At 41.7% G+C, this 139,015-nt stretch overlaps 4 protein-coding genes across 5 annotated transcripts; 1 reads left to right on the forward strand and 3 right to left on the reverse strand.

Moving 5' to 3' along the window:
• Window positions 1-2,376: 2,376 nt before the first annotated feature.
• On the forward strand, window positions 2,377-11,565 carry SLC67A2 (solute carrier family 67 member 2). Its single transcript, XM_086482141.1, has 6 exons — window positions 2,377-2,493; window positions 5,671-5,758; window positions 7,104-7,147; window positions 8,426-8,555; window positions 9,843-10,052; window positions 10,603-11,565. The coding sequence occupies exons 1-6, from the start codon at window positions 2,392-2,394 to the stop codon at window positions 11,391-11,393; spliced, it is 1,365 nt and encodes a 454-aa protein (XP_086338267.1). The 5' UTR covers window positions 2,377-2,391; the 3' UTR covers window positions 11,394-11,565.
• Window positions 11,566-20,585: 9,020 nt separating this feature from the next.
• On the reverse strand, window positions 20,586-53,484 carry SLC9A2 (solute carrier family 9 member A2). The gene is made up of 12 exons (XM_086482142.1): window positions 53,202-53,484; window positions 47,173-47,636; window positions 41,158-41,408; window positions 34,229-34,446; window positions 32,719-32,921; window positions 29,803-29,892; window positions 28,401-28,471; window positions 26,779-26,940; window positions 26,093-26,189; window positions 25,068-25,199; window positions 23,095-23,185; window positions 20,586-20,956 (listed from the first exon to the last, which is right to left on the reverse strand). Exons 1-12 carry the CDS (start codon window positions 53,482-53,484, stop codon window positions 20,586-20,588), a joined length of 2,433 nt encoding a protein of 810 aa, XP_086338268.1.
• A 22,347-nt stretch (window positions 53,485-75,831) lies between these two features.
• On the reverse strand, window positions 75,832-112,724 carry SLC9A4 (solute carrier family 9 member A4). 2 transcript variants are annotated; one of them, XM_086482144.1, is made up of 12 exons: window positions 112,451-112,724; window positions 108,888-109,351; window positions 102,450-102,709; window positions 98,967-99,184; window positions 94,256-94,458; window positions 93,017-93,103; window positions 91,623-91,693; window positions 89,135-89,296; window positions 83,229-83,325; window positions 81,057-81,194; window positions 80,229-80,316; window positions 75,832-76,133 (listed from the first exon to the last, which is right to left on the reverse strand). In XM_086482144.1, the coding sequence occupies exons 1-12, from the start codon at window positions 112,710-112,712 to the stop codon at window positions 75,832-75,834; spliced, it is 2,352 nt and encodes a 783-aa protein (XP_086338270.1). In that variant the 5' UTR covers window positions 112,713-112,724. The 2 variants fall into 2 exon arrangements, with proteins under 2 accessions (XP_086338270.1, XP_086338269.1); XM_086482143.1 differs by having other exon boundaries at window positions 81,063-81,194; window positions 112,451-112,712.
• Window positions 112,725-115,259: 2,535 nt separating this feature from the next.
• IL18RAP (interleukin 18 receptor accessory protein) lies at window positions 115,260-128,306 on the reverse strand. Its single transcript, XM_009952633.2, has 10 exons — window positions 128,183-128,306; window positions 126,818-127,085; window positions 126,540-126,714; window positions 125,056-125,230; window positions 122,725-122,793; window positions 122,346-122,466; window positions 120,453-120,607; window positions 119,465-119,602; window positions 116,014-116,184; window positions 115,260-115,633 (listed from the first exon to the last, which is right to left on the reverse strand). The coding sequence occupies exons 1-10, from the start codon at window positions 128,304-128,306 to the stop codon at window positions 115,260-115,262; spliced, it is 1,770 nt and encodes a 589-aa protein (XP_009950935.2).
• Window positions 128,307-139,015: the final 10,709 nt, after the last annotated feature.

Below are 139,015 nucleotides of genomic sequence, written 5' to 3' on the forward strand. Positions count from 1 at the left end.
AAGGCTTTACTAAAATTCACGTAGACAACATCCACAGCCTCTCCCTCATCCACCAAGTGGGTCACATGGTCATAAAAGGAGATCAGGTTAGTCAAGCAGGACGTGCTTTTCATAAACCCATGCTGACTGGGCATGATTATCTGGTTGTCCTGTAAGCACCATGTGACTGCACTCAAGACAATCTGCTCCATAACCTTCTGTGGTCCTGAGGTCAGACTGACAGGCCTGTAGTTTCCTGAATCCTCCTTCTGGCCCTTCATTGGAGATGGGCATCACATTTACTAACTTCCAGGCCACTGGGACCTCCCTGGTTAGCCAGGACTGGTGGTAAATGATGGAAAGCAGCTTGGTGAGCACCTCTGCCAGCTCCCTCAGTACCCTTGGGTGGATCCCATCTGACCCCACGGACTTGTGCGTGTCTAAGTGTTGTAGCAGGCCACTAATCATTTCCCCTTGGATTATGAGGGCTTCATACCACTCCCTGTCTTCCAGCTCAAGGGGCTGGGCACCTGGAGAACAACTGGTCTTACTATGAAGGACTGAGGCAAAGAAGGTATTAAGTACCTCCTTAGTCACTGTGTTTGCCCCTGCATCCAATAAAGGACGGAGATTCTCCTTAGTCCTCCTTTGGTTGCTAATGTATTTATAGAAATATTTTTTACTGTCTTTAATGGTAGTAGCCAGATTAAGTCCTAGCTGAGCTTTGGCCCTTCTAATTTTCTCCCTGCATAACCTAATGACATCCCTGTAGTCCTCTTGAGTGGCCTGCCCCTTCTTACAAAGGTTGTAAACTCTCCTTTTTTGCCTGAGTTCCAGCCAAAGCTCTCTGCTCAGCCAGGCCGGTCTTCTTCCCCACCGGCTTATCTTTTGGTACACGGGGATGGCCTGCTCCTATGCCTATAAGATTTCCTTCTTGAAGCATGTCCAGCCTTCCTGGACTCCCTTGCCCTTCAGGACCATCTCCCGAGGGACTCTGTGAGCCAGTCCCCTAAACGGGCCAAAGTCTGCCCTCCAGAAGTCCAAGGTGGCAGTTCTGCTGACCCCTCTCCTTACTTCTCCAAGAACCAAAAACCTCCATCATCTCACAATTGCTGTGCCCAAGACAAACTCCAGCCATCACATCACCCACAAGTCCTTCTCTGCTCACAAACAACAGGTCCAGCGGGGCACCTTCCCTAGTTGGCTCACCCAGCAGCTGGGTCAGGAAGTTCTCTTCCACACACTCCAGGATCCTCCTGCACTGTTCCCTCTCTGCTGTCTGGTATTTCCAGCAGACATCTGGTGAGTTGAAGCCCCCCTTGAGAACAAGGGCTAGTGATTGTAAGCCTTCTCCCAGCTGCTTATAGAATATTTTGTCTTCCTTTTCATCCTGGTCGGGTGGTCTGTAACAGACTCCCACCACGACATCTGCCTTGTTGGCCTTCCCCCTCATTCTCAGCCATAATCACTCAACCCTATCATCACCATCATTAAGCTCTAGACAATCAAAACACTCCCTAAGTTACAGGGCTACCCCACTGCCTCTCCTTCCTTGCCTGTCCCTCCTGGAGAGTTAATAGCCATCCATTGCAGCACTCCAGTTGTACGAGTCATCCCACCACGTTTCCATGATGGTGACTATGTCATAGCTTTCCTGCTGCGCCATGGCTTCCAGCTCCTCCTGTTTGTTGCCCATGCTGCATGCATTGGTGTAGATGCACTTCAGTTGGGCTGCTGAACCTGTCACCTTTTTGGGGGGAGAAGAAGGGATGCCCTCCTTCCCTGGCTCAGTACCACAACCACTTCACATGGCAGGAAAACACTTCTCCACCAGAAACACTTGATGAAGGCACCGGGCTGAGCCCCGTGAGAGGGCCAAGCACAGCAGCAGCGGTGGGACACTGCCACCTTTCCCCGTGAAGGAGGCAGGCCCGGAGGTGCTCAGGTTGAAAAATCCCATCTTCCTACAACAACCGAGCGTGCTGTGCGGGGCACCCATTACCACGCCCCTAGGGGGCGTATTTCTGTCTCCAAAGCCCCTCCACCCTACCTAGCTCTTCCTGCTTTCCTTAGAGCCTCAGGCCCTGAGGTGGCGGGTTGCAAAAGTCGCTTTCCACCTACAAACACGCAAGAACAGGTACGAAGGGCAAACTCCTACGGGTGTGGAGGGGAGGGGGGAGGCAGGGATCCCGATGGCCTCCGAAACCCGCAGGGATCCTTAGTCGCTATCCTCCTCCTCCTCCTCCTCCTCCCCCGAAAAGGAGGAAACACGAAGAAGACACTCATTAACATAAACAAAACACCCGGGTTCGCCACCCCTCCCCGCCCCGCCGCCTCCACGCTGCCGCCGCGCCGCCGGCAGTGCGCATGCGCATGCGCAGCGCCGCCGGGCCGGCGGCCGCCGCTGGCCGGATGGAGGAGGAGGAGGAGGGTGATGGAGGCCGGGGAGCTGCGGGGAGCCCGGCGGTGGCGTCCGGCCGCTTCGTGCGGTGCCTTTACGCGGTGGGCTTCCTGGTAAGCGGGGAGGCGGGGTGCGGCGGTGACGGCGCCCTTCCGGCGCGGCCTGGGACGGGCGGCCGTGCCTGAGGGAAGGGAAAGCTTTCCCGCCCCGTGCGGCGCGCTGGCCGGCCCCGCGGCTCCCCCTGGAGCGGCCGTGCTGGGGGCAGAAGAGGCGGGGGACGGCCCCGCAGCCGGCTCCGGAGCCGTGAGGTCCCCTCAGGGTTGTCAGGAGATGCCCCGCAAAGCCCGAAGTCGGACAGACGCCCCACCACTCTCTCCACACGCCGACAGCCTCCCCACCACCCCCCTCCCCGTGCCCTTTGCCGCTGCCTGTGGGCGGCCCGGCGGCCCGGCTCGTAGCGGGCTGCCCCGTTACGCTGCAGGTGTAACTGCTGGGTTTTGAGGTACATCATTTCGAGGGCTGTTTTGGAGCGTGAGTGTCGGTAGCGGTGGGGGTTTGTGGCAGCCGTAGCGTTTTATCTATGCAAACAGTCGTGCAGCCTGATACAGAGGTATGTTTTGTATCCGGTGAATGAAATGGAATAGCTTAGCGCCCTTAAAGCGAAGGGTTGCCTTCTGCCGATCAGAGAGCTGTGCCTTGTGTCCTTGAAATACCAGTGCTTAGTGTAAACTAAAAAAACCCAAGAACCTACGAATTAAAAAAACAAACAAACAAAAAAACCCAAACCACCCCCTCACAAAAAACCTCTGTGCTTTTTCTAAAGAAAAACTAAACCACCCCAAAACCCTAAAACCTTACCAGAAGAACGAAGGAACATATTGTATAAACTTTAAGGAAGGTTTGTATTCTGCAGCGATTCATGAGCCTCAGGAAAATGTCATTTAATTAATTTAAAATTAAAAGGCATAACTTGGAAAATGAATGCAAAATTAGTACAAATTTGCACTGTGAAATGTAGATCTATTCTCTTACCTGCCTTTAGGCTGGGCAGTAGAAACAATCTGTTGGTTTGTGTCCTGAAGCAAATATTCCAGGAAAAGGTGTGTTAGAACAAACTTTGTTTCTTAGCTTTTAAACACTGCGTTTTGCCAACTCTGCAATACCTTGCTGACCTGGCGCATGGAGTACAGACTGAAGTCAAACAAGAAGTGAGTGTCCTTTTAGAGGGCGTAAAGTGTGGTGAAATATGGTCACAAAGGGCTGTTGCCTGTGATGCAAGCTTCCTGTAAAAAGCAAATACTGTCTAGCTGTAATCTGACGTATGAAATTATAGGTGAAATGAGAAATAACTGCCCATCAGAGGACAGGGGTTAATGGGTATTGCTCTACCTGCTCGCCTATGACAAGTCCAGTACTGCCAGGGTATATTCTGAGACTTGTCCTTTTTAATGTCTATACCAATGAACTGGATGGGGTCATTGAACCTCTCTTCAGGTTTTTAGATGACACTTAAGTAGGGGGTGCAGTTTAGGAGGACCTAGCCAGGCTGGATGGCTGAGCAGACAGGGGCCTTATGAAACTTGGCAAGGACTACTTGCCGAGTCCTGCACCAAGGAAGGAAGAACCCCTTCCAAATAAACGGGCTGAGGAGCAGCTCTGCTGGTAAGGCCCTGGCGGGGACCAAGCTGAACATTAGCCAGCAGCATGCCTGGGGGGAGAGGCAGCCAGCAGCATCCTGGGCTATGTGAGCGGGGAAGCAAGCAATCCTTCACTCAGCGCTCATGGGGCTGCATCTAAAATACCATGTCTAGGTCAGATTGAGTTCCCAGCAGGGCCACCAGGATGCTTGTCAGGGTGGAACACCCTCTGAGAAGAAGCTGACGGGAGCCCAGCAGCTGCCTTTCCGTTCCCTGCAAGGACGTTGACAGGAAGCTGGAGAACAGGCTCGTCAGTACTGTGCATGGCGAGAGAGAGGGAGAGAGAAAAGGTCCTATTTCCAGTCAGAACCTGTTGTTTCAATTTAAGAAAAACCTTTTTCACTGTGAGGACAGTCAAGCAGCGGGACAGGTTGCCAGAGAGGTTGTGCAGTCTCCATCCATGGAGGTTTTCAAGACGTGACTGGATAAAGCCTTGAGTGAGTAGGTCTGACCTCAGAGCTGGCCCTACGGTGAGTGGAAAACTGGACTAGAGACCTCCTGAGGTCCCTTCCAAGTGGTTTATGCTGTTATTCCATGATTGTGCATGTGAGTGCTTGGAATAGCTTATTGAGCCATAAGATGGTGTTGTTGAAGGTGTTTGTAAGTCATGTGGTCTATTTGCTCCTGCTAATATGTTTAATAAAGGTTCTAACTTTGTAAATCTCAATTTCAACCATCAAAAGATACTTAATGACAGACTATGAGAATTTACTTAGTGATACACATTGTTACAGTTATTCTGGGTTTGGGCATGCTGTGAAGTAGTCCATAAGTCTAGTTCAGCTCACACAGTCAATGATAAAAGGTGATCTTATTCCAACAGATCTCTTCTGTAAGGTTCTGCTCTGATGTAGGACACTATATGCTGTGCCAGGAGCATACAGCAGAAGAACTACTGGGTCACTGTAGTTGGCTTAACAAAAGCTAAAAAGTCAGAAGGATCAAGTAGGAGATCCTTGTACTGTTCGGGATGGGCAGCATCCTTTGCCCTCCTCTTACAAAAAGTTTTTCACTTATGCTTTGCTTTTTTTCTTTCTTCTTCGTTTTTTCATGTTTTTGTGTTTTCATGACATTTCTTAAGTTACTCAGAAAGGCAGTCTGTAGGTAAGTTTAGAACTACCATGGCTTCTTCCCGATTATAGTTGAAAGTTAAAATACTCTAGATTTTCCAAATATACTCTCTTACTAGGAAGCATTTTAGGTGATTAAAATTACAGACCACTTTGAATTTAAAATACAAGTACTTTTCCTTTAAACAGATAAAGTTTGATGTATGTTAAAGGAATATTTAATGTTTAAATATATATCTTCAGAATGATTGTATGTGGAGGGGGGAAAGAGAATTGCTGTTTTCGTAGTTCAAACTGCTCAGTGAGGCAATCCTTTATCTTTCAGTTTACATTTTTTTGTAATTTTGTACAAGCATTGTAGAGCTTACAACATACCACATTGGCCATGAAAAATTTTCTTTTAATTATGTATCGATATGGAAATAATGTAACATTTTAAAAAATGTTGACTGTTACTAAGCCAGGTTGCTACAATCTTTGCAGAAGTGATCTGTTATTAAAACTTTTCCTGCCTTCTTTCCAGGATTTATTTGGTGTGAGCATGGTTGTTCCTTTAATGAACCTGCATATCAAATCTCTAGGAGCAAGTCATACAGTTGCTGGAATAATAGGTGAGTTGCAGTACTTGACTGATTTACCAAAGAATAAGATAATGTGGACTGGAGTGTGCCTTACTGCACATTGGACGTTGTAACATAATTCTTGCTTGCTAGAAACATAATAAAAAGTAGTGCCAAATTCCCTGTAAAACTGTAAGGGCAGCCATACTGTGTTAGAGCCAAAGACCTGTCTGACCTTGCACATCAACAGCAGCTTAAAGCAAGTGCTTGGGAAAGAGCATTCTTGTAAAGAACAAGGAAGTCTTGCAGTAATACTTGTGCAGATGCTTTGCCAGCATCCAAGAATTCACAGCTCGGCAACTTTGTGAGCCAGAGATGTTGCTTTTATTTTTATTGTTACTCACAGGCTTTGCACACAGTGATTCTGCAGGTGGTTCTCCTGAGTTTTCCAGTGCCTATAATTGCTCCCAGTTTGATTAAATTCCTTGCAGCTGTCTTTTGGAAAAATATTTGTTGTCTTTTAAGGAGTGTTTACAAGTAAATTCTGAAGGTTTGGAATTTTATCTTAAAAAATGAAGTGGTAAGACAAGTTCTGTGGTTCTAAAGCTCTTATTTATATCTTATGGTACTGTTTATGGTTTGTGATGTTACAACTATGATATTCTTCATAGCTATGTGTGTTTGATATGAGCTCTGTTACTCAGTTTTTTATTACTTTTTTATTTTGGATGAAATTTAGCAATTTTCATGAAATAATTCTGGTTCTGCTCTGAGTTTACAGAGTAGTATTTTAAGCAGGAATTCACCAAGAACACGTTTTCATCTCAACAGCCTGCTTTGATTTTTAACTTTAAAAGAAACTGCGTTTTGAGGTGTGTTCTTACAAATGAAGGAGGCTGGCAGATGTTTCTCTCTGCTTTTCCTTGCTTTTTCTCTTCTGTCACTAACTGCTGCTAAACTCTTAGCCTCCAAAATGAAAGAGTAGGGTCTCTGGCTTCTTCGGGGCTTCTGTGGTGCCTTGTAATAGGTTGAAGTGCCAAGTGGAAAGTAATTAGTGCCTCCCAGTAACGGAATTCTCTCCTGATTCTGAGAAAGCAGTTATAAATGCCAAGGTCTGTTTTGTTTAATAAACCATACAAAGCAACATTCTTCTACATTATATAGTTTTATGAGTTTTCAGCATTTGATTATTTTTTTTTTGTTATTCCTGAACTGTTTCCTTGGATTTCCATGTGCTAAACTCCACCCTTGATTTGTCCTGGTCCCTCTTCCTGGTCTTCTAGTAAATTATTCCCAGAATTTCTCTCATGTTTCCTCATTTAAAATTTTGTGCAGTTTTCATTTTTAAAAAATTAAGTTTAATTTTTAACATTGGTGTTTTAATTGTTTGTTTTAGGATCTCTCTATGGTATAATGCAACTGTTTTCCAGCACATTTGTGGTGAGTTCTAACACTGTGTTCCTGAGTACGTAGGTATTTCTATGGATATTAGGGGGGAAAAAGATGAGGTTAATAATAATGGTATTTCCTGACATTTTGAAAATGTTTATAGTGTTTGTAAAAGAATTTTAGGTTGGAGAAGCCAGTTTTTAGTTTGCATGGAAAATGTTTGTTTCATTTGAATTGCCAGATTTTTCAGAACTAAACAGAACACAGGGTCTTTAGACAAAAACTAGAATCCAGATTTGGGCTCAGATACAGTACTGAGCACGTCGTAGTCACGCAGGGTTGTCTTCAGTCTTGATGCCAGTACAGCAGTTTCCTTCAGTGCAGTAGCCTGTCCAAAAAGCAGCCTCAGGGGTCAGCGCTTCGCAAGCCTGTTATCTGGAGTTTGCTTTCCCTGCTTAAAGAGCAGTGCCTTGTAATTTGCCATATGGCCTAAAGTCATGCATTACATCTTTGAGCTTTGTTTGATTTTGTTTTCTATTAGCTTTTGACTTTTTGCATCCTAATCTAAGCACGAGTGCAAGGACTAAACTTCTTGAATGCGTGCTTTACCTATCAATACCTTAGATCCCTATATTTAGCCAGGAGCACTTTTAATATTACCCTGGTACCTCCTAGCTTTCAAGAGAGCAGATTTTATCCGTCTCTTGGAAAAAAAAAGGCTGCAGGGTTTGTCATGTAGGCCACCTGGGACAATTTGCTTCTGTAATCCGGTGGCGTTTTCTTTGAACTGCAAGATCATTGCCTACTTTCTTAAAAAACTACTTCCTCTTAGGAATCAAGCTGATTTATAAGCATGCTGAATGCAAGTTTGCTGTTTGCCCTGCTCCTAACTGCTTCCTGCCTGTCTGCACTCAGATGACAAACTTCTCATAGCTAGGATCGTTCCTTTTAGGATGCTCCACAACTGTCTAGTACGTACCAACCATTGATGCAAACAAATATTTGTGGTTGGTTGCGAGAACATTTTCAGAGACCCCCTACTACTAATATTTCGTGGTGTTTATCGCAGGACTGTATTTTTAAAAGAGATGCATTAAATTTTAAAAAGTTCTATGCGTGACATTAAATGGAATCATAGTTTCAGCAAAGCAGAACTCTGCTCATGACTTCCAGATTTTGAGCACTTAGGAATGTTGTGTAATAAGCTTATTAAGCTTTCATTGACAGTCCTTTGATCTCTTTTTCTCAATTTAATTTAGAAGTACTGATTGTTCACTGTACCTAGCTAGATGTTATAAAAAACTAATCTTAATTTCCTGCTTTGGAAAGGGCTGCTGGAGCGATATAGTAGGAAGACGGTATTCCCTGCTTGCTTGTATTCTTCTCAGTGCACTGGGTTACTTCCTTCTTGGAACATCCACCACTGTGTTCCTGTTTGCCATTTCTAGAGTCCCTGTAGGTGAGTAAACACTTGGCCTTTTGCAATTTAAATTCTCTGTAATCTCAGCTTGAGAATTACTGCTAGAGAAATGATGGTATGTGGATGGCTACATGGCATCATCGCCCAGCAGCACCAGCTGAACCTCTGTAATGAGAAAATCTCTAAAAAGCAAACATTCTTATGACTTTTTTCTGAAAATAATTTTAAATGTATACTCAACAAGTGTCACAACTTTTGTGCCACCTCGAATGGCTGAATTTTGTGAGAACAGGAGTGCAGGAACTTTTTGAAAGAAGCTGTTGTAAGGTACACAGGTACACAATACACCAGATTACTGCTGGAAATACTGGCCTGCACCTGCAGTGGAGAATGGGACGATATGTGCGTTACTGTTTTTTCTCATGCTGAAAATGTACCTCAAAGTGATACTATGAAATTTGACTGAAACTTTAGGTCACTGCTTCAAGAGAATATTTATGTTGTGCAAAAGCACGTATATTTGCAGCACTTGAAGCTATGTTTGTGACAGGGTTTGTATCAGGGTTCTTAAAATAGCTGAACACCTATTGCATATATTTTGATATAATAAGCATTGCTATTACTATGAGCACATCTACTAAAGGACACTTTTATGGCCCATAGTTTTTATTTAGGAACTGTCAATATTGTTTCTTAATTTAAAGGCAATTTGCTAATGCATTATTTGGTTGATAATTGATCACTTTAGTAGAGGTAATATTTTTTAATGCTAACAGCACTCTGTGACAGCGTTGCCCTGGTCAAAGGGAAGGAACATAAAAGGTTGCATTATTTGTATTCTGGCAGTATGCTTACCCTTCCTTGCTCTTATTTTGCCACCCACTAGTTTCCCATATGAATCTGGTGTGTTATGATCCTGGAAATCTTCATGCTCAGTGAAGTTGGTACAGAGCTCTGTTCACAAACAGACAAGCCCATTCCTACTCCACCATTACCCACCCACAAGTTCCTATTTTAGCTGCTATTTTCTTCTAGTGTGCTTCAGCACTCAGCTCAGTAACTTCTTTCAGCGGGGCTGCAGGAGCACTCCTTCGGCACAGACACCTGAATAATTTTGATTCCTGAGTCCAAATCCTTGAACAGCCAGGATGATGGCCATGGCCTAATGTGCTGCATGACTGTAGCACTGAAAAATTTGTGATTAAAGGAGTCTTAAAAATATCAGTCATACAGATTTTGACCACTGATATTTCAAATAGCTTCTGTCATTTTAATCTTGTGGACTGAGCAATTCGTGTTTATTATTTTGTTTCTATTATGTTGCAGGTATTTTCAAACACACGCTCTCCATCTCTAAAGCCCTGCTTTCTGACTTGGTTTCTGAGAGAGACCGCCCTTTAGTAATGGGACGCTTCAATGCAGCCTCTAGTGTGGGCTTCATTCTGGGGCCTGTTGTTGGTGGCTACCTTGCAGAGTTGGAAGATGGCTTCTATCAAACGTCCTTCATCTGCGCCTCTATCTTCCTTCTGAATGCTGGTAAGTTGTATGTCGTATTTTGCATCTTGGGTCCCTTCGTTCCTCACTCTTGTGTTTTTATGCCATTTGTAATACCTTGAGTTTGTGGTGTGTTTATCACCTATGGCAGACATGTTCTGTATACTGATACTACCCTTTGAATTTGAACCTGTGTGGAAGGGCAGGAATTTTGAAACAGTTGACCTCCAGATGCTTCTCCTTTGCATTGTATATGTCACTTTTATGTTCAGACACAGGAATGGGAATTTTTAATATGCCCAAAGGTGAAGACTAGAAATCAAAATTTTGGCTTTAGCCCTTAGATTTGTTCGTATGTTGCAAATGCATCACCTCAGTGTTTTCCTTCCTTGCTTTCACTGCATTTAGAATTGAAGCGATACTGTGAATAATACTAGACTTAATCTTTGTAATTTTTTAAAGTTAAGAGATTGTCAAAGTCCTTTTTAGAATTTTGATCTTTACGCTAAGTAAACTGTTACAATCAGACTAACATCTTCCACGTAGAGTTAATGCAATTGAATGAAATCATCCAATTTCTTGATCTATATAGGTCTTGTCTGGATGTTACCCTGGAGCGAAGAAAACACTGGCAATAGGGAATGTCAGCAAGGCAGCAAAGGAACAGAGAGTTTCTCAGCAAAAGCAAATCGTGACCAGCGCTTGAAATCGGCAGCTAACGGAGCTGTGGGAAGCGACCGTCTTTTCGAGTCTCCGTGGATGCAAGTTGCGACGGTGCTGAAGAGGATTAAAGGAATTGCGTGCTCTGATCTGTGGGATATATTTTTAGTGCGGTTGCTGATGTCTGTTGCTATACTGCTGTACTACAGTAATTTTAGTCTGTCCTTGGAGGAGAGATTTGGGGTGAAACCCTTGTTCTCTGGATACCTAATGAGCTATAGCAGTGCGCTTGGAGTCCTGGCCGGTTGTCTGCTGGGACCAATAACAAGACTCTATCAGCACAACACTTACAGACTTCTGTTGCACTCCAGCGCTCTTACCTGCCTCTTGATTCTCCTGTATGCGTCAGCGCTGAGCATATGGATGGTCGTTTTGTCTTCCACGTTCCTAGCCTTTTCAACCACTATAGGTCGTACTTGTCTCCTTGATCTCGAATTGACCATTGGTGGGAATGAGGCCAGCGGGACACTTCTAGGTGTTGGACAGTCTGTGACATCAGTGGGACGTATAGTTGCCCCGCTCCTTGCTGGGATTGCTCAAGAGTTCAGTCCTTGTGGCCCTCCAAGTCTAGGGGTTGGACTAGCTTTAGCAGCTATTCTGATAATGAACACGAACAAACAAAAATACTGTAGCCATGGAAACGTTAAGTTAAAAAAGCAATAGCTGCGATTTTGGATTGCATGTTACAGGCGAGGCAAAGTGAACCAGCCTGGGGTGACGCTTACCCCTGCCAGACTTGTACATCAGTAACGGGATCTTTTAAGAGGGCACATTATGTTCGCATGGAGGCAAGTACATATAAATATTTCTGCTGCAGGGAGTAGGCAAATGTTATTCTAACTGGTACCACTAGAACACTTGTGTGTTGCTCTGTTGTACTGGCTGGGATTTTTTTAACAGATTTTTAACATTTTTGGAGGGAAAAAAAGAATGATAAGAAATACACAAATCCTGCTTGGAGCTCACGTTTGAAACGGTGTTTAGATTGATAGATTGTTAAAACACAGAAATTCTTATTATTTAATCAGGGTGAATTTTTATTTAATCAGAAGGACAATTTGCAATATAGCTCGTTACCCTTAATTTCTTATGCTATGGTCTACTGACATTTGTCTGCTGGGACAGTAGCTTAATTAATAGAGTATTTTCTTATGTGATTTTATTAAGCATACTTTGTCTACAAAACTTGCTGCACAGCATGATTAGGCACCTTGGGGTAGCCTCCGACCTGCCAATTCCTGGTCTTTCCCAGGTAACAGAATTGGATATATGCTAACTTCATGTATTAGAAGGCCTAAAATGGACAGTTTTAGAATAATACGGGGTCATTCAGACTGAAACTGAATCTAACCTTTATTGAAACTTGACCTAGTGGTTTCTGTTTAGTAATAGCTTCTACTGAGCAACTTTTGTTATAAATTGGTAACATTTCCTGTGCAATTTTTCTGCCTTCATTTTAAGAATAAATTTGCTTCTTCTTCCAAATGAATGTCAAGGTGTGCTGGAGCAACCTGCAGTAATTCATGGATCTGGATTAATGCATTCTGTCGCACCTCTGGAGGCATAAGTGACATTTCAGTGCCAAGAGAAAAACTGTTTATTTGTTAGTATTTTATTCTTCATTTATCTGTGCTGCTTAACTAGTGAGAGGTTACTCTCCGTGCTATACTGAGAGTTGTAGCACTCTCCTGTGCTATTTACTTTTCAAGCTCATATTACTTGTGTCACCACTGTTTGCATTTCATTTGAAACACATCAAAAGTGTATTTTGCATTGATAACATTCCATATGCTTTTTCCAGTACTACTTAATGAAGGTAATGAGGTCAACGTGTATAATTGTTAGGTTTTGGGGCGTTTTGTGTGTGTTTGTGTTTTGGGGTTTTTTTTTAAATTAAAACTAATTTAGTTATCTCCTTGAACACATCTGTGCAAATAGTGTTGCTGCTTCAGGACAGTCATAGACAGTGTTTTGCAGCTTTTATTTTATATTCTTCTTCACCTTTTCCAGTGCCTGCTATCATTTAAATCCTTGTTGAAACCTCAGTGATTCTGGTAGCAGCACCATGGGAATGTGTATAGAACTCAGAAGTGTTTAAATTTTATCTATTGACATAATGAGTGTGTGTCTTATTTCTGCTATGACTTCAGTACATATCCTCAGAGTTTCCTTATTGTAATAATCTGTGTTTCATTTCTCCCTAGGAAATTGAGGCATTTTCAAGTGTTTTATCTCCTCTTGTCCTGCTTGGTAGATGCCCCAAAACATTCTTGCTCTAAATTTCATGTTTTCTTTATGTCCATCTGTTCTGGGGTTTTTTTTGTTTACCTAAACCCACCCTTCTGTAAGTCAGGGACTTCTGTTTTGCAGCTATAGCAAGGGGTGAAGGAAAGGGGTAGGAAAAAGCCCAGAAAAATTAATATATATGAAAGATTTAGTAATTTTTCCTATACTTTGTTATATGAGGTAACATAATGTTTACCCTTCTAAGTTGCTGCACTGATTAAAGCTGAATTCTGTAAACACCATAAAATTCAGATTATACATATACAGCTGCCCAAATATTGCTTATAAAAACTTCAAAACTTCATTGTTGTTGTTTATACATAAGTGAAAAATGTGCTTTCCCCAATCAGCAAATAGTTCTGTTTTATTTTGAAAAATAGTTCTCCATATAAGCTAAATAAAAATTAAATTAAATAACTGAATTGAGAAATCTGTGGAAGGCTGTGATCTCAGGGACATGTTGCAACTGATGTTACAGAAGAAAAGTTTTTTACTTGTAGGCCAAAACAACTTCTGAAGGTGCTGCGGAAACATTTCTTCCTTGTAAAGCCTCAGTTACAGAAAAGGAGCGCTATTTTTTAATTATTTTTTTTTTAAGGACTAGAAATACGATGAGGTGGCATTCCACGTCTATCATTTTGTCGCTGTGTATTTCCCCTCTCCCTCTGCTGAAACGACAGCACAAAGTAGAGGTGTTCAAGTCAATATGAAGTGCAGGTATTTTGGATTTTTTTTCTTCAAGCTCTTCTTTAAAATGGTCATGTGAATCTGCCTGTTCTTCGCATAAAAGGCACAGGAGCCAAGGATTCAGCCGAGAAGCAGCTTGACAGTGAATGAAAAAGAAGAAATAAAAGAACAGAGAGAACTGACCAGTTTTGAGATGGAGTGTTTAAAGCTACTGTTCCCGGTGCCCGGAGACCACGTGTGGATCTCTTGCGTTGTCTCTTAGTTGCCATAACCGTGCAAGTTCACAGAGCGATGAGTAAATGACATCCCCGGAGGTGAGGAGGTGTGACTCCCCCTTTGAAGCTGAGGGAGGAGCAGTTGCAGCTGGTTTTGGGCAGAGTCTAGTGGGCTGTACTGAATAACTCAGCCATTTCTTGGATCCAGTTGTGCTATCTGGAGACTAACAAAACAGACCTGAATATGAACTGAAGAAAAAAGTTTCTACCTGCGTATCACTGCAAACTAAGATTTTTCTCTTGCTTGATGTTACTTTAGTTTTGGGTTGGTGTTCTTGGGCTTGTAAGCAGGGTTGGGAGTATTTTTTTGCTTTTTACGTTTTGAAATTTTTAACAGTGACTGCTTTTCTGACCTTTATGATCAGCTGACATTGACGAGGCTGTGTATACGATGTGGTAATTTATTTCTGTAAAGCAGCTGGTAGCATATGGTATGTGCTGATTTTGTTGCTTTTAAATGATGAAGCAAATGTAAGATTTATTCCATGTTGGTGTATGCTGCATAGATTTGAAAGGATCCTTTATAAACAAAGCAGTTCTGTACATTTCAGTTTCTTGTCCTGTTTTCTCTGAATTTACTCACCGCAGCACCATCACAGAGGTCAGTACTGTCCTCATTTTCTGAGAACAGGCTGATTGTTGAGCAGATAATGCAGCAACAGAACAGGACAAGCGGTGTTTACTAACTGTCTAGCTTGTTGCTTCAAGCACTCTGTAATGCCATCGCGTTCTAGCTGATGGGAACCTCTCGGGGTATGTGGAAGTGCTGCCAGCCCCCATTCGGTTATGGGTGCTGGGGAATACCCCAGGGCAAGGGATTTGAAAACGCAAGACTTGACTGTGCTGTTATTGCTGTAATTTTGGAGACTCATTCACAAAGAGCTGATGATGAATCTTGTAAAGGAGTATATTGGAGCCCGAACTTTAAGAATCAAATGATTGTGAATGGAGCTTCAAGTTCTTTCTCATAAAAATGGAAGTTTGTTGAGCTTGTTTTAAAGGGAAGCCTTGAAAAACTTCTATGTTAACTTACGAGGAGAAATGAAACCAAATTTCTAGTTATTTTAAATCCTAAATTATAAAACTATTTTTGAGATGTTTGACAGGATAGGAACCGCTCTTCCATTCTGTCAAATTTGTAATAAATAGGCAGTCTTAGATACGAAAAATAAACTAAGTAAACTGGGGTATTTAAAGTGCCTTTTCCTTTTTGTGGCAAAAAACACCCCACTTTTTGAAACAGAACTTGTGGCAGTTAGGGTGCTGTTGTAACTCAGAAATCACAAATTTAAACCTCACATTTCAGATGATGAACTAGTGACTCACCAGAGCAGCCAGTGTAACTAATGCTTTCGCTTCTGCAATCTCGGTCCCTCATATTCTGTCAAATCTCGCAGGATAAAAAGGCTTCCAAGGCACGTCAGTGCTGTGCTAGAACTGCACTGCTGTTTGCCAACTTGGGAGAGGAATGATGCTAACCTGATCTCCCATCGTGCTGTCCTATTAGAAGATCTTGTCTACTACCTTCAAGGAGAATTCTTCTGATGGATAAGATTCTCAAGTGGCTCAGTACAGTATCCAAGAGGGACAATTTTCAGCTCCAACTTTGATTAACTCTCAAATACTAAGGTTACTCCAACTGGGCAGAGGAGAATTAAGCTGCCACACATTTTTTCAAGTAGCTCCCCATTTAGCTGGCCATCTAATAAATAGGCCAAGAGGAGATGAAACTCTTTGACTTGAAAATTGTAAGTCAGCTTCCTCACAGTCGTTCACACAACCAAGTGTCAAGCACAGCTGCAGGTTTATCTAGCAAGCACAAGTTATACCATGATCTGCTAAAATGAGGGATTCAAAAAGGACTGTTATTCTTCCTTTCTGTCCGGGGTTTAAATAGTACTGAGACCTGGATGGGCTAGAGAGTTGGCCGGAGAGGAACCTAATGAAGTTGAACCAGGGCAAGTGTAGGGTCCTGTACCAGTACGGGTTGGGGGTTGACCTGCTGGAGAGCAGCTCTGCAGAGAAGACACAGTTCTGGTGGACAGCAAGTTACCCATGAGCCAGCAATGTGCCCTTGTGGCCAAGAAGGCCAATGGCGTCCTGGGGTACAGTAAGAAGAGTGTGGCCAGCACGTCGAGGGAGGTTCTCCTCCCCCTCTACTCTGCCCTGATGAGGCCACACCTGGAGTGCTGTGTCCAGTTCTGGGCTCCTCAGCTCCAGAGAGACAGGGAACTACTGGGGAGAGTCCAGCGGAGGGCTGTGAAGATGATGAGGGGACTGCGGCATCTCTCTTATGAGGAAAGGCTGAGAGATCTGGAGCTCTTTAGCCTGGAGAAGAGAAGGTTGAGAGGGGACCTTATCAATGATTACAAATATCTAAAAGGCGGGTATCAAGAGGATGGAGCCAGGCTCTTTTCAGTGGTGCCCAGCGACAGGACAAGGGGCAACAGGCACAGACTGGAGCACAGAAAGTTCCATTTGAACATGAAGAAAATCTTCTTTACTCTGAGGGTGGCAAAGCACTGGAACAGGCTGCCCGGGGAGGTTGTGGGGTCTCCCTCCCTGGAGATATTCAAAACCTGCCTGGACGCATTCCTGTGTGACCTGCTCTAGGCTAACCTGCTTAACAGGGGTCCCTTCCAACCCCGACCGTTCTATGATTCTGTGTGATTCTGTGAATCAGGCAGTCCATGACTTCTCTCTCTACTGTGTCCTAAAGCGGTTCCTCCTCCTAATGGTTGGACTTGATACCCTCTCCATGATGTTTTCTGGCCTGACCCTCCAATCTATTGTTAGCCTGCCTGGGGCTGTGTATTGTAGATGCCATGTTTTAAGCATATTTTTATAGGATCAGAGCTCTTGCAGTACAAAAAGCATTCCTACAGCCAATTTCAAAATCCTTCACATTTGTCTCAGGAGCTGGGGGATATTGGCAGAACTTAGACAATTTTGGAAATGTTGACCAGCTGAAGCATTTCTTGCAATGTCAGCCTTAAAATGTTGCTGGTGGACTGGACTTGGCATCTCTTGACAAAGGTGGTGCAGGGTGCAGGGTGTTTGCTCCCAGAGACCCCAAGATACTCTTCATAACAGCATGCATGTTATCTTGGCCAAATTTTTAACTTTTTTTCTCCATGTGATTTCTATGTGGCTTCAGTGGAGAAGGATATTCTCAAGTTTCTAAATTACTATGCAGCATGGTTTTCTTTTGTTGAATACCTGTAGTTTCAGTGGAGCTTGCGTTATACTTTAGTACCAAGCAGGACGGCCCTTCAAATGTTGCCTCTTGTGATAAATTACTCTCGTCTTCTCTTTCAAATATCTGCTTAAAACAGATAACTGGATGTCTATCCACTCTCTAGCCCTTGCTATACCTACCTTCTTATCCTATTTACTTTCAATTTATGGGCCTCTCAGCAGCTGAAGGGGGGAAACAAATTCTCAGAAAACGCTAATTCAGAGTGCAACATACATATTTAGGGACATATACATGTCTCTAAAACTGGACAACTGGGCATTGTGCTTCCTCATCAAGGCAGTAAAATATCAGTACCACAGAGTGTACTGGGGAGTCCATCTGGAAAGAAAAACCGTATGCGGATTTGGCGAGTTTCCCAGCCACTGCTGAAGATGTGGTTTCTTGATACTGTGAAAAACACGTCCCTGGTCAATACATGACTTTCCCCATCAGATGGTGCTCGAGGACAGATTTATTGGGCATTTAATTCTCCAGCAAACTCTGCTAGAACACGAAGGAAAATTCTCCTCTGCAAGATAAAGTTAGACAGGCCTTTTAGAAAGATCAAACTGCTATTGAACTCGTTTTTTCTTTGCAGGAAAAGGAAAAAAAAAAAAAAAAAAAAAGATAGGAAAAGGCAAACTCTGACCCAAACCAGAGCACAAGTTGAATGAGAAGGGCTACCTGACAGACTGTGTCACCTGCTTGCTGTCATTGCTACTGAAAAGGAGAACACCCAGGAAAGAGTTCCCAGAGGTGATGAGGGTCTGACCTAGCAGTAGTGGAAAAGAGCCTGAAAAGGGTGGGAGGTGCAGGCGCGAGGAAAGGAGAGCATACTTGCAAGGAGACAGAGTCCCAGGAGATTTGTGATTCTGCTTCATGGTGTAACCACGCTGGAGATCTGCCTTGATGCTTGTATTCTGTGGATCTCAGAGTGCTTTGGAAAGGTAACAACATGCTAGCATGTTCTCAAGCACCAAGAGTTTAAGACCATATTTCACAGAAACAACCCCCGATTTGATGTGCTTGTACTACGGGGCACCCACTTTAAGCACTAATGATCTGAGCATGCACTGTCCTAATGGACAACCAGCAAAGCAGTAAGATTCCTGAAACCTGCAATCATTATTTAAAATTGTGCCATAAAAAATGGCAACCATTTGGAAAAAAGGCAGCTTTCCCCACATACAAGCCAATTGCTTGGTTATTACCAGCCCATGAATGAGAAAGCTCCACAGGGAGTAAACTAAATGTTGATGCGCCACATTTCAGGTTTGTTTATTTGGTCAGATTTCAGATGGGCCTGATACAAAACACCTAATCTAAACAGTACGATCTGCAAGGAGGACGTGGTTTCAAAACTGAAATTGAAACTCAGGGCTTCTTTCTTATTCAGACATGATCCCGGTAATGAAGTGACAGCGTACTCACTGACAATTTTACTGATGAAACATATTTTCCTGTTGAAAGGCAAATTCAAATTTGTTTTTAAAGCTTGCTGGATTTGTTTGAACCCAATTCTATTTCCAAACAGGATAGCTAAGTGTTGCCTTCCACAAAAATCGTTTGTTGAGAATAGCCATGAACATTTGATTGAGACTTCTAGGGTGCACATAGCCATCCCTCTGCAGCTTAGACTTTGAGTTTGACACACAGCAGAAACTTCCACAGCTGGAACAGAGGAAAATGACTAAAAGACCTGTGCCAATAAAAGAGTTTAGGAAGGTTTGATATTTCAAATACATACATGAAATAAATATTTTGGAAAGGCTGTTAGAAGAAGGAAAGTCTTAATTCCCCATTTATAAAACTATTTCATCAACCTTGCCCACAAACCTTTGAAAGAAATCTACCCTGTGATTTTAAAAGGAAATTCTGATTTTTAATAGTTCTTTCAAAACAAGCTTAAATAAAAAAAAAATTAAATCTTATTGCCCACAGATTTAGAAATGTGCTAATGAAAAAGAAAAGTTATGATTTCACAGTGTACATTCTTCAATGAACGTTATCAGTCTTGTAACAAGTAGAATAAAAATTGTTTCTGCATTGTGCTGAAATGTGTATCTGTGCTAAAGCAAGCTCAAAACTTAAGACAGATTAAGTGGGACAGAAAGTGCAAATTCCTGAGAGCTACAGTTAAGCATTATTTATTTTAATGCACCCTCCCTTCCCATATGCACTCAAATGGCAGCCATTTACGCTAGGATGAAGAAGTCTGCACTTCTTATGGGTGTTGAGGTGCACAGTGACTTCAACTGACTCCAGGGCCCCGCTATGCTACTTTTCTGTACAAACAAATCAGATGGAACATTTTTGTTCCTTGGAGTGCATAGCTCAGACAAAGAAAAGATTATCTTTCCCCTTTTACAGATGAGGGAACACAAAGTAAAACAATTTGACCAGGGTCACAGGCATGAGTGAACGAGCGTTCTTGAGTCTCAGTGGTCCCTGACTCAAACAGGAGGCTGCTCGCTTTGTCTACTTGCAGTGCTCTGCAACTATTCTACTGCTGTGTTTGCACTGCAGCCAAAAAACTAAGGTGCAAAAAGCAATTTTGAATAAGAACATTATTTATCTGCTTGAAGTTTTCTCTTTTTAGGGCTTCTGGTGTCCTGCTAGGTGCTCTCAGCTCTTGTTGACATTAGTGAAAGTCAAGGTAATTCAGATTTCCTTTGGTGATCCTCAGTACCTTTCAAATGTAACATCTTGCCAAAAATTCAGGCAGCAAAAATTCAAGCTATTCAGGTCTTGTCTCTGTTACAACTCCTCTCTATTTGCAGTTCCGCTCCTACAGCTCGTTCTTTCTCTTCTTCCTCCTTTTCTGCATCACAGCTCTTCGAACAAACTGGGCTTCAGGAATATATTTTTTCTTCTTACAAAGTCTATATGATAGGTGCATTGTGCAATTTTCAGTGTTACTCATATTAAGCTCTAGTTAAAACAAGTATTATTTGATTATAAATAAAATCTGAAATGATATAAAAATTTTTTACGAACCTGTTCATCACTGGACTTTCAACAATGATTTTCAGTGGGGGATTGAACTGCATGACTTGGTTCCACAAGAGATGATGCGATAAGGCACATTTCCATCCTATCTTAATCGTGGAAATAATGTAATTAAAGCATTGCTGTAAGTTATTTATAAAATAGATTTTTTTTTTTTTTTAATGCCTTCAGCTTTGCAATTGCTCCAGTATTCCTTTCACTTAGTTAACGGCATTGACTTTACCCAAATGGAAGTGGTTAGATTACACTGAAGCTTGGTTTGGTTTTTTTTTCAACGGATCCCATAGTCTGATCAGATAGCTTAGAATCCTAATCTGATACGTCCATGGTTTATTACCGATAGTTCTCTTTTTGCTGTGTTCAGTACGGCTGGTTCTCAGGCTTATTTCTCTGCCTTTCCCCTTGCGACGCCTGCCTAACTAACCGTGGTGGTGGCATAGGTCTTGTTGACCCATGGTCCACAGTCAGATCTTCCCTGCTCAAAGTGCCAAATCTTGGTCTCGTCAGCAGCGGCTGCCTGAACCCGATGGATGGCTGAGGCAAGGTGCTTGGCTCCTGCTGCTCTCCTCGTCCGTCCTGGCTCCCGTCAACTTCGTTCTTCCACTCCACCCTAAACTCAGGCGGCGGCCTCTGCTGTCTCAGTCTCTGGTCTCTCAAGATTTTCCCTGCTCTGGGTCTTAGATTTAGCACTGTGGTAGTGGCATCAATCTCAGAGTCGCTGTGGTCACCCACTGTTAATTGAAAACAAAATTAAAATGTTAGGTGCAGAATGTTACTGTTTCAGGGATATTCGAATAACAGCACGCTGAGCACTAGCAGCCGTAGAAGAGTCTCCTACATTCGGTGCTTTCTGATTAGACCCAGTAAACAGATACTTAACTCTGCCAGAATAGAGGATAGATTTGACTTACAAACATCCCTCCCCTCAAAACTGTGATTCTTTGAAAGCCGTCACTCAGCCGCTCCTTAATCGCCAAGTGCTGCCCTGTTTGAGATGACATTTCCCCAATTCTGGCTCCGGACACAGAAAAACCTCTCTCTCTCTCTCTCTCTCTGAGCTACTTGGGGTCTAGTCCCCGCCTATGTCCAAGCAGGATACAAAAATGAGACATCTCACCCTCATATCCCATGAAATCTAATCTGAGAGGCATTTCCAGAGCACAACATGTACAGGGGCTCTAGAAACCTGACTTTGGAAAAGGAGCATCAATACTCCACCGAGGAAAGGATCTCCCAAGGTCAATGTACAGATGGGGGTAAACATCCCATCCTTAATATGCCTGAATGTAAGATATCAAAGAAAATCCACAGGGCAAATCTCACAGGCTGAAAGTGCTGCTGACTCCTTCACCCCCTCGCAGGAGGGTAGAAAATGGTCAATGGAAAGCTGGCATAATCATTCAGGGAATGCTCTTAAATGACCGCTATCAGGTAAATCAAGCTGGAAACTCTGGATGTACATGTGCATATATTTTCCCTAGCAGACTTCTTTTAAATTGCTTAACATCATCATCAAAACTTGCACACTTCAGTCATTTAATAACCATTTTAACAATCATTTATTGTTAAATTTTTGTTCTCAGATTTGTTCTTAGACTTCAGTCAGATACAATGTTTTAAATATATCAAAGCAAAGAATTGTGTATTGTGCAACTGTCATAAGAACAACTTCCATTGGTAGCCTACATGTTATTTCTTTTAAAAAGGTGAGGAAGGGGTCAACAAAATATATCTCCACATAATTGTCCATTCATTCAGATAATTATATATCAAGGAAGGTCTTCATCAGACTGTGTTTGCAGGCTTCCCCACCCACCCCCCCCCCCATATGTCAAATAATATATTTTTTGACAACTGAATAATCTGGAGGCACACTTCCTCTTTAATTCTAGGTGACAGTAGGTGACCTCTGCAGACATAACTACAGTATAAAAGGCATCCTACATTCAGGAGAGCAAAGACTGTTAACTATTAACAGACAAAAACATGGTCTATTGCTAAATTAATTTGGAAGAGTCGGAAACTAATTGGGGTGGGGATCAGGACATTTTAGTGACTGGGCAGAGTTTTAATCTTCCCAGCAAGAGATCTTGATGGTTGCTTGTCAAAGGAAATGCTCCTGAATATGGTATAAGCATGATAAAAGAACTGGTAATAATCAAAAGTAATATAATAGAATTGGGTAAAGTTTCCACATCAAATGGTTTTCTCCCTCCAGATTCTTTAAATTGTTAGAATTCAAGAACTCCAATAAAAAACATTTGTGAATTTAGGCAGAAAAAAAATTTGACATTTTGCTTGTAATGCACAGCATTTTGAGAAGTTCTTCACGAGAACTATAAACCAGACCTCAGGTCCTCATTTTCCTCTCTGGTTTGGTTCTCAGACTAGGGTCCACTACCCTGACCCCAATGAGAAAAGAAACCAAATAGGTTCATAATCCAAGAGGGAGATCTGGACGTTATGGAACAAAGACAAGGAGAATGAGCCATGGCAGCATTTCTGGTGCAGAAGTGTTTCAGGCTGCTGCTTGCACACATGAGGTGATGTTCCAGGAGGACTACACCACTACGACATTTGAACTGAGAAAGCCCCACAAGACTCTGCTTGCTGGGGCATTCCTCTGCACTCAAACACCTGCTTTAGGACCCGACACTTTTAATTCTTTAAAACCCCTGCTAAATATCCAACACCTAAAAATATGCTGTGAAGGTATTAAGTCTAGAATGAAAGCATGCGCATGCAAAATATTTAATATTTATTTGAAAATTAATATGCTGATTTCTCTAGTAAGCCTTGGAAAAACTTTCCTTCTACGTAGGCAAAATGACCATAGCACAGTAAGAGACAGCAGAAATTTTTTCATTACCTCTGGAAGATGTTTTATTTCTCACTCGTAGTTTTTCTGGGAGTTTAGTGTTTTTAGGAAGTGAAAGGAATCTTTTTGTATTGGCAGCAGCCTGGATGCAAAGAAATATAAGAAATGTTAAGTTACTGCAGACTGAAGTACTTGTATAATGCATGTTAAGATACATGACCGAGGCTTGAACAGGTCTATGTAGCTAAAGGGCTGGAGAGTAGTTTGGGATTAGCTAATAGGTGATCCTTCACTACACACTCAAGTTAACGCTGATTGCTGGTGGAGGTCTGTGCTAACTAAGGTAAAGACTGAATAATCTCAAGCAGCTTAATCAAAGGAACACCTAGTGATACACTCTCTGAGATGAAAGTTAATAAATGTATGCTCTCTAACCTCAACCTTACTTGTGCAGGTTTTCCTTAAGGAAGGTAAACGCTGCAAGCATGACACCACTTTGTGCAACTCCAGTTTGAAACTTTTTATTAGTCAGCTGCAAAAGTTGAGACTGAAGCTTGGGCACAAGAACTAATCTGTATTCTGATCCTGCAAGAGCTTTATACATATAAATGACTTTACACAGTTGACTAGTCACACTGAAGTTGATGGGGAAGTTAGGCACCAGCGTGATCATTTACCAGTTCAGGGCATAAAATCCTTCTTTTCCCAAGACTAAGCTTTAAAGGCCCTGGGAGCAAAGCACACCTCATACTTCCTGGAACATGAGAGGTACTTTCCAGGACAGGTTGCTTGGTTTTTTAAATTCAAAAGTTTCTCAAGGGCATCCTTTCCTACATTTAATACAAAGATTTTCTAAAACCTTTACAGCCTACCAGCTCTCCACTGCTTGTACCATTCATTGTTGCAAACTCAAACAGAACCTGAAAGAAAATTCATTTTCCATGACAGATTTTTCCTCTTTGGATATTGTTGTGCTGCTCAGGACCACTATGCTGCATTCTGTGGTGGATTTATCCAAGGTCAATTATTTTTTAAATTACAGCCTGTGCATTTTAAAAAGCTGCCAGACACCCTGTTTCTCTCCCTGCCCCAAAAATGTCTCAATCCTGCTGAGTGTCTTCATTATTCCACCTAGTAAATCATTTATTCATATGACAAAGACAACGTATGTAACTGTGGTTGAGAGGGAAAAATCATTCAGGAACAGACTTATTGTCACAATTAACACCACAGTAGCCCTGGTAATGATCACAAGTGAGATACAGCACTTATTGGAGACATCATTCCAGCCTCAGCTGCTGAAGGACAACTGTATCAATGAAGACAACGGTCACTAAGTATTCCTGTAACATGAAAATACATATTGATAGGATGGTTAATTTCCCTGATATCTAAAATGGGAAGATTATTTGGGGGATCAGCTTCCCTGCTGAATCAGTGTGCTCCATTCAAATATGGTCTGAAGTTTACAGTGAAGGTACTGCAGGATTGCCTCAGAGAGCCAAATATTACGTCATAGCATTTTTTGTAGGCAGAGGAGGTTTCCCTATTCTGTGTCAAAACCTGACATATTGACTATATTTTATGAATACTGAAGAGCCCACAACATTTTTCAAATGAACAGCTCCCTCTGACTGACTTAATTGAAAGTTCTCTTTCCCATATTTTGGAGCATAGTGTAAATAGTTTGTCTATCTCAAAGTCATTTTTGACCTCAATCATCCACGCTTCATCAGAATACTGACCATCCCTTAGAAGTATGCTGTGTACAGAGCCTGTTCAGCTCCTCTGAGATGCAGCAGATCCCACTCCAGTATCACATTCTACAAGACTGAAGCTTTGCTGAAGGGGTCAACACAAATTAAGGGGCCCACGTGTGCAACTCGAGGTGTAAGTGTGACATTATACGTGCAGTTATCTTCCAAATTCACGATTTAGTTTTTTTTTCATTTCAGAAGACTTATTTCTTCATGACATTTAGCTACACAGAACTGCTTTCTACAAAACAACCAAAATGCAAGTACCGGTCTCTCTCTTGACAGGCTGTTCGTTTTCCTCAGGCTCTCCCTAAGGCTGTGCCGGCGACGGATCAGAATTTCTTTGGCCTGCTTTTCGTTAGCATCTGCAGCCAAGCTATGTCGGTTATATGACATTGTCTGAAATATAAAAGCAGCGGTCACATTCTGAAAAGCATAACATCAAATGTGTTGCACTATATGTACAGGCTTTTTGCTTTAATGTTTTAATAAGCATCATAAATGCTTGCGAACAAAATCATATCGCAGATGATTAAGAACAAGAACAGTAATTATGCCAGCATTTTTTTAAGTCATCTGCTTCACAAGAACCAGTTTAGTTTGATTTTTAAATTTGTTTTAACCTGCTGATATTTATAATGAAAGAGAAATTGGAAAAAGCTGGCTTAATACAGTGTTTACCCTCACATTGCACTAGCTCAGTCAATATGTCAATAAAGGATGCAAATTTGAAAGCAATGAGTCACCTAGAGGGAAGTCATTTTTACCTCCAGCAAGCTAAAGCTTGCTCCACTTTTGAATGTTTTCCAAGGGCTCAGGCATTCAAACTGCTTAGCCACAGGAGAGTCAATGTGAAATGTCCTTTTGCTTTTTTTTCACTATTTTTCCAGCTCATCAGCTCTGCTTTTAACACAAACAACCTCACAACTGGAGGCAAATGGGAAATCGAATCCCACATCATGAAGTGACCAAAATACTGATACAAGTTGACAATGTTAGGTGAATTCACACCTATGATCCTTTTTAAATAATGTAAGTATATTGCAGGAAATATGACAGAAACATCAAGCTTTATTAATAGTACAAGATCAAGTAAGCTGTTTACATAAAGGAGTATGAATGTGTTGCTGTACATATGATAGGACGTGGATTCATAGGCAACAGAAGTAAATAACAGCATTAATTATTATGCTATGGCACAGCAGATGTACTAGCCCAAAGATATGTTAGGAAGGTAATCAGTATATTCAAAGAGCAGTGGGATATTTAAGTATGCAAAACTTCATCCTTACTCGATGTCGTATTTGGTAGAGATTCTTTGTAAGTATTTCCCGCATGTTTTCCATTTCAGTGGGAGAAAGCGGCTTTATCTTTCCTTCATGATATTCACTGTGGCAGGATAAAAAAAGGAAAATATAGGAAAGAGAGAGAGGGGAAGAATGTTTTTATTTTATGATTGGGAATTACATTGGGACTATTTCCTTTGTTAAGAGTTGGAAACAACATTTCAAAACAACCAAGGAACAGGTGAAAACATAACATGTAGAAACGAAATCTTGATCTCATTTCAGTCAGTAGTAATGTTCAAAACTCAGACTCCAAAATTTGATATAAATTACACTATATCGTAAATTTGATTAAGGTCCTTCTCAAAATGCCCCTCAGGCTTCCCCCGTAGCTATTTGCAGCAGATGGGCAGGCCCTGGTTCAAATCCAGTTCCCTTCTACATGCCAAATCAACGTCCCCATGAGCAGCTGCCCTTGTAAAACTACACGCTCCGGACAAGCACAGCTCACTGAGCGCTTCGTGTGTGAGCTGCAGGCAAAACGCTCTTGTTTCATATCCGCTTACTGTTCAAGTGACATTTGGACACAAAGTGTCCTAAGTCAAAGTGATTATCCTGCCTACAGACCGCACTGTGAAATAAATTATGTGACCCAGGTGACATGGTTGGCCATGCTGGCATTGCTTGCTTACCTCAGAGACACCGACGATGGGACCTTGCTTATCATTCCACTCTCTGCCATCTCAATGGCATGTTTGATTTCCAGCTTCTTGTATAAAGAGACAATGCTGGATTTGGGCTGGTTCTCCCGGATTAGAAGTCTTCGCAGGTATTTATTGTCAAACTTTTTAAACCTGTACGTGAGGCAATCCAATCCAACCAGTTAATTTTTACTGTGCACAGTTAAGGAAAGCCAATATGCTAATGCAATTGTGAAGGAGGTTATTCCCCGGGAATGTGTCTGTTCATATTAACAACCCACTTCTGAGTAACACAAAAAAGGATCAAGATCATCTTTGCTTCAGATAGATAGTCTTAACCTGTTTTGATTAATACGTTAATGGACAGTCTCCCTAGCAGCACCTTTTAACTTTTCGCTGTTCTGTGTTATTAGACAATATTATTTTTAATTCTCCATTTTCATCGACTCAAAGAGAACATTAAATATTTACTGTAATAACAAATAACAGGTCTAAATTTGCATCGACTGCTTTTTCTTTGAAATTTTAGCCTGCTTTTGTAAAACTTTGGAAGTTCTCCATTCTTCTAAAGCAACTGTAAACCTCTTGGATGCTTGGTGAGAAAATATTGATTACAGCTGGGGTGATTTTGTTTGTCAGAAAATATTTTGCCCTCTAGCCATTCTGAAACTATTCCTGAATTTGGGTCTGAAGGTCATGAAGAGGTAGGACCCTTCTTTGCTCCATAATCTGTTAATTATAGATCTCATACAGACTGGAGGAGAACCAGGCTGAGTAAAGGAACATGTCATGCATCTGTCAGGAGAGTGTCCTCACTGTGTTGCTCTCAAGTCATTTGGAGAGGGCTCTTCTCAGCCCTTCCTGCTGGTGCTATTCCTCTTCTTATAAAACACTTAAATTCTTGTTGCAGAAGCAACTAGAAGGTGAGTGAGTAATGCCCACACTTTGGGTCTAAAGGATTTTTGTGTAAAAGAGTGTGCTTCTGAGAAAAGGGAGTTAGATCCAAACCAATTATGATGATGATGATTCAGCAGCTAAAATGAAAACATGAATTATTCAGGTATCGCCAGCGGTAATCTTCTTAACTGACACTAAGTCTTAAATAATACCATCAAGAACTGCGAGGCTGCCTGCCATTAGGATCTCTCATGCACCTCATGCCAGCTAGTACCTTGATCTTTCTGGAGAAAGTCCCAAAGCTTTTGTATGTTTCCCATCAAATAGGGAACCAACCCCTCACTTAACACTGCAGAGACATACAATTTGCAAGAGGAAAGCCGGATGGGATGAAAGGCTCAGCAGACATACAGGATGTTCTGAAACAGTCAGAAACAGGGAGAGGACATGCACCCTCAGAAGGTACCGTACTTTACCCTGGGATCAGAGGGCTGCCTTTCTTCCCAGCTGGAGATTTTGTTGTACTTGCTTGTGGTTTAGTAAAAAGACATTGTTTTGCTCCTTTCCCTTTGTAACCCACACGTTCTAAAAACAACCATCAGCTTTCAAGATTAAAATGCTGAAAATGAAATATGATGCCAAACAGCCTTCATTTGATGCTGCTGAGCCAGTTCAGCCTCTCCTGTATAACAAAGACTTTTAAATGCCGTTCTTACTTATCTCTCCAAAAGTTGTGACCCCAGTGTCCACATACATCTTCAATTCCAGTCTTCACATGGTCAAAGAACTAAAGGGGAAATATTGGTTCATTACATAAACTTACAAACATCAGTTGGCTTGTTCTTAGACATCATTAGTTTCTAACTTACTTCAAAACAGAAACATCTAGTCAGAATTCAGGATGATGCTACAGTTTAACTAAGTGCAGTCTAACCGAACTCAGAGATGGACTCTGTTTTGTTCCCCTGGAGCTTCCTCCTTAGCTCACAGCCCCAAAAGGACAGAAGTTAGTTGCTGATTTCTTCAACGTCAATATTGCTCAGCTCCTGCACGAAACTGAAGGTTTTTCCCATATTTTCACTTCTTTTAAGTTCCCTAACCACTTAGGGCTATGCCAGGGACTTCTCCAGGAACCTCCCCAGGTCTGACAGTGAACCAGGTAGGACTTTGTGGAGGAGACAGCCTGAGTGGGCAGCAGATCCCCACAACAGCACTGGCCCCTCAGGATGCACAGGACAGAGCTGAAATACCCACATCAGGTCCTGAGCTCCTTTTTTAGGGAACTGCAGTCTAGCCTCACCTCAAAGTGTCCTGATCACCTAATAGTAGAAACACACTCTTCCTCAGGCTATTATGAATTACAAATGAGTGAATCAGTTCAGCTATTCAGTTCAGATCACTTGCTCCCCAGACGCAGCTTGTTTGCTCTTAACTCAAGTACCATATTAGGGGTCTCTCAAACTCAGGGGGAAATCCTGGTAGATAATGCCCAAAGGATAAGCTCTAAAAGGATGGACTTTTAGATGCCTAGATTGACTTCTCTGCTGAACGTGGCCCTTATTCCTCATTTTTGGAATTTCAAGCCACCTGCCACAGGTATGCTGCAAGGAGAAATACATTCAAGAATATGCATGGCTAATAAACTGTAATAATTGGAGACATACACGTACCAAATACAAATCCATAAAGAGGCTGATGATGCACAAGTTAAGTAAGTTTAAGAGTGTGTTTAGGAGGAGTTTGCATTTGTTTAATTAGACTAACTCAAATGCAACATAACATAATTAAATGGGCAAAGGTTTCCTAATGCAGCCAAGTTCTGAAGTAACACGTATCTCATGTGTGAAATGAACTACAGAAAGTTAATTTACCTTAAGAGTTGAACACCTAAGAAAGTGAAAATTCCAAAATAATGTATATAATAATGCAAATTTTGGTAATTGCCAAAGGTTAAATAAAAGATTTACAGTTATTGTGCTTATAACAGCTATCAAAAAGAAACCTAGAAGAGATTGTGCCTCTCTGTAATACTGTATGCTGAATCCTTGTTTCAGTGAAAGCCACTAGGAATTTCATCTATGTGAGGGTTTTATCTATGACACTGAAGCTGCAACATACCCTGTTATAAATTTCTTCGCTGACAGCAGGCTGCTTTTTATTTGACCTTTTGACATCAAGAAACTCCACCAGTGGGCGAATTGTTATTCCCTGTAAAAAAACAAAAAAAACAACAAAAAAAAGGCAAATGGTTCTGGGTTTTTTTTTCCATAAACACAAAGAAAAAACAAAGCCTTTAGTCTTTTCCATCTCTGTCAGAGCATTGAAAATGGCCACGGATAACTTTTTAGCTCTGGATACACTTTCACCTTCCTAACCCCAAAATCCAGCCTGACACAATAATTGTAACAGTGAATTCACTCTTGTCATTAGCAGTTGTTGGACTTAGCTATGAAGTCCTTGTCAGCCAACAGACTCCACTAATTCAACAGAAGGAAAGAAGGGGCTCCCTAGAGCTAAGAGGTCCAAGAGGGGCAACCTGACAAACCCTGTCAGGAACACTTCACTTACCTCACCCATAGTATTTTTAAACTTCTTTTTCAGTTCTGGTATGTATTAGAAAAACTCTCACTTTATTTCCGAATTAATAAACAAATCTCACATCATTACAAAGCAAACACATAAAGATGTCTTTTTTAGCGATTACTTCCAAAACAGGTACTCAACAATGCGTCAACAACAGCACTGAAATTGCTGTTCAAGACCGTGACACTAAGACTTTTTGTAAATATGTGTCCTTGACTGACTATTCTCAGAGAAAGAACAAAAAGTTTTGGCTATCCCAGAGTGATATAATGGTTTTGACCAATTATTTGTGGAAGAATTGACATAATTTGTTTATTTGTACAGGCGCACTGGCACAGGGTAGAGGAATGAGTCTCTCATGATGTTAAGAGCAGTCCCTACTATCCCAGACAACCAGGTCACATATTTCTTTTCGTAACTGAATCGAGCTTTATCTTAAAAGTAGTTAGGTTTCTTTGCCCCATTGCTCATACTGGAACACTCATCCTGAACCTCATTGTTCTGATAATTAGAAAGCTGCTTCTTAATTGCATCATGGTCACTTTGTACCACTTTGTTCTTGTGCCAACATTTGCCCTTTTAGTTTAAACAGTGTTCCTCCTTCTCTGGTATTCACTCCCTCATATAAACAGTAATTATATTCCCTCTTCTGCTTCATTTTACTAAGGCCAAGGCATCTCTCCTTTCATAGGGCAGGCTTACCAGTCCTGTGATCACTCTAGAACATGACACTATTCTCTGATGGAAATACCTGTCCCAGTATGTCTTAAGTTCAGATTTGCCCTTCTTCCATCCTCACTGCATTGATGGCTTAAACTCTACCCAGTTACCAACTAATACACCTGTGTCTTTTTCCCTTACTGTTTCCAAAGGAAAGGCTCCCATTTCATAATAGAAATACCTAGTAAGCAAGTCCTAGCAAGAACATGGTTGCACTTATTACCACTAAATTTAACTCTGTTTCTGTCATATTGGTCCTCAGTTATTCTCTTCTTTCTACATGATAGCCCATCTCTCTGTCACGCTGAGAACACCTTCCAAAGCCTGTCATTAAGAAGCATCAGCAACAAAAAACTCCTACATTTATATGCCATGGTCAGGTCAATAACAAGAATATTAACCAAAACCATCCCCAGGAACCATCCTTGAGGTTCAATTAATATCATCTCATCAGCCTATTATCTGACCAGGGTGGTTGAACACTGGAGCAGGTGCCCAGAGAGGCTGGGGAATCTCCATATGGAGATATTCAGAACCCAACTTGACACGGCCCTGAGTAAAATGATATAGCTTTGAAGGTGGTTTTGCTTTGGGCACAGGGTTGGACTAGAGACCCCAGAGGTCCTTTCTGACCCAAAGAACCATATGCTTCTATTTCCCTTTATAGAAGAAACTGTCAGCTCCTTCCCCATTCACTTTACAATCATCCTAATGTCAATTAGGTTGTCAATCAAACCTCAGTTTAATGACTAGTTAAGCTAATAATCTCCTATGTAGCCCCCCTCCTCCAAAGATTTTACCATAGTCCAGTTAGATGAGATTACTCTAGAAAATAAATTGACTTATCAAAGAATGATACCAGGTTTCTCTTTGGTAAACCATTGCATTTCATAACAAATTCCACTTACCTCCATATTTTAAATTATTTTTTTTTAAGCAGTTTTCACAGCTTACATGCTAAGGCCAACTAACTGGCCTCCAGCTGCCCCAGCCATCTTTTCCCCTTTCCCAAGCATAGATACTTGCTACTTCCCACGGCACATTTATTCATGCAAAAGGCAAGCTAAAAAATACATTTTTTCCCACAGACCTGAAATTCCATGTACTAGCCTCTCACGTCTCTCTTACACCCTGGATAATGACTAGTCTGACATGATTATTTGAGAAGCTTAGCCTCCTCTACATTTTGCTGGTTTCAGTCATTTCCTTCTCTCTTGGTCACTCTTGACCAGGACTCCATGGCCAGGCTGGCACCAGAGAAAAGTTCTTCATGTTATTCCACACGCCCAGTGCTTTTGGATGGAAGCCCAACCAGTTTGCAGCATCTCTGCCTATCACCCAGACTCAAACACTCCAGTTCACCTCTCAGCGCCCACAGTGTCTTCCAGCCCCTGCTCACTGTGCACTGTATCCAACACCAAACTCCTGACTAAATGCACAACTTCAAATATTCTAACAAGGAATTAGTGCTGGGGCTGTACCCAGATTATCTTTTATCTCTACTCCAACCTCACTAGGTCTTTAATGCTTAATACTGCTTATATGTTAGCATAAGTACTTAATATCTAGCATACATTTGCTACCTGTCTTCAATCTGCATAGCATTTTTCCTTAAACTATGAAGGAGAGCACCTTCAAGTATGTTCCTTCCAGTAGGACATTTGTTTTTCTACCCACTGCTTATTTACAACCTGTCCGAGAAAGAACTGTCCAGAAGAGGAAAGGCATTACCTGAATGAAAACAGTAAAGAATATAACCACAATAACAGCAGTGATGAATAATTTCTTCCTGGGAAACACAGCAGGAGGAAGCAGAAATACAAGTGAAAAACAAATAGCTCCTCGAAGGCCTCCATAGGCAATAATAAATTGGTCCTTAAAAGTGAGAGGAATTGTCCGGAACACATTAATGATCTGAGTCAGAACAAAAACACCTGAAGGAAAAAACCAAACAACCAGAAATAAAGGGGGGTCATGGAGTGGAGAAATTAAATTACACATAAATTCCACACAATGCTAATACTTGTCTTAAAACACTTTCATTTCCTTCTTACCTTTGTATTACTGAAGAAATTAAATGTTGCTGCTTGAAATGCCTAAGGAGCATCATCTCAAACACATTTAGTGAGCTAAACACCTCTGGTCAGCTGGAGCAGCTAAGTGATCTCAAGACAGCTATATCTGCTAGACTCTGCACCTCTAGAACAGCAATAATTCTCTGTGTCACTATAGACCAAGACTCCTATTTTTTTTTAAATAAGACTGAGGTGTTTTGAACACTTTGACTCGTCACCTCCATCAATCTGTGCTTTGAAACTCGCAAACTCCTATTCATTCAATTAATTTTACTTGCACAGACAGGAAGGATGCAGGACTGGGGATGGAGAGAGAAGATGCCAGTGCATGCTGATGTACCAAAGGCATATGGCGGACTGGAGTAAAGGTATAAAGGCAGATGAAGGGAGCAAGCATGGGGGCCAGGAACTGGGAGGCAGTCAGGCTGCTTGCCTGCTTTTCAGCATAAGGTACTAATTGTAGTGTTGCAGGTGCAGGAGGGAAAATAGTCTGGATTTCTGCACTGGAGGGAGACTTTGGAGGTAAAAGAACGGGTGTAAAGGCAGGTCAGAGCATGAGCCACCTTTACACATGGAGGGATCAAATCATTACAGATGAAACTGGGGTGAGTGGCACGTTTAAGACCTATGAGCCTGACCTGCACTTAGGTCTCAAGGTAAAAGAAAAAGAGCTAGTACTGCAAACTCAGGAGGGATGGAAGAGTTTCTTCTAGGATTTTTTTCTTCACAATATATACCTGAACAGCACCTAAACTACAGCATTTCCAATTTTGATGCTATTTATGCCAATGACTGGGAAAATTCCAAACCTAGTAAACAGAAATTAGAAAAAAAAAACACCACCCCACAACCTGTTTAATTGTTGTACAACTGTTAATTCTTTTAAGCAAAATGTGCTTATTTGTAAATAAATGTTTACTTAAATACATGCACTCTGATTAACAAGCAGACTGCCTCTGACTTCAGATGGGCAGGATCAGGACCAAACTGATTTTTGGGTTCCATTTTGGGAGAAGGTGGAAGCTGACCCTGTGATCTAGGACACTTTACAAACAAGAAGACTGTTCTACAAGCTGACAGGACTCTGTCTAAATTTTAGCATTTTCTACTTGAGAAGAAGTAAAAAGTTTCACCTGCAAAGAATACATAGTCTGAGATTTGCTTACCGAGCGCCCTCCAGATTAAACAGAAAAGGAGGGTGAAGCTAACAAAGGCCCAGTTCCACTCGTGGTTCTTCCCAACTGTAGACACTCCCATGAAGATGAAGATTAAGGTCTCACTGACACTGCTCAGCATCTTCATGAAATACTTTATTGTCGTATAGGATTTTTGAGAAACATTTTCCTCCACGTATTTATTCATGGTCATGGCACAAGCTGTAATCCTGAAAGGCAAATACTATCCTGTATTTCATTGGCTGGATTTTTGGGTTTTTTGCCCCTCTCATTTCTACAGAACATTATTCACTTTTCCATAGTCCTCTTTAAAATACAAAGCATAACTTACTCCAATCTCAAATTTATAGACTTGGTGAACCTACTGTTTTGGGCACGAGATTTTTTTCCCACAGTGGGGAGTTTTCTGAAAAGACATCAGTGTATGGAGAGTTCTGTTACATACTAAATACACATGAACTGTACAGGGGTCACTCAGACTCTGTGCTTTGAAAGAGGCAGGCTGAGGAGAGCCAGGGGCAGCCCTGGAAGGCAGGGATTGCTGCTTCTATAGCTGCTGAGGGACATCAGACAGGGTGGCATCTGCATGTCCTGGGGCAGGGCTTCCCTCCCTTCCCACCAGTAGCTGTCCCACCAAACCATTCCCCTCCTCAATAGCAGTGACAGTAGTCAGCTCCTCTTTCCAGGCAAAGTAAGCAGCAAGGCTACAGACAATTTGCCATCGTTCACCACTTTAGGCCACTGCTTACTTTGGCTGTGAGTAGGGCTGAATAGGAGAAAACCACACCAGAAATCACACAGGTGCTGTCGCACATTTAAAGCACCTACAAATGAATGAAATGGGCATCTCAGCTGATACAAGAGAGAACAGACAGGGCTTACTTTACGTACAACTACGTGTCTGTGCTCTGAGCCAGTGCTAGTAAATGGAGTTTCTTCATCAGCAGGAAGAGCAAAGAATAACATTAGAAGCTGTACATCACTTGCTCAGTACCGTCGCCCACGGTGCACAGATGGCTGAGCACCACTTGGCTACAAAGTCTACAGGTTGAAGGATAGTTATCAGAGCTGGCTGGAGGGTAACCTCAAGGTGGTGCTTCAGTGTAGGGAAGCATAGTCTGAATTGCCTAATAATTATCAGGGTGGGCAACTAAGGTGAGAAGCGTTATGAAACAGCTGTAGCTCCTGGTTCTATTATCTAGGGTAAAAACATGCCTTCTCTGATTTCCCAGTTAAATATGTGATACACACCCATGTATGGGTTCTCAGTCAAACCATGTACACTAAACCCAAACAGAGACGTATTCATGTTGTCTTTGTGAACACAGCCCATGACAACTTGTCCTACAGTTATTTATCCAAGTTCCACCAGGTTTTCAGTTTATAATTATTTGCCAACATAGGGAGTATTTCTTTCTACTGAAATCTCCACACTTCTCTCTCTCACAGAGGAGGACGGTAGGTTTGCCAGCACCTGTTTGGAAAAAGCTGAAGAAGACTTTCCCACATCTCATGGAGATCCCATTGCAGAAAGTCTTCTGCTGAGCAGGTCCTGCCTCTAAGCCAAGAGCCCAATCTCTGAACAACTCAGACGTCCCTGAATGTGTGTGTAAATGGAAAGCCAGATTAAGGCTTTGCATTTTCCACTCAGAAAAAGCTCACTGACATTACAAACACACATGTCTAGGTTCTTTCTTCTAAATGAAGGGATTAAAAAAAAATATTTGTGAAGCAGAAAGAGGAATCCCAGAAGCAGCAGTAACTTTTAAAGGACCTTCACATAGTAAACTTTGTTAGCATTTTGCAGAAGGGTGTCCATAGCAGCAGCTGAGGCTGTAGTCACTGGCAGACTCTGAACATGTTTCTCCTAATTAATTAAAGTTAGTTTTGTCCAGAAGTTTCCTTCTCTTATGTGGAGCCAGCATGGCCTGCTTTGTAGGACAATGGCCAAGATTTGAAACACAGTTTAGATCTCTGACCCCACAAACACATCCACATTCCCGAAGAGACTAGGCAGCATTACTTCTGAGGGACGAATCTGGAAGGACACATGGACACTGGGAGAGGACACAGTGTACTTCACTGATCTCTGTCGAGCAGCACAGCCCTTGCAGGAACACTAGGGTGAATAAAACCCAAGGAAGAGGGTCTGATGTGGGGACTAATGCAGTCCAATGGAGTAGGTAGAGGCTTACAAATACAGGTGGAAAGCGTTTGCTAACAGAACAGTGCATCTAACCAGGCCTTCACCCTGCATTTTTGTCCACCTACATTTGGTGATAAGAGAGGCAGATCTAGTCAGCACAAAATAAAATGGCCATTGCCATGCAAAAACTAGCTCCAACCCCAACCAAACTCCAAGACTAAGGAGAAGGAAAGCTTGACTAAAACTATCCCAGACCCCCACCTGCATTTAGTACTGGCAGAATTGTCAGGTCTCTCCTCATTATCAGCTGTTTTCACCATGCTCTTGAACAGAAAGATCCTCTGTGGCCCAAGAGTAGCATGCTGTCTGGAAAGCAGAGCTCAGCATGGTTACATGGGATTCACATGGAAGAAACAATGCAGATTTCATAAGCATGCAAGCTGCCTCCCTGCAACACTCAGTGGTTTAGGTAACAAAGGGACAACATGGTTGGGACAACAAAGGTCCTGCATTTTTTGCCAATACTGACAGATGGCTGATGCTCTTCACAACTCTCTTCCCTGTCTTGATCCTACAGTTGCCCAGACTGGGGACTTGTCATAGACCCCATCACAGATCCCACAAACATATATGCCTGCATATCTCAGGAAGAAAGTGGGAGAGGACCTGGGCCACACACAGATTTTGTCCTGACAAGGAGTGATGACTTGTCCAGGACATACACCCAAGCCTGGAAGCTGTCAAATATTCCTAGGTTCTTCAGTTTACCCATAGTTCTGGTGAACAACCTCAAAAGTATAAGTAAAGAAGGGTCTCAAATCTACTTAAGACTTTCACCCTCCAGAACTCTCATATTCAGTGACAAAACAGCTGTTCACAAGCCACAGGCTGCACTGACAGACCTACAAATATCTCAGGTTATGTCATGGGGGTGACAGCTTTCCTCTGTGTGTGCTGCTTATCTGCACAAGTATAATAAATTCGATGCATGCTGGCTACCTGCAGCCGATTACACACACAGTGGAGCTGGTAAGTGTGAGGGCAATAAATGCAATATAGCAAGAACATAGTGGGTGGGCTGCACAACAGCCATTTCCAGACGCACAGCCGTTTCAGGGTCTCAAAGCTGCAGCTTACCGCCCGAAGCATGAGGGCTGTCAGGTCTGCATCAAAGACAACAAAACGCTCAGTATTATTTATTGCCTTCTTAAAAGAAATACTTTTCATGATTACAGTCATTTAGGAAAGCCCTGCAGCTTGCGGTGTGGGGAAGCATGCTCTGGACACGGTCTGTTTTTGGATTCTGAGGTAATGGAGAACACTGTAAATAGATGTCTGATAAGAATCTGTCACCAGATTAATCAGGATCTTTGCAAGCTGTAACTTAAAACTCCTACCATGCTTGACCACTAGAATTTAAAGGGACGGCACTCTTAGTATTTTCAGTCACATTTTGCATTCATTCAATTTGTGTCAACTAATTGATTAGTTGGCTCACCAGTATAACACCCAGTGCTGTACATTATTTGTAACTCTTCAGGTAAGTAATATTCCACAGCTAATGATTGTTCACTTTATCAAGCTGGTATCTCTTCAGAGTACTTATTTACATTAGAAAATTATAAGGCAATATAGTGTTAGAATTTAATATAAAATTAGTTTCTTTAAATAGGCAAGATTTTATGTACGTTATTATAGTCTGTTCTTCACAAACTAATTTTTTACTGTCACCATAATCAAAGCAAAATCTTCAGTGTGTTTTATTTTACATTTCTTATCCACACACATTAATTCTGGCTTCCGCTTCTGTGACCTGAGGTAGTTGCCTTGGTCAAGAATGGGAGAGAAAAAACAGTTAATTGCAATTAACCTGCAACCTTCTGTGCTTCTGAAGAATAAAAGCCTTCCTGTACAAACAGCACAGTTTCTGTCATGACTGCAATAAACTAGGCCACTGGGTTCAATCCTCAAGTTTCCTTGACCTACTAAATTTACAGTAGTTTCAATGTTTGCTCCTTTCAGCCTGATAATTCACCACTGGGGGGGGGGTGGGGGAAACAACAAAAAAACATATATTAACCGTTCTGCTGCTTCACAGCCTTTATGAGAAATTAGTAAGCAGAATATGCAGCATTGTAATTAGAAATGGAACCAAGCAAATAAAGTTCAGATTCACATCTGTATGTTCCAGACCTGTAATCCTGATTCAAGCCTGGCTCTAATTACAGTAGAAGCTCTTTCCTCTCCTTCTGAAGAAGACTTTCTCACTGCAGCTCACAGGGACATGGTTTAGTCCCTTTGCTATTTCAACCAGGTAATCTGGTGCAGGCACTATAGACGGATGGTTCAAGAATCGTTTGTCCTCAGAACAAGTACAGAGACTTATCAGAAGAGGGACAAGCATCTTTCATTCCCCTCTATTCCTCTGCCAGTGAATTCCTGCTTGTATAGAAATCAGGTACTCTGTGTATGTATCTTATTTATTTGACAACACTGTATGTTCCCTCTCATGTCCTTCCCCTAAAGTATGGTACAGCACGTAACCACAAGGTCTCATTGAGTACCTTAATGAACCTGGTTACGAAGGAGGTGGGAATCAGTAGTTTAACAGACTCATATGGATATGGGTGAAAAAGGTGAGATCAGGCAATCATTCCCTATAGGCTGAACTGTAAGTGGTCACAGAAGCATATAACGAATAAACAATCCAGGTTGTAAGGGACAGTCGAAGGTCATTTGGTCCAGCTACAGGCTCAAAGGAGGGCTGACTTCAAAGTCAGACCCAAGCAATCCTGCCATGAGTCATTCTCTGCAGAAAACAACAGGGAACTCAATACCAGTGCATGTTGCAGAGCAACATACTCTCTGCAGTTCAAAGCCCAACGAAATGTGAAAAGCTTGGGGTAGATTTACTCCAAGGGGATGCGGAGCCTACACGAGCTCTAAGGGCCGCAGCAGCACTCCTGGGAGGGGGCACACTTTACATCTCATGAGAGCTACACGGCTGCAGAAAGCCCTTCCTGCTCCCCCTGGGTGTTACTGATGTATCCAGCTGTTAGCTATTACAAGATACATTTAGAGTCAAAAAGCATACAGAGCATTTTAAAGATAACTTATTCTCTATTGTGCTATTGGAAAAAAAAATACTTTGTGTTTCCTCTTTTGTTTTGCACCCACTCAGGGGCCATGGTTACAAATTAAAAGGAAGGGGTTGTTCGTGCCACGGGAAGCACTAGCGTGCTCGTTGCAGGCACTGGCGTACGGTGGGTCCAATGACCCACCAGCAGACCCACCATGCCCTTTCCATTGTATCCTAGATGCAGCATGTTCAAATCAGTATTTTCATGCACACTGCCACAGTTTTTTTCCATGTACAGTTTAGCCACACATTTCTGGTTTAGAAGCCCTTTAAGTATTTGATCATAGGATGTCAAGGACATTTGACTTAAGAAGTGGAGGAAACTAGAAACCACACAAATGCTATGAATAGAAGCTAGGGAAATAGATGTCACATTTATGAGCTTGGACAAAGTGGATGCATATGTTACTTTATTTAGGCTCATATCAGAGAAAGAAACCCATACAATCTTTAGCACTTTACTTATATTAAAGTACTAACTCCTCCCGTTTCATGGCATATTTCTATTTTTATACTACTGAAATCACCAGCTGTAATTTTCTATGTAAATTGCTTCCCAGCCCCAGAAAAACCTTATACTGGCATGACTATGATATCAAACCTATCTTCATTTTCCTAAAAGAAAATCATCAGATGGGGTATTATTAAGTACTAGTGACACTCAGAAATAACATCTGAGCTTTCATAAAAAGCTATGCTCCTAATGCCTGAATGATTCATATTTGCCACTACAACAATACAAAGTCATTAAAGAAGGCTGGCCTTTAAAAATACTACTTGGAATGAGAGCAAACCGTTTAAGTATACCAAATATCACAAAGGCTCTTTCTAAAGTTGAGGTCGTTACAGTATAAACAGCATCAAGTGAGAGGCTGTGCTCCCTCTTTACTGAAGCCCAGGAGTGAAAAAACAGAAGTGAAAATATTTTTATCTGTTGGAAGTGGGAAGAATAATATTATTTTATACATAAAGTCGTACACAGAGAGCCTTGCAACACACAGACATACGTATCAAGATACAAACTGAAGGGTTATATCACCATCGGACTAGATTCTGCAAATCTTACATTCACCCAATCCTTATTGTGCTTGTAATCCAGCAGGAGTTTACCTTAATGATATATACATTGTCTTCATTGAATGGTACTTACTGGCTGCTCACATAACTAAGGGTAAAATGTAGTTTCACAATATATTGGCATCAGAAGTGAAGCCAGTTCATGAAGTTCCCAGCTACCACTCCCACTCCCTCCCAGCCACCGCTGCCCCTTCATCACTGCGGGCCACCCCTCAGCCATGCCCTTATGACTAGTTGTAGGGTCACATGAGGACACATGTCACCAAACTGTTAAAAATAACCCCACGGAAAACACAAGAGATTATTTTTAACTTGGAACATTTCAAAGATATGGTTTATGGTGTGATGCCCTGAACAGTTTTAGTGACACAGCTGGTGCGGTGGCAAGCTGAGAGAATGGAAGTGGGAGGAGAGAGGCCGGAAATCCTCAAGCCAGCATCACCGCCATGCACGGTGGAATGATGCCATATGGCAAAGTTTGCAAAATCTGGACCTCTCTGCAATTTCCTTTGGCATTCTTACTTGGGTGCTATTATTACTGAAGTTTGGGGTACTTACGCCATGATGCCCGAGAGATGAAACATTTCAGCTGTTATGTATGACAAGTAACTGTACAGGAAGACAAAGAGTGGCTCAATCACTCGGATTTTATGGGTGAAACGGGTGGTAAAGGCTGCTACAAATCCCAAAAGGATTCCAATCAATACTCCACCGATCCCCACTATAAAGAAGTTAGCAATCCCAGCGAATATGTCAATAACCTTAATTGTGCGCATCTGGCAGAAAGACTTGAACAAATTGTACAGGACCTATGAGAAAAAGAAAGCACATTATGTTTCTGAACTCTTCTTGATTTCCCTTCATGTCATTATGTTCCTCTGCTTCAATGTTGAACTTTGAATTTTTCTATCTACCTTGAACTCACTTTTGAGATATGCTGTTGTTTACCTCTGGCATATTAATTGTCATCCATAAATATCAGGGAGATATACAACGAAAGGTAAACATCGCTACTCCCATTGTTGCAAATGGGACAGGTTTATTAACCCATGCAGGCCAGAAGCATAGATCTACCTAATCTTTCTTTAAATTCATTCTGAGCTTCTAATTTCTCCACAAATGGCCATTTCAGATTTTCCCCACAAGTAAAGAAAAACAAAAAAAAAAAAGGAGGAAAAAATACAGCTTCATAATCAGTGAAAAATCAGGTTATTTTCAGATGTGTTTGATTTATGTAAGACACCAAAAGGTGCAGTACTGAACTAGATCATAGATTCATCCAGCATGTGGTGGGGTGGGGTGGGGGTGCATGTGGGCATTCACCACCCCAAGGAGTACAAGAAACATGGAATCCATTGAATGCTCTTTCTCTGACTTATTAATCATTATAAATCCAAAGGTTTACAGACTTTTCAAACTTCAGATTATTTCTAGAGATTTGGAATTAATATCCATTAAAAGACCTTATGTGTTTGCCCAATTCAATTTGCAAAGTGTTTATAACCATCCTCCAAAACAAAACGGGTCAATGGGGTTATCACATTTTCTTCACCAGAGAGGCTTTTTATCTTACACAGGAAACAGAATGATGTAACATCCACATTTCTCTAACATCCAGTATTTTAGTTACCACAAAACAGACAACAATGGAATCAGTTACTCTTAAAGAAGCCTTAAAGGATCTCCCCATTTGCAGACTTACTTGGGAGATTTAAGCATTGCCTGGTGCTGCATGTATGCTCCCAGCCATGCAACACCATGATGGCTACATCGCTCCCTTGTACAGATCTAAGCTTGGACATAGGCACCTATTCCTATCACAGTGGGTTCACAGGCTAAGCCACTGTTGTCATTAATAAGCACCTGACTAGTCATCTTGGACAGCTTGCAGGAGTTAAACCTCGGCTTTATTTCTGGACTTCTCAGTAATCCAAACAGGTTTCTCTATCAGAAATGCTGTTTGAGAGAACAATGTTTTATCAGTACTTGCATTGTGCCAACAATGTAGGTGTTTGAATAGTAATTGGGAGGGTTTTGTCATGTTTGCAGTCTTGTTCTCTCTCACATGACAGAAAGTAAGTTGCTCAGCTCTTCTTAGCCAAAATTTGATAGGTCTTACAGAGGTGAAAGTTCTCACTACAGACTAATGCAAAGACATGGCCTATTATGGGTTCTTTGAGCTAAGTGAAAGAAAAGAACTGGAAAAGAAAAGAAAAAAATATGCTCCAGAGCAAGAATGAAAAAAGAAGGTTAAATCAAACGTAGCATGGACACCAGTAATTTTCATTACACAGCAACAAACAGGACAAAAGCAGGAGCATGAACTATTTATTTGATAATAATGATGCCCTCAGGATGAGTCCACCTGGGAGAAGTGTCCTTTTCACCTGGACAAACCCCTTCATCTTGCTGCTCTGACAAAGACTCTCAGCCTTTTCGCCCTATTCTTTGTAACCGTGTCCTATAAGGAACAGGAAAGTAATCATAGAACCACAGAATGGTTTGGGTTGGAAGGGACCTCAAAGACCACCCAGTTCCAACCCCCCTGCCATGGGCAGGGACACCTTCCACCAGACCAGCTTGCTCCAAGCCCCATCCAGCCTGGCCTTGAACACTGCCAGGGAGGGGGCAGTGACAGCTTCTCTGGGCAACATGCCTCAGTGTCTCACCACCCTCATGGTGAAGAATTTCTTCCTAATATCTAGTCTAAATCTCCCCTCTTTCGGTCTGAAACCATTACCCCTCGTCCTATCACTACACTCCCTGATAAAGAGTCCTTCCTCATCTTCCCTGTAGGCTCCATGTCATAGGCTCCACTGATTCTCCACGTTTTGATTTGTGGACCTTATGGATTTGCATGAAGAGAAGTATATCAGAATTAAGTCTATTGACCGTATGTACACTTCCATTAGTCACTTTAAAAGGACTTCACGAATCACAGACTGAAGAAAAAATGCTGTTGATTTGGGTTGTTCACAAGAAGAGGAGTTTCCCTCAGTCACTTGTTGAAACTTGGGACTGTCCCAGAGTTGTGTTATTGTTTGACACCTACAGAACTTGACTTGGCAGAATACGCGCTTGGTATGTATTAGGGAAGATGATTATTTTCTATAATTGGAGTTTTAAAAAAGCCTTTTGTATATTTTAAAAAGTAACTATATAAATATATATAAGGCAAGTCTCCAAAGTAAGGCTAGTGAGAGCTGCCTGTAAAGAAGCATGTAATTTTCATCTACTCAAGCAATAACCTTTCCATAACATCACCTGATCCTCACAGCAAAGTGCTCACCTTGCAAACAGAATGGAGCCTGTTGTTTCCACATACAGACATCCCCATAAATCTCAAGTCTGTTGCTGTAAATTATTTGAAAGAAGAAAAGCAACGTTCTCCTTTGTACCTCGGATCAAAACCAGACCGCCACGTTAGAAGCAGCAGCTAGGACTACGGAATGAGGACTACAGAATGTCACGAACGTGATTTTAATGTTATTCCTATTGTTCTTTATTTACACTGCTGTAAATGAAATCACTCCCCTTTTACTCTACAGCAGTTCAGTTTTACAGCCCTCTCTAAACTTTCAGGTGAGTTAACATCTACTCCGGTGACATTTTGTAACGTGTTTGGTATGAGACAGGGTTTTTTTTTCAAGTTCAAGATTCACATTTACTCAACATCCTTCAGCTGAACTCGCTGAAGGTTACACCAAGGAATGTTAGCCACCAATCACTTTTTTAATCTTGTCTCAGAGTAGCTCTGTTCTTCCTAGACACTAATTGCTTGTTTTCATTAGTTCTCAGTTATTAAATTCTGAAATCACTTTAAAGCACTCTAAAATAATGTTTTCAGCAGAGGCAGAATGCAGAGCACTGCTGTAATGTTTTATAAGATGGGAATAATATTATTGTAATGACACTGGCTCCTTCTTTGTGATTTTAAGCCCAGAATTGGAATTTGAACCATTAACACTCAACTTCAACTGTGATCTTGCCATTTAATATTTCTGTGCTACCTATCACTGACCTGGTCTTTCAGTAAAGCACCAATTCTGAACAAGAAGCCAAGTGGCAAACATTATCCTCAGCCAAATTCAAGCTCCAAAATTCCATCAGTGGGGGGGGGGAAGCATCATCCAAACACACGGGCATATCACAAAAACTATCAGGCATAAAAGAACATGTGAGAAATGCAGCAAGGGTGAGATTCCTGAGAAAGCACACTTCGCTTTGTGTCTAAAATGAAAGTGTGGTAGCACATTTTCTGAAGAGGGAAAGCATAGATGACCGTGCTATCCTAATAAAAGCTTTTATCAGGAGCGGCCAGGCAGCGCAAGCAGGATAGCACGAAGAATCGTATAAAGTACTTAGAAAGCATGTTTACTAAAGCCAGGCTGTCCTGCACTGCCCATCTATGTAGCCCCTGGTTTGTTTGATACTGCAGTGGAATTAGGCAGCTTCCACAGCCAGCCAGCCTGCGTTCAGCTCCCCTCCTGCTTTGTCCCCACATCCCACCGGAGGCACCTGGCAGGGTAGGTGGGACTCAAGGGCTCCAGCAGACGAAAGCTGGAAGGTGCTGAGCTCTGCCTGCTGGCTGGTTTTATCACCTCTCCCAGTAACACAACAAGGGCAGAGGAAAAGATAGTATTTACAAAACATCGTCTCCTTTGAGAGCATAGCTGCATAACCCCGGCAGCACCACAGCAAGGACTGGTCCAGCAGCACTGCTATGGGCAGGGGAGGTGAGGTCCTCTAAGGGCACTCCACGGGGGATCTGTGTGACGGCCTGGGCCATGTTTTAAGTATAATCACATGATTGCAGGTGCGCAAAATCATAAGAAGGACCATTTACAGACTAAAGCTTAGCATGTGGAAACTACTTGATCTCCTGCCAAGTGCTACCTTTAAGCGATAGCTGGGAAGTAAGACCAAAGGTACTCTAAATTCCTTCCGCTCCTTCATGAATATATGTATGGCCAGCGTGTTACTGGGCTGGCCCTACATCCTCAGAGTATCTCCCCTATGTTAGGGCATCTGGGCAGACCTGCCCTGAGAAAGGGCAACCTCCAAAGAAGTCAATAATGTCACCTACAGGAAAGCTATGCATCACGGTTATTAAATTGCCATGTCAGCACCTATAAAAATGGTGTTTTGGAGTAATTCACCACTGAGCAACGGCATGCATGAACACTTCCGTCATCAGGATGCAGTCTTTTCCTAGTAAATCTTGCTGCATTAACTGCTGCTCCAGTGAAAAGGTGATTGATTTTGTGATTGGAAAAAGTTACTTTGGTTGGAAAAATCCCCCCCAAAAGTTTTCCATTAACATAAAAACAGACCTTTTTCCCCCACAAAAACTTTCATGAAAAGAATTCCACCACGAGTGGCCATTAAGAGTGAATAGAGACAGACACAGCCATGGTTGAACTGCTAAGCCTTTTGAAACTCAGTATCTACAACTACTTATTTTCAGGACTGGATTAAGTACCAGTTTAGTAATGGCAGGCAGTTTCAGCTGTAAGCTAATGAGAAAAGCTAGGCTTTAAGGCAAGCCCATAAGAGAAGACGTGAGTCAACTGGCTGGATAGCAACAGAATCAGGTAAAGCATGAAGTGCAAGTGAAAAAAAAAAACAACAGTACTCCCACAGACACACAAGAAATGATCAGTACCAAGACTCCAATTAAATAATGAGATATACAAGTGTTAATTAAGCAGATGAGGCAAAATTCTAGAAAAGGGGAAAACTGAAGGACAATTGTGCATAGAACGGGATAGGAATAAAAGCCAGTGACAAGAGACAGGGAAGGTGCAGACCCAATTCATGACTCTTTCTGATCCTTCTGGCATATGAAAAACTGGACCTACATGTCCAACAAAACAGAAAGTGTGCCAGGATATAGCTGGCACCGACAGGATTTCAAGTAAGGCACAGATAAATGGGAGTAATGTCCCAGACATGGTGTCATCAGGTACAAACGAGGGGCATTGGGGGTGTTAATGGAATTTGCAGATTGCTGTTCTCAGGTCAGCACCACAAACCCAGTTCAGCCAGTTAATGATTAGAAATTACAGCCTCCAGATGGCTGCCCTATCTCATCTGTAGCCTGGGAGAAATGTACTGGCGGTCTCAGGGCAGTTCCAACCACATGGGCACACGCAAAAGGCTAGCATCAACCGGGTCCTATGCCATCTCAATGATCTGCCCATTCTCCCTGTGAATGTGCTGGGACACCCCACACTGGCCCTTTTCCCTCTCCTGTTCCAACAACATTTCTGCAGGTGAGGAAAACCTCCAGTTCCAGCCTACAAAAGTAACAGAATCCAAAGATACAGAAGATAAAGAGATCAGGTAGTAAAATCCCTAGAGCAAATAAGCTACTATTACCCATTGCTCTGGTGTAGTAAGGCTACCATAGTTTCTAAACCTTAAGTTTAGAGAATTACATAAACACATTAGCACTCCTTGACTCCCATCTATTAGCAAACTGTAATAACTAGATACAAAGAGATATAATGGTGTGGCATGCAAACAATCATTTATTGTTTTTATCAACTAATCATTTATCAAGCAACTTACCACAGTAATAGCATCATTCAGCAAAGACTCTCCAAACACCAGGATGTAAAGCTGCTCATTGACGTGAATATTTTCAAAAACGGCTAACACCGCCACAGGATCCACAGCTGAAATGAGGCTGCCAAAGAGCAAATTCTGCAGCAATGTGATATCAGTCAAACCAAACGCACTGATCTGGCAAATTCCATAAAGTGAAATTCCAATGCCAATGGCATTCCAGAGCGTGCCCACCACGGCATACCAGAATATGGTACCGAAGTTCTCAAAGAAAAGACGAGTTGGCATAAAATATCCAGCGTCGAGTACAATGGGTGGTAAGAGATACAAGAAAAAAACATCACTGTTCATTACAGGTGGGGACTTCTCCTCTGCTCCAAAAATAATCCCACCAAGAAGCAATCCAACCAGAATGAGGAGACAGCTTTCGGGTACTATTGAGGGCAACTTGTGATAGAGATGAAAGCCTTCAAAGGAAATTCACACACAAGAAAGTAAAACGGTTATTTGTACAGAACCCAAAAGATTATTCTGGATTCTGCTATCGTAATTTCTGCAGTAAACAAACCGCAATGGCAGGGCAATTTCACTTTCATTACAAAGACTGAACAGGACCACCACAACAGGTCAGGCAAGGCAAATCTATGGGCTAGGGTAGATAATGTAATTAATTTGGTGGAGACACAATCTAATAGCTAGACGTTCCAGTTAATAGCTAGGCTGGCTGGAGCAACTGTGTGCACGGGTTCTGTTTGTGAAAGTGTGGGGGGTTTTGTGATGTGGAATCCTCCAGAAACACAATACAAACACTTTTCTAGGGCAAATTATATCTAGATAGAGAAGGAAAAAAAAAATACTGACCACCCCTTCCTCCATGTGCAGCTTCCCAAAGGAGTTTAAGAAGTACATTCATTTCATTTTTAGAAGTCTTTTAGAGTCTCAAAGCTAGGGAGGGGAACTAGCACATGTGACCTGCACCCAGTCACCCATGGTCACTTCCCCAGCCACCATGTGGAAGCATCTACAGGTACAATTATTCTTTTAATTTTAGCAGAGCCTCCAAATTAATCTCACAAGAAGCAACACGTTTTCCATAAAGCGACAGTAAGTTGTAGCCTGTACTATGCTTGTTCTTCTGTACCATATGAGTTGTGGTAGTGTCAGAAGTCTCTCATAAAAATCTGTGAAAAGTACTGAAAAAATGAATAAAAAAGGGTTCTGAATGAGGGCTTAATGGTTGAATGGTCCTTAGCCTACTAAAACTCTTGAAGCCATACAGTTTTGACTTAAAGATTCCCATTACTTGTCCACTGTTGTAAGGATAATGAATGGGAAAAGTTTTGAAGGACCTTACTCTGGCCAATCTAATGGAATGATCAACCTTATGCACCAAGGTCACATTCCAGGTCCTGGCGATGCCAATCTTTTCCAGGCTCCTCCTTATCTATATTTGGCCCACATAATTATATAGAAAACTATCCACACCCACAAGATCCCACAATTCCCGCCTAACTAAAAAGCATTTAAATTATTTTAAATGAGAGCTGCATGGAAACACTGGGTGTGGTAATAACGGGCGTCTATTTCAGTAAAACTATTTCAGTAAAATCACACCTGTAGTCGAAACAGTTAAACTAGTGCAAGCTTGGTATAGCTCACATCCAGTTTCCCAGTTTCAAGCTTCTGTATCCTGTAACACCTATCCTGTTAATTCTCCCTTCATCACAGATTTTTTCTAGGTGAAAGAAAGCCTGGACTTATAACCAGGAAAAACAAATGGTTAAGAAGGACCAAGAAGAAAGCTGTTTTAATGCACAGATGTTTTACTTGCATATTCTATAACTAGTAAAGCTATTTTTAAAAGTAAGCAGCTCAGGCTGCATTTTTTTCCTTTCTGGATGAACACAGGCTGCTTTTTAATATCTAGAAACACAGCCTATGTGACTCGTTAGAAGGACTGCCAAATTCACTGTCATTCTTCAAAACTGGAATCACCAATATCCTGTATTGGCAGAACAGGTAATGACCCTGGAAACACAAGAATTCACAGTTGGAGACTTGACTCTTCACCTTTCAGCCACTTCCATATAAACGTTTCATGGTTTGTCTTAGTTTCTGCAGTGGCAGGACGCCAAAATTTCCAATACAGTGACGGAAGTTTCCCCTGAGTAAGTAGATTTTGCTAGAACTTTTTTTAAGCCCTTCAAGAGCACCTGAAATCATTTTCTCAGTAAAAATAGAGGAAGAGGGAATTTTTGTAAATGCAGCTTTTAACGAAAACAAAAACCATCCCAAAGAGTTGTAATGCAATGGCAATGAAATGTCCATCATGAATAGAACAATAAAAATCTTTTTCTTTTCTTCTTCACAAGTCACTCTTTGGAAAGTCCATACCCTCTCAGAGCTTTTGGGAATCCACCTCATCCTTAAAGGTAATGGAAAGGCTCCCACTAAGTTAAATGTGCTTTTTATCCATGTAAACAGCATCAAAACTCCTGAAAAACTGCCTGGCTGGCTGCAAAACATTCAAAGGTAATCAGGGACAGGCTGTGGTTCCCCGTTAAGAATCCAGTGCACATCAAGTCAGGCGCAGGTGCCCTGTAGGATGAGGGACATCTTCCCCACTCCGATGGATGCACAGCCACCTGGTCAAGGAGCGCCCTGGGAGCAGATCCCCTGCAGTACAGGAATATTCATACTGTTATGCTGAAGCCAGCACTGCAGCTACTTTCTCCACCTCTGACCCTGTTCTTGGGCTCCTGACTATGCAGTGACCCAGCTTCAACAGTGTGGAAGACGTTTACCCTCAGGCCATTGGGCATTAGGACACCTGCCTACTGTGCAAGTTCAGTATTCTTCAAGCTAAAAGTCCTTAAGAGTCCTGGTTTCCTACTTCTTGGTTGAAATCCAGTGCACTCTGATGCCAGAAATGCCACCAAGATGCGTACTTCTGATTATACATGAGTTTTCCAAGAGCCTTCTGAACAACTTAAACCTTTTTTTCAGGAGAGAAGTGTTGGAAGGATAACAGCTCAGTTCCCAGAAGAAGCACTTCTAATTGTGCATTTGTGATGAAATGTAGGAGTAATAGGAATCTGAATCAGTTAGATGACATTTTGCAGGTTTACTAGCATAAGAATTAAACAAAACTGGGAGGTAAGTCTCACTGCCTAGAGACTGCAGCATACATCAGGTGCACTGGGTCCCACCTCATACACTCCTGGAGTCCACCAGCATGTCAGTAACATACTTTCTACATGGTATCACCAGAGAAGGTAATAAATAAGTAGAGGTAGCCAGAAAATAACAATTCTGTTCGAGGGAATTTCTTAGATTTCAAAATGTCCTCTTGTTCTCTGCTGGAATAAAAAGCACCATGCTTCTAATGTCTTTGTGAAAATGTTCCTTGTCAAAATGTCCAAGTTCTGCTTCACAACTTCAGCTTTTCCTTTCTCATGCTGTCTTTCTTGCTCCCTCTAAACCTAGCCTACAATGGCATGATCACAGCCAGGATCTGAGAAACCTTTCACGTAAATCCCCCATTAAAAATTAGCAATTGCTGGAACATTTCAGCTCCAGTGAAACTGCACTTCTGAGAAAACACCTTTGTTCAAAAAGACTCGTCAGGTGATAAGCAGGTGCTGCAATAGCTTTCTTTGGGATCCTTCAGACACTGTGAGAGCTGTTATTAAATGCGACCCTATCTTCTGAGCTCCTTGCAGCTGAAAAGACCTTAAGGCTGTGTTCATAAAGGTTTGCTACTCAGCAGTGCCAAGCGTAAGCATTCAGTGCCTAGCCCCTGAAAGGAATTTGCGATGCCAGATTAAGCACCGAAGTTTCCTGGGCAGTGCGTGAGTCTCGAGGTCGATTTCATGCTGCCCGGCATGACAGGGGCGAGATGCCTGTGCTGCCCGGTGGGAAATGCCGGGGAGAGGAACGCACTGGAGAGCCTTCTCTCTCACTGGGCCACTCTCAGGGCTACAGGCAGTGAGATCGGCTGGAAAACCTCTCTCCATCCCTCTGAACAGGGACACATGGCCTGCTCTTAGTCGGGGGGAGCACCTTAGTGCATCTTGGTGGTTAGAGAACTGCCCATCTGGGCTACCTTCCGTGTAAAAGAAGGCACAAGCGAGTGAAAAATTGATGCTGTGGGAATGTGACTTAGGAGGGATGGGACTCTGTCCTGGGAAGGCTTACCTGATGCACTCGCTGGATAAGGAAGCGCAGAGGGAGCTCCAGGAGCAAGAACTGGATGTTCCTAATTCCAGTCCCGGAGTCAGGGCCCCTGCAGATAGGTGTGGTGAAGCTAAGCGCTGCCACACCTAGTGCCTCTCCTGGACCCGGCCCTCATTGCTTAGCGCACGCACACTGGTAGCAGCAGAGGTAATGCCCTAGATTAGCCACACTAGCTTTCGTTTGGTGTAACTGAAGGGATTTAATAATTATGTGTATTTTTCCTCATCTATGAAGTTTTCTTGTTTACTGTACTGCAGTCAGATTGGAAAATTAAAGTAGTCAAATAACTTTTTTTTTTTTTACTTTTTAGATGCCTATGCACTAGCAAAATATCATGATAGTCAGTCTTACAGAAATTGTGTATTATTGTGTACATATGTGCGTTTACATGTTTCAAATGGCTTCCCTGTGCTCTTTAATCAAAAAGAAACTTTTTCTCTAATCTTAGCTTATTCAAGAGTTCTTGCTGTATCTAAAAGTCAGAAGCCAGGGCAATTTTACAATACTCAACTAAGTTCTTTACCAAACTCCGTATTTTCTGGCTGTTACAGTCCTATACTTGAGTGTATCATACTTCAACTCTATCCTGATTCTGTAAACACCTAAATACATACTCAAGACTAAGCATGCATCTTTAATGCAGTAAGATACATGCATCAGGATACATGCACCCTTAATGGATGCAGCACACAATATTTCTGCAGAAAGTAATGAAGCCATAGCAAGTTGCTTGGGTAGAGGATCAGGCCCCCCAACGACAATGCTAGCCGTGGCAGGAGTTGAGTACAAACTTTTGGTTTTGCAGAATCCTAATCACCTGATCCTAACCAGATCGTGACACAGTCTATTTTAATGTCCCAAGCAGAAGTCAAAGTTTAAGTTTTATGAAAATGAGTATGATCTTAGTTTTTCTTGAAATATGAGCTGCAAAATCAGACTTCTGTATCAAACAACTGGAGTATGAATGCACCTTTTTTTTTTTTTGTTCCCACGGTTTTATTCCTTACATTATCTTCTAGTTAAGAAGATGCAAAGTTCGTCATTTGAGGAGATTTACTCATTTTTAAATGGCGCTCTAGTGCACTTTTATCTGATATTCTTTAGACTATAACACTGTACTATTTTTTTCTGTTTGGAACAGATAAGGCAAATCAAAAAGCACTCTCTATAAACTGCGCAAAACACTGTGAAACTATGCAATACAAACATTTTCCACATGAGGGAAGAGGTGCCCTTTCTGGCTCATTCAGTGCTGTCTTTTCTGTCTTTCGCGGGACATCAGTGAGTGGTGGGAAAGCACCATGAGGAGGCTTACTCTGCCCTCATAAATATTTGCTTCCTATCGATCCGTCGGTCTCTTCTGAAACTGTCATTATACCCGGCGTTATTTTAAGAAAAAAAGGAGATGATGCCGCTCAAATGACAGCAGGGCGATCCAGGGGAAGCCAGCGGCGGCGCACCGGCTGAACCCCAGGGGTTGCAGTCCGCGTAGCCCGGCGTTTAGGCGCTGCTGCTGCAGAGGGCTGGAGGTAATCTCTTTTTCTCCTCCGCAACTTTCCTAACCGAGAAAACCCCACCTTCTCCCGGCCAAATCACGCCCGGGCATCCCGCCCCGCGAAGGAGCATCGGCCTCCGGCCGCCCCCGCGTCCCCCGCCGCCGGGCACGGACCGCCCCAGCCCGGCTGCCCGCGGCGGGCTCGGGGGGCGGGCGGGCGGCCCGGGAGGGCAGAGGGAGCGGGACTAGGGGGAAGGGGGTGGGGGGGGTGGGGGGGTGTCGCCCCGACGGCCCCGCTCACCGATCTTGGCGAGGGAGGCCAGCAGGATCCAGAGGGTGATCTCGAAGGGGATTTGCACGTGGGGGTAGTCCAGGGTGAAGACGTGGAGCCGCGTCTCCTCGAAAGCGGTGCCGCTGGGGCTCGGCGGGGTGCCGGTGCCCATCGCCGAGGCGCCGGGCAGCTGGCTTTCCGACGTGGCCCGCGCCTCCGCCGCCCCGGCCGCCAGCACCGCCAGCACCGGCACCAGCACCGGCACCGGCAGCAGAGGCGCGGCGGGGCGCGGGGGGCCGCCGCGGCTGCCCATGGCGTCCCCGTTCCCGGCCCCGGCGCGCCGCTACCCTACGGCCCCGCGCCGGCCGCCGCCACCATCCCGCCGCCGCGGGCACCTGCCGCCGCCGCGGCCCCGCCGGCTCCGCCTCCTCCCCGGTGACTGGGCGAGTCCCGGCCCGGCGCCGCCGGCCGGCCGGCCGGCCGCCGCGCCCCGCTCCCCCCCGGGCCGCCCCCGGGGCCGCCCCCGCGGGGCAAAGCTGCCGGCTGGCCCCGCCGCAGCCGGCCGCCGCCCCCCGGCCGCCCTCAGGCCCAGGCGGCCTCCCGGCTGCTGTCAGGCTCCCGGGCGGGGCCGGCTTCCCGCCGGCGGCAGGTGCTGGGGCTGGGCCGGGGCCGGCGGCGGCGAGCGGTGCCCCGGCGTGAAAGGGCCTGCGGGCCCCAGCACCGGCTCCTGCCCCGGTAGGTGCTGAGGTGGACGGGCTGCGGAGGTGTCGGCACGGCCGGGGTGCGCTCCTTCAGCCGTAACGGGCTTTTGGAAAGAGATTTGTGTGCAGCCATGGCGTACACAGACATGGATGTCTGGTTGGGTAAACTGACAGAGTTAGCACGCCGTGTGTGCATGCGTTCACGCCTATCTGTGCGTACACATACATATACAGCCTCTGCATGCCTAAAAGTAATTTAGCTATACGTAGATACAGAGGCTATATATATATATGTATGTATACATATATACATATGTCCGAACGTGTATATATACGCATACAGATGTGTATATATTTTAATAAAGTAATTTTTAAATATGTGTGTACGTACCTATGTATGTATACATCTATATGTACGTGTACGTATTGCCATTACCAAGTACAGGAAAGGTTCTTCTGCCAAATGTATGAAAGGCAACTGCTGTTCCCGCCAATTAAGAGTTAAATTCTGTTAATTTAGAGGGTTAACACACTCTGTATACACATATGTGAGTACATTCACATGTATGTGCATATATGCCATAAAATATGTATTATACATTTATTATATATGATACAATTTGTGTACTGTACAATATATGATATATAGTTATATATCACATATTTAATATTTAAAATAATATATAGCATACGGATATATATTATCTGTGTTGCCCCCTATCAAGCACGATAGGCACAATCCTGTTCCTGTTAATTAGGAGATTTACATTCTGTTAATTCAGACAGTTAAAAACACACTGTATAAACATATAAGTGTTTGCACATATATTCTCATAAATGTGTATATAAATATATAACTAATAATATATTTACATGAGTGAGTTGCCAATATTGAGCATGTGAGTGGCAAAATCCTGTTCCTGGAGGCATTGGGACTTTGCCATGAGTTTCAGCACCGCCGATACTCCGTCAGATACTGCTGAGCACTGGCTTTCTGTAGTTCTGAAAGAATGGAATCTCAGCCAGGATGCGCTCATGATTTCACCACTTGTGAGTAAGGCGGTATTCCAAAGCTCAAACTCATAAAATCTTTATAGCACACTGTTGTTCCGCGTGCCTTTATAGCAAAGCATTAAAACAGAAGCAGGCAGTAAGAGTGTTCCTTTTCCCCCCAAATGGCAAAAAGTAACCAGTGGCTACCTTTTCTGTAGTAGGTTAACGTTAAGCTCAGAACCAATTAGCTGAATATCTGTAGCTGTCATTTACCCTCAGAACCTGAAAACAGGGCACTACAAAGCCTATGGTTTAATGACAAATTTTAAAATGTTACATTAATAAAAGATTTTTCTTTTTTTTTTTTTTTCTACAAGTCAGCCAGGAGAACATATTTGAATATTAAACCAGTGTATACACCATCTAACTGTCTAGCTGCATGTGATATCTTCACAGGTCCTTTTATTTGTTAATTAGATTCTCTGAAATAAGGGAAAGAGATAAATATTGCCAATTCTGAGGATATTTCCTTTATATGGAAAAAAAATACAAAAAGAAAACGTTCCTTCACTCCTGAATCTTCTGGTCCCTGTGAGAAGACCATGCATAAGAAGAGAAATCTAACACTCAGGTGAAGGAGATAGCTTTATGCTCACAGGTAAATCATAAATTTAATTCAATCTAAAATCGTAAGATCTGCAATTGTACTTGCATGTGACTTTTCCTGCATATGAAGGAAGCCTTTCTGAAAAATATGGTTATGAGAATGTCAGTACCTGCTCTCCTAAGAGCAGCATCACAGATCCTCTCTAGTTATCTGCCAGCAGGATATTGCACTGGGCTGAGAATTATCTTCAGCAATGTCAATGAAAAAGCATTGGCAAGAGCAGGCTGGCCAAGGCTGCTGGAAGTACAGTTATTTATACACTGTTCCATCGACCCTGTTCTCTAGTATCATCTGGTAATCCCTCTCTGTACTGGGATTCATATCCCCATTCATCTGTCCCAGCAGAAATACACTGTAGAGCAGGGAACCACTGTACAATTGCCCCTCAGACATTTGGAAGTTGTGAACAACTGGCTGAGGATTTTCAGTTTGCCACAAGAGGGGAAGGAAGACTTGGGGTGGAAAAGTGCTGAGGCATAAGGAGGTGGAGGAAGGTCCCTTCTCATGGAAAATGTTCTTCATCGCTGCCCTTTTCATTACAGGCAGTGAGGGATGACAGAGCCCGGCTGCCGTGGGCTGGCAGAGACAGAGCGATGCTTCGGCACCCACGTCATGCCTTTACAGTCACAAAGTTTCTCCCAGACACAGGAATATGGCCCCTTCCTTGGGGCACCATCCACATATTTGCCATTATTTGCCTTTTTACTTTCCTCTTCTCTAAAAATAGAAGGGCACACACAACAGAAATCCTTCTAGCTCTGACACTGCTGTGGTCTGGGTACTAGGCTAACTTTTTTTTTTTTAATATTATGAAAAGGAGAAGTAGGTGAATGGGAAGAACAAAAAAAAAAAAAATTGGGGAAAAAGGTCATTAATCCTGAGGCTGGTGACTTACATTGACATAGTCCCCAAAAAACTGGGAAAGCGAAGAAACCTGGAGTTGAGATTGATTACTAGAGTTGATACTATCTGTTGTTACATCAAAATAATCTATTTTATGGATGGATTGCATAGATGAGAATATCCAGCGTTTGGATAGGAATTGCCTTTACAGGATAGCATGACATAGCAGGAAAGTGGACCACATTTGACTTTGGAGCTTGTTGAAACAGATGCAGTGAAGCTCAATACAGTATAAGGTGCTGAAGGTCTTGTGGTGTTTGTATTTGCAGCATGTGCTGCTTTTCATTGCCGCCAGCCCTGTGCAACTGGTGCCACAGATGCTGAAGGGTTCCACCACTGGTAGAAGATCTTCAAATCCAGGCAGAGATGTGCCTGAGACAGCAGAGTGGGGTATGATATTCCTGTTATCTCTGCTTCACCCAGGCTGTATGAGACAGCAGCAACAGCTTCACGGCTCTGCACCACCGCTTACACTGCGCACAGCCCTGCTGGTCTTGGCACAAGAGACAGCTCCTCCTGAGGGCATGGCCGGGGACATCGCCATATGGAGAAATATATTCGTGAGCCTCAAAGCTGCCCAGAGACGGGAGGGAGGGGGGTCCCCTCAGCCAGGGAGAGCAATAGAGGAGCCGTGAAGGTGTGTCCCTGGCGCCACAGTGTCTCGTCATGGCTCTGCCCCTGACAGCTCAATGCATCTGCTCCCACTTCAGAATAATTTTCTGTCGGGTCACTCCGCACCATTTCAATGATAGCACAAATAGAAAGCAGGTACGCTGCACTTGCCTGATTGCAACTGATCCATAGAGGACCTTCCCACAGGGCCCCCACCAATGCCTCACTGCCCGCGCTGTGCCGTGCCATCTGCACCCGGGCGTACTTTCATCTCTCTAATTCTGCTCACAGGCATTGCCTGTTTTAGCAGATACAGTGCTAACAGCGTTTCACGTGACAAAGTGCCTGCTGTTTCATGCATCAAGATGGTAACTCACATAATTCAGTTTGTTTACCTTTTAATCCATTTATTGATTACTACTGGAAATTACTACCAGAGCAAGGAGCTGCTCAGGCTACCCACAGCGTGCTGTTTGGGAAAGAGAGGCATTGGCAGTCACACCACACAGGTTTGCAATGGCTCGGGTGGTTCATGTGGGTGTTATGACAGTTTAGTTTTACTTTTGCTGTAGTAGGCATTGAGACTTTTTTTTCTGTCAGCTATCGAGTGATTCATTATATGAAATCAATAGTCCATTGAGAATGTGTTTTTCCAGAGCCTTTTCCAGGGCTGCTTAGCAACCGTCCCCATAAACCAGGTCCACCAGAGGCATTACACCTTCCTCATATGGGCACTTTAATGGCAGCAATTTAGTTGTGCAGGTCTGAACTTTGGTAAGCCGTTTTAAGGCCCTTACGATGTTAACCGTTGTGTCTGCACAACTCAATTTTTAAATTGGAAAGGGTTGAGAAAAGGCACAGGTACCAGCAGTCACCTAATTTTCCAGAACTTGATAAGCGGCACGGAGCATGAAGGAAGGAGCATAGCTACTTCTTGAATCTCCAAAAGCAGGCCCATGAATGAAGCAGCAGTGAAGATGAGCATGAGTTTGTGGTGCAGAGCAGAGATGGCCAGCGCTGAATTCATAGTGGTGAACTCTGCTTTTTGAGGGTCTCCTGGGGCTGCACGCAGGAGCTGCTGCCCCGCAACACTGGTTGCCGTTATTCCAGTATAAAGCCCTGAGGGAGCAACGTGCTGCTGGTTCTGCAGATTATGGGCAACTACCTCCACAGAGCCAGAGCTAATCTGGGTATCAGGGTAATTGCACCCCTGTGAACACTCTCCCAAAGACTTCTCCTAAGGCTTTCCCGAGCCAGCTGATGTGTACACAGGCACTTCAGCTCACCGTGAGTAAGCATCTTTAGCAGGTTCAGCCAGGAAACTCTGGGAGAGCATTTTGTGCCTCATACCAAATAATGGAGAGGTTTTGGCAGTGCTGCAGGACATCAGCATTAAATATCATCTCAAAGAACAAAAAACGGACCCGCCACCAGCTACTGCAGGGGGGCTAAGTGGTGTTTCTAGCTCCAGAGGGACACTTACAACCCAGGAAGGCTAATAGCCTATGAAGTTAATTTTTACAATTACTTGAAAGTATAACACACCTCTTCATAAGACAGGCAAAATCAAGAGAAGCTGCATTGAGGGGGGTTGTGCTGTTTTTTCTTTCTTTCATTACTTGTGTTCTAGGTGATCTGGGATCACTGGAAAATGACATTGTTGGGCACATTTTATGGAAATCCAGAACCAGAGATGACAAACTAGTCTCCATCTTTTAAGGTTTAGAACGATCTAACTGTTTAATAGCTAAGCAACATGTTTAATGTTTAAACTGTAAATTCCCTCTTTAGCTCATTCTGCACCAGGACACTTAGTCGTGAATGATTTCTGAGGCTGTGTCCCCATGCTGGCTGTCGAATGTAGCCACTGTTCTCAAGCCTAGCACCTGTCACTGCCATGAATACAGAAATACTAATTTAAATGTTTAACTTTTTGGGGAAAAAAGTTAATGACTAAAAGAATGCCTCCAGTTTCAGCCTTACAATGGCATCGTAACCGACAATAAGATTTTTCCTTTGAAAGCAGAGTTTGATAGGTTTATAAACATATTTTCAATGCTTTCCCATGAGTTCAAGTGTTAAGAGTCGGTGACTGAACTCATTCCTTTAGTGCTACAGCCTATATTTACAACTCTGACAACCTTTAAAGCATAGAGACACAACCTCTGTTTGCAAAGGGCAAGGTAAAGGCTGACCCAGTCCTAGAGTCTTGAGAGGCCTTCAGCTAAGCTGCATTTCCTACTCGCGCTTTGTCAGTAGATTAATGGCATAAGTGCGTTAAACAAATGTTGCTTTCAAAAATGCTGAGGGGTTGTTATTTTTTTTTCCCTGATGAAAATTTAATTTAAAAATAAATGTTACAAACTTTTTCAAGCAGTTCTGAAGCAAGCCAAAAATGTGTCCAGGCTGTGCTCTGTCTTGAATCAAGTCAACTTCCACCTTATTCTCAAACTCTCCTATCATGGCCAGTTCCTCTGGCCCAGGAGCTTGACCAACCTGATCTCCTTCTATGACCAGGTGACCCACCTAGTTGACGAGGGATAGGTTGTGGATGTCTTCTACCTGGACTTTAGTAAAGCCTGTGACAACGTCTCCCACAGGAAAGCTGGCGGCTCATGGCCTAGGCAGGAGCACTCTAAGCTGGGTAAAAAACTGACTGCATGGCCAAGTACAGAGAGTTGTGGTGAATGGAGTTAAATCCAGCTGGTGGCTGGTCACAAGTGGTGTCCCCCAGGGCTCAGTATTGGGACCGGTCTTGTTTAACCTCTTTATCGATGATCTGGATGAGGGGATCGAGTGCTCCCTCAGTAAATTTGCAGATGACTCCAAGTTGGGCAGGAGTGTTGATCTGCTCGAGGGTAGGAAGGCTCTGCAGAGGGATCTGGACAGGCTGGATCGATGGTTTAAGGCCAGTTGTATGAGGTTCAACAAAGCCAAGTGTTGGGTCCTGCACTTGGGTCACCACAACCCCACGCAGCGCTACAGGCTTGGGGAGGAGTGGCTGGAAAGCTGCCCGGCGGAAAAGGACCTGGGGGTGCTGGTCAACAGCCGGCTGAACATGAGCCAGCAGTGTGCCCAGGTGGCCAAGAAGGCCAATAGCCTCCTGGCCTGTGTCAGACATAGTGTGACCAGCAGGAGTAGGGAGGTGATCGTGCCGCTCTACTTGGCACTGGTGAGGCCGCACCTCGAATGCTGTGTGCGGTTTTGGGCCCCTCACTGCAAGAAAGACATTGAGGTGCTGGAGCGTGTCCAGAGAAGGGCAACGAAGCTGGTAAAGGGTCCAGAGAACAGGTCTTATGGGGAGCAGCTGAGGGAACTGGGGTTGTTTAGTCTGGAGAAAAGGAGGCTGAGGGAGGAGACTTTCTCACTCTCTACAACTACCCGAAAGGAGGTTGTAGCTAGGTGGGTGTTGATCTTTTCTCCCAGGTAACTAGCAGTAGGACAATAGGAAATTAACTCAAGTTGTGCCAGGGAAGGTTTAGATTGGACATTAAGAAAAATTTCTTTACCGAAAGAGTGGTCAAACATTGGAACAGGCTGCCCAGGGAGGTGGTTGAGTCACCATCCCTGAAGGTGTTAAAAAAATGGGTAGAAGTAGCTCTTTGGGACATGGTTTAGTGGGCATGGTGTTGCCAGGTTGATGGTTTGACTTGATCTTAGAGGTCTTTTCCAACCTTAATGATTCCATGATTCTATGTTTCTCTGTGCTTGCAATCAGCTCATAAGCACAGCCTAAAGTCTGCTTCCCCCTTCACCGACATGAGCTGGTTTGTATAGGGATAGCAGCCTAGATTTAGGCTTGATAAGGGCTTTTCTACAAGGACTTGTATCTTCAGGAGGCGTCTAGAAATGTCTGCTGGGCTCCCTTATAAAATATCATCCTGTAATCAGTGGTGCAGGTCAGTTTATAACCAGTAGCTGGAATTGCTATGCGTATGTGGGTAACATATGGAGCTGTTCACCCCAATGGCACCTTTCTCACCTGCCCCTTTGTTTCTGACGCCCTCTTGTCTCTCCCCTTTACACCAAGAACCCACCTGTGACATACGAATACACGCACCTTGTGCTTGCTCAGTCAGAGCTGACCAACACTGGTCATCATGGAGCTAAGAGGAATCATCCTTTAACAATGGCATAAAAAACTGCCTTAGATCCTCCACAATCCTCAAAGCTGACACTCTGTCCTGGGTGATGCTATACGTATCCCACTGAAGCCAGGGAATTGTTCCTGACAGCTGAAGCAGAAGCAGCCCCAATACAAAGAAGGTGGTTTGCAGTTTGTGTTGCACTGATAGGTAGTTTGTGAATTGCTGCGGTGGTCAGCCAAAGAATTAATTGCCTGTATACTAATACTGTGTACACAGGAGTTAAATATTGAGCATATCTTACCTAGAAAAAGAAGAAACCTGCAGTAGGTGATATTTTCTGTACACTATGTATAATTTTCTGTCTGAAATACACTTTTCAGGAGTTGATGAACTCTTACTTCTTTTCAGTGGCTTGAGTTTATGTTTTGTTTATCTCTCTGCAATTTTCCTTTTTTCTTAATTCTCTTTATCCACCCTGCTCACTAAAGTTAATAGCTGTTGCTTGCATCTCTTATGTCACCATATTTTCATTGCAGAAGGTTAATAAACCCCTCAAAATCTTTAACTGTTGATCCCAGCTTTTTTGGCTTTACAACCAGTAGACAGCTGTGTGAACATAGGTTCTCCACTTGATTTGGTGGAAGTCTGGCTTTAAATTTTACACAGAATGTTACATATGGCTTGTTTTCAATAAAAATTAGTTCAGTTCATTTTTGTTCCAATGTCATGTGTAAAAATAAACCTTCGTCACCTCTTCACATAGTCCTGTCCTTGGGAAAGTTAGCACAGAACAATCAGGTAAGAAAATAATTGAAATCATTCATTCATTCAAGAAGAAATATCTTGGGAAAGTCCACCCTCCCCATTGCTGCTTAAAGACAGATTGTGTTTATGAGAATATAGTCAGTGAGGCTGTGAGAGTTAAAAGAAAGCCTTTGGTTTGAAGTTCCACGCAGGCACCATAAACACAGAGCCCAGGATATAAAGGGTAGAGGGTTCAGCTGCACGTAAAATTATCCCTAACATGCAGCCTGGTTTTTAGTAGTTCATAAGTGGAATAGCATCAGTATGTGGGGTTAAGATATCCTCAGCCTAAAATATTCAACGTTGCAGTGATTAGAGCGAGCAGCAGCCAAGCATCAAAATCCTTTGTTTTATAGAGCTTTCTCCTGATCTCAGAGATGATATGGTTGAAACCAATGCCTCATTTAACCTTCCAAAAGAGCGTAAAGAAAATTGTACAATATTTTCATTATCAGAGTTTTCAAAATAAAAAATGAAAAGTAATAGGACAAATTACTAATATTAAAAAATTCAAAGAATTTTAGTGGCATTTTAAGTTAGGAAGATGGATACAGGAGCTTTCAGGAATGGAAAATGTGGACATTTCATTGGAAAGCTTCCAGATGAGGGAAAACATTTGTTAACAAACTAACGGTTGCTGGCTGTTAGCTGTTATAGAAACAAAATGGACACAGCAGTATCATGAAGAAGATGGCAAATTTTCTTGTCTCAGTGAATTGACTTCAGTTAACTTCAACAGCATTTCATAAACTTTTAAATGCAAGACATATGTAACATACCACTGGAAAGATCTGGTGAACCTTTTCAGTGGTCACAATTCTTTGGTGATCATCAGTATCACTTTGACTCCCATACCCTCTGTATCTACCTATTTTCTGGTTTTGATTATACTGGAATACTAATGATATTGAACTACTAACAGTTCAGTAGAGACCAAATTTACTGCTTCTGCATGGTCTAAGAGCCAGCTTCTTTTCCTTTTATATATAGATGTAGATATTTAATTTCTATAGCTATACATTTGCACACACACACACATATATGTGTGTAATTTTATTTTTATTTTATATATCCTCCATGTAATTAGCTCTGATCAAGAGTCCTACATTTTAAATTATTTCTCCCTTTCTTCATGAATGCAGATATCGCAACTGGAATCTGCTCCTGTTAAGAGTTCCCAACTTAATCCCAAGCATTTATAGGTTATAAAAAAAAATCAGTAAAATTTGATCTGACAATTACATAGGGGGATTACAATATAAGCATACCTTTTAATCAGAGAAAAGGCCACACAGGGAAAAACACAACAAACAAACAAAAAATCCTCAAGAAAAACTTTTTAATAAGCATAGCAGGAAAGTGCGGAGGAATGGCAAAGTGCCTTCTGATGCCTACAACAAGCAAATCTACTCACAGAAGCCGTGTCAGGATAGCATTACTTTATTGAGAAGATTATATCCATTTCCTTGTATTTTAACCTGCCTTTGCTTTCTTGTGCAACAATCTTTCTTGGAACATTACATCACGGAAAATAAAGATGGAGCAATTATGTTCATGGTCATTAACTACTGGTATTTTTTTTAACTCCTCCAGTGTGATACTCCATCTATAGCTCCTGAGGAAGGAATCTACTGACAAAAAACAGTATTGGCAAAAAATTTCTAACAGAATTGGCAAAAGGGTTTGTCATCTCTTGATACACAGAGATAAGTAAATCCCATTTTTTGAAAGTACCTTGGGAAAAGACATGAAAATAATAATGCCAGTTCTGAGGAGAGGAGCAGAGACTGCATAGCTGTCCTGTGCAATCAACCTCTGCTTGTGTTGTGGTGAAGTAAGTTTGTCACATAAGCAGTTTGGTTCTCATCTTAGCTAGACCAGCGTGTTGGTGCCAGACCTGTAATGGTAGCAAAAAACATCCCACAGTGTTTGAAATAAAACAGAGCAGCTAGTTATCTGAAAAACCTCAGAGAGGAAAGAGGAATCTTTCTGACCTGTGTTTTCTATTGTAGTTTAGTGCCTTAAAACTTGAAGCTGCATAAAGTCCAGCAGTGAGGGACTAACAGATTTTTGATCCTACTTGTAGTCTAGCCCTGGCAGTGGGATTCCCAGACTAGCTCAGGACAATACACCTGTGGGCAGATATGTTCTTAGGGCAAAATAGCTGGGCTCCTTAGATGAAAGTGGGCACAGGGCTCATGATACAGTTGTTGAAACAGCTGTTGTGGTTCTGGAAATTGTTTTTCAGAGCTAATGCAAATACCTGGGTACAGAATTATGTTAAAAGCATACTGACAAAAAGTGTCAGTATGCTTTTAACAACTACTCACAAGTTCAGCCCTAGCCCTGTTCCATAAAATGTGTACAGATGCTGCTCATAGAAAGACCAAAATCTATTAAAACCCCTTCAACTCCTCAATAAAAGGTAGTCATAATTTTATTTTTAGGGTGGCTCATCTGTCCTTTAGGAATGGCATCTATGTCCCAGCTTGTCACCCTGGGCTCTATTTAGGGCTCCTGGAAAGCAGCAGGCACTTCAAAAGAGCCTGCTTGTTGCTTCCCAGTACAGGCCCATCAATCTCTGCCTGTAGATGATGCCTCTTACAGCTGAGCATGAAAAGGAGCCCTGGGTCGATTGGTGGGCGCACACACCTGAAGCCAGATGTTGTGGATTCCAACCTCTCATTTGTCCTGCTGCTGCTGTTAAAATCACAGGCCAAGGTATGCAAGGTGCCTCCTCCTTCATTGTTCACTGCATGTACCTCTTTTCATGATTTTTTCTTACAGTGCTGGAATGAAATATGAGTTTTGGCCATTGCTAGGAGACTTGTAGCTGTGTGCATTGTCCAGGTCCTCTCCAAGTGACTACTCACAAAAGGGGAAAGTACTCATAGAGAAGGGGTTGGACTAAGTGACCTCCAGAGGTCCCTTCTCAACCATTCTGTGATTCTGTGATGAAAAGGGATTTTATCAACTTTGCATTGGTCACAACTCTGGAAGCTTTTGACAAAGTCTTCTCTCCCAGGATAGAGCCTCAGGTTTCTCCCACCTGCAGCATGCTAAAACAGCATGAGCAGAGAGATGCAAATTGACAAAATCACAATGGTCAAAAGAATGGCAGGTTCAGATGCAGTTTTTGGAAACAAGCATAATTGTTAGGGTTCAGAGCTGGCACTGAGCAGAGAAGTTGCCTTCTAACTCAGGGTCACTCAAACTCTGGGTTTGAACTGTCCAGTTTACCCTGAGAAATCATGCCCAAATGCTTCTGTGTGAGGCCAAAACCAGAAAGTATGCAAGTCTCCTTACTGCAAAAAATCAACCAATTGACCCAACCAGCAATTACTGCAGGATCCAGATAATCTCCACATACACAGAGGAGGAGAAGTCTGGGGCTGTTTGAAAGAGAAAATCCTGCCTTGTTGAACCCAGTTGCAAAAAAATCCAAATCCAAATATGATTTCACCCTATATTATACTCTTGCCAGTGTGGAGATTTTTGGTTATAGATAAGGATCAGTCAGGGTTTATTGCAAAGTTTATTTTGTAGTAAGTCTGTAGCAGCAATTAAAGTTCCAAAACAGTTTTCACATACTAGTAATTTAAAGAAAAGTACATCTCTGAAGATGTAATTTTCCATTTTTAATCTCCATCCAAAGATATTCTTTAACTTTGAGCAAATTCCTGTCAAACAGTTATAATTGTATGAAAAAAGATACTTTTCCAGATGTAAAAAAAGATGACTGCTGACTTTTTCCTTTCTCTTCTATAAGATAAGCCAGAACAGCTGACCTCTGAAGACTGGTACATAGATAACCAATCAGGAACTTGTTCGTAAATGCACTGTAAGATTAAACTGGAAAATAACTAAATTATAAAGCCTGAATGCTGGGTCATAAGACTGCACAGTAGAACAATGACAATAAGCTATTTTGATTCCTTTTGTCACAAGCTGCTACCTAAACCATACCCGAGCTGGCAAAGCTAATACATGTGGAACTGGGGCTCAGCTTTAGCACAGATATCAGAGCATGGGTGATTTCAGCTTCATTGCAAAAGCTGTAGCTTTGCACCGTATTAAAAATGTTCATTTTAGAATTATGTCAAGCAACTTAAAAAAAAATAGTGGTTCTATCATAAGGTAAGCTTGGCAGAAAATAATTCTTCTATACACAGAATGGTTCTGTGTGCTATTCTAACTTAGAATTAATTTACTTAATGTATAAACTCTCCCAGGAATAGAGGCTTTTCTTGGGTTATCTTTAGAAGAGTGAGTGGGTAACTGGAGTCCTTTAACATGTAGAGGTCTTTGTAGGATGCTAAATATATTGAGGCAGAGAAATCTTTGATCCAGCCTACCACCCAGCTGTACTTGCCATCCTGACCACTCTCCACAAAAATTTGCCAGACTCATCCTGAGTGAAAAAAACACAAATAATTTCCCAGAAGTCAATGAAGATCTTTGCCAGGATCATTAATTATATATGGAAGATACATTAATTCTTCCTTCATGCCTGACAGCATGAAGTTCTCAAATAGGTAGTTATAATATTTGGCTTTATTGTGAAATTTGTATAAGATGCCATAACATTTACAACATTTATAACATATGCAAACTAGGATTGATTTTAATATTTTACATTTTGTGTATCTTGATGTTCTGAGACAGGTAGAGCAAGTACACCTCTGGTATCTAGTTAATGATATTTTAGTGCACTGATCTATTATTTCATTTTCTGATTTTATTTGTGTCAAAATAAGATACTGCTTTATGTATAGCTTTTCATACTTTTTATTAAAAACAGAATGAACTTGGGTTTTTTCCCTCCTTACTCTCGCAGAAATTATTCTCTACAAAGCCTGAAGAAGGATGCCATAGTGGATATGAGTAAAGTGTCATTACCAGTATTCATTTGTCTCTTGTGAGAAAGACGTTTTAAGATCAGAGTGACAGTAGTCGTTCTGAGAAGTATATTAAAAATAAAACTTCTTGGGCTCTGGTGGAGACATTAACAAATTAAAATACCTGAACTAGGAAAACTCCCAGCTTTGTGATCATAGTCAGACCTGCCATAACATCAGACACAGAAGGAAAAAGATACCAATCTGTATTGCTGTGGCTCCTAGAAAAAACAAATAGTGTGCCAATTGTTTACTGGACAGCTCGGAAACATAAAATAAGTTTAACAGTACGAAGCCCTGACCCTCATTGATGCCTCTGTTTAATACTGAGTAGTCCTTAGCAAAGGCACAAGTCTGAAAAAAGTAAGCACAAAATACCCCCATTTCCACAAGCTACTTAGCTCTTAATGGAAGTTCTCTTATTGATTTCAGTAACTTTAGTTGTACAAGGTCAATCCTTAAATGCTTGGCTTTACTGAGACTACTCCCAACCTTGAAGCATTAAGGTTCAGATCTTTGTGGGTATTTATGTGTTTAATTATTTTCCTGGATCAGAACTAGCCCATAAAGACATGTTCCAAATTCTTGGTCATAAAGGCATAACAGTTCCTAGATACTTCTCTCTGCCACAGGCAGCCTGCCAACTGGAAAGCTTCTTTGCCTCAAAATTTCAAGAATACCGTGTGTCAGGCTGGCACAAGAAACTGGTCACTAAATTCAGATCACGTAATACATACAGGCATGATGTTTTCTTTTGGTGATATAAACTCCTGGAATGCAGTATGGCACTTCAAGAAACCACATCTCCCCTAGTGTGTTATGTCCTCTGTCTTCATGCCAGTAGTTTTTAATTCCACACTGAAAAGTGAACAAATTGTCTAAAAATAGTTTTTAAATGGCAACTATCCTGGTAAGGATTCTGACTTCAGTGGGTGTTGGGAAATAGTCTTTTTCATATGCAACCTGAAAGCCTCTCCCTCTTAGCACAGTTTACTTTTGGTCCTATTTAATCCTAGCAGAGGATTTGAATGTGTCACCTTTCCTTTTTGGCTCTTTAAATACATTGCTTAATTCCATCAACAGAGGTCACTGCAGCTCTTTTCCTCTTTGGTGAAAGCATGACTTTTCCAGCAGATAAAACGGAATTAATGCTCTCATTTAGTAGAGTTTTAGTTTATCCATTAAAGACTGGTACAGGAATATTTACACATAGTGAGCATCTGGGCAAAAAACCTACAAAACAATAATATTGATGATGATGATGATGATGATAATAATAACAGCTCTTTTGAGCTTTGCAACTTAACCTAATTCATGCAAAGTTGTTTATAGTGATGTTTTGATGTTTTGAACTTGGTTGTTACACTTATCTTTCTTTTCATTACCTAGGAACAAGACCTGTAAATCTGTCTTGGCACCAGCTGTTATATCTCCTCTGCAGTCCTTGGTAAATCAGTATTGGGCATTTTTGCAGTAGGGAAAAATAGGAAAAAAAGCTCCTGAAAGAGCTCCTTCAGATTGATAAGATTTGATTAACAAATTTGTCGGCAGTCATCATTTTCATTTGAATTTATGTTGGCATACTTATGGAAATGATAGGGAAAGATTTTGCGATACTTATCATTAAGAGGAATTCAAGACAAAGGGTCCATTTGAGCCAGCAGTAATGTGAGCTTTGCAATTTTCTGTTGCTAAACCCATTACAGCAGATTGAGCCAAATACGCTTGCAGACAATCCTTTAGAAATAAATGGAATATAGGAGTTGTACACAATGAGACCTGTTAAAATATATATATATATATATAACCTTTTCATGTGTACATGCAGAAATAGCTTAGTTTATTGAGGAGGAAAAGAAGATTCATCTCAAAGCTAAAGCAGTCAGAATGCCTAGCTTTGAAAAATGCTTTTTGTTCATAGATGCCAAGATGGCTTGATGAATCAGGACAGTGGAGTTCCACTTCGGACTCAGTGAGCTGCTTTTAGATGTTCACCATGAAGGTGTCTACATGTAGGGTAGGTGTCTGAGCTCCCATTGGAGTCAGTGGAGGCTGGACTGTTCATCGATTACATCACTGCAAGGTAGCCATCCACATGTGTTCAGTTGACTTATGCCCTAGTGCCATCGGCTGCCTTGTGCAGATCCTCACCAACTCAAGCCCCAGGGACTCAGTCCAGCTGCCATAAAGGTGCCCCAAGGGGTCTCCCTGGTCTCTGGCTGCTTATGCAGGGAGCCAAGGGCTCCTGTGGCTCCTATGCCAAATCTGGCAACTCAGATGGATTGAGGCACCTGCATATGACTTAGCCCTGAGTGTCTTTAGCACTAAAAGATTTGTCCTAGGTCTAACACCTGTGCTAAACATCTACAGCCTCCCTTCCTCATTGGACCAAAAGGGAGAAGGAGAAGCAACTTCCAAGACTTTCTGTTTCAGGTTCTAAAGAAAAAGTTTATTTGCTGTAGTGTATTCACTTCTTACAAGTGCCTTCAATGTCATAGTTTTTGTAACTATGCAAAACTTGCAGAACATACGTAGCTTTTTGAAAGGAACAACAGTGAATGTACTAGGGAAAAATAAGTGAAGAATTACATCTTTTTTACATTACATATATTTTATACATATACCTTAAATATGGCAAAATTTTATTATGTCTTTTAGGACATCGAGCAATTGTAAACAGCAGGTCCTGATGCCTGGCTTGAAGCAGTGCACAAAGTCATTCCTGTGCAGATTGTTCCTTTTTTGTGGTGAGAGCTGGATGAACAGTTTCAGCTGGTTCTTTTGTTCCTTTCTGTAGGTTTCGGTCACCTAAAAGCCTAAGGGAAGTAAAGGTAGACTTGAGGTCAAGGGACCAGGGTCTCATGTTCGGTTCCTGGCGCTGTTCCTGTGTTACGTGTACACACAGCTCATTTGCTTTGTACAAGTTTCTCCACCTTTCATGTGGAGTTTTAACACTGGTATAATTCTCAGGATGCTCTGCTTCTGAACTGTCACAGCACCTGGAAGACATTGTGCACCACTGCAAGTATTATCAATATTCATCATCATGTAATATTGATGTATCTGGGCAGCTGGCTTTCATTTATATATTGTTTTCTCACCCAGCGTAAGCTTCTGTGATGGGAAATTTATCCTTAAATAAAGGCATGAATAAAGCTAGGTAGAGGTCTATAGACAGGTTTTATTCCAAGATATCTTAAAAAAATAAGAGCCCTTTTATTTTGACATTTGTACATGACTCATTAATTTCACCCCTTATCGCTGCTGATAATACAGTAGAGCAAGGAGCAAATGGTGTTAGGCCCAGTACCAACTAATGAGTCTAAATTAACACCTGACATACATGCCAGCAAAAAAAGGCATTTTAACTTCAAGCTTCTTTTGTGACAATTCTGTATTTAGTGGAATGAGTTACTGGTGGGAAAGCACTGAGCAGCTGTCTAATGATCTGACCTGTGTTTGCACATGTAAAAGTGATGTTGCAGATGACTGATACCTGTGCCCCCAGATCACTGTGGCTATTCTTGATAGACACTTCTTTTTTCCTTTCTCCTGCAAGGACAGTAGAAAAAAAGTCACAGATGATGTTCAGTTTGGGAGTCTACTCCTGACCAGCTGTTCACTATTGGTGTGGCTGCAATCTAACTTCCTGAAGAACTCTGAAAATCAGGGCTTGGCATTGTTTTCTTCAGTCCATGTCTCATTTCTTATGATTGAACGGTAGTAGAAACTCAAATTTTTCCAGGAGGAAGGGTGGGCTAGAAATAAACAAGAACCAATATTAACTTTTGAATTGTCACACCCATGAAACCAAAGCAGGAAAGAAAAAGGAGTTTCACTTGTGATCATCATTAAGATAGATTCTCAAAAGGAAATAAATTAGGCAACTTAGCTTAATAGATTTCCAGTCATCTTAACTGGTTCAGAATATTACTCATGTTACCTTACACCTCTAATTTTAAGGTTCTTAAGTACCATGAGTTTGTCAAAACAATGACTGTAATTGTCCTACCTAAAAAGCAAACAAAATATAAAGATAAGGTAATCTGTTTTTCCACTCTTAATGTTTGTGTTTTATCCATATATGTATGTAGGAAATCAGAAAAAGTACCTATGAAGAAAGGAAACTTGGAAATATTTGTTACATTTTCCAGAGTCTCCCACGAGTAAATCGTAGTTTCCATTCATACATGACAATAAAACGTGAGCCTTTCAGAGTCTAAGGGCTGCAGGAAAACCCTTGAAAGTGTCAGTTCTTGAAACCAACATACCAGCAAGAAAATAAGAATGATTTCACAATTATTTTCATCTTCTGTTACATAAAAGTCAAGTTTTTCATCCATAGCAATTTGATGATTTCCCCAGCAGATTTCATTTGCTATCTTTCTCTGACTACCTTGCTGGTAAAAATGGATTAAGTTATCTTCTTGTGCTGAAGATGGTCATGGTTACTTCTTCTCTACCAGCGTCTCCAGCCTGAAACCCTGACCTGCTTTTCTGAATCTCATATAACCTTCCTTAATTGCTCTACACACACCTGAACTAACTTTTGTCTTTTAAGTTGGCCTACTTTCTTGGCCTACACACACACCAGTAAATCAGTCCATCTAGAGCTCCTGCCAGGGTGTTTGCTTTTTTCCGTCAGTTACAGATTCTCTTCTCTGGCTTTGGTGGACACATGCCTACTTCACTCACTTGAGTTTCGAGCCAAGCTATGAGGCGAGTTATCCCACCTGCTTCTGCACTCTTTTGGCGATGTCCTCCCCTAGCGTGACACACAAACTGCTTTTAGTCCCTGTCCAGCTCGCTGGCATTATCACATAGCCAGAGTGTTGTTTCCCTGGGGGCCATACAGACAGCAGCAGCAGCCCTGATCATGCAGTTGCAGATGTTTCTAATGTGCACCATTCCCCCTGGAAGAGAGACCACAGCAACGCCTTTTTTCAGTGCACTCTGTTAACTGGTATTTCTGGACGTCACAGCTTGGGCGCTCCCTGCAGTAGCTGCTATCCTGTCCTGTTTGCTGGTGCTCTCCTCGCTGCTGCGTCCTTGATGGTAAGCTCTCTAAGGAAGAGATTCTCCTTTTACCACGCATTCCTACTTGCCTAGGATATTAGTTGAAGAGTAACAGCTGCAGCAAGAACAACAGGATCTAACAGTTAATCACACTGTGCAATAAATGTGAAAGCATTGCCAGTTGCTTGCAAGGTGCTATTGACCTTGATAACTCCCTCCCTTTTTCTGCAATATTCTGTTTGACCATTGTTGCTTTTACTATTGAAATATTTTCTCATTATGACTGCTCTTACTATTGTGTTATTTTTCTCATTGCTTAGCAAGTTCAAGTGTGTCTTGTATTTTCTCTACTGTCGAAGGTACATGATATTCATTATTATTGCTTCCTGAAACTCACCTGTCCTGCGCTGTCCTCCTGCCCCAAGTCTTAATTCCCTGAGTTCCTATTTCCTCTCTGGATTTTGAATAATAATTATTCACCATCTGGACATGAGTATCCTGTGCCAGTTCTCCTTAAATCAGAGTACAATTTGAAATCCCCAGTAAATAGCACTGTACTGGTCTAAAAAAAAAGGAGATCTTGAATTAACTTACCTTTGCGAATTATCAGTACAAGTTTTCTGGGTGTGACCCAGGTTAAGGAGTTTAAGAATGTCCACACAAGGACTTAAATCCACCAGCAGTGGATTTAAATTCATGCCCTAAACCACTTCAGTTTTCTTTGTGGACCAGGCCTGAGAGACTATAGACAGAGTAAGTTATTTACAGTGAAACATTGCTAGTTATAGTTATTGCTATTTGAAACATAAGCATTGTGCTTCTTTAAGGACAACTCTTTTGTCTACAAGTATGACATACCCATGAAAACAAATAAACAGTGCAACTTTATATATTAGAACATATTTTATACAGGCATCTGCAACATTGCTTCTTGGCTGATGGCCAGCAAAACCATTAGCAGCAACTAATAGCATGGAAGGAAATTTTCTTCCAGTCCTATTTTCTAACTGCTAGGAAAGAAAACTAAAAATAGACTTTAGAGGTTTGGGGAACAAACTGCAAAAGCTGGGAGAGCTCTGTTAACTTACAGCTGCTCTGTGGCTTTACACTCTCTGAAGATCTGGCTCACTGATTTCATCAGAGGAAAGATTAGGAGTGAACCAAAAGAGGGAGATTTGACTCCAGCTATGCACTAGTTTTATTTGTGGTTTAGAAAGACTTATTTTTCTCTAGTTATAATATAAACGGTCATTAGAAATTGAATGCTTTGCTCCCTACTTACAATTGGTAATTATATAAATGCTCCCCAACTTTTATAATATTTAATAAAGAATTTGAGAGTCAATTTTAAGCATGCCTGTCAAACAAACCCTGACCAAGTTGCATGGGCTCCTCTTTTTCATGATGTATGTCTAGTCCCTTTCCATGCCACTCCAAACATTCCATTAATCTTCCTCATCTCACGTGGTTTGTATCTGTGCAGTTCCCCCAGACAACCTGTTGATTAAATCTTCTTAAACAGGAAATGCTGAATTTGCAGCTCACAGTAATTCCTCTGTTTAATCTCTTTCCTGAGCCTCCCTTTGAAGATGATCCATTCTTCACCCTCCTCTCAGATTTCCACTTTCTCTTCATTGCTGTCCCCAAGGATTGCCTCCAGTTCACATCACCCACCAGCCAGTTTTGGAGATCCCACCCCCTCCTGACTCCACAATGCAGAAGCAGGTCCCACACCTCTGTCACTCTACTCCATGCATCTAAGTCAGCTCTGTGGCCTAAGGACCACATCCCATGGGCACTGATTTTGGCCTTAATTAAATCTCATTTGGCAACTGGTTGTCTTACAGTGCAATTTAAGACCTAATTTTGTGTGAGAACTTTTTTTCTTAAAATAATATTTTCGTTGAGTTTTATGATGTGTCAATATAACTTGCTATAGGATTGAGATCTGGCACAAAGCTTTTATTTAAAAAGTACATGGAGCTCTTCCTCTTTTGGTGGAGCTAGGTTTATTGGTTGATTTTCAGCTAGAGTACTGTATTTCATTGCTTATTCAGTGTTGATACGGAAGCCAAATCCTACCCTCTTTTAATACATGCTACTGCTTTCATAAAAGGAAGTTGTATAGTTTCTCTGGCACAATGAGGAAATGCAAACAGAACATAACTTTCAGAAACCTTTGTACAACTTCCACGCAGATGATTCATTATGACCTGCTGAACATAAAAGCTGCAAACATGAGAAAAGAGGGAAAAGGGCTTTTATTTTTTTCATCTGGTAGCACTTTTCAAATTTGTTAGTTTACAACAAATCCTGAATCAGAAATCCATTGTAAGAAATATGACGTCATAACTGACAAGTTTTTTCTAGACCAGGACATACAAGCTCTTAACAGTAATATAAAAGAGAAATATAAAAGTGGCACCGCTATCTCTAATTCTTACCTCTCTGACTCTTACAGTAGCATTTACAGACCTTGAGTCAGGCAGCTTAGCAATCTCTGAGTGGAGGAAAGAAAGGGAAACTTGAAGAAAACATGACTGAACTTGGTGCATTTCTCAGCTGTAGATTTGAGTTAAGTGCAGCTGAAAGGATGGGTTTATGGACTTTTGGATTCAAATCATCCGTTTGGATAGAATCAGCTCACCTACAGTTTCAAGACACAGATGACAATGGCAACGCAGCTTCCATTTTGCAGAAAAGAGCTCCATCAAAGGAACTAGGTGTCTCAGATTTTAGACTCTATCCAAAATGACTTGAGACCATAACTTCTTACTTCTCCTAGCACCAGCGAGACCCACCGTTGAGACTGGAGCATGGCTGCACAGAGCCAGTTGGAAGGGAGCTCAGTAGGAAGGTTAGGAGGTCACGGGCTCCAGCACATGTCCCCCTGGTTATTTCTGCTTTTTTTTTTAATCAAATGCTTCTCTGTACAACATATAGGCACACAAAAAGCTGGGAGCAAAACACAAGGCCTCTTTCCTGCTAGCCAGCAGGCTATAAAGTTAGGTTTCCTTTACCTTTTATCCCAGTTTCTTGCTTCCTATCTGCAATGCTGGTCCAGCTTCAGTGTGAAGAGCAATCCACAGACTTGGGTGCTCCATGGCAAGGCGGGAGCGGGGAATGGAGGTTAGGTGCTCTGCAATGAAGCCTCCCACCTGCTAAACTACAAGAATATTGTGTATATTCCTGCCATCCCACATTTGCAAATAAAAGGCATCCTGACAGCACCGCTGCCTGAAGAGTCCTTTGGGTTTGCATATACCAGGATGCCTCCTTTATTCATGCAAAACAACTGTAGGTGGGCGATAGGTGCCTACATGTTGAAACTACTTGAAGCAGCAGGAGTTATGGACCATCACAGAACTGACTTTAGACACTTTTGCAAAGCCAAAACCTGAGATGCCAAGAGATTCCCAAGTGCTGATAATGTCCACTAAAAATCCTTTTGACTTAAGTACTTGTTTAGGCATCTTCAGTGACATTTAGGTGCCCTAAAAATGCCTTTTTGTTTTTTAACTCTTTCCTGGAATATCTCAGCTACTCTTAAGGCAAAAGCTGTAGGCAAGTTGAAGTTACCAATCTGGGCAGTCATGTGTCAAGCCATGTCTTTTAGTGTTTCTTTCTTCTGAATGCAGGCCATAGTACACAACAGAGGACAGCGATATCAGCTTCCACCCATAGCATTGCATGTGCCCGACTACTGATGTTTAAATTCATGTCCAAACCTCCACAAAGATCATGTTCCACTCTTTCCAGCAATGTTTTGTTGGAAAGAAAGCTTGATACAAACATATAAGAATTTGAGTCTTCTCTGAGCCACTAAGTACCTTGATACAGCGCTTGAAAGTGATACGACAACAAGTGCACTGGTCCCAAAAGGAAAATTGTGGTTTGGCTCCTATAAGAGCTTTGTTATTTTCTCTAGAGCAGTGCACAAAGGGCCCTAGAGATGCAAACATTGCTCCTCTCTGCTCCTCATATGTCTAATGGCCTGGCTGGTGCCATCGGTTCTGTCTCTTCTTCTGACTCATACTCCTGTACTTCTGCCACAGCGAATCGAGACTTTGGCATCAGAGCTAGATTGCCTGCTCTGGTGAAATGATGCCGACTGATTGAATTTCCTCTTCGACCTGACAGATTGGATGGGCCCGCTCCTCTGTCCAAGTGTGCCATTGGAATCAGCTCTTCCTGGTGGTGCTTTGGTTCGAGTGGCCGTAATCGAGGCTGGGGTCTGAACATCACAGGGAACGCAGCATCAGAGCCGATTCTGTGGTGGTCTGAAGCAAAATAGACAAATAATTCATATTTTAAGGAAGAGAAAAGAGAAACACCATGGTATTGGCAAGGACGGTTAAAGGGTATTCAATACAATACAGTATTATGGTTTTAAACCCTGAAACCGAAGCATTTTAAATAATTACCGTAGAATAAGAGAGCAGTCAAGAACTAAAAATAACCCTAAATTTTTATTTTCATCCCAAACCTGATGTTTAAAAGATTTTATTGATCTTGCCTCTACCCTGAAACCCCAGCGAATAAGCACATTCAGCTATCTTTTAGTGCCTTGCACAGCTGCTCAATGCCTTCACAGGGCAAGAGAGCTCCTTTATGTAGCTCTCATTTTTCTCAAATTGCACAAGTATACCTAGTACTGTGATTGAAAAGCATTGTGAAACCCACAGCAGAAGACAAAAAAGTGATGAAGGAGAAGACTCGCGTGCCACTGAAAATCAAGTTTATCAGCCATCTGTGATTAACAACTGGGAAGAAAACAGTTTCACCTGAAACCAGGAGTTTGACTCTAGGGCACTTTGATTACATTGGGTGTGTCAGACCTGCTCCTACCAGCTTTGTTTGCCACAAATACACAATAAAAATTTGCCTGCAGTAGCCAATAACTGGCTTTCTCATTCTGTTGAGTTTATAGAATATACTTTTTCGCTTTTCTTAAAGTCACTTGTAGTCTGACTGTGCACTACCAAATTAACTAATTTAAGAAACAGCTTGTAACAAGCTAGGAGGTTTTGGGACATAAACACAAAGATCTGCAAATAATAAAATTAGACTATCACCTGCTGCAGTTAAAGCATACGTGTATTTGGTATAGTCACATAGTCAAAAATTCATCTAGTTATTGCAGCTTAATAACTATTCAATTATTTTAAGCTAACGTTTACTTCACAGTTGGCATGAAGTAAGAATGTGTGCACCAGCACTTACCTCAACCAAAGAGGGGCACAGATTTCTTTAACAGCAGAACCTGCATCTCGTAAGCTATGTGGGCATACCACACCACAAGCAATAAAACAGGATAGGTTTTCTCAGATTTGAAGGGCTTCTACTTAGCCCTTTGGGAGCATCACTGGTACAAAGTATGAATGATATATATACTGTCAAATAAATAATTCATTTGTATGAGTGGCAGAAAGAGCTGACAGGTGGTTTAAGGATCTATTTGTGGTCATTTCTGACCTCTAAGTTACTAAACTTTCTGCTATACATAAGAGCTAAATGAAGCTTGCTGGAGGAAGCCTGTTCCAGGAGGGCTTCCAGGCATAGATAGAAAAGGTGGCATTTATCTGTGTAAATGCATATGTGCATATACGAGTCGTCATTCTAATCTCCTACATACTAAGCATTTCTCTCCTCAGTTTCCAAGTGCAATTCACCTCACCCTAACACAGTTTATGAGAAGAGTTTAGCAATGTCCTGCTGAAGACATTTAAAGTGGTGTAAATGCTACACAATGGACCTAAGATGGGTCCAGAAGCTGGATCAAGAAGTCTAATTATTTGGATAGATCACAAGGCAGGGCTCAAATTCAGGCCCAGCTATTAGGTTAGAGTACTTGCATTTACTGCTTCAGGAGTTACATCTCTCCCTACTGAAATAATATGCCTGTCTGCTACAACAGGACTTGGTCCCTTGAAAATATCTGAAATGTTTTAGTTCTGAGGCTGCTGCATGGAAAAATTTGAATCTTTTAGAAAGATACATATCCCCCCACCATGATGTCCTCACAAACAGAACAGAAAAAAAATATTCCCTTGAGTAACTCTTATTTTCCCTTCTGAATAGATCCTATGGGTTTCTGTTCTGCTGACATCATGTGTGAGTGCCCAGCCCTAAGGGGATGGTTTGCCTACACAGAATTCTTTTGCTTTCATTCTCTTTCACAGTCAAACAGAAAGGGAAGAAAAAAAATTATTTTTTCACTTGCAGGAAATAAATTTTGTTGTACAAGTTTTTGATACAAAAATGAAAATTAAAAATGTGGTTTCAATCGCTATAGCTAATTTTGCCAGAAATGAAACTGAATTTTTCTGAGGGACACAAATGCCTTTCAGGTTCACATAAATAAGCTCAGAAAGGAGTCAGGGATATTACAGATGGAGACAATGATGAACATTCAAGTGTCCTAAATTCCATGTTTTCTATGACAATGTTCTGCAATGTTTCCTTGGGCAATTCAGTGTTGCTCCATCCCTAACTTCTGTCTCCTTACTTAGAGTGTAAGTGAGGATGGGTCTGCGTTTTACTGTGTATATATGATAACCTCAGACTGGCTGTTCTTTATCCAGTAATACCAGTATTACTGCAGCAATGTTCATAGAGAGCAAGCTGGGAATAGGGGAAAAAAGACCAGCTGCTTGGGAAGAGATTCTGCCAGGATTTTTTGTTAGGTTATGTGATTAAAGGCTCATCTCTTCAAACACAGAAAAGCCCCGAGGCACAAGGGCAAGTGGAGGAGCCCTCAGTATCCCAGTCAGAGGAAAAAGCCTGAGCCCCTGCCCTGATCCATCATAGGCATGACCAGGGTGAGACCCACCACAATGAGCTAACTGAGAGGCTCTCCCCAGGGCACCTCATAGACTGAGGTGTGGAGGTGTCTGGGGCCCATTATTGGGATGCCAGGGGAGAGGATTTTGGGACCATACAGGACTTATGATGTGATGTTTAGGGCAGGAAACAAAGACAGGGAAAGGAAGGGATCAGGCAGTTTGGAAAGGAAAGTAGAGGAAAAACGAGATAAACAGGGCCAGTCAGTACTGGTGTCTGGTAATGCCCTGCACCTGATCATCACAGTCTGTCCTGTTTTCTCATTTAACTCCACTTCTAACTGTGTTCCTTGGTCAGCAGCTCCCTATACTGTGTGCTTGTGTGTGTGGAGGCCTGAGTGCCAGCAGCAGGAGGGACTGGGGTGCGTGCGTATTGTGTGAGTGCATGTGCAAGCACAAAATCACTAGCGATCACCATGCCAGAGTAGCCAGCGAGTAGGACAAGAGGCTTGAGAACCAACTGTTGGAGCAACGGTGAGTCTGGGACAGAGACTGGGGAGAGCAGAAGATCTCTGAGTTGACTACTGGAGGAGGCAAGAGATCCAGACCAGCGACCAAAGAGACCATGGGATCTGTAGCTGATTACTGGTAAGGCCATAATCTGGGACTGATACCAAAGAGACATGTTTGCACATGTGTGTCTCTGCACGTGAGGCAAGGGGAGACCAGGGGATCCAGGAGCCTGCTACAAGGAAGACTGGCTGTCCAAGGCCAGCTACTGGAGGGATCTACAGCACATGGGGTGGGGTGGAAGAGCATTTGTGCATGTGTGTGTGTGTGCATATGTGTAGGCCTGAGTACCAACAGCTGCCAGGGGGCTGTGTCCCCAGGGGCTTATATGCCGAAGTGCTACCAAATGGGCAGATGAACGGTCCAGAGCCAGCTACTGGGCACAGTGTGTATCTAAGGTCAGCTACTGGGGGATTCAGGTTGCATGTATGTATATATAATTTTCCACTAACAGGTTATTGTCCTGATTATCCAGAGAGGGGACCAGGATGTGGTGCTCTTTGCATTTGCCTGAGTGCTGTGCCCTGTCTTTGCTGCTCTGTGTGTCGCATCATGTGTACATGTGCACTGAATTACTGGGCAGGGGGTGCCCTGCTCAGCCTCACTACTAGTGGGACCTGGAGTCATAGAGCTGTGGCAGCCTCACCTTAACTGGGCAATGGGCTCAGCAACTCAGAACCATTTTGAGTCCAGTTGTGTCTGTGGGGTGCAGGGAACAGGTCATTCGCTTTCTTGGGCTTACATGGATGCCTTCATGGCCAGGCCAAATTGCAGGGATCGCAGGAATATTTGTGCAAGAGGGAAAAAGAGAAAAATAGGTGGTGCTGGAACGAGATAGCAACTACTGCAGTAATGACCATATAAACAATGTAGATTAAAAAGATAGGAGAGAAGGGTGTAGCTCATTTAAAGAGGCCAGGGACTTCCATGGGAGTATTCATTTAATACTGTTAAATCCACTGAGCAACTGGACAAGTTTGTTTCACTGCTGGAGTAGGATACAGAGTAAAGCACTTCCATTACCTGTAAAAGTAACACGCCTGGTCTTTCGTCTAGTGGGCTGGCTGGGGCCCTGAGGCAAAGAGAAGTAGCGTACTTCCACGGTGCTAGCCTGTGTATGAGATAGAAATGTGTTCAGTGCCTGTGATTGCCTCCACGATTTGCACTTATTTGGTGGGATGGTAAAGACAGATGGTTATATGCTTTTTCTGTTGTGCCTTTACACTTTTACAGCCAAGTTTAGAGAGGTGTGATTAAGATCAATGCTTCGCTTGGATGGTTGAACTCAATGTTAGCTCATGTCTGTGTCTGATATATTAGCCCTAGGGGTTTTTTTTAGTCAATGGAGAGAAATACATTCTTCTAAGATTCACCTTTCCTGTTTCAAATGACAATTTTAAATAAAATAAATATACTCAGCAAGAACTTATTTCTCTTCCTTAACTGTAATTATCTCAGCTGTAAATGTCTATGCTATCCCATGCCTACATCTGGTCAGACAAAACTTACTCTTACTGATCAAGAGCCCAAACTGTCAGTGAAAGGCATCAAGGGCTTTGCATTAGGCCTTTTGTGATTATACTATGTTTTGCACATGCCAAAACAATGCAAGTTACATCATTTTACTACTTACAGCCATAGTAGCTGATTTCTGACCAGTGTACATAGGTAGGACATAAAAACATAGCTGTCCACATGCTAAGTGAAGCTTGCTTTTCTTAGGTGCTGCATGAGGACACTGGGGAAAGTATCCATTTTAATTAATGCAAAAAGCATATCAAAATGAGTGTCTCTTTCCTTATTTACAGAGAAGCACTGGCATTTTTTTACACGAATAGTATTTTATATAACAGGTACCGGTCTACCCCAAGGTAAGCTGTTTCCCTTCCTGCAACTCTGCCTCAGGCTGTGCTGCCGACGGATGAGGATTTCTTGGGCTTGTTTCTCAGTTGTGTTGGTAGGCAGGTTGTGTCGGTTGTATGTCGGTGCCTGAAACAGAAAATGCACCCAGCTGATTCTCTTTGCACCTGCAACGTTAATAACCTTGCGCAGCGTAGTTGATCATAAGGCCAAGGGGACACCTGACCTGGCTCGGCCACCGACTCACCGCAGCTCTCTTTGGTGTCACATGGCAAAATGCAGATTCACTGCTGTGAAGTAAGATGGGAGGAAGCATGAACAAAGCTGTAAGTCTCGGGCCTCAAGGACTACATTTTGATGCCATTTTTGTTAGACTTGTACCTGCTCAAAGTGTACCATAGAATTGTATCCACCTATACAAGGCTATTAACATCCCTGGGCTTGTCCTCCCTTTGTCAGCCTTCTTCTGATCACACAGTTGAGAGTTACAGATCTGGGGCAGATCCCAAGAGAGAAATAGCTGGTTAACCCACCTCTGAGCCTTGATAATAATATTACTGAGCCAGGAGCAAATTGCAGATGTGCCCAGGAGCTAAAAACTATATTAAGTAGAGTACATCTGCAGAATGAGATGCACAGCTGAGTTTCCTTTCCATACTTGGACAAACTACACCTTATTATTATCCTAAAACTGAGCATCTTTTAGAACAAGCTTTTTAATTTATTGCATACAACTTGTGAAATGAGGGAAACCTTCCTTAAACGGAAAAATTCATTTAAGTTTATAAAGCCTCTTAAAAAGTAGAGTCTGATCTCAGTCTCATTTGCAAGCGTCCTTGTAAAGTTGTTCTGGTGAGCCAGAGCATTACCAGGCCTTCAGAGTTGAAAGTGAAGTATTAGAAGCGGTATTATTTTACTTCTGATCTTTCATTTCCAAAAGCACACAGTTCTCAATACTGCATAGGAAGTAACTGGCGAAGTAGTCATTACTGTAATCGATTTTGAAGAGAGAGTTCATTTCAGTAATCTAACAGGCAGCCATATATGCAAATTGTTGCTGGCAAGATAAGAAATTAATATCATAAGGATAATTGGCCATGGCAAATCAAACAATATTAGGAATGAATATCATATTAATAATGACACACTTAAATGAGCAGGGCCTAGCATTTTCTAGTAAATGTATGTTACACAAGTTAGCCCCGTTTATCCGCGTAATTTCAAGGTTACTGTAATACATCCTCTACCACTCATTGCTGTAGGAGAACACTCAGTTGGATATTCTGAGCCCAAGATTGGATTAAGTAGATATTATGCACGGGGCTGCATCAGAATCAGTACAAATTTCTGCAAAATGCATTCCTGCTGAGGTATTACCACCCCCATTTTACAGGGAAAAAAATCCCAAATGTGTAAAGTGAAGCTCAAGAGGAGGTGGAATTATTTTTTCCCTTTCTCCTCCTGTGGCAAGAGCAAGCTGTTGCTGCCACACAGACCAAGGATTTACCAGCCTGACTCTCAGCTGACTTTGGGCTACGCAATGTTTACCGCCGCTGGTCCACCCGCCTCCACAGGGCAGTTTCACTGCTGCTGGCGACCCGCCAGCCTGCTGCCTCCCACAAAGCCCTGCATCCATCCCGGGGTACCGGGTAGCCACCTGCCCAGCGTTGGTCCAGCCTGCTGGCCCCCATGCCACCACAGAAGGACACAGGCCACCGAGCCAGCCAGCCAGCCAGCCTCCACCTCCCAGGCTGTGCATGACCCCATGGAGAGGACATGGGACCTCAGACTTGCCCGGGGATGTTTGGCAGCCTCGGAAAGGGGATTTCTGAGTCACAAGTCGCTGTGCAGTGAGGGAAGCCTGACCTCTACAGCTCAGTCCCAGATTCTCCTGGCTTTTCTCACTGCCATCAGGGTGAAAGCTGATGGAAAAAAACCCGCTTTCCTTTTATCCACCCAGGAGAGGGTCCCAAGCCAGGGCTCCTTCCCTGCCTTCCATGTAGCTCCCAGGTCGGAGCAGCTGTGGGCTCTGGGCTCATGTTTCCCACCAGCGTGACCCCATGGCTGGTCCCAGCTCTGCCACCCACCGTGGCTACAATATCGGGAAGAGCAAACAAGAGCCTTCAGTCTGTAATAGCGTGTGATAGCAGATTGCTTACACACCCTTTGTCGCACTTGATATAGATTATGTGCCAGGACATCTCTCATGGACTCCACCTCTGCAGGGGAGAGCCTATGCACATGTCGCTTTCTGTCACTCCTGTAAATAAAAAGAGAAGTTTAAATATGATATTAATGAGTTGTTTAAATACTATTCCCATGAAATGATGCATGATCTATTTTTAGTGCTAGAACAGAAGGCTATGAAGAGTCTTTCAGTGACAAGTGACACCAGAAAATCATCTAAAGATGAACAAAAAATGTTAGATTTTGCTCTTTCCTGGATTTTATCAATATGCTGGGTAGTCAGAATGGGCCCTAATGCTCATACAGCTGGCAGCAGAAACTTTTTCTTTCTCAAAGCTTAATGAGGAAATTCTTATTTAAGGATTAGATTGTGCAACAATGAGCTGTATGTTCAGGAAGGCACTGCAAGTTTCTTCCTCTGTTCTGAATACATTCTTCAGAATGGTCTAGCAGACTGGGCCTTGCAGTCCTACATTGAGAAAGTGCAGCAAATCCTTAAGAACTAAAGTACATTGACAATCAAGGAGTCCAAGAGACCTGCCCTGTGGTGAGAAGGTGTAGGCTTTCCTTGTTACTGAGCCTATTTCTCCATTTAGAATGAAAGAACTACCTAAAAGTCATCTTCATATTTTGAACAAATTGTGACAAGAAGCCCACCATCACTTGTAGCTGCCTGGCTTTTTCACTAGCAAAACAACAGAGGAGGGCTGCTGTGAAATGTTAACTGGTTTTGCTAAATCAGTTAATCTGTGTGAGAGTTAGTGTTTGGCTGAATTCCCAAGAAAAGAAAGGGAAACAGATAGTGATCACCGAGGATGAATCAGTCTGAGTTCATCTTGTTGTTCTGTTTTTTTCTTTCACCATTTTGATTTCTTGCCTCTTTTTAAAAGAAATGGAATTCCAAATCTTTGTTCTCAGCTAAACAATGTCCTTAAAGTGTTATCAGTAAACTGTACAATTAAAGAATGTATTATGATCAATGCACAGGCAAAGCTTTGTGTGCATTTATTTTGTACTCCCTCTAAAACAAATCAGAAAATGTAATGGTAAAAGAAGGTGGATTCAAGCTAAACTGAGATTATGCTTTAAACATCGCAAAAAGGTTGGAATTTGCAATTAACAGCTGTTTAACAAGATTACCACTGTTTTGTGCTGTAATCAAACATGAATATCTTGAAAACTTGTAGGACCATCATGAGCTGCCTGGATTCTGCATTTTACTGCCTCTTACCAGCAAGTAGACAGTGAGCAGTAGTGGCCTGGCCCTGTCCAAAGTCCCTAGAATATGAGAATTAATTCCTCATATATTTCGAAGTTTCAGAATGTGTTTTCATTCTGCATCAGACTGAAACTGAGATCTGCTATATTTTTCATGAAGTAAAAAGAGAGAAATTGACAATAGGTTAAGGTGTAGTGTTAGAGGTAGGGCAGGGGTAACCAATAGGTTAAGGATCTCGCTGCGGCATGGGAGACCCATGAGTCTATCACTCAGCTATTGGCAAGCCAGCATGACAGAAGAGGACTCCCTTTCTGGATTTGACCAGATATCTTATCCTGGCCCAGATAAACCCTTCCCAACAAATATTTAATTGACATTCATCCATTCGCAACAACAGCAGCAACAGCAAAGCCAGGTATTTACCAGCAGGGAAAAAAGACCACCACCACCACACAATTCCAGGCCAGATGGGTGGGTTCATTGGTTGCTTGGTTGGTTTTTCACTTGCTTTCAGCTCTCAGGGATAACACTGAGAGGATCCAGGGATGCCACCAAGTTTCCATGCTTAGGTGTAATGCAACTTTATTCCATACTGGGTCTGGTGTGTCGCAGGCTGTGGGACAGCTCATGTATGCTACTCTCCACAGCAATGAAACCAGTTTTTTGCTGTCAGCAGCCTCTGGCTGCTATGCCTTTGGACAACAGAGAGACCCTAGGTGCACCTGGGAAAGGAAACACAAGCACAGCCCCTGGGGACTAATGACAGTCTAGCCTGTCAACGAGTAGTGGTCTTTAAAATGCAGACTTGGCTCATCTGTGTAATGCAAGTTGATGTAAGCAGCTTTGACATCATAGGCAATAACTGTCTCTCTGGTCCACACTTCTCTGAATGTCTCCATAGGGTCTTTGTACCTTATAGCTGTGAATAAATATGGGAAAGCAGAACTCCACTGGGATGACATAATCTCTTTACATTTCCAGTTGCATACCTGACCCCCTCCACATGCCAGCACAGAAGTGGCCAGTCCTAAGTCATTTAAAGGCTTATCATTTTGCTCTTAAAGTGACTTAAATAGAATAAATGAATTCCCCGAGTTTCAGCAGAGCTGGGATATCAAGAGAACAATCAGCATGAAGGTAGTCTGTACTGTTCTGCAGCATAAATTAAAAAATGTGTATTCTTTTCATGGGATTCGATATTAACCCACCCAACTGATAACAATGCCAAATTATGGTAATAAGGAACAGATTGCTTTTGCATTTTGCAATATACAATATATTAAATCAAAAAAATTCAAAAAAAACCCAAACCAGTTTGGTATGTTACCAAACCCATAAAGCAATCCATGTTGAAACTATTTCTTCTATTTGAAACTTCAGGCAAGTTAAAAGAAAGCACAGCACAGGAGATATATTTGAAAAGAAAATACTGAAATGATAATATGCCATGAAAACTGACTGTCTGTCTGTAATGAGTACCATGACAGTATCTCTTCTTTAGATATGGAGGTAGTTGATACATGGAGGAAATAAAATGCCTTTCACAAACCTTCTAAGATTATTTTTTATGTATTATATCTGAAATTTTGCGCTTTGAGAACTCTCCACTAATCTTCACCAGCCCTGTGAAAGGAGTGACATTCATCAGGTGCAGCTCTTGCACAACTGCACCACCACAAATGACAGCACAGCACTTGATTCTGATCTGTACTGTATTGATACATTCTAAGATTTACTCTTACCTAAGTCAGTACTGCAGTAATATGAAGCCAACATTAAGTAAGCTCAGCATCAAACCATCTCTCTCTGATGGGCATATTTCTTCCAAAAAACAGCCGTACAAACACAGTTTTGATAATACCTGCTTGACTCTACTTTTGCCATTTCTATCCTTATTTCTAAGGCATATATTCTCCAAAACATCATAACAAAATGCCCTATTTTCATTCAAATCTGGATTCTTTGTTGCACAGTCCATGGGCAAATTTCTCCAGTCTGCACTGGAAATGCTTACTGCATAGTGGACACACACTCCACCTGCAGGAATCATACCAGCAATTTCTGAGAATAATACTAATTCACAGCGATGGAGATCTGCTTTGATTGTTATAGAGTATTTCCCCTCATGTGCCTAAAGGCTACAGAACTGATCAAAAGTGCTACTGAGAGAGTTTTCTCACTGATCTGGCACTGCAAATATTGCTTTACATGCCGTACATTGGAATTTGATTTCAAATCTCCACTTGCTCGTGGCCAGATTTTTGTATCCTCATTGAAGACAGGGACTTAAGGTACAAGCTATCTCTATTTACAAATACATTTAGAAACCTTTTAGTCTTAAGGAGGTTCACTTAATTCTCAGGAGAATGGAGATATAAGAACTGCTGCATTGGCTCAGACCAAAGATGAAACAACTAGCTCACTCTCCTATCTCCTCCAGGGCTCAACAGCAGACACTTATCAATGAACAGAGCCGGGAAAACATATATTTTCCTAGAACACTCTCACAGCCTCTGAGAATCAGAATTTTTCTGAGCCAGAGCCTGCACTTTGTTTCTTGAAGTTGACACTTCATGTTTAAAAAGGCTGTCTCAGTGGGAGAACCTGTGCATCAGAGGTTGATGCACAGTAAAATTCAATTACAGCCAGAGTAGAGCTGGCAAAAATTAGTCCATCATATCAGCTGTTTATTATAGAATATTTTTCAGTCTAAATTCTCAGCTTAGGAGAGAATTTCTGAACTACACTGAAGCAATATTTCTTATTTTCTCTTTCCCTCAAGAAAAGAAGAGAGATGTGGTTTGATTGCCACAGATTGTCTACCAACCTTGCACATTTTCTCTTGGCTCAGAACAGTTAAGGGAATACAGCAGACAGAAAGGAGCCTGACAGACACACAATCTTTTTTGATATCATCCATTCAGCAGAGAATGATTTAGAAAGAAAAGGCCTAAGTCTTATGCTGCATGCTGACATCAGTTTAAAGAAAGCAGATGAATCTTGGCACAATTAAGTCAAAGTTTCAAGAGAGATTTTAATTTAACGTCCAGTTGACATTTGGAATTTCTGGTATGGGTTGAGATGATCATTCAAAAAAGAAAATATGCTGGCCCCTGCTAGAAGCTGCTGCAAAATTGAGAGCGGTCAAAGGACGCAGCAGTAAAGAGCAGGCATTAACAGTAACAGTGGGCAGCGGGAGCCCAGGAAAGAGTTTGTGGGGGCAAGCGCCATTAGCAATACCCACACTCTGGACAGTGGGTTGGTAGGTGAAGATAGATGCATGCACAGCAGTTAAAGTAGGCAGGAGGGAAGACTTGTACAGACTTCTCTCCTAGAGGGTAGTTCTCTCAGTGATGGCTCTAGAGATCCCACCAGGTTTCTCTCCTGTCTGATACCAAGTTGCATTACTGTGTCATAGAATCACAGAACATTTTGGGTTGGAAGGGAAATTTATAGGTCATCTAGTCCAACCCCCTGCAATGAGCAGGGACATCTTCAACTAGATCAGGTCGCTCAGAGCCCCATCCAGCCTGACCTTGAATGTTTTCAGGGATGGGGCTTCTACGACTTCTCTGGGCACCCTGTTCCAGTGTTTCACCACCCTCATCGTGAAAAATTTCTTCCTTATATCTAGTCTGGATCCAACCTCTTTTAGTTTAAAACCATTAGTCCTTGTCCTATTGCAACAAGCCCTACAAAAAGTTTGTCCCCATCTTTCTTAAAAGCCCCCTTTAAGTATTGAAAGGCCACAGTCAGGTCTCCCCAGAGCCTCCTCTTCTCCAGGCTAAGCAACTCTCACAGCCTGTCCTCACAGAGGAGATGTTCCATCTCTCTGATGATTTCTGTCACCCTCCTCTGGATCTGCTCCAAAAGGTTCATGTCTTTCCTGTAGTGGGGACCCCAGAGCTGAATGCAGTACTCCAGATAGGGTCTCACCAGAGCAGAGTAGAGGGGGAAGAACCACTTCCCTCGACCTGCTGGCCACATTTCTCTTGATGCAACCCAGGATATGGTTGGCATTCTGAGCTGTGAGCTGTGAGCACAGGCTGCTTGGCTTACATCCAGCTTTTCATCCACTGTTGCCCCCAAGTCCTTCTCCTCAGGGCTGCTCTCAATGTTTAATTGGAAAAGTTTGGTACCAAAGTACAAAAATATGGCAAGACAGTTTGAGGGACTGCAAACTGAAGTAGCAGAAATTGCAAATGCTACAAAGAAATCTGCTCTCAGCAAAAATTCGCGATTGGGATAATGGAGTTGGGACCTGTGCTCTAAGCAATCCTCCAGGTTTCTTGGCACCTAGCAGTGACAAGCAAACCCACTGGCCAGCTAAGTGATGAGTACAGCCACCTTGAATCACTGCTGTCATTTAAAGCAGCCAGAGTGGCTTCTGCACCAGATTCATGATTCCTCTTCAAAACTTCCCATAATTGAAGAGAAACAAAGAAAATGTCCCTGGCTTTAATTTTCACTCTGTGAACAAACAGCCAAAGAGCAAATACGATGAGCACCAAAATGCCAGCACAAAACAGCAACTTCTCTTTTCATAACTGTCTTTTTAAAATTGCATTTCTATTGAAGTCATAAAATCCCTTGGGTAGTTCCTCATTTTTGTCCCCTTCCTTCTTGTCCCTATTCTGCAAAGGGTCAGGAGGTCAGTACTCACTGTAAAGAAGCTGTGGACGATTCTGAAATTTTCATGCCACTCTCAGCCATCTCAATCGCCAGTTTTATCTCCATCTTTTTGTACAATGACACAAGGCTGGATTTGGGCTGATGTTTCCGAATTAAGATTTTCTTCAAATACTTATTGTCAAACTTCTTAAATCTGCAGAAGAGATATCAAAATCAAAGTGTGAAAAAAAGTGAATGTCATTTTATTTCTGTGGTACAAGCTGATCTTCATTCAAATGCACACATATATAATTCAGTGGTGGAAACTGAATCCAAATTGGAGGCACCTGTGGACTCCTGAAGGCCTAGTGAGCAGAGACCTTTAGAGGGACATTTGGCATGGTCTACTGGTCCACAGAGATTGCAAAGCCCACCAGACAAAAGAAAGAAACAAGCTGCAATCAGAGTGAAAAAGAGGACTCTGTGTGTGTTTACATATAACACCGTCACATTTGTCAGAAAAGAACATGGCCAGTCTCCACACTTCTGTACAAATGTTGTATTCTAGTAGGGCATAACAGCAGCAGCTGCTCTTACAGTAATTCTGGCCTATTCAGACAGCCACCAATGAGGCTCTAAATGGCCCAGCAGTTACAGTAGTTTGGGCCCATTATGATGCTGATAATTTTGAATGCTGACAATTAGAGCAGAGAAAATACGTTTCTTTGTATTCTGAATAACAGAGAAATTGAATGGACCACAAAATACTATGTGCTGTATGCTGCAGGTTGTAAAATATCACTAATGTGTGGTATAATTTGAATGTGAATATGCGTGCGTGCTTTGGAACAGGTATGTGCTTTCAGGCAGACATTTAGCAGAACAACAGTAGATCTTCTTATATGTTTCTTTCAAAGGAACAGTTTACCACAGCAAGGTAATGTTCTCCAAAATGCTAGGAAAAGCACTACACAGCTTGTACATTTTTTCTTAACAAAGGCTAGTTTTTATACATTAACAGCAGAGATAGGTACACAAATGTTTCCACTGTAATTAGAGCTCTTTATGTTTTTCTGTGTAACAGAAAGCCTCCTGGAGTGTCATCACTTAGTAATTAATTCCGATATACATATGCTAAATGTCTTTAAAGTTGCATAGAAAAGTCTAAGGAATACATTTTAGTACAATCTTCTCATAGTAAATGTCTTCACATACAGTGTGTTTTTTGAATCTGCCCCTGAACTGAAACACTATGTTTATGGCTAGCTTGGACAAAATTCTCTTTTCATAGCTGTTGGGTAGACATGAGATAAGGGGATAATATTTTCTTATAGATATCTGTAAATGCAGCTATTTAAATGGAATGACTGCTCCAACAGGGACTTAATTAGCTTATTGACTGCACAGACAGTGGTGTGGGCCCAGCAGATGTCCTAAAGCTATCTCTGTACTGTGAGAGCCAAGAGGACATTTTAGTGTCTGGGTCCAGGTATGTGCCCTAGCACATCACATCATTATGCCTCGTTGGGACAAGAACTGGATGCAAACCATCCACCTTCTTCCCGCTCTTAATTCCTGGTTTCCATAGAGAGAAAACCAATCATGAAAAGAGTTGCTACATGTCCCAACAGGCTCCCCTGGCTGGATTACTGGGGTCCAATGCTGAAAGGTTACAGAGGCCTCCAGCACAGAAGTCTAGGCATAGCTAGGATGACTAGGGGTAACTTTTAGCCCACAGCATCATAATAAGATGTTTGTGGGAAAGGAAGATAAGTCACTCCCCACACTTCCCTTCAGATGCTGTGGTGGTGGCCAACATGATCACACAGCTCCCTTAGGTAAAAGGTAAAGGGAATGGCAGCTCAGAATGGCAGGTCTGTCTCTTCTGGGCAGGGCCTGGAAGAGCCACAAAACTTCACAAAAACACCTCATCCTGCTTGTAGAAGACAATGCAGGTCCTGCGTTTCTGAATGAAGACTAGCTTGAAAGTATTTACTCATGCTACTGGCTTTTTAAGTTCAACCATTCCCTTCAGTGCTTTTATTTTAAATGTTGTTGAATGTAAAGACCTCTAATGACAGCTGACTAATTATTATTGAATCTGTACTCACCAACAAGGGATCATATTTGCTGTGGAGGCTTACAGCAAAAGTTAGTGAAGCACTGACATATTACATATCTTCTGTTCTAAATCCAGACCTAAAGGAACACTGCCGCCAGTCTAAGATTTATGCCAAATCTATTTGCACGGGATGATGTCTGCAGCATAAGTTCCCATGTTACGTTTTTCATTCAGAAGGCTTATTTTCTGCTTGTTTGTGCAGAAGCAATTTCACAGGCTTTCAAGTACTGCACTCCCAAGAGACAACAGTTACTCGGGAGTTAAATTTTTAAAAAAAGATATTGCACACCCCCCCAATATTTTCATGCTATTTTAGTTTTATGGGGAACAAGATTGATCTACTATTCTATTTACCTATTGTATTTTACATGATAGATAGGTTATTTTATTATAGTAGGCTGCAATAAGAGATGCTTACTTATCTCTCAGCTGATAATGACTCCAATGTCCACATATGTCTTCAATACCAGCCTTCAAGTGATCCATCAACTGGAAGAACAAATATGGAAAAATTTTAAGTGGCCATTATGAGAAAATAATGTCACCACAAATACACAATTTTTGGCAGGATTTTGAGATTTTTTTTTAATTGGAGTGTGTGGATTAATTCTGAAAGCACCTACATTTCTCTAAAAATCAAGGCAAAGATCCCACTGTGGCAACTCCTATGCTTGGCTGCTGTGGCAATATTTTGATGGAGGCAACAAGTCTGTCAATCTGCTATCATCTCACCATCACCCAGCCCAAGTAAAGGATTGTGTCCAATTAAAGATGATACTAAGCATCCAAACTGCCTGGTCCTCTTTGTCTACTGAGATCAAAAACTAAATTCTTGGTTCTGTCAACCAAGTTTCCCTTCTGCATGTGTAACTTCCCTGAGAGGGACACAGGGCCAGGCATGCCACGCCTTAACCTTTGCCCTGACCAATAAGTCCTCTGAGGATTTTGCAAATTGTCATGAGACTGGTAAGTTCATCACTTACAGGATTTTCAGTAATCTTTTGTGTGTTTCTAGCATTGTAGAAACAGACAGAAAAATGGACAGTTCTTACATACATATTGTTATAAGTGGTGTTTTTAAACATAAATTCCTTTCAAGGTTAATTGTAAAAGTTTAAATAGTAAGAATTAAATGCACTTCAAATTCAAATCAGTTGAGATGCTCTAATTTTGCTAATGTCTCTTCATATGCCTAATTTTAAGGCATGGTGTTTCTATTAATTTCAAATGTATTTACTATTGTGCAAATCAAAGCACGTACATATATTTTGTATAGCGTTGTTAAGTCAGTTTGAGCAGCTTTCTGTTGTTTTATATAACATTAATTTGAGAGCTAAAGCAGTTTGGGACAGGAAAAGGTAATGACTTCAGAATAACTTGAAACAAAATTGGAAGACCAATGGTTCAACTAATTTCAGTTCAATAAAACTTGATTAAAGACTTTTAAGGTGTCAGTGTGTCTTGAACCAGTTAAAAGATGGCAACAAACATATCTGTCAAATCTAGCTGGGAAGGGTGACAAGTGCATTTTGTAAATGCTACCTTTATGTTTCTGCCCTCCCATGCTCGCAATTATCAAGAAGTAAGGTCCCTACTACACGATGACACTTGTCGTACGATATTATAATATGATAGTCACTATGTATAAAAATGAGATATGATATTTTATAAAATTATGCTTAAGGCTTCCTCCAAATGTTACTAAAAGCACTCAGTGTCCAAATCCACTGAATGCCAGTGCTACAAAATGCCTCCCTCTGTCCACCCTTCCTCTTCTTTTTAGGATACCAGCTATTGATAGAAAAAACTTACCCGCACATGAATTTCTTCATTGATAGACTCCTTTTTGTTGGTCTTTTTAACATCTAGATATCTGACCAGTGGTCCAATTGTGATTCCCTGGATTTGGAATTAGTTGAAATGTTAATTATCTTTTAGAGAAAACAGAAAGAAAGCAGAAGGATTTAGTTTTAGTCTATCAGGAAAGTTGTGACTTAGACACAGGAATGATCTATTACTTGTATGGAGAGATACAGAAGAGAATTAAAACTCAAAAATGTAGACAAAATGACACACCTAATTTTTTTAGGCCAGATTGTATTTATCTATGTTTTAACTACATAGAGTAACTGACTCACTGCCAACCTTCTTCAAAACAGCACGCACTTGAAAGAAAACCTTATCTTTGTGAGGTTCTTACAAGCTTGAAACCTTTTGCTTCAACATTTTCAGAAATAAATATTCTGGGTTGTTTTTTTTTTTTTCATGTAAAAACCATTTTCAGACGTTCCCAATTCTTTACTGCACTGCTACAGAATAGCATTTATAAAGGGGAAATGGAAATGAATTTTTTTTCCTGAAACATTCTTGTGGAATCTAAGTGCCTAACCACAAGTGCATAGTGCCTCATTGGCACCCTAGAGCATCTGAGATATTGGCATGGGAAAATACAGAACAAGGGATGCAAGACCTCCAGAAGATCCAGTTCTTCCAGGTACAGCAGTGTAAGCCAAGTGAAATAACCCAAACATCTGAAGTAGACACCTATTCTTACAAATCAGAATTATTCACTTTATTTTTCTCTAATATTCTTTTACAAAGGATTTCAAAATGTTCTTATTTGGTCTCCAAGAAAATGACAATAAAAGTAAAAAATTCAAAATCCTTCATAGAACAGACATATTGTTTTCTCTTCAGGTTGAGGTACACCATTAGTAGAGTATGATTCTGTGCTGAAGTATAAAGTTAAAATACTTCTTATTTTGGAAGCATTAGGAAGCACATGTGGAGTGAACCTAAGAGATTTGGGACACTAAGTGCCCTTTTCCTTGAATATTTCAGAAGACACAGGTTTTCAATACAGACTTTCTGAAAAAGTTATTTAATAATACCTAAAAACCCCTAAACAGGTAATTACACAGTGCAGTGCTAAATCTGGCCATAAAATACGATAGCTTATCCTAGTTTAAGAGAAAATTCAGTGCAATCTTCACTTAAAAGCTTTCCATCACAACTATTACATGAAAGCAATCCGTTAAGAAATACACTTACTTGGATGAACACAGTGAAATATATAACTACAAGAGTAGCAGTAATGAACAATTTTTTTCTTGGGAAGAGATTCACTGGAAGCAAGAATGCAAGGGAGAAGCTGCTGGCTCCTCGAAGGCCACTGTAGGAAATAATGAGTTGGTCTTTGAAGGTGAAGGGATATGTTCGGAACTTGTTACTGATGTAGAAGAGAGCAAATACACCTAGGAAGGGAAAAAATGACAACTATTATTAATCAAGGAGAAAAGGAAAGTGTTTAAAGCAAAACAACAGGCAGCTGTTGACAGACCTTTCTTTTCAGTTTTGGGTTCTTCTAGCTACTCTTTGACCAACTGCTGAATCCGATTATTGTGAAGTAAGCTCCTAGAAAAGACCATGGTTCCTAACTACTTCAGGATTTAAATTCACTTACGCAGTGAGATTAGGGGAAAAGATTTACTTTCTATATTTATGTTGCACACTTCTTCTCCAAAGTGTTCTGGAGACAAGACAAACCACTGGATGAGAGCTTTTCCTGTGCCTTCCCTTGCAATGTTTCCTGCTTTCTGCACAGTATCTGCCCAAAGTGTTTGAACAGTGCTTTACCAGAAAGTCTTGTGGACAGGTTCACTGAAAGGCAAAGAGTAATAGCATTTTAATTTTTAATCCTCTGGCTTATTGTGTCTCTAATTCTCTGTTTATTTCTCAAATTTCATTTTGCTTTTAATAAAAGTTAAAATTAATCAGACAGCCTGTGGCTGTGTAGGGATTGCAGCTTTTCTTTATAGAGTACATTCAGCAATTTGCTTCATTTAATCTTCATCTTCTGTAAGAAACATATATCCTATATTCTGTGTGGAAACTGTTAAATTACTGAAGTAAAAGCTGACAAATGGTGATAATTACTGGTGTTATTTTACACAGCTATCACTGATAAACTCACTGGATTATTATAGGTAAGGCCAGCACCAGTATCTTGTTATGTAGGTTGCCGGATATCACTTTATGTAAGAGTTTTTTGGCTACTCATAACTATGCTAGGCATCAGCTACACAGACTGAAAATGTGTATGTGAGGTATAACCCTCAGGCCAGTTCTCTTTACTTTATTCAAGCTTCAGAAAAAATTATGTAATGATTTTAGCAAAAAAAATTTAGTGGAAAATATTTCATCCTTCCTCTGGAAAGCTCTAGCACTCCCCTTGGTGTCTGAGAGAAGGATGCACATGTGGCAGCAAAATAGCTTTTGTATCAGGAGAGCACTTTTTCTGTATTGATTGGAAGGATATTGCAATACAGACTCCAAAAGTAAACCTTTAAAAGCTTAGAGGCCATACTTGGTCTAGAATTAGCAAGAAAATATTTAATTACTTTCTTTTTGCTGTCAACCCACAAGAATCATATCACCTTTACTGCTGAGTACTTGTGTCATCCCTATATAGTAGATGCATGTACTTGAACCTTCACAGGTTTCCCCTTTCCTATTTTTCCTCTGGTTAAATGCTTTTCTCCAGCTTAAAACTCGAAAGTCTTGAAATGTGTATGGGCTTTGAGGGTCAAGGCAACAGCTTCTTACTGCTCTGGTATTACTTTTGACTGAGGGTTAAGCCACCTGAGAAATTTAAGAAATAGCACCTTAATTTCAGATGTTTGATGCCAACACTTAGCTGGTCCCAAATGTTAGACTCAGAGTACTGTAGGCTGGAAAGGACCTTTGGAGGTCATCTAGTCCAAGTCCCTGCTCAAGGCAGAGCTAATCAGATCAGGTTGCTCAAAGCTCCAGTCTAGTCTTAGATGCCTTGAAGAATGGAGAGCTGGGCCACTGTTACAATATTGGATCACCCTCATGTTAAGAAACGGGTTCCTACTGTCTAATCAGAATTTCCTATGTTCCAGCTTTTGTCTGTTGCTTCTTGTCCTATTGCTGTGTACCTCTGAGAATTTTCTGCCTTGAATTTCTCTCTCTCCTCTGATCAAGTACATGGCACCGACTCAGCACTCTCAGACTCTCCTTTTACATACAATGCTCCAGCCTCTGACTAGGTTAGTGGCCTCTGTTGCACTTGATCCAGAACTTCCATGTCGTTACTATAATGGGAAGCCTAGAACCAGAGAGCACTTTGGAGACAGCACACACTTCCACCAGTGCTGAAGAGAGGGGAAGAAACACTTCACTGGACCTGCTGGCTACACACTTGCTAATGTAGCCCAGGACATGGTTTGCCTTCTTTGTCATAAGGACCTAACTCTGGCTTGTGTTCAACCTGTTGTCTACCAGCCCAGGTCCTTTTCTGCAGAGTTGCTTGCTAGACTCTGAGCCTATACTGGTGCATGGAGTTATTCCAACCCACGTGTAAGTCCTTGCATGTGCTCTTCTCGAGCTTCACAAGCTTTTTGTCAGTCTGTTTCTCCAGTCTGTCCAGGTCCCTTTGAATGGAAGCCATCCAGAATATTGATTGCTCCCTGCAGTTTGGTGTCAGCCACAAAATTTCTCAATGTGCAAGCTCTATTCCATCCTCCAGGTCATTAATTAAGACATTAAAACAGTATTGGTGCCTGTACTGAGTCCTGTAGGATGCCATTAGCCACCAGTTAGACCAGCATGTTGAGCCCAGCAGTCCAGCCAACTCCCTTCCCACATTATCAACCACTTCAACTGGCCAAAATCTGCTCTTTGAAGTCCAGGATTGTTATTCTCTTGCTTGTCAGCTTGCTCACTGCTCTCAGGATCTTAGCATCCACAGTCTCATGGTCACTGCAGTTAATGCTGCCCTCAATCTTCACATCTTCAGCCATTTCTTCTTTCTTTATGAATGGTAGAGAAGGCAAAGCATGTTCTCCATTTGATTCATCGGTCTTCAGCAACTGCCACTTGCCTTTCCCTCTCAACCCTCTTTTGCCTTCCCTTTCAGGGCACAGCTGGCTCTGACGAATTACCTGACAGGTCTTCCTCCTCAATACCATAGCAGATGATGCAGGACCAATGCCCAGAGCTCAAGGCTGAGCTCTGTATGTAAAGGAAATATAGACAAGGGCTGAAGGCTGGAGGAGGTGGTGGCAGGTGCCCAATGTAGATTTCTGCCCCACAGGATGATCCAGAAAAGCCTCCTTTGATTATAAATGGATCAATGGGCAGATAACCTACTAACTTACTTAGCCGAAGTACATGCCTAAATGTCAGTGTTCAGAATGTCTCCTCCAAGGCCACCTTATGGAATATTTGGATTTCTGATTTTCTTAAAAAATATAAATTACTCTGAAAAAATCCTACTGAAATTAAAAAAAAAAAAAAAAAATGCTAGTGAGATGGCAAATTCAGGCACTCCAAAGTTAAATGTCAGAAATAAGGTTGCCTGCATAATTGTATTTTTGGCCCTCTCGTGTGTACTACTTCCAAAACATCTTTCATTACAAAAGCATCATTCACTCGTATTTTTAACTACATTTAAATGACAAATAACAGCGGCTGAGTAGGGTGTATTCCATAATTCATCACCTCTCCAGGAGTAAATGCACTTGCTTTCTATTGCAGTAGTTGTAACTCAACCTGATACAGAATAGAGTATTCAGGTTCAAAAAAGGATGACATAATTAATGAGCAACAGGTCCAAAACAGGAGAGTACCCTCTCTCATCCCTACCACAGGGACTGTAGATACTGGGGAAGCAAGAGGTGAACAAAGCTTGAAAAGTGGCAAGCCTTCCCTAATTAGCGTCTCCTGCAGGCTCTGTTGAAGACAGCACTAGAGGGTTGGTCTGACCCAGTAGGTCATTCCTTCTTTTCCTATGTCAGCTAGAGTGTTTGGCCGGATGGTACTAGTAGATAAGGGAGAAGATGGCAATGTGTCGCCTCTCTGCTTCCATAGTCGGAGTAAGTTGGCTAACAGGCACAAGAGCAGCTCGTACAAGAACTTAGTGTCAGGACTGCTACCACCTCCAGAAGATCACCAGCCTACTTATTGCTTCTCCCTTTCCAACGTTACTGTCAACCCATCCTGAACATTAGGAGATCAGAAATTTTCTCCCACAGCTCATGTGACATCATCTATAAACATGCTGGAGGGATCCCAGTCTTGCAGATTCAGGAATAGGACACCTTTGCAGGAATGGGGACATACTCTGTCTAGAAATGGAGTAATTTCAAACAGGCAGTCTTTTCTAGCAGTTTAAAACTTCAGAGCTGACTTATGAAGAGCAGTAGCATAGCATGGTTGGCCTAGATGTGGTATAAGGAAGGGAACAGGGTCACTGTTCAGTTATCTACCAGTGCTAATCTTCACCTTCCCTCTTTTTCAATGCCTCCAGCACTCCTGCCCCAGGACCTGTAGTGTTACAGCACCAGAAGTGTGGTGATGTACATTATCTAATTAGTAAGTTAATTACAGTGGGTGATTAAATCATTACAAAGCCCACTTACCCAAGGGCATATAGGTAACTAAGATATAAGCATCTCTACAGGCATAATTGTGGTAATATTTTAATTTTTCTTAAAATATTCCATTCTCATCTGATCATAAAGTCTGTGCTTGGAGACAAGCATTCAGATTTGTTTGGGGCTTTTCCCCACTTTTTCTCCATGTATAAACTTGTGAAATTATCTTGTCAGTAACATAAGCCTAGTAAATTCATTATTAAATTTGCTATGCCAGTCTGCGCAGACTCTTCTAACATACCTTTGCACCAAAGGTTTTCTCTCAGAGGTGCAGAGAAGATTGCCTGCAAAAGCTGACTTACTCAGTGTCCGCCAAATGAGGCAGAAGAGCAGAGTGAAGCAAATGAAGGCCCAGTTCCACTCATGGTTTTTCCCCACTGTAGACACTCCCATGAACACAAAAATCAGGGTCTCGCTGACACTGCTCAGCATCTTCATGAAATATTTTATTGTGGTATAGGAATTCTGGGAAACATTCTCCTCCACGTATTTTTTCATTGTCACTGCACATGCTGTCATCCTGTACCAGGCAAAACATCAGAGATCAGCCACAATCTGTTTTTCTTCTCATTTAAGAACAACCTCAGCCTTCATTACCTGCACTCTCCATCACTGGCTTCTGACCTTCCTAATATCAGGAAACATATTCTTTCTTGAGTAACATTAGCTATTTTGATAGATAGATAAGCATCTTCATTCAGCTTTACAAGTCCATTTTGCATACATGAAAAAGGAAGCAAACCAGTCAGCCTTCCTACGAGGAAGTGAGGGTTTCACGCTCCAGTTCAAAGTCCATTTTATCCTGAATGCCTAACACACAGCCACCAAGCACCAAATATTTGAGTCTCAAACAAAGGGCAAGTCAATTTGTACCAGCCTAGGGACGGATCGGTTAGAGGGACAGAACCTGCCTCTTAGTGATATCGTCCTTTGAGATGGTGGTGGGAGAACAAGGTGTTAGTCCTATGTCAAGGTCAAAGCTCCCGGCAGCTCCCTGCCAGCTGGATGGCAGACTAGCAGGGCCAGGGTAAGCATCAGTGACACTCCACCCATAGCAGCCCATTGCTGTGCAGCAGGGGGAAATTCAGTTACCTTACAGAGGTGTCCTTCCCTGCTTTTAGTTTTCCAGGGTGTGGGGAATGTGCCTAAGGAAGCAAAGGGATGTTTTCCACCTCTTTGCTGTTAATGAAGACTAGAGCCTGCTCCAAAGGGATTAGCAGCCACCCAGCACAGACATTGGTAACAATCATACAGAGCAGTAGTATTTGAGCAGCCCTACTGAAGGGGGTTTCCTCTTCCCCCCTTCATTTTCCACAGCCATAGCTAATAGACAGATCGAGTGCTATGCTAGTAACGTATTCCATCATCTATCTAGTTTCTACTGGTATTATTTTAGTCTTTGGGGTCTTCTTGTGATGATATTTTTCCAAACCTGTGAATCCAGAGAATGCTGACTGTTCATTAAATAACCCTTCATCTAGTTTCTGCTCATTTAATTTCCACCAAAGAAATCTCATGGGTATTCTGGTGGAGCTGAGATATTTAGCAGGTCCAAGGACACTCTTAAGACAAGGCCATTAGGCATTAATATTTAATACTGTTGACTTTCAGAGACACATGCATAATAGACTTTCTTGATTTAAGTGAAAAATGAATGAATTTCTCAATAATTCAGAAGGGTAACAATAAGTTCCTATCCCTAAAACAAGCAATAATTTCCTTAATGAAACAGTAAGAATAATAAATCCCGATTATATTAACATTCTTCTATTTCTAATAGTTTCAGCACTCTAATGAAACTAAGAAGCAAAAGAAATAAAGAACTATGTAGTCTAGTGTAATGAATGGGCAGGGAAGCAGTATTTTGGGCAGTGCAGGTAGCAAAGCATCCATATGGTATTAACGCTCGCTGCACAGTAGGTCTAACCCTGCTCAAGTAAAGTCGCCAGTCACCTCAATCAGAGCAAAAGTGTTGGATATGCAAAAGGTAGTACAAGACTTGTCTGCTTTGTTGAATTGCTCACAAAAACATATCTACTGTCTAACTACATATTTAATATGGTTAAATAGTCAAATATTGCTTCCCAGGGCCTTTCTGCAAAGGTTGTTTTTACAAAGCCATTTCTGCTCTGAAGGGGAACAAATTGGGGTTGTTCAGCCTGCAGAGGAGAAGGCTCTGGGGAGACCTCACTGTGGCCTTTCCATAACTTGAAGGGGGCTTATAAGAAAGGTGGGGGCAAACATTTTATTAGCAGCTGTTGTGACAGGACAAGGGGTAATGGTTTATAACTAAAAGAGGGCAGATTTAGACCAGATATAAGAAAGAAATTTTTTGTGATGAGGGTGGTGAAACGCTGGCACAGGCTGCTCAGAGAGGTGTTAGAAGCCCCATGCCTGGAAACATTCAAGGCCAGGTTGGATGGGGCTCTGAGCAACCTGATCTGGCTAAAGGTGTCCCTGCTCACTGCAGGGGGGTGTTGTACTAGATGACCTTTAAAGGCCCTTTCCAACATAAACTATTCTGCGATTCTGTGATTTTAAGAACTCGAGGTTTGACAAGTGGAGGTGAGTAAACACACCTGTCTGGACATCAACAGCCGCATGTTTACATTTATTAGGTTCAAACCAGTTTGTTGTCAGTAAAGGGAACTCCTTTCTGGAGCACCAGGACCCTCAAGACCTGGCATACAAGCTCAGAGCTGACACAGGCCATGAAAAGCTTCCGCCACCCACCAGCTGGGCACTGAGCCTGCAGCAGCCAGCAACACTAGCTGGAGCACTTACCACCACCAGGTTCCCATTTCTTTACCCTGCTGAGGGGCTGTTTGGTGTGGCATCTTTGAAATGTGCCTACTAGCAGTTTTCTCATAAAGTCTCTCATTTTCACCCTTATTCCTTCCTTTCTCTTCTGACTCCTTTCCTGCTACTGTTCTCTTTCCTTCCCACAGTACTCATCCTCTCTGCATTTACTGCAGTCAATAGACCTGCCAGCTTTCTCTCTACAGCAGGTACCCATGCCATGACAGCACTTTAAGGAAGCAGTCCCCAGCATTGTCACAGTATCAAGCTATCCTGATCACATCAAAATATGATCGTCAATATCCATACACATGGTGGTTGGACTAGATGACCTTTAAAGGACCCTTCCAAAACCCAAACTATGGTATGATTTTATATGTATGCATATGTGCTTGATGTTCTCAGTTGTCTGGTTTTGCCCGGTCTCAGTTCCAGTAATGCTGTTAAAACGTGATGTAATTCCAGTATATTGTGTTAGAGCTGATGTTCACAGCTGTATCAGCTGTATACAAAAGCAAGAACTCTGACGTTCTTTATCATGTTTTCCATACTCATTACTTTTCATCATTACTTTTCATCTCTCTTGCAATCTGATGGTGACACTGCTTAGAGATAAATACAGGTACATTGATCTATTATCAACTCGTTCACTCACTCTGCTGATCTTGTCAGAGGTACGAGCCAGATGGTGGCAGCACTTATCATTTTACCCACAGCTTGCAGTATTCATTCCAAGAGGTAAAAATTAAAAAAAAAATTCAATGCAGATATGCACTCCTCAGTAGTACACCCATGCCTACACTGACTGTGGGCTTGCTTTTTCTAGTTACCACTGCATTTTACAGATCCCTGAGAAGCCATCCACTGCAGATGTCTAGGCCAGAGACTGAAAATGCCTGTATTGTACCAACATCGAGCAAACCACCTCCTCAAAACAATGCCACGTCCCTCGAGAGGGTATCCAAAAAGCCATAAGGGATACTCACGCCAAAATGCCTGAGATGTAAAGGGTTTCAGCGGACAAGTATGACAGGTAGCTGAACATGAAGACCAGCAGGGGTTCAATAGCAGAAACGTTGTGGGTGAATCGAGTCATGAGTGCCGAAACAAATCCAAAGACGATGCCAAACAGCACGCCACCCAGGCCCACCACGAAGAAGCGAGCAAAGCCAGCAAAGACGTCGATGGATTCAATTTCTTCGTACCTGTGCATCTGGGTGAAGGCGATGAAGATGTTATATAAAACCTAGATGTGAAAATAAGGAGACAGCAGTCATGCATCTTTCTGAACCTGGCAGGCTTACTCATTTCAGAGAGGTGTTTGTGTGTATATATAAGTATGTATATATATGTATATATATATGCCTGAAATTGCTTTAGATAGCTCCACAAAGTAGCAGTTGAAACCTCAGCTGGTTCTTAACCAGTCCCAGAATTAAAAGTCTGTTAAGTGTCCTGAAAAATAGCAAAAAAAAAGAAGCGTAGGTGGTTAGGTAAAATTCTGGAGGACCAAATGCAATTGAGGTAACTGAAAAATACTCATGCTCTTTTGTTTTCTGAAGGTAAACTTCGTTATTGCTCTTTGTAGCAAACATTGAAAGCCCAGCTGGGTACCTTACCAAACCCAGGCTCTCTTCTCCACATTCTCTTTCTGACTCAGGATGGGGCAGGACAGCAACTAGGAATCACACTTTTGATTTAAGTCCCATTTAGGTTGTCTGTATGATCAGTAGCCTGGACACACTTAATTAGATGGACTCTGGAATATTGACACATAAAACTAATGAAACATTATTTGGAATGGGAAAGGAAGCAGGAGAGGGAAGGGAAGGGAAGGGAAGGGAAGGGAAGGGAAGGGAAGGGAAGGGAAGGGAAGGGAAGGGAAGGGAAGGGAAGGGAAGGGAAGGGAAGGGAAGGGAAGGGAAGGGAAGGGAAGGGAAGGGAAGGGAAGGGAAGGGAAGGGAAGGGAAGGGAAGGGAAGGGAAGGGAAGGGAAGGGAAGGGAAGGGAAGGGAAGGGAAGGGAAGGGAAGGGAAGGGAAGGGAAGGGAAGGGAAGGGAAGGGAAGGGAAGGGAAGGGAAGGGAAGGGAAGGGAAGGGAAGGGAAGGGAAGGGAAGGGAAGGGAAAATGGTAGCATCAGTTTCATATCGTCTCTAGCTAGATAAATTCAGCCTCTCTATCCTCACATGCTTTGTGTATGATGACACTTACTTAACCTCCTTCCCAGGAATTCTGTGTCAATCTCAACGTGGGAACCAAAAGTTGTGGCACTCTAAATGGCCTGAAGACCCTTCACACATATATTTTGACTAGAAAGCTTGAAATTAAAAAAATAAAATAAAACAATGTCAGATTAGAAGAAAGATCAAACTTACTACATTATTTGTTGTCTAAAGATAATATCTTTTTTTCTAGAGCAGATAAGTTTACTTCTATTGTCAATAAGTTCTTTTCTGCAGAAATTAATGGTGAAAAATCTTCAATATATTCCACTTTCATCCGACTTTTAGAAACTAACAGAAAGTTTCCACACTAATGATTGGTGTAGTAATAAAAAGGTCTTAGAGGTTGCTGACAGTCAGTTAACATTAAGTCCTGACAAATCTGTTTACAGGCAGTGCATAACACATGAAAGTCATCTTTCAGTTTTCAAGGGAATTTGGGAAACATCTAAAGACACCAGTTCTCCAAAGCTGTTGAACCAAAGCATTAGTTCAAAAACACAAAACAGACCAAAATCATTTGCCTTATCTGGGTTTCTTTGGTCTTTCTTCTTCATATAGTTAATTCTAGAAGGCTATTAAGAAGATTAAAGTAGATATTTGCAGGTAGAAGAGTCAAGCTCATTAGGATAATAATTATTCCCCAGCTACTATCTAATCTTACATTGCTGCTGGGAACATATGACCTTGAGCTGTCACACAGCCTGTTCTCCAGGAGGCTCATTGCTAATATTTCTGGGGGACAGGCAAAGCACAACAAAATGTTTCGTGTGAGAAAATACCCAGAGCTGTTTTTTCCTGGTGACTATGTATGAAATTAGGCTCTTCAGTGGCAGATAAAGAAAAGAGGCTTCATGTCTCCACAGTGAGTAAACCTTACTGTACTTATCATATAGCTTTTAATTACAAAGCTTATTTTCTCTCTGTTCCTCCTTTCTTGTAGACTTCAACCTCTTCCTAAGACTTGTGATTTATAAATGATTCGGAGGCATGAATCTATGCTGACTCACTAATAAAGCAAATTATCCTCAGCAGATGATTTAGTAAGATTTTCTATTTTTCTAGTTCCTAAAGTGTCTATATGGTGTAACTGAATTGGCATTAAAATGGAAATTATGGAAATATGACATAATTTCCATTTTTTTGAAACATACTTGTGGAAGTAAACTTCTGTACAACATCATGCACTACATTATACAAGTAAGGCTCCATGCAACTGCTGCTCAGCTAAGTTACGTTGAAGTGTTTACGCCAGTAAATGGAGTACTGTAATTCTTCATACGGTAGGAATGCCTGAATCAGCTCAGGATGCCTTCATTCACTCAAAAAGAAGGGATGGACTGATAGCTGGCCTTATTTAACAACTCTGAGAATATCGCGCTTTGGGTTTTTTTGGCAGGGACATTACTGTGTAGTGGTGTACCACTGGGTGGCTGTTAAAGCCACGGAGAGGAAGAGAGATCGTGACACTGTCGCCCACAGAGGACCTCTCCGGGGACTGGTCCCTGCTCCAGATGTCTATATGATACAAACATTGCACGTACCATCCACATCAGAAGTGTTGGAAAAAAAAAATTTCAAGTGACTGCCTTAACCACCAACATCAGCAGCCTCGATAACTCTTTCTTTCCACCCTGTTAACTCTTTCTGACCTCACACATTTAATTTTACTCTAAACACAGTGAGTCAACTTCAACAGCAGGAGCTGGCAGTAGCTCCATCCTCCTTCCTAGCACCCATGTATTCCAGTGGTCACAGCCTTCCTCAGCAACATCAGAGAGGTAAATTCAAATCCCCTCAAATAAAGAAATCAGTTTTACTTAGGTCTCCATCATACAGTAGATTTATCTGCTCTGCTACTGCATACAAAGAAGAGAGGGCACCATTAAAGAGAATAGTCACTGCCACTTCGTTTTGAGTACAGCACGATGTGTAGGTCTTCTCAGTGTTTCTAAAATCAAGCCCCAGAGATGAAGTAGGCAGGGGAAATATTTCATTTCCTGATGCACACAGATGCTCAGCTCCTGTTGAGACAGAAACAGTCTGTGTATGTGCTGGAGCAGAGCTTCAGGTGCCCGAAACACTTTGCAGCACAATTAGGGTCCTCCACCTGTGTTTGGGTTTGAATGAAATCTGCGCTGGATTTACCAACATCACTGTTTTGAATAGGGCTTTGAAACTCCACTAATGTATAATATATGCTAGGACCAGTCCTGTTGCTGTCTGTGCTGTTGTGATGCTAACAGTCCACTCAGAAGCAACTGGGAAAAGAAGCACTCAGCAGGACTTGGAGCCTTCTTGTTCCATCCACACACATGGCCCTACTGAGGAGAATGGGAAAAGGTACAAATGGATGAAAAGGGTAAATTATCCACTTTTGTCTCTGTACTTTAGTTCAAAGGCATAACTCCTAAATTATCATTCTATGTTATTTTGCAATTTTTTTACACGAGGTTATTGAACTAAATATAGGATAGGGAGCTATTGTTGCCTCAGATGTGATACATAAATCCAGTGAAGTTCATATCAGTTTTTCCTGCTGGGGAGAAAATATTCAAACTGATAAGCACACTGGAGAGAACTAAGGGATATTTGCATTTAAATAATTAAAAATACGCATGCTTAAGATATCTTGGTGACATTATCTTTTTAAACACATAGACTTAACTCAAACGAAACTGTTAAGAGAGAAAGAGGGAGGAAATGGTAAGATAAGACACCTGAGATAAACAGTTTTAAAGCCTTTAAAAAAGTAAGCGGGGTATCAGAGAGAAGAAAGCCACTTATTGGGCTCCATCCAGGTGACAAATACGTCAGTCTTCTCAAACATGAAACCAGGTAAAGGTTTTGAAAACTTGAATGCTCAGAAAATGGAGGAGAGCTGGGTGATGCAGAGATACATCAGCAGGAGCTGACAAACTGATTGTGACATAGCTGCTGTGAGAAGAGTCCCAAAGGCGAGGGCACATGGGGCAAAGGAAACGCAGTGGTGCAGCCAAGACTCCCCATGTACAGCCCTTTCATCTCTTTTGCTGGCACACCTAGTGCTGCTGAGGAATACCTAAATGTCACTGTTTTTAAAGGCTTTCTGTCACGTTCACGCTGTAACAGGATCCTGAACAAGAGCTCATGTAAATACCATCATGAGTTGGGCCCACACCATAAATAACAGGAGGGAACAAAGGGAAGGCAAGGTAGAGAGCCAGTCAAAAAAAAAGGATGAAACAAGCATTTCCAGAGTGAGTAAGAAGTATTACTTCTTGCAGTCTGCCCTTGAAGGAACCAAAAAACGCTGGTGGAAGTGATAGATGCATTGGGGATGTTTTTGTTACAACTATAAGACGTAAGCAGTTTGCATGTAAAGTTGAGTAAAATTTGTCCCTTAGTCCTACATCAGCCCTACATCTCTGATTCACCAAGAGAAAAGATTTATGATCAATAGGCTGTGGCTGCAAGAAAAGACTTCGTTCCTTTTCACATTACTCATAAACTGCACTTCTCCCATGAAGTCTTTCGGCAATGAACTCTGTACAGATTTAACAAGTCCAGGTTGTGCTGTACCCCATGTATAACAGTATCTGAATAGTTTTTATGTGTTTTAGATTCCTATGATTCAAATTCTGTAAAGATCTTATCTAGCAAAACTCCTTAACCTTCAGTTAACTTGCAGCACATGAGCAGTCCTGTTGGTTTCTGAGTAATGAATTTCCTGCTTGAAATTTCTTCCTTGAAAAACATGTGTGTTCTAAGTGTTTTTGTCAATTGTGGTTTACAGCTAGAATTTCAGGTTGTTCCACGTTTTAGTAGAACTAATGAGAAAGGGTCTTTGTAAAAACACTTTTCCTAATTAAAAAACAAACCAAAACAAAACAAAAAACCCAAAAAACCCCAAAACAAAACAACAACCAACCACCCCACCCCACCCAAAAAAAAACAAACCCCAAATAAAATCCATTTTATTCCAGAAGTATTGTTTCTGGACACTTGATATAAGACATCCAGGAAAGGTGAACATCCATCAGATGCCAGGTTTTTTACAGATAGAAAAAGAGTTATGCAAAGCCATTAGTGGCTTTTGGAATTGCTTTCTAAGGTCTCTGGGGAATATCCTAGAAGGGGGTGGAGGAAGGAGTGTGGCCTGCAGTGGTTACTCACATCTGTCTTTTTTTTTTTTTCCAGAGGGCTCTGTTAGCCATGTGACGAGGCAGAGTCTCCTATATTGCTACCTCTGCTGCTTTCAGTCTTTAAGCAGTATAATTTTTTTGTTTATTTGCTTGCACAATGTCAAGAATGTTCCTAGGTTTTACACTGATCCTACCATCAAAATCAGCTGTAGTTTACCCATTCACTTCAACAAATGCAAGAGCCAGATGTGATGTCTAATGTGTATGTGTATGCGCCCATCTTTCAGCAGCTCTAAAACAGTATGTTTTTGAAAAAGTTAATATAAGATGTAACTTTTACATACATTAAAATTACTGTGTGGAGTGGAGTACCCACAAAATAGATAACGTATCTACAATCTCCTTAGAGCTACTCTTGTCCTGTGCCAAATAACCCTACAAGCCACAAAACCCCCAAAAGGGTATGCTGGTTTTGGCTGGGGTAGAGTTAATTTTCTTTATAATAGCTAGTATGGGGTTGTGTTTTGGATTTGTGCTGGAAACAGTGCTGGTAACACAGGGATGTTTTAGCTATTGCTGAGCAGGGCTTACAGGCCTTTTCTGCTTCTCACAGCACCCCGCCAGCAAGCAGGCTGGGGTGCACAAGGAGTTGGGAGGGGACACAGCCGGGACAACTGACCCCAACTGACCAGAGGGATGTCCCATACCATATAATGTCATGCTCAGCACACAAATCTGGTGAAGAAGATGTAAGGGGGAGACTTTCAGAGTTATGACATTTGTCTTCACAAGTCATCATTTCACATGATGGAGCCCTGCTGTCCTAGAGATGTCTGAACACCTGCCTGACAATGGGAAGGGGTAAATGAATTCCTTGTTCTGCTTTGCATGTCAGTGTGGCTTTTGCTTTAACTGTTAAACTGTGTTTATCTCAACCCACAAGTTTTCTCACTTTTACACTTCCACTTCTCTTCCCCATCCTGATGTGGCAGGGAGTGTGTGAGCGGCTGCGTGGTGCTTAGTTGCCAGCTGAGGTTAAACCACACAGAGGGGAAGACAAGGAGTGGAAAGAAACTCACCACTGTTATGCCATCATTTAGCAATGACTCTCCGAAGATCATCATGTAAAGCTGCTCATTAACAGAGGCTTCTTCAAAAACTACCAGAGCTGCCACAGGATCCACAGCTGAAATCATGCTGCCAAAGAGCAGGTTCTGCAGCAGGTTCAGGTCAGTCAGGCCAAAGGCTTCAATCTGGCAGACTCCGTAGAGGGAAAGACCGATCCCAAACGAGTTTAGCAGAGATCCCAGCACAGACCACCACAGGATGGACCCAAAGTTTTCAAAAAACGGGCGAGTTGGCATGAAATAACCCTCCTCCAGAACAATGGGTGGAAGGAGATATAAGAAGTAAATACTTGTGGTCATCACTGGTGGAGATTTGTGGTCAGAAGCAAAGATGATTGCTCCTACTAGTGCTCCAATGGCAATCAGGATGCAGCTTTCAGGCATGAGTCTTGGTAACCGGTGATAGAGATGGAAACCTTGAATAAAACATTAGGATATCACTCAAGTTTAAATTAACCTGACATCAGACAGATGTTTTGCCTGCCTTGAATGCTTTGTCTTCAGACAGGCAGATTTTGCTCTTACGGTTATGAATGTAAGAACAGGAAGTACTATTCCCTTCAAAATTAAGCATTCCCAGACTTGTATCACTAAAACAGAGGAAGAGTTTGGCCATGAATCTCTTCCAGCTCCCTAGCTCTTGATTTCTAGGCAAGTGTGCCTGAGTCTAAGCTCACCTTCTAGGAATGCAGAAATCTCTTTGAAAAGGTACTTGGAAAAGGTATTTGGAAAGAAAATATTCTTCAAGAATCCTTGCCGCCCAATTGCTACTGCCAAACCTCTGAGGTACAGTATTGTCCCTCCATCTCAAAGAGACCTATCCCTGGCTGCAGCTCCCCCCAGTGCTGAGGGTCTCTGGCTGCAGAGCTCCCACTGGATTTGGGCCAACCAGGAACCTGGAGAAGCCCAAGGGAGCAGGAAGCCGTTCAGGTGCCACAGTCTGCTCAGCTTCCTCCACTTCCAGCACCCCCTTGAAGAATTGCATGGACTCCAGGTGATCCGCAGACAGAGGGGGAGAGTACTCATGAACAACAAAATATCCAAAGTAGCAGGAATCAAACCACAGTAACATAAGGCTTTGTACAAGATTATTAACCTTGCTTTTCTGGGAAAAATGCTGTTCCTACATAAGGTAAACAACATTCTGTAAAGAACCTTATAAGTTAGTTTACTCAAACAGCAGAGCTGAAGGAACTACCAGCAGTCATCAAATATCTGCAAAAATAATGTGCCCTAAGGGATTTTTTTGCTTCCTCACCAGAATAGAAATTGAGTCTACACTAGCAAATTAGGCAGGCCAAAGACTTTTCCAAGCAGAAAGGCTCATCCTGCATCCATACAGCCATATTCTCTTCCCTACGCCAGCAAAAAGTGGTCACATCCAAACTGCCTGTGGGAACAGAACCTGGCCCACAGCCTGCCCAGGCACTGCCTCAGAGAAGGCTTGTTGACACGAGCCAGAACTGAGAAGGAGCACACCAACACTGATGCAGTACAGACAGTCACACACAGCTTTCTGACAGGGTGCTTGTTAGTTTACAAGCATAGATGTAGCCAAGCTGTTTTACAGAGGAAGGGTTACACTTACCACATAAATGTTGTGGGTGTGGATCTCCTCCTGCCTGCCTTGACGTGCTACTACTGCAACTGTGTTCGTACAATTCTTCCCCATTTGACATAAATACTGATACCAATACTAAGATAATTCTAGCAATGGCTCATCTAGTCACTATACCGGGAACTGTGTAATCATATTGAGAATGAGGCGTGCCTTTACGAGAAGGAATTTTTCGGAATTTACATGAATGAGAATGAGGCAGACTAAGAAACCTATAAATCCAATGCCTGTGCTGCCATGTCTGAAAATAGGTCAACCTTCATCCCGTAACTCTAGAAGCTAATACTACAACTGCATTTCTGTGACCCTCAAATTATCAATGTTCAAAAGTAAAGGAAAAGAAAAAAATTCTTAGGAAATTTCAAATAATTTTTTAGGAGACAATTTCTTTTTAACAAAAAGTTAAGATCATAACTCTACTCATCTCCTTTTTTAATTAAAAGAATCATGTTCAAGTCTTCTGTCAGTTTTACAGTTTTGCCTTTCAAGATCTCAGAAATGTTTCCCACCCTGAAATCTTGAAATCCAGAAAGAAGACAATACCTGAATAAAACACTGAAAATTTTTTACAGTTTGGAAAACTTCTTCCCTGGGTAACCAGATTATTCAGACTAACTCTTTCTTCCAAGTAGATTTGAAGTCAGCAGCTCCACACTTTTCATCAAAAATAATATTATTTGAAAACTCCCAGCTAAGGAACAGGTCTGCCTGGGAGGCATCACACAGTTCTTCTACAATATCTGTTTCTTGCTCAAAACAAGAACATTGAGGAGATGTGCCATATGGCAAGTCCTGTGCTTTTATGGATGATGAATAAAGAGATTGATCAATCTGCTCACTGCTAACACACTCTGCTGATGCCATAACAACAAATTTGATTTGTGAAAATTTTTATGATTATTTTAGCAGTGAAGACATTTGTTTATAAGAATTGGATTGAGATCATCAGCTATTATGAAACTGTCAAATCATGGTCAGTGGTAACGATTTTCCTCAATTGTGTGACTATGACATGAAAAATGTTTATCTTCAGGCCACCTCCGGAAAATCATCAGTCCCACCTACCAGCCTGCTCCATAGTAACGTTTGAAAATCCCATGGAAAGGTCAAAAGGACAGGGAGATCACATGTGTGCAGCTCTTCACATTATTACCATCTTCTTCATTTATTTGATATTGCTGCATTAATTCTGAATGGTCAAAATAACTTGTGCCCAGCCATGCAAATGTGTAAGACACATGGTGAGCCATTTTTGCTATTTTAATTGCAGTCCCTACTTCTCCGTGAGTTGTCTTTTGTCACCCTTAAATGGAGCTCTAATAAAAGCTAGAGTATTGGTATGTATTGGTATGTATTCAAAAGGCGCTTACCCTACATCTCTGATGACCTACACCCTCCTAGACTCTCAGTCTTTCTCCTCTGACATTACTTTCTGAGCAACTTTAAACAGCAAACATGCAAAACAAAGACTCATAGGGAGACGTTTCCTATTATTCACACAACAAGAGAATTCTTCCCACTTTTCTGCCCCAAATGCAATATGCATGAAGTCTCAGTCTGGTGTTACTGATTTCTACAGCTGTGGTAGGTTGTAAATTCTGTTAAAGACTAGAAAAAGGGATGGACAGCACTATGTAGGGCAGCTCTGTTGCTACTCACTATCATAGACAGCCCAAGAGACATGAGGGTTAGAGGTCATATATTTGCTTAAGTAAGGTGGAAGCATCCAGAGGCGGAATTTTGTAATTGTCGTGGTAATAAACACACCTGTTCTTTTGAGGACAGAAGCTGTAAAAGCAAACCCAGCTACAAAAATGTATAGAAGATACTTGGTTACGTGGTATGTTTTTAACTTCTTGACGAGATAGGAGGACCCAAGATCCCGTTTTCTACTTACCTATTTTTGCAAGAGAGGCAAGGAGGATCCAAAGAGTAACTTCATAGGGAATTTGCACATAGTCATAGTCCACTGTGAAAACATGTAGCCTCGTACCTTGTGAAGAGCCAACAGCACCCTCCTGATCAGGTTCATAGTGAGGCAAGAAACTCCTGCCTAGGCTGGGTTCATCCACATAAGCAGCAGCAGAACAGCATACCAGACTTGACAACAACAGCAACCAGTTCAAAAGCTTTGCATGTGCAAGCACAGCAGAGCCCATGTCTGAGGCTGTGACTATTTTATTACAGATATATCATATAGCGGGTGCATGAAGGTATGCAACACTCACTTCTGTTGATTCCTATCGCTCATAGCCACGGCCACTTCTTCCTCAGGGCTGCTTCATTTCCCTATTAGACGTCATTGTAAAAGCCCTAGTGTGCCTGTCCTGTTCCTTGTGTTACAGGCAGACTTGGAGTTTTTATGAAGATACTGGTTCTGCAGGTTCCTCCAACCCAGATAAAACTTGGCCACAGCATCACCCTGTTAAGGAATAAAAAGCCCTTTCTAACGACATTACATGTGCAGCCACTCTGATTTTTTTCCCACTGTCAAAAAAAAAAAAAAAAAAAAAAAAAAAAAGGCTGCAATGCACACCATTCAGGCAGCAAGCACAGCACGAGTAAATAGCATCAGGTGGGAGAGACGGTGGCACCCCGGGCAGGCAGGAGAGCCTGCTCCATACCTTCCTTTCCTGCTCTCACCCTCCGTCTGCCTCCCCAGGGCGATTGGCACCTCAGGTGCCACACTTGGCACTGCTCACTGGTCCTGACTCGCCTGGTAACAAAACTACTTGGTGTGTAAATAAATGGACTCTGCAGGGCTTACAGTAGGGACATCTGGTGGAGGACCGCACAAATAACGTTCTGGTTTAGAAACGTGTCCTCTCAAATACATGTATGTAACTTAGCATATTATAACAATAGAAAAAGGAAGGTCTGAGTCACATCACATGCCTAAAACTGGATCTTGAATTGTCTTGTATTTTACATTCGTTTTACTTGTGCCAGCAAGGCAGTTACTGGACAGCCACATTAATCTCCTCCAACATAACATTCACCCTTAGGGAACATTTTTTCAAAAGGCCAGCCTCTTCTCTCCTCCACAAAAACTACCGTGTTTAGTGTTAGGATAACAACTAGCACAAACATAGTAGTGTTGATTAGAAGCTGCTAAAGCCTGTATTACATACATTAGAAGTAAGTAAATGTAATTTACTGACAAATTATACAAATTGCCTGCTGATTTGGTTGTGTTGGAAAACAGTGCAGACTAGTGACAACAGAGATGTACCCCAAAACAACTAGTGCTGAGAACCCTACTTCCATACTGCTATGTGTTTGAGAGGGGATTCCTTCAGGCCAACTGGTCCCACAGACTGACACTGTCCCTTCCTGGGTGGAGGATATCTTCCACTTGACCTTCTGTGGAAAGGGATCCAGTGTGTGCATCTCTGATGCTCTGTAGTGCAAAGCAAAAGGCAACAAGTGATGACAACAGGGAAATTTGCTTCAAAAGCTTATCATGATCTAACTAAATGCACAATGTAGGTGCAACTGCAGTGTCAAAATTTTTTGTTGTATAGCCAGTGATGCCATTTGGTGTTCTGTTTCTACATGAGGCACTATCTTCTGCTTCTGCCCCACACCACCACCACCAGTCCTACCACTGAAGGCTTTGAACTCAATACAAAATAGGCAGATAATGCTCAGTCTGCTTGCAAAAGAGTTGTTCTTTTTTCAATATACTGGTCCTGTTAACAACAGTATTTCCTGAAGACCCTTTCCAAGAAGGAATCTGGCAGATGAGTTATTCAATTAGCATTGTAAAACAAGGATTTGTGAACTTAAAGGCCAAATGAAATCAGAAGAACACCAGATCAGTGGCTCTCCCACTTAGATTTTCTTAAGACCAAATATTGCATTTCACTTAGGTATAGCCATACACACACAGACTGCAAGATGCCTTGAGAGTAAGTGGTATGAACCCTGGAGAGTCAGCAGCTGGAGGACTGCAAGGAAAGACTTCAGAGTCCCTGGAAGTCTATCAGCTGTGACAACCAGGACTTTGATTTACAACCGCAACACACACATAATACCAACAGGTTCAGTGAGACCCATGAGTGACCAGCACCAGACAGGATCAGCAATGTGCAGATGTCTCCAAGTGTGAAATGTTTCACAACTGGTAGGAATGCTTTCTCCCACTGCAGGAAGGATGGAGATGCCTGGGATCAGCCCTGACACAGTGCTCCTTCTTTTCTCAACCCCTTCAGCACACCCACTTGTAGCAGTCTCCCCGTGATACTTCCTTGATGCTCTCACAGGAGGAGGTAACTCGTTTAAAGAGTTTGGATTTGTCCCACTGGACTGCACAGGAAAACTAAACTGCAAGTTTCCTCTAGAGTTTCCTTTTTTAATCTTTCCCTAGAAAACAAGTATAAAAACATTCTGGAAGAACCACAGTGCAAAGAACAAAACATTCACACGTGTGTCTCAACATCACAGCAAAAGAATATAATAAATATAATTAAAAAATAATAAAATAATAATTTATGAAAGATAGCTCGCCATTGTAGTTGTGTGCAGTGCCACTTAGTTTTACTGTGGGGCTGCAGCACTGTCACACTTCAGTCCTTCTCACTTGTTTTGGAGTGAAATATTGCTGACTGCAGTGACTGTCCACAGCGATCAACCGATGTAGAAAAGTTCTTTTACAATCACATCATCATTCCTGAGACTGCTCTCATCCCTCTGTGAAATTTCTGCTATCGATATGCCAGGCTGAATAACCTTTGGCAAAAGCCCTTGAGGCTGCAATTTACCAACATCTTAGTGGTTTTCACTGGCATGTGGTAATGCATGTATTTCCAGAACTTCTTGTTTGGAGCAGCAGAAACGGAAGACTTCCAGGTAACGACTGGCAAAATCCGAAGAGCTTTCTTCACTACTGGAGGCAAAGTCTCTGGCTCTTGGAAAGCCTGGAACTTTATTAATACCAGTTTAATCTTTTTGTCTTCCAATGCACAGTTCACCGCTGCCTGCAGTTCGAAGATGCTTGGTCCACTGACGTAGGCTGGGCTCAGAATAATTATTGCTCGTCTGCTTTGTTTAATAGCTGTAACAACTTCATCTGTGTATGCTGAAGAAAAAATAGAGGTTGTTATTGCATTCTGTAATGTACTTTTTATATTATAGTAATTACTGCCTAAACTGACTAAAGTTGCTCAGAAAGTAACTACTGAAATATTTGGGGTCTTCTTTTCAAGGAATGGAGTCTCCTTGCAAAGAAATTCATGGACAAGAACCTTTGTCTCGGCTTAGTTATCTTCTAGCGACGACACTCAAACATACATGTGCCTCAGGTGCTTATTTAGATAAAGATCAAAATATGATGGGATTTGAGCAGAAACTCCAGTACCAAAATACACCATTTTCTGATCTAGTGCATAAGGTTTTTTGGAAAATTAAAAACAATTTTATAAAGAACTGAAGATTTTCTACTATCCACAGGGACCTTACCTCCTCCTGGAAGGATATCTCTTTCAAGAATGCATAACTTGTATCCATATTTATTTTCCAGCATGTCTGGAAGAAGCTCCAGGGCAAATTTTTCCTCACTAATTAAAGTAGAGTCACTTTCAGAAGAGTCTGGTTTTGCATAGGACACAAATGCATCAAATTCTTTGCCATCTAAAATAAATAAATAAGTAACTGTATACATTAACAAGTCTGTTTGAAGCTTTCAGCTTCTTTGCTAAAGCTCAGTTTCCATTTATACCTATTTAAGCAGCTACAGCACAAACCTAAAATTAGCATCTGTTCGTGAAGTACAGCCATCCAGTTACCCAAAGCCAACCCTTACTCCTGACTCTCCTGTAAATGTTGTAGGCATACACTACCAAAGCTAATGAGGAAGCCACAGAAGACCAGTGCAAGGAAGTTTAAATCAGGCATTTTTCTGCATTTTCACAAATATGTGACAGTTTTCACCAGCGGAAGATCTGGCTCCTTCCAGGCAAAATCCATGTTGTAGGGAATGATTCCCAGTCTTTCCTCTCATTTGCCCAAATGCTGATTCCAAAAATACTCATCAATGCACAACTTACTTTGAAAATATAGTTAATTTTAGAGGAACAATGTTCTTAAATATTAGCTTCTTGCAAAAGATGCAGTTTTCATATATTGTTATATTTGTATTCAGAGAGACTGGTGCAAGGAGCAAAGCTTAACTCTGATCCAAACATCAGCTCAGACACTGAGTACTGACCAAATCCTGAATTTTGTTTCAGTCTCATTAAAAGAATATGTTTGTGAGGTGCAGATGAAAAATATATAAAGAACTTTTCTCGGCTTTCAAACATTCTGGTATCAATGACCTGAATTAGGCCCATTCTTAACTATAAGGAAAAGCAAATCCTTCTATTTGCTAAATAAAATTTGAACTACACTTGAGGGAAGAGGAGGGGAAACAAAAGGAATTGCTGGTGAAAGCAAAAGGCATACTGGACTCAGTCCAGTTCCCCATATGTAGTTGCTTGATGCCATTTAAGGGTCCGAACGTGGATGGGACTGCCAAATTTGACGTGGGAATTATTGGTGACTCAGATCTTTTGGAATGGCAGGACACCCTCACGCAGCCCAAATGACATCAGGCACCTATGATGTTCCAATCAGCTGACTTGTATCATAGGTTAGTACAGTTAATAGAAAACAGAAAGAAATTCAACTGTTTAGCACAAGGTCCTACTGCAGGGTGCTGCTGCAGGGTGAGCTGAGAAGCCCTCTAGCTTTCACTGTGTTGACTACATCTTTGCTGCATGGGAACCGAGACACATACTCCGGCACAGACACGTAAGTAACGGTGTTGAGTATCACCCCATGCCTCAGTGTTAACCTCCTGATTTCCATCCTAGATGTAAGATTTGGATCACAAACCTGAACTAGAACCATCAGGTTCCCACAGGATCTAGAAGAGTCCATATGGGTTCCAGGGAGCAAAGGAAATGCACATGGAAATCTAAAGCTGGGTTTGAACAGCTAGATTCAGAACCAGCATGTAGCAAAAAAGTATGTCATCAAACAAAACATAGGTGTGCAGATGAGGTTCGGAGGCCACAGACGTGATTAGACAACACACGTTTCACCGCCGCTCCTCTCCTCTGCACCTGGCCACACACTTCCACCACTTCCTTCTACGGGTGCTGAAGTTCTTGTGGTAACAGAGGAAGCTGATTCACTTTGTTAGTTACTCACTGTCTTTTACCGAGTTATTTTCTGACAAGTTGAGCCCATTTAGGCCCACAAGAGTGAATCACCAACAGCAGGCACGCAGGACTAGTGTGGGACTTGCAGGTGGGGCAGAGGGTCACTACACTGGTTTAGCTGAACTTCAATTCAACTACACTCTGAATTGAAGCTCCTTTCAAAACAGTTTTTAAATGACAATAAATCGCACCACAAGCGAGATATTCCACATTTCACCCACAGAGGTCACTGTAATCTTTGAACGGCATGTGGGGTCTGATGACTCCTGGGGGTTCCTTCCAAGCTTGTGGGATTCTGCAATTCTCTGATTCTGCACTAAGAGGGATGGAAGGGAAGAAATGATGGAAAGGGAGAAACAGCAAAATTAGTCATAACTGCTGCTTTGCTGCTCTGTGAGCCAGCTCTTTCAGACCTCAGGTGACTTGATGTGCATCCACATGAAGTGAGAAGGAGATAATCCCACAGATGAGAACACATTTTATGGCCAAACACCTTAGGCAGAAGGCTGTCTGGGTAAGTACAGTTGGTCCATGTCCCCACGCTGCAAATGGTGCCATATGCATGAGGTACATGAGAGTCAGGGAGCAGGAGATAGGCTGCCAGGATGGAACCTAACGGTGTCTTCAACTTCAGTGCACAAATCTTGGCAGGCCTGTGTCTGTCCTACTGACATAGGGGTGAGCTCTAAGGGGACTTTCCAGAGGTTCTTAAATCAAATTGTGTTACCAAACAGAGGGGAAATTTTGAGTGGTTTCCCAAATCGCTTCTGCCAGCTGCCTTAGGGCTCACAAAAATACTTTCCAAAGGGCAGTTAATTGTCTCATTGTGTATCTATTTATAGATATCTAGATACAGTTATTTCACACTCACATATAAGCTACATATACACATGCAAACAGAAAAATCAGACTCAGACACTTATATCTCAAGCTGCACCAAGATTCAAGAAATTTTAGAAAAATTTCCTTGGGCAGATTTCTTTCAACCCATATAAGAAAATCATATGTTAAATTCTTTGAAGTAGGCATTGTCATTTTTGATACATTTTTACACTGCCTACTATGTTGGAGGCCCATTTTAGCTGAGATGATGGGGCGGTGCTACTATGGAGATTTGATATACTGCAAGCTGGTCACTCTGGTGTAAATGTCAAGATGGCCAGCATAATTTTTAGAAAGGAAATATGAATATTTCCCAAACATACACTTCTCAGTTGGTGCCCTATATTATCTTTTTTCTCTCCTTTGTTTATTCTTCTAATAAATTATTTAGCTTCAAGTGAAAAATAGAATAGACTCTGGAGTCCTTCATTTGGTTCTGCAAGAACATTTGACTCTTGTCCATAGGTTCTGTTGAACACTTTGGGAGAGTGAGGTTAAAGTGTTGGAGATGCTCTATTATTCCCTGCAAAGGGACTGCCAAAATTCATCTTCTTTCTCTAATCTTCCATGGGTAAATTAGGGATCTTGTAAAATGCTAACCATAACATTTCAGTTGGTGTTAGATATTTCCTGCACACTGTCTGGGGTTTTTTCCATCTGAATCCACTGAGCATCTTGCTAGCTTTAACAGCCTTTTTATCAGCTCAAAAAGAACAGGGTCATTAACAGAATTTAATTAAATGGTTAATTCACACTGGATTAAACCACATGGCAAAAGGCATTAGAAAAATTTGAGAAAATTAATATTATACAATGTTTCTTACCTCCTGTAGTTTCATGGTGGACCAAATAACTTCGGTACATCAGCACTATTTCGATCCAGTGCTGGTAAATAAAGGCAGCGCACAAAAGGAGCGCAAATAGAGTAGAAGTAGCACTGCATAGTACATATAAGAGAAACACTGTAGAAAGAAAAAGGTCTATCACAACCCAGGCTTTCCAAAATAATGTTGACACTTAGATGAAAAACCCAGTCTAGAAATGGGGCAAACCATCTCACAATCTTCATTCCTGCCCCACTGGTAAACTTTAAGGAAGAGAGGAATTCATTTAGCTGCAACCTTTAACACAGAGTTTCAGTCTACCATCAGGGACCTTTTTTGAATGGTATCTTGATGGCATGAAAATCCAATCTGTGATGGAAGGCACAGAGAAAATTGTCTGTGGTACACTCAGCAGGGCTGAATGTAGTCATCACTTGAGACAGAAAAGTGGTATCAGAACACACATAGCTGCACACAGTGCCCTGCTGGAGATTTTTTGTGCGGCTCCAATGATGAATCTACACTGTGAACTATGATTCAACAGTTCAATTTCCACACTGATTCTGGTTTTGGCCTTTGCTTGAAAAGCTGCCACATTCATAACAGTTATGGCAACTTCTCAGAAACACGCATGCTAAGGACTGGGGAAACAAACAGAAATGTCCTATGAAAATCAAGGAATACTATTTCAGTTTAGTAGAGTGCCTATTAATGATCAGAGATGCTATTCTCTTCTTCCTCACAGTTACTCTCCAGCTTCCACTTGGCCCACCTGCCTCCAGCAAGTCCCCAGATACCCCCATCCTTCTGAGCAGACCTCAGAATAATGTGCCTTTCTAGAAGTCTGACAATTCAAACTTTTCCCATCCAGCTTCAAGAAACTTCTGCAGCTGGCTAAAAAGCCAGTGTCAACAGGGAATGAATTTGTAGCAGTGAGTAAATCAAAATGTGTCTTCAAGGGCAAATAGCCATCCATCGATAGTTTTACCTCTTTGCTTTCTTTTCAGCTGGATCACAGCGGTGGCATTCCCCACTGAATTCTCAGCAACGCAAGTGAAGTTGCTTCTGAGGTCCCTTTCAGTAACTTCTTTCAGTTTTGCAACATGAAGAAGTGTGTGCCCCTTTAAACCTTTTGGATAAACACTAAAGAGAAAAAAAAAAATGTATTTGCATGATAGCTTTGCTGTTCATCCACACAACCCCCAAATGTCACAAATACAAAGAAAGAGGAGCTTGCAACTTCTTAACATTTAGCTTGAACTTTTAACAGCAATGCAATGTTCTGGTTTGGAACTTCCGTTTGGTTTTTACATTGTAGGAAAATAGTAACATCAAAGGTCTGCAAACTGAAAGGTTTATTCTTAATTCATCAACTCAGTGAAATACTTAAGCACTTGCCTAGTTTTAAATACATAGCTCCCTTTTGACTTCTGTAAGATTATGTTTTTCTAAGATGTAAAAAATTCCCCCAGGGGAAACGCAGGGAAATGAAACTTCAAAAAGAAGCCCTAAAAGAGGACTAGCTGGGCAAAAAGACTGAGCAGCACAGCCTCTTGCACAGGGGTAAAAAGCTCAAAAACAGGACAGGCAAACACAGTAAGACAGATATAAGACAGAAGTATAGGAAACAAAGAGGTAACAGAGGAATCCCTTTGGGGTTGAGCAAGGGTTGTGGGGAAGAGATCTGTGTCTGCAACCACTCAAGAATACCCAAGGTTTCTGAGTCACAGCATTTCTGTTTGAAAGCCACAAATACAGGCGTCTGAGTGGTCCTGAAGGTGCCTCACATCACGCCACTGCATAAATGAGACTCTACCATGGCCCTACCTCTGCTAACTTAAGATACATAGGCATAAACATGGAGAAGGATTCAACCTGTATTGAAAGTCTGTTGGGAATGTCTTATTCATTTGAATCTTTAAAAAATAAACAAACAGAAATTGTATGTATACAAAAAATTGGTTAGAAGAACATTACACAGCCAAACATTTAAAAGTCAGGAAAATCTAATCTACCTCATGAGTGAGAGTGTGTGTCTGTGTGTGTGTGATATCATCATTTGTTATTTTTTTCCCATATGCCTCTTATTAAGAACTGGATGTTCTGTGACAGTGACAGCAGGGCTTTTGCTTCCCCCGGTGTACAGAAAAGTCTTCCCATAATGATGACTCAGGGCTGTGTAGTGAAACACACACTTGCCTGTGTTGTCTCCGCTATGTTTCTTGCCCAAGTTGAACACTGCATAAGTGAATGAGACAGGGAAGTTCAGGAAGGAAAGGGAAACACGGTGACTGTTTGGCTTGTCCCCAAGTCACAGGAAACCTTTCCCACACACACTGCTTCTCTGCAGGGTCTGGTTAACACTTGCCAGGGAAGATTCCTGAAATTCAGTGTCCTGAAATTCAGTGCTGCAATTCCTCGGACTGACCCAACAAACACACTGCAATTTCTGAGGCACCCAAACTCCTTTCAACAGCCACAGTACTGTTTTACTGATCTGGTTTATTCCCCACTTCGAGACAGTTTCCAAAGACAGATTGTGTGAGTTGCTAGCAAGGCACAACAAAGAGAACACTTGGAAACAGCTGATGCAGGCACAGGCAACCAAGTACCATTCATGTTGAAGCTGTCCATGAGCTAAAGCTTTAGGAAGAAGAGTTAATATTCCGCAGAAAGTTTGAGTTCTTGACTTTATGGACATCAGAATGTGCTTCTGTATGTGAAGTGCACATGCCTGTCACATGCTCATGGACATACACATTAAGACGTTGAAAAACAGAGCCTTCTGAGTTTCTTTCAGTAAAATGTATTCAGCAAAGCTGTTGCAGAAATATTTTTACAGTTGCTGACCGTAGTAGTAGACTACTGGGGTTTTTCTCACCTTCTTTCCTGATTCAAATTCTCATTTATATTTTCTTTGTTGTTTCTTTTCCATGTTACCCTCATTGGAGAAACTCTTTCAAACCCAAACTGTACACGGCATTCCAATTCAAGTGGCTTTCCTGGAACAAATAAGCACAGGAAAACCATCTATGGAGGTCACAAGAATATTTTTCTCTTAAATAGCCTGGGATCTGTATAACACAGGATGCTTCCTTTTATATCCACAAAGATATATATCAAGAAAAAAACGACATTCTGCATACAGTTCTCATACTCCTAGAGAGCAAAACTGTTTTGTTCTATCAAGCTCTATCATTATCTATCAATAACTCATTTAAACATTTTCTTTCACTTGCAGATGAGGAATCAAAACTTACCAAGCTCTGCTTCGAGGATCACCACACCATTGGGATACAAGATGTTTGGTGGATGGATGGTGTTTTTTGCTGCAATTAACAGGAATACTGTTAATAACTATAATGCTATCACCAGTGCAGAAGACCAGAGAAAGTATCTTACAGAATTTTCTTTTATAAATGTTAGGTGGAATTTAGACACCTAAGTCCAAGAGGATGATTTACAGTTGTTGAGGTGTCTGAGAGGGCACAGATAAAGGAGTTTTGACCACAAAATTTACGTAGCTACTTTAAGACCTGCTATCTCAGTTACTCTGAGGCATTGCTGTATTACACGAGCTGAGGAGCTCAGCATCTATCCTGCACTTAACATTATTTAGGATTCAGAAACTGGGGCTCTCCCTTGCAAAATCCCCTGTGGGACACAATCCTCCTACCAGTTTCCTGCTGAGCCCCATTCCATGCCCAGTAAGCACACATACAGCACACACACCTTATTCACAAGCACAGGTACTTTCATCAAAATAACCATGGTTTTTTTCGAAACAAGGGCTACCAAAGGGCACAGATAATGACACCCGCAGTTTGCCAATCTACTAAGCAATTACCCAGGCTCCTGAAAAATAGCCTGAAGGGGCTAAACCCCACAGCTCTGATATTCTAGGAGAATCCAGTACTGCAGGAAATGGTGCCACACAACACTTATTTTCTTTTTCTTTTTTTTTTTTTTTTTTTTAAACCGAACCACAGCAGAGAAATGTATTCAAAATTCAGGGGTAGTATATATGTATATGGCACCTTTCAAGTGTTTTCTGACCATGCTGTGAAGTGAGGGAAAAGAACTGTGAAGCACTGTGCATTGGCTCACATTCAGCCAGATCAGAATAAAGCAGAGCTAGTCCATGCCTGCTTGGGAAATATTGTGGGAAATGCCCAGAGAGAAGAGTGAAAGAGCACCAGACATTATAAACCAGCACATAGAGGTCTCAAAAGTTGCTGAGGTGTGGTTTCCAGGCCCTGTCCTGACGGGGTGTATATATTTTTCCCATGACTTCTTAGTACCAAATGCATCAGACATCTGCAAAAAAGGGCCCAGCTAATTCAGAGGAGTGCTGTCCTCACTAGACCATAAAACCAGGTTGCCTCACCTGACACCTTTCTTTTGCTCCCTAAATCTTGCTCTCCCTTCCACCTAGCGGCCCACCTTCCACCAGGATGCTGAGAGTAGGTCCTGTGCTGTTGTCATACAGAAAGAGCTGTATTGGGTCCGTCCAGCTCAGGATATGGAACAGATGTAGCTATGCTTTCCTCTGGGACCTGTGATTGACTGGAGTGTCTGACGAGAGTGTCTTACAGCACTCGACCACAGATATCTGGAGAAAAGCGTAACCACATCTCTCTTCCAGCAAACTAAACAGTGTCTCTCATTCCTGATCCTGAGTTGCTGTCATGCTCCCTTGCACAGTACTGATGCCCAACAGCACTCTGCCAGGCAGTATCTGGGCTTCGTCTGAAGAGCAGCAGAGGACAGTAAATATTATGGAGAAGGTTACCACGATTTGAAAGAGAATATAAGGCCATGCCCTATCACTGTGACATAGAGTTCTGGCCAGTTTTATTTAGTAATCCATTCAAAGCCTAAAAGAACAGGTCATGCAGACAGTGATGCTTTCCCCCAAACAGCACATGCAACAACAAAGAGCTTGTTTGTTTGTTAGATTGCTCACAGGTCTCTTGTTTCCTCTGCTGTTAAAAAGTTATGTGGAAGAATGGCAGTGACCCCACCAACATCACCTTCCTCATCATTGTCAAGTGAAAAAAATGAAGGTCTCATCTGTGCCACATGGAACAATTTTTTATCTAACTCCTGCTTTCACATAAACCTCTACTTCAGGGACAGAGGCAGGATTGAGACACACTGTTTTTGTCCATATTTCCCATGCAGGATTAGCACTCCTTCCTCGTAGTATGTGAATGTCTTCCTAACACTCTCCGTATATTACCTGGAGAACTTTGGCAGTTGGAGTTTCATGAATTCTACTCCCAGATCAAGAGATCTAAATCCTGTTGTAGATTTGATCTCCACTGTTAGGAATTACAGTAAATCCAAGGTAGAATCAGATCTTGAAAATGATGGCATTTTATGCTACACGGTATCACTGAACACTGAAGGTTCTAGTCACCAAGATTTCCTCAGAATACTTGGAAGAGGATTTTAATGAGCATGTAGCTAGTTCAGTTTACAGGTTTTTCAGAACAAGAGCCTGAGCAAAAGACAGATATAGGGTAGGAAAGAATAGAGAAAACATACTTTACTTCAGGTGTTTTATTCTGAGTTACTCTATTACTCACCAATGACTTCTACGGTTACTGCTGTTCTCATTGTCCACTTGGTACTGTTGTCATATAGAGCGTAATCACACACATATATTCCAGCATCTCTGTCATAGGTTGGATTCAAGTAGATTTCATTATGCTTAAGCTTCAGGCTTTGCCTGCTTTTCCTCTGTTTTATCTGATGACCATCCTAATCAAAAGAAAAGAATATCAAGCAACTAGAAGTCCTTTTGTTGTTGCTGTTTGGATAGGATTACCACGGAGTAGGGCTAAGCCAAACTCTTTCTATTGAGGCCCCAAAAAAAAGATTTATTAGGAGTTTGGGGAAATTTGTCAGTTCTGTTAAAAAAATGTGTTTTATAATATGTGAATATGATTGTCTTTTTAAAAAATTATTTAAAATCTGTGGTTGCTGAAGGAAATGTGAAACCATGGACATAATCTAAATTAAACTCCTAGTAATAAAGAGCAACAAAAAGGATCACTTTTTTTTGGAGGACTGGGTAATTTTTATTTTGTAAACAAATTATTTTGAAAATATTTTCATGTCCTTTTATGAGAAGTCAATCATAGTTTTGGATTGTCTGAGATTGACAACACTGTCACTACTTTTAAGAGGATGAACACGGAGTGTTTTTTGAAAAGCACCCCTATTTTTCAGCTTAGTGTATTCATATTCTCTAAGACCACTAAGAATTTTCCTTAAATCAAATTCCTGAAAAAAATCCACTAACGCAAATGGAAAGAATCTTCTTAAATTCAGTGGGCTTCGGATTAAGATGTAGGTAAAGACACACCTCATTTAAAGTTTGAAAGTAAATGAAGAGTAACTTTGACTAGATCATAATTCTACTTGATTGAATAAATAATGTAAACAATACAAGGTAGTAAAGTGCACAATTGAAATTCCAGTCATTTCCATTTCCTCATTTACACAGGTTTAGATGGTATATTACAGTCTTTACAAATACCATAGGAATAAATTTTAGCTTCTAAGTATTTTAGTTGTCATTTGAAAAAGAGTAAGTCAATAGTGTTTCAGTAGAATAGTTTCATTAAAAACAGGAGTCTTGGAAAGAACAATATGAAACATTAATCTTAGAATAACATTGTTTTTAACAAAGCCACTTTTTCTTTGGTATATTTGATATTTTCAGAATTTAAAATGTCAAAACAAAACTTAAAATTTTAAATTTCCATCCTACGGCAGTTTTGTAAAGAACCTGTTTTGATTTCAATTACTTAAATTTCTTAGCTGATGAGAAAGCATTTCTAGGCTTCTATTTAATGGAATAATATTTTGGGTGTGGAAAATTTATTCAAAACTCTTACTTACAGACTTGATATATAGCAGTTCAAGATTCTGCTTTTGGGTTGAATTTCTCAGGCTGTATTGTCTGCCGAACAAGAGTTTGAGAACCCACGGCACATGAGAATTAACTAGACCTAAAGCATTACCTCCAGTGAGATTTTTGAATGCCTAAGAGCATGATTCTTACCTTGTACCATTTTATATCTGTCTTTTTTATATGGCTGTAGCATCTTGTCCCAGGACAAGTTATTGAATTCCCATTGCCAGCAAGAAGATATAGCATATTGGTGTTGTAACCCAAACATTTTGCCTCTGCCTTTGTTTGAACCTCCAAAACAATTTTTAGACATGGGATTTTTTCCCTAAGTGATGCAGAAAAAAAAAAAGTTAAACATTTAATACACAAAACAAACCAAAACAATTAATTCTTGTATAGAAATAGAAGCCTTTTGCTCCATTACATACCGTAGCATACAGATGTACACTCCGGAAGCACTGTCCCTTACTGGTTTAAACCAAAGTGCATCCCCTTGGAGAGCAGGATTAGAGCTTTCCTTGATAGCCTTCAGAGGCTCTTTATCTTTCTGACGCCAGAACCATTTCACCTTTTGTTGTTTTACAAGTGAGTTGTTATAAACGTGGGTAGCATCTCTATCTGGTAAAGCGCATTGTAAAACAAACTCCTCATCACTAATTGCACGATACCATAGTTGCGGTTCAACATGGGAACATCCTGAAAAGCAGGACAATCAGATATCAGTATCACCTGAAACACATAGTCATCATGTTGAAAATAAATAATTAGGAATCCTACAAAAGTGTAACTTTACCTTTCTTTGTGTTAAATAATTTTTTACATGACCAGATGCTGGGCTAATAGAGAATTTATTTCCTTAAACATGGAATTTGCCAGTGTTCTCAAAAGTTTTCCAAGGTTTCCAAAGGTTTATTAGGCCTTTTTCAAAAGCCTAATGTGAAAATAGCTTAAGATTTTTAGTTTTTCACATGGGTGCTAACCTGTTAAATCTCAACTCTGTAGAAAAGCAGATGCAGCTGTTGTAGCTCTCTTTGTATTAATGGAGAAGGGACTGACATAAACCTGAAGAAGCAGAGCCTGTCCACCATACTCCCTATTTAGAGTAAGATTGACAAGTATTATTGTCTCACTGTTTTCAAATCTTTCCCCTCTCATGTTTCAGTCACTGTCAGTAAAATTAAACAAATTTTTGGATTCTGAAAGCTGTGGTCACCCATCCTAACCCCAAATTTTCTAAAGGCTGACTGATCTTGCTGTGTAACCCCTCCTGCTGGTCAGGATGTGGTAACCCTTGAAAGTATGGCAGGATGTCACTTCAGCAGAAATCTTCAGTTCCTCGCCTGCCCACCTGGGAGACTCTTCACAGTTTCAGTTTCTCTCTGCGAACTGAATTGGATCAAGCTCCTCCAGATAGATTGTGCGGGTGGAAGATTTTGATGTATCACTCTCACTCTGCCTTTCTCTTTCTTCTTCCCCCCGACAGGCTTGGACCAGCTGCTGGAGACTTCAAGGAGCCACAGAACCAATTCATTTGCTCCATTTGGTTCTCAGAAATTCTCCTTTACATTTGTCATTTTCTTTTCATTAGGAAACTGAATTTTGAATCATGTTTAGGATAAACTGTATAACCAATACTTAAAAGACTTGCTGAAAGGCTAGAAACAGCTGTTTGCCTGACACAAACATGAACAGGTGCAGGAAAAACTCCTGAAGGCACAGCAAAATGCAGATCCACTTTTCTCAGCTGTCAGAAAGTACCACGAACACCAAACCTCACCAAAGCAGACTCTTACCTAGCAAGTTAATCTCTCTAACTTCTGCCCCACTGACAAACAATGCTAGGATCCAGCACAAAGTGAGCATGTTTTTCTTTATCAATTTTGGTTGATATTCTGTGACATTTTCTTCAAGAATCATCTTGCTTTCTGTAAAAGAGGAAAACAGAATATTTTTGAAAATAATACTCCAATAAGATAGATAGGCAATTACATATTTTATCATGTAGCTCTATAAAACTTAGCAGACAGTATTTCCTAGATATCGTGCTTTTTTAAAATGGGGTTTGCGGCACTCTTCCTGCTCATATTATTTCACACAAACTCAGGATAGATGATATTAAAGAATATGCACCAGTCTCTTTAAATACATCTTGCATAGAGTTGCTTACAGATGGATTTTCAAGTTATACCTACAGCAATGCAGAACTCCACATCTGGAGTGGAAATGCAGGTCTTTCAGCAGCTGTTGCAGTTAGAAGAGGAACCTGTTCTCCAAGATGAGAGATAAGATACCAAATTACAGAATCAGCCTTTAGCTAATGACAACTATCAGCAACAGACTGAGAAAGGTGTAAGTGGCACCAAAATCCACGAAGTTCTCTTGTATCTTGAAAGCAAACAGGCCCAGAGTGTGTAAACTGGATTCCTTTGGAATTAAATCAAATCTGAACACTTGCTGCAGCTGCAAATGGCATTGAGCCCATGGGACTGATGTAGAACTATACAGAAGTAAAACCCTCAAAGCATGCATTGTGTGGACACCAAGTCTTCAATTCTAGTTCTTTCACACAAGAGACATGCTTCTATTGGGCTTTATTACCAGCTAAAACAGACATACCCTATTGACAGGACAAGGAGTAATGGTTTTAAACTAAAGGAGAGTAGATTTAGACTGGATATAAGGAAGAAATTTTTTACAAGTGTGGTGAAACACTGGCACAGGCTGCCCAGAAAGGTGGTAGAAGCCCCACCCCTGGAAACAAAATTCAAGGTCAGGTTGGACGGGGTTGGAGCAACCTGATCTGGCTAAAGATGCCCCTGCTCGCTGCAGGGGGCTCGGACTAGATGACCTTTAAGGGTCCCTTCCAACTCAAACTATTTTATGATTCATCAGGCCTCACTTCTACATTATAGTGCTGTGCTGCACCGCTCGAATGACCCTAGCAGAGACCTGCTGACCAGGGCAACACCCGCACCATCATAAGGTACCAGCTCTGTGGTGTGCCATCTGTGAGTTGAGACCAGGAACACCCAGGGGATTTGTGAGCAGGTCCACAAAGCACTCAGCTGCACCCAGACCCCTATGTTACAGCATCCAGTCCAAGGTGAAACCCCAAACCCTATTGTATGAAGTGTTTTGACTCTCCTACTAAAAGGTTTGATCTGTGTCCCACAGCCTCTCAGCCACAGGGCTAGAGGGAAGGCAGGCTGTTAAGCATATATATTCAACAGCCATGGCTTAATGTGGGTATTTGGCAAGAACATATCCAACGCCTGTAACTGACACATCTGGAATGCCTGATTCAGGATCTCAGTGAGTAAAGGCCATGTGCTTTGCCGATGGTCACATTGTGCAACTGAGACCTCAAGGAGCTTTTATCTTTGCTCGTTTGGCCACAGAGTGACTCTGCATTTGCACAGCTGCCAGAGAGGCACTGACTCAGCCCAAGGGGAAAAAAAGAAAAGGTCTGGCAAAGGCTAGTCCCTTGGCTGTTGCAAATCAGACATGACTCATACAGGTGGGAACCAAGACAGCACTCAGTGCACGCTGAGCTACCAAGAGAGGTGAAGAGAACTCCCACTCTGCACTTTTTCAGGCAACTGTTCTATGCAGAGAGGAGCACTTTAGTCATCATTCTCTTCAGCATGTCTCTATTCCTTGCAAGTGAACAGAGCGATCTATTTTTACGCTTAGAGGTCGCACGGAGTAGGTTAAGTCATTTGTCTTAACCCATCCTGGTGCTTTGCTACAGATCGGCTGCTGCCAACCGTCATCGCCACTCACATCTTTTAAAATCAGCCTGAAACTCCAAGCCAATATGTATGACTGAATAAAGAAATAGTTTCCTACCAGCACTGGGCAAAAGCCCTCCTAAACTTTAAGAAGACTGTGTTATCTACTGCAAGAGGACCAATAGATCTTGGCTTCTGAATCTGGGTTTATGATAATCATAAAGACCTCTCTCAAGGCATTCATTAGGGCTGCATCTCTAGACCCATTGATATTGTATAAAACAAAGGATGATGTTTTGAGTTATGTCACCCAACAGCCCACATGGCAAAGGCATACTGGTGCCAGGAGCAAGCAGGACCCAAGGGCCTTGTATGTGTTTCTGTGCTGCAGTCCCTCGAGCGCGCGAGCTGATGTAATGGGTCACTGTTGTCAAAAGGGGAAGTTCTCATCTACTTCTCCATCCTCCCCACTCCCCTTTCCCTTGATCCCAGGCAAATGGTCCAGCCCTTCTCCTGTGACAGCTCTGGTCTTTTCAGGTGATTCATTCAATCTGTTAATCCACCAGAAGCTGCCTGAGGAGTGCCTGACCTGGCACAAGACAAGCAGTGGAGCATTTACTTTCCAGCCACCCGTTTGCCTGTAATCGGGGACATGCAGGCTACTTGTAGCAAAACCACATGAAGTGACCATTCAGAAAGCATTTAATGATGCTGGTGATGTATAATCTCCCTGCTCTCCAGTTTACTGCCATGCTAACAACACACTCTTCAAGCTCAGAAGGTCACCATGAACGGGGAAGCAGTGTGTGAAAGGGAAGGTTAACTAGTGAATGTTTTAGCAATCTGTATCATTTTCTGTTGTCTTTTGCCAGCCATGGGAAAATATACCACTGCCAATTTTTTTTTTTTTTTTTTTTTGCTAACTGATGAGCCTTTTATTAAAGAGCCTCGGAAACTTTTCATTTTTGTAATGCTTAAAAAGTACGGTAACATGCAAAATTAAGAATTGTTGTCTTGCAAGTGTGCTTGGCAGGAAGAGAGAAATTCACAGCAGAGGCAAACAGCAATGACCAAAGGAGGAGGGTACCTGAAACAGGATAACTTTAAACTGACCATTCAGGTGTATTTGCACTGCAGGTGGACTCAAGGTGATTCAGCGACTCAATATATATTCAGTGACCCATTTTATCTTGGTCAGTATCTGCTTGAAAAGAAAGCGCTCTACTCTGGACAACATATTATCAAGAGTCTCACCGCCTTCTCCTGGCATATACACACCCATATTATCATATCCTTAGTCTAGGGATTTAGGATGACGTCTAATTGGAAAGTAACTTATATACAAAGGAAATTAACATGGTCTTAATATAATTTCCTGTGGTAAAAAATTGTGAGAGAGAAGAATAAGAACTGTATTATTTCGTCTATGTTTCAGCTCCTGAAGGACTCTTACAAGAAAACAGTAAACCTCTATTTCACAGCATTTTGTGTGTATCTGCATAAAATATATAGTAAAAGAAATCAAAATCAATTTCTTGAGCTGCATCAAGTTTCAAAATCTCTCTGAAGTCTAGTAAAGAGTGGCATGCCACAATCTTACAATCTACTATTCTGAACCTGATGAAAATCACTTCAGCGTCAGAGCTCCCAACTCCTGTGCTTTGTTTTGGCTTACATCAATGGAAAGGCAAACATAATCTGATTCTTGGAGTAAGATTAGTAGTAATCGCACAAGAGAAGAGAAAAGCTTCACCATATCTATGAAGAAAAAAAAAAAAATTCTAATGAAGCTACTTACTAAGACACTACTGTTTTGTCTGACCAAGCAATTAAAACCAATTTACTTTAAAACACACAAAGACAATAAAACCAACTCACCTGTCAAGCAGATGGGGTATGGAGGGCTAAAATCTGAAGCTAAAAACTATCAAAAACTCAATTATCTGAAAATCTTACCTGCACATCCTACACTACATGATAAGAATTGTGGTTAGTTCTAGCTGTGCACTGTGTTGAATCTGTTTCCTTTACAGGAATTTCCTCTACCTCACTGTCATCATCCCTTCCTTTCTCAGTTTAGTCACGTTAGGTTCAAAATTTCCGGGTCATTTTCTTGTAAAAAGAAGAGGGGAAAAAACTTTGCCCCTAGTGAAAGATCAAAGCCTTTTGGGTTCTAAAATCTTCTGTTTGCATTGTGTGCAAAAAATGCATTGGACATTCTTAGTTTGCTTCATTTAAGAGGGTGAAGGGTAAAAGTTTTTCTTTTTTGCCCAAATGGTGCTACTAGATGGTTCAAAAAAAGTGTGTAATATCTGAAATCTACAAAAAAACCCACACTTCTGCCCAATACTGAATAATATTCACTATAAAAGCCGTGTTCTCCTTACCCTTAGTCTCCTCAGCTACCTTCCACATCCACTGCAAGTGGGCACTATAAGGAGGCTGCGACACACTGTTACTTTCTATCTGTGTCCTTCCAGTTAAGCCTTGCTGGTTACCCAAAAGCAGCTTTGGCAGAAAGAGAAAAGAGAAGCCCTGATGAATCTGAGCTACCCGTGACTTGCCCCTTGGACCTGCTAGGCAGGCAGAGCACTGCAGCATATACAGTCTCACATAGTCCAGCCCCTCTTCCAGGCTTCCTGTATGGATGTGAAACCCACAGAAGACAGCCTGCACAGTGACCCACATGACATAAAAGCATCTGAGAGCACCTTGTCATCAATTCAGAACCCAGTTCTCCCTATTGCAATAGAGGTTATGGATATATATAGGTCCAGCAATTTGCACCAGACAAACTGGAGCACAGGAAGTTCCACCTCAACATGAGGAGAAACTCTTTACTCTGAGGGTGACAGAGCACTGGAACAGGCTGCCCAGGGAGGTTGTGGAGTCTCCTTCCCTGGAGATACTCAAACCCTGCCTGACGCGTTCCTGTGTGATCTACTCTAAGTGGTCCTGCTCTGGTAGGACGGTTGGACTAGATGATCTCCAGAGGTCCCTTCCAACCTCTGACATTCTGTGATTCTGTGATATATTTCAAGAACAGTAGGACTTGTTTCTTCTTTTCTTGTGTGAAGTTTGCTCTCCTTACAGCAGATTGGGTCAATCACGCTATTTCCATAACAAGAAGCTAAAAAAAGGTGTTTTGCAGTATAATAGGTGATTGCAATGTTGCCTCTGTTTATATACACATTCCTTTACACAATGACCAGAATTAATGCTTGATTCTAAGCATTTGGAGACATGGGATTTGTATTCTGTTTTCCCCTTGAATTTAGTTCTCTGCTCTTTCCAGAACAGAGCCCACTGATGATCGATGTTGGTGATTGTCTCCTACAACATTTTCAGTGTTTTGTCCCAATACAAAACACATGTTTGGTTTATAAGTTACAAAAGGCTCCAATGTAGATTTCAGTATAGAGTTAATGTTTTTGAAGGTGTCCTTTCTGACTAAAAAGCATTTTACTTTCTTCTTCCCTCGAAGGAACTATGGACTGCAACACAAAGTCAAGCTCATGCTGCTTCCAAGCCATTGCTCAGACTACTAGAAAGAGTTATTTGTTATTTCCCAAAGACCCATCTTACAGAGACAAAATATACTTCCTTCAAGTACTAGTTGTGGTGCTCTCCAATTAATAGGTTTGTTACATTCAAAAAATTAAGTAGAGCAGTCCAACTGTTAGAGCAGATCTTAGAATAGAACAGAAGCACTAGTCACAGAGAGTTTTGAAAGTCATGCTGGCAGAAGACTGAGTGGTATGTCATACTGGTTACCACACTGGATGAAAATCTTGTCAAATAGTACCAAACATTCAGCTGAGCCTCTGCTCCAAAACACCCCTTCCTCTTTTGTAGAAGTAATGTATATGTTAAAAAAGCAGCCTCGTACACCTTTACTTCCCAGGTTTGTATTCATCCTTTGCTGCTAGAGCAACTTGACAAAGGAGAGGTTAAAGGACAGTTCCAGAATACCCTCACTGCTTCCTCTCTCTCCCCTCCCCCTCCTCTGCCTCACTCACCCTCCCATTCACTCATTTAGCATGTTTTATGCTACAGCTCCAGGAAATTGTGCCCGCTCACCCCTGTGGAAAGTCATGGTGGGGGTCTGTATCTTACCTTGTCCATCTCACTTTTGCTCAAGCATCTTGCCAGCCGAGAAGCAGGTGGAAAAATGTGCCATCTCAGTGTGTATGTAGTGTAGTCTTATGTAGGAGGATTACGTCTCCTCAGTATTCTGGTACTATTCTGGCTTGACACTTTAACACACCACCTCCTCCTCTGCCCAGCTATGGTTAACACCAAGTGGGTAAGAAATTTTCCGCTCAAATTATCTCCTACACTGAGTCAGTGGTGTTGGTTCTGCTGTCACAGGAGATATTGTCTGAACAATATCTAAACGTGAACCTCTGTACAGCTTGTACTAGATTATGCAGCCAGTGACATGGCATACAGTTATGAGCGGCTTGTGTGGGGGCAACTCACCTGTTACTCCTCTGTGAAATAGGGAAGGTGGTGGTATTTAGTACAAATTTGCTGTGCTACAGTGCATTCTGCCTCGGGCATCAGGGTGTAATGTGGCTAGCACCACAGAAGTACTCTGGATGTACTGATAACCGAATAGATCACCCGCCAACAGAGAAAGAGCAAAGCAAATAGTCAGGACCCAGGCCTTTAAAATCTTTTCACTCTCGCAACCTTTAGCGGTTAATTAGAAACGATTGTCTAGCACCTCAGATTTCTTCTTGCCTTCCTTGATAGTCTAGCCTGCTTACTGCAGGCCAAGAAACATTAAACTGACAGGGATGACCACTGTTGTGTTACGGGTTTTCTTTCAGAAACTTAGTGTGCTCCAGCACAAAAGTAGGTCAGAATAGTTTATCCATTACTCCCATAGGAGCCCTTACTGTTCTAATAGCTTTAATGCCCATCATAATTTTATTGATGGCCACGTGTCCTTGTGTGAATACCATTCCTCAGCTTAAACAGCTTTTCTTCTTTCTAGTGCTTTTTATTTTCCTGTATACATTTGTTGACAATGCTCCTACTCCTTTACCTATTCGTTTTACCAGCCTAAACAATTTAAACTCTTCTAGGATCCCTTCACATGATCCTCCTGCTGATCCTTATGGCTCTGCCTTTCAGTTCTCAAGGTCTCACTTCACCGGCAGCACTTCATTGGTTTTTGCACTGTATTGTTTGACTTTCTTTCATCATGCTGGCAGCTGGCAACAATCCTGAAGTTCTCACAAGTTTTCAATTCCAAATCATAAGTTCCTTCCTTGTAGCTGAATTTTTGCTGATAGTCCCCAAAGGCAATATCTTCCTTAAATACTACATAAATAAATGTGCTTAATATACTACATATTAAGCCACTACCCACAGATAGAGATATTGCTATCACAGCTGAGCTGAATAGTTAGTTTTGAGTCTCCAACTGAATGCCTGAATTCAGAAATGAGGTGTTACCCCATAACGAAGTCCCTCAAGAGATCTCTTTCCTAGGGATATTCAGACTATTCCTAGTGTGTTCCGACAGCTCTTCACGAACAGACACAGTCACTTCTGAATTTGCCCAGTTGTTTCTAAAAAGTCAGATTCGTACAGCATTACAAATATTTTTGGAACCTCTTACAGAACAGCATTCCTTCACCATAGTCAAAAAAACCTCAAACAGCCACAATTTTCCTGCAATGCATAGTAAACAGTTTTGTAACCACATATTGAAATAAGCTCTCCAGCACATACTGAAATTGGCTCAGCTATGGTAGTGGTCAAAAGAATTAGAGCAATAAGCCATGAATCTATTTGATCATCTTTCAGAAATACCTTAAGCCATACATGTACTGAACTCTATTATTTTTGTATTTGACAGCAAGAAATATATTACACTGGACTGCAGTATATCTTGGTGATGTACATACCATATCTCACCAACAGAGGCCAGATAGGAGATCAGACAATGCAGTATGAGAGACAAATCCGTGATGAGTTGTTTATATATTTAGCCGACAATGAAACTAAAAAATGAGACTATTGTGGTCTATCTGCAGCTGCTTTCACTGAAGTTCAGGAAATTTGGATTGTTGAACCACAGGAAGCTGTCATGAGTTGATCAAAACTGGAATTAATTCTTGTGGAGACTTTTTTCTGTTTTGTATTTTACGTAACTTGTGGCTATTGTAGAAAGCTTGGTAACGGCTGTTTCACTCAGGCACTTTATCCAATTATAGCTACCAAATCAATTTACCAAAAATGCCATCACATTTTCTCTTTCAAAACACTGAATATTTTTCAACTACATCACAAGCATCTCTCTAGGAAAGGTAACCCTTCAAACATTTTATTAAGTATATATAGGATTTAATGATGTAAAAGTTGCTTCTTCTGTTCAAACCAGACCATAATGACCTCTAAAAAGAAGCCAATTTTTTTTTTACTTTCCCTGAAAAATCAAGATAGAAAGGACAACTTTAATATATAACCACAGTTCTAGAGTAACCTTCCAGGCCAGACTCACACGTCTATCTTCATACCTGCTAATCTTTATTTTCTTGCCATTTTTTAATGGCCTTTAATGTCCTGAGGCATCAATCTACCACTTTCTGGATGTGACGCATAGAATTCTGGACCATCCTCCACAAAGCAGTTGCGTCTTTCCTTTAGGTATGCTACGTCCAGCATACACTAGCCTTGTTCTGCGCACACAGCAGTCAGGTGCCCAAGGGGCATGGCTGTTGGAGCTCGCCTTTTTGTGCTGACTGCAACAGTTATGCTTAACTTCTAGTTCAATAAACACGCTACCAACAACTTGCTTCTGCAAGCATCTTCAGTCGCTCTGCAACACGATCAGCAAATCTTACAGCCCCCTCTGTCCTCCAGCCCTCCTGCAAATCTCCTGCTTTCCTTACAATCTAGAGAGTGGTGGAAGGGGCGGGATTTGTCCTGAAGCTCGGCTAGAGAGTGACGCAGCTGCTCGGTGGGGGCATTTACTCCTATTTCACAAGTTCTACCTCTCCTCCCTGTGAAGAATGCAGAATGGTAATGGAAGAACAGAAGTGCTTATAGTAGGAAGGAATTACAGATTTGGAACTAGATATGGAACTACGGAACCAGATATGGTGTCCATTTGGAGGGACCCCTTCATTCAAACAGCCTCTCCAGAATTGGTGCAGACGTTGAAGGTGGACACACAGGGCAGGGCACATGGACAACTATAATTCACAAACCTTCTACACTTGCAGGACCTTTTATGCTACTACACTATATCACTAATACTATAGACAATAGTCCCAAGTCTTCCCAACATTTATGATCGAATTATCAATAGACAGGAAGACTTCTTTGACTACTGTTTTTCTTCCAGCCTGCATTGTGTGTGGTAGGAAGTGGTCACCCAGGAACACTTAAAAAATGCAAACACACAGTATGCTCTCACAGTCAGTACTGTGTTGTTGTAGTATGTGCAAGATAGACAAGAATCTTCAAGACCAGTGACTTACAACAGCTGTCTCCTCACTGATCCCATCTGCATCCTCCTCTGGGAATTTACATATTCCAATTGCTTGTTTGGATTTGGCTCTGTTTAAATTGTTCCACAGTAGAAATGAGACATTTATTGCTTGTGGAGAGCAGGTCTAACCACACTCCTGCTTTTTCATGCATTTTTTCGTCTTACTGTAAGTTTGACTTTTAACACTTACTGATGTCTAACTGCAGCAAAAATGGAAGTCACAGATGGGGAGAGTTTTATTAAGTGCAAAAAATGGAGCAAAAAATGCAATATAAATGACTGAACTGACCCATTACCTCAAACCAACCACCATGTGAATTCCTTTATAAACTGACATATACATGATCAGGCAAATCAACACAAATAAGTCTATAAAAGTCACATTAGCAGCTCCTTTTGTCTAGGGACTAGTAAACAGAAAGCATGCAGTTCCAAGCCCTGATTCAAGTCAGTAGTTCAGGATATAAAAGCAATGAGAACAACATCTGGTGTTAATATGAGTATCCACATCCTTAATTTCCCATCTTCCTTTACCACTGCATGGGCAGCGAGGATCAGCTACAGAGATTAAATGACTGTGCCATTTTGTGCAAAAATACTTGCCCTTCTACAGATATTGAGTAGTTCATTGTACTACATGTGAATGTCTGCTTTGCTGGCATTCAAACAGCTTTGGAGCAAATGCCATTTAGCTTTCAACCTTCCTTATTCATAGTCCTCTAAAACTTCAGTGCAGTCAAATTCCGTATGGTCTCACAATCTTCAAGGTACAGCTTCATGAGGTATAACAGGTGCATGCAGCCACATCATCTCTCCAAGCTGAGGTGAGGAGCCATCCGTGGCAAATTCAATCTCAATTTATAGTAGTTGATTATCATAGAGGGAAGGCTCAGTCCAAAGCTTTTAACAAACCATGTGCATTACCATTCACATTTGACACTTTATGTTGCTAGGCAATACACTGATGATAGCATGTGAAAAACTATGTGGCTGAGGACCAAGTTTAACACCTTAGTTAAGTACCATGAAAGTTACTAACTTTTCTGTCAACTGTTTGGCCAAGAAATAGATGTTCCCAGTATATCCGATGGCATTTCTGAAGTAGGGGCAATCATTAATCCTGCAGGAGAATGTTAAAACTGATCTGTGATTACAAATCACAGGAAACACTGAGAGAGGACAACTGAACCTTGAGAAAGACACACATATCTACACAGCAGAAATCCTCTTCAGTAAAAGCTTAAGCCAGAGAACGGCTTTTGTCTAAAAGTACCATGTTTCAATAGCTCTTTAGCTGCCTGACAGAAAGAGGGAGACCTCTTGGAGCTGATCTGAAGGACACAGCAGATGTGTGCCTTATTCCTTTGTTCCTTTTCATCTCCGTG

The sequence above is a fragment of the Leptosomus discolor genome, chromosome 1 (genome assembly GCF_034619465.1).
Source record: "Leptosomus discolor isolate bLepDis1 chromosome 1, bLepDis1.hap2, whole genome shotgun sequence".
Taxonomy (NCBI): domain Eukaryota; kingdom Metazoa; phylum Chordata; class Aves; order Leptosomiformes; family Leptosomidae; genus Leptosomus; species Leptosomus discolor.

Bases quoted from the DNA above. Each gene is read 5' to 3' on its own strand.
- SLC67A2 (XM_086482141.1), top strand. From the start codon at position 2,392: ATGGAGGAGGAGGAGGAGGGTGATGGAGGCCGGGGAGCTGCGGGGAGC. The intron at 8,556-9,842 runs GTGAGTAAACAC...ATTATGTTGCAG, and splicing joins CATTTCTAGAGTCCCTGTAG to GTATTTTCAAACACACGCTC. The intron at 10,053-10,602 runs GTAAGTTGTATG...TGATCTATATAG, and splicing joins TATCTTCCTTCTGAATGCTG to GTCTTGTCTGGATGTTACCC.
- SLC9A2 (XM_086482142.1), bottom strand. From the start codon at position 53,484: ATGGGCAGCCGCGGCGGCCCCCCGCGCCCCGCCGCGCCTCTGCTGCCG. The intron at 47,637-53,201 runs GTGAGCGGGGCC...TTTCCTTTGAAG, and splicing joins GGCCTCCCTCGCCAAGATCG to GCTTTCATCTCTATCACAAG. The intron at 26,941-28,400 runs GTAAGAACGGCA...CCTCACGTACAG, and splicing joins CACAACTTTTGGAGAGATAA to GTTTAAAAAGTTTGACAATA.
- SLC9A4 (XM_086482144.1), bottom strand. From the start codon at position 112,712: ATGGGCTCTGCTGTGCTTGCACATGCAAAGCTTTTGAACTGGTTGCTG. The intron at 93,104-94,255 runs GTAAGTGTATTT...TTCCAAATCCAG, and splicing joins ATTTCACTGTGTTCATCCAA to GGAATCACAATTGGACCACT. The intron at 89,297-91,622 runs GTAAGCATCTCT...TCTCTTCTGCAG, and splicing joins CATTATCAGCTGAGAGATAA to ATTTAAGAAGTTTGACAATA.
- IL18RAP (XM_009952633.2), bottom strand. From the start codon at position 128,306: ATGATTCTTGAAGAAAATGTCACAGAATATCAACCAAAATTGATAAAG. The intron at 126,715-126,817 runs GTATGTAATGGA...TGCATCACTTAG, and splicing joins GTGTACATCTGTATGCTACG to GGAAAAAATCCCATGTCTAA. The intron at 122,794-125,055 runs GTGAGTAATAGA...TGTTAATTGCAG, and splicing joins AGTAACCGTAGAAGTCATTG to CAAAAAACACCATCCATCCA.